This window comes from Onychomys torridus, unplaced genomic scaffold (genome assembly GCF_903995425.1).
Source record: "Onychomys torridus unplaced genomic scaffold, mOncTor1.1, whole genome shotgun sequence".
NCBI classification, from domain to species: Eukaryota; Metazoa; Chordata; class Mammalia; order Rodentia; family Cricetidae; genus Onychomys; species Onychomys torridus.
The window spans coordinates 3,059,179-3,166,715 of NW_023414046.1; the positions used below are offsets into that span (position 1 = coordinate 3,059,179).

General features: G+C 39.4%; 3 protein-coding genes across 3 annotated transcripts; 1 reads left to right on the forward strand and 2 right to left on the reverse strand.

Moving 5' to 3' along the window:
• Positions 1–16,377: 16,377 nt before the first annotated feature.
• Positions 16,378–18,237, forward strand: LOC118576621 (zinc finger protein 260-like). Its single transcript, XM_036176815.1, has one exon. It carries the CDS (start codon positions 16,378–16,380, stop codon positions 18,235–18,237), a length of 1,860 nt encoding a protein of 619 aa, XP_036032708.1.
• A 27,489-nt stretch (positions 18,238–45,726) lies between these two features.
• LOC118576635 (oocyte zinc finger protein XlCOF6-like) lies at positions 45,727–55,628 on the reverse strand. Its single transcript, XM_036176827.1, has 4 exons — positions 55,094–55,628; positions 52,202–52,300; positions 49,226–49,352; positions 45,727–47,804 (listed from the first exon to the last, which is right to left on the reverse strand). The coding sequence occupies exons 2-4, from the start codon at positions 52,229–52,231 to the stop codon at positions 45,961–45,963; spliced, it is 2,001 nt and encodes a 666-aa protein (XP_036032720.1). The 5' UTR covers positions 52,232–52,300; positions 55,094–55,628; the 3' UTR covers positions 45,727–45,960.
• Positions 55,629–65,405: 9,777 nt separating this feature from the next.
• Positions 65,406–104,920, reverse strand: LOC118576631 (zinc finger protein 420-like). Its single transcript, XM_036176823.1, has 7 exons — positions 104,596–104,920; positions 102,438–102,549; positions 92,913–92,996; positions 73,343–73,428; positions 70,553–70,609; positions 69,599–69,725; positions 65,406–68,620 (listed from the first exon to the last, which is right to left on the reverse strand). Exons 2-7 carry the CDS (start codon positions 102,520–102,522, stop codon positions 66,507–66,509), a joined length of 2,553 nt encoding a protein of 850 aa, XP_036032716.1. The 5' UTR covers positions 102,523–102,549; positions 104,596–104,920; the 3' UTR covers positions 65,406–66,506.
• Between the last annotated feature and the right edge of the window lie 2,617 nt (positions 104,921–107,537).

Here is a 107,537-nt window from a genome sequence, read left to right on the forward strand (position 1 = left end):
CCCCCTGCTGTTTAAGCCTTGCAGGCACATCAGGTTCTTCTGTATGCCTGCTTAAAATAATCAAAGCAGACTTGTTACAAGTTAATATTCCTTCTAAAGAAGTAGATAAGCAAAATCATTGGACCTTCATCTAAGCATCCAGTCACTCTTCCCAGCTGATATTATGTAATTAGAGATTGATTGCATAAGACCTCAAGGTTTTCTGGAGAAATTTGGGTGTGCAAGATAAAAACTAAAAAAGTCGGGGTTCTCTTATGCAACAATGGAAAAGTTGCTATATGTACTGAGTTAAGACTCCAAATTTATCTAACACCCCCTTAGGAAAAAAATTCTTACAACAAATAGTAAATTTATTTGTTGCTGTTATGTCTCGGGTAATTTCACTTTATTTAAACAACAAAGGATATGTATATCTATATCTATATCTCTATATAAATATAAATATATAGAGATAGAGATACCTCCATATTAAGATGCTTAGCTCTTTGACTTCTCCCAATTTCTTGGTTCTTGTTTACAAAAGTAAATTCCCTCCTTTAAGGTCATGGATATTCAAAACTCTTGCTAAAACATAAACTTTCTTTGTCTCAGAATCTGTAAGACCATTCCTAGGAACCCATAAAATCCCAAACAAAAAAAGTAGCCTAATATTTATAACAAAGGTTAATCACTTATACATATGTAATCTTAATTTGAGATAACATATTTAACAGAAAATCAGCACCTGTTATCTCCTTTAAAACTAAGGAGAAAAAAGGTCTCCAAGACATTTTGGATTATGGTAGATTTTTATATAATTTTTGTCCAAAAAATTTTAGATAAGAACCACAATATCTGTTTAATAGATAAAATATTTTTAATAAATAAGATGTATAAATTCCTAAGGCCTACTCAGACTAACAATAACTGACTTAAAGATACATGTCTAGCTTCATTGTCTCTGCTAACTTGGTTAAGTTTTTTGGATAAAATGAGACAAGAAATTGTAAAGAATGAAAACAGTAAGATTTCCAACTGCTCTGTGGAGTATATTCTTTTATTAAATTTCTGGTCACTCTTTGGGCTGTTTTTATAATTTAAACTTTTATTTTGATAAAAGTGGTTCAATCCAAATGTTGTAATTTTTATTTTATAATTTAATTTAATTTTACATATCAGACATGGATTATCCTGTCCTCCCTCCTCCCACCTTCCCTATCCCCAATCCACCCCCCATTCCCATCTCCTCCAGGGCAAAGACTCCCCTGGGGATTCAGCTCAACCTGGTAGATTCAGTATAGGCAGGTTCAGTCCCCTCCGTCCAGGAAGAGCAAAGTGTCCCTGCATAGGCCCCAGGTTCCAAACAGCCAGTTCATGCACTAAGGACAGGTCCAGGTCCCACTGCCTGGGTGCCTCCCAAACAGTTCAAGCTAATCAACTGTCTCACTTACCCAGAGGGCCTGATCCAGTTGGGGGCTCCTCAGCTATTGGTTCATAGTTCATGTTTTTCCACTAGTTTGGCTATTTGTCCCTGTGCTTTTTCCAAACTTGGTCTCAACAATTCCCACTCATACAGTCCCTCCTCTTCTCGCCGATTGGACTCCTGAAGCTCCACCTGGGGCCTGGCTGTGGATCTCTGCATCCGCTTTCATCAGTCATTTGATGAGAGTTCCAGCATGACAGTTAGGGTGTTTGGCCATCTGATCACCAGAATGGGTCAGTTTGGGCTTTCTCTCGTAGTCTGTTGTGGAGGTATCTTTGTGGATTTCTGGGGACCTCTTTAGCACTTTGCTTCTTCCTATTCCCATGGGGTCTTCATTTATCATGGTCTCTTTTTCCTTGTTCTCCCTCCTCTTTGTTCTAGATCCAGCTGGGATCTTCCGCTTCCCTAAGCTCTCTTTCCTTCCACCCTTGCCCTTCATTACCCTACTCACGTCCAGGTTGTTCATGTCATTGAGCAATCCCTGTGTCTTTCCTATGGTCCTGTTTTCTAGGTAGCCTCTCTGGAGTTGTGAGTAGCAATCTAGTCTTCTATGTTTTACATCTGGTATCCTCTGATAAGTGAGTACATACCATGTTTGTCCTTCTGAGTCTGGGTTACCTCACTCAGGATGATTTTTTCTAGATCCATCCATTTGCCTGCAAACCTCATGATGTCATTGTTTTTCTCTGCTCAGTAGTACTCCATTGTGTATATGTACCACATTTTATTTATCCATTCTTCAAGTGAAGGGCATCTAGGTTGTTTCCAGGTTCTGGGAATTACAAATAATGCTGCTATGAACATAGCTGAGCATGTGTCCTTGTGGTATGATGAGCATTCCTTGGGTATATGCCCAAGAGTGGTATAGCTGGATCTTGGGGGAGTTTGATTCCCAATTTTCTAAGAAAGCACCATATTGATTTCCAAAGTGGCTGTATAAGCTTGCATTCCCACCAACAGTGGAGGAGAGTTTCCCTTGCTCCACATGCTCTCCAGCATAAGCTGTCTTCAGTGTTTTTGATCTTAGCCATTCTGACAAGTGTAAGGTGGTATCTCAGAGTCATTTTGATTTTGCATTTCCCTGACGATTAGGGATGTTGAGCAATTCCTTAAATGTCTTTCAGCCATTTGAGCTTCCTCTGTTGAAAATTCTCTGTTTAGCTCTATAGCCCATTTCTTAATTGAACTGTTGGAAATTTTGATGTCTAATTTCTTGAGTTCTTTATATATTCTGGATATCAGCCCTCTGTCAGATGTGGGGTTGGTGAAGATCTTTTCCCATTCTGTGGGCGGTTGCTTTGTCTTGTTGACCGTGTCCTTTGCTCTACAAAAGCTTCTCAGTTTTAAGAGGTCCCATTGATTGATTGTTTCTCTCAGTGTCTGTGCTACTGGTGTTGTATTTAGGAAGTGATCTCCTATGCCAACCATTCAAGACTACTTCCTACTTTCTCTCCTATCAGGTTCAGAGTAACTGGATTTATGTTGAGGTCTTTGATCCACTTGGACTTAAGTTTTGTGCACGGTGACAGATATGGATCTATTTGTAGCCTTCTATACATTGACATCCAGTTATGCCAGCACCATTTGTTGAAGATGCTTTCTTTTTTCCATTGTATAATTTTGGCTTCTTTATCAAAAATTATATGTTCATAGGTGTGCGGATTAATGTCAAGGTCTTCAATTCGATTCCATTGGTCCACATGTCAGTTTTTATGCCAGTACCAAGCTGTTTTTATTACTGTAGCTCTATAGTAGAGCTTGAAGTCAGGGATGGTGATGGCTCCAGAAGTTGTTTTATTGTACAGGATTCTTTTGGCTATCTTGGGTTTTTTATTTTTCCATATGAAGTTGAGTATTGTTCTTTCCAGGTCTGTGAAGAATTGTGTTTGTGTTTTGATGGGGACTGCATTGAATCTGTAGATTGCTTTTGCTAAGATTGCCATTTTTACTATGTTAATCCTGCCTATCCATGAGCATGGGAGATCTTTCCATTTTCTAACATTCAATTACTTTTTTCAGGGACTTAAAGTTCTTGTCATAGAGGTCCTTCACTAGCTTAGTTTGAGTTACCCCCAGGTATTTTATATCATTTGTGGCTATTGTAAAGGGTGATGTATCTCTGATTTCCTTCTCAGCCTGTTTGTCAATTGTATGTAGGAAGGCTACTGATTTTTTTTAGTTGATCTTCTATCCTGCTATGTTGCTGAAGGTGTTTATAAGCTATATAAGCTCCTTGGTAAAATTTTTGGGGTCACTCACGTATACTAACATGTCATCTGCAAATAGGGAAAGCTTGACTTCTTCCTTTCCAATTTGTATCCCCTTAATCTCCTTATGTTGTCTTACAGCTCTGGCTAGAACTTCAAGTACTATATTGAATAAGTATGAGGAGAGCGGACAGCCTTGCCTTGTTCCTGATTTTAGTGGAATCTCTTTGAGTTTCTCTCCATTTAATTTGATGTTGGCTGTTGGCTCGCTGTAAATTGCCTTTATTATGTTTAGGCATGTTCCCTTTATTCCTGATCACTCCAAGACCTTTATCATGAAGGGGTATTAGATTTTGTCAAATGCCTTTTCAGCATCTAGTGAGATGATCATGTGGTTTTTTTTCTTTCAGTTTGTTTACATGGTGTATTATATTGACAGCCTTTTGTATGTTAAACCACCCTTGCATCCCTGGGATGAAGCCTACTTGATCATGGTGGATAATTGTTTTGATGTGTTCTTGGAATCTGTTTGCCAATATTTTATTGAGTATTTTTGCATCTGTTCATGAAGGAGATTGGTCTGTAGTTCTCTTTCTTTGCATCTTTGTTTGGTTTACAAGTCAGGGTAATTGTAGCCTCATAGAAGAGGAGTTTGGTAATGTTTCTTCTGTTCCTATTGTGTGGAACAATTTAAAGAGTATTGGTAGTAATCTTCTTTGAAGATCTGGTAGAATTCTGTGCTGAAACCATCTGGTCCTGGGCTTTTTTTTTTTTGAAAGTGGGGTATTGAAACCTCCCACTATTAATATGTGGAATTTTATATGTGATAAATGTCTTGGAGCAATTCTTTATTTCTCTGTTAAGTTTCAATATGGCCGATCTGTCCAGTGGTGAAAGTGGGGTGTTGAAGTCTCCCACTATTAATGTGTGGAATTTTATATGTGATTTAAGCTTTAGTAATGTTTCTTTTACATATGTGGTTGCCCTTGTGTTTGGGACATAAATGTTCAAAATTGAAACTTCATCTTGGTGGATCTTTCCTGTGATGAGTATGTAATGCCCTTCTTGATCCCTTTTGATTGATTTTAGCTCGAAGTCTGTTTTGCTGGATGTTAGGATGGCTACACCAGCTTGATTCTTAAGCCCACTTAATTGGAAAGTCTTTTTTTCCCAGTCTTTTATTCTTAGGTAGTGTCTATCTTTGAATTTGAGGTGTGTTTCTTGTATGCAGCAGAAAGATGGGTCCTGCTTTCATATCCATTCTGTTAGCCTGTATCTTTTATAGGTGAATTAAGTCCATTGATATTAAGGGATATTAATGACCAGCGATTGTTCATGCCTGTTATTTTTTGGTGGTAGTGTGTGTGTACTTCTCTTCTTTGGGGTTTACTGCTGTGGTGTTTTCATGGGTGTATCTGACTTCCTTAGGTTGGATTTTTTTTTTTTTTCTAGTGCTTTCTGTAGGGTTGGGTTTGTGAATAAGTATTGTTTAAATCTGGCTTTGTCTTGAAATGTCTTGTTCACTCCATCTATGATGATTTAAAGTTTTGCTGGGTATATTAGTCTAGGCATTCATGGTCTCTTAGTGTCTGCATTACATCTGTCCAGGTCCTTCTGGCTTTCAAAGTCTCCATCGAGAAATCGGGTGTTATTCTGATGGGTTTGCCTTTATAAGTCACTTGGCCTTTTTCCTTTGCTGCTCTTAATATTCTTTCTTTATTGTGTACGTTTAGTTGCTTAATTATTATGTGGCGAGGGGACTTTTTTGAGGGGGTCTAGTCTGTTTGGTGTTCTATAGGCTTCTTGTATCTTCATAGGCATTTCCTTTAAGTTGGGAAAGTTTTCTTCTATGATTTTGTTGAATATATTTTCTGTGCCTTTGAGTTGGTATTCTTCCCCTTCCTCTATCCCTATTATTCGTAAGTTTGGTCTTTTCCTGATGTCCCAGATTTCTTGGACATTTTGTGTTATAATTTTTTTGGTATTAGTATATTCTTTGACTGATGAATCTATTTCTTCTACTGTATCTTCAACACCAGAGATCCTCTCTTCCATCTCTTGCATTCTGTTAGTTATACTTGGATCTCAAGTTCTTGTTCGTTTACTCAGATTTTCTATTTCCAGCATTCCTTCTGCTAGTGTCTTCTTCATTTTTTCTATTTCCCTTTTCAGATCTTGGACTGTTTCCCTCATCTGTTTCATTGCTTTTTCATGATTTTCTTTCGAGGGTTTATTGTTTTCTTCTGCTTTATTTGCATTTTCCTCTATTTTGTTTTGTATAGCATTCTTCCCTTTTTGTATGACTTTTCATGTTATTGATTTCCTCCACTTTTTTGTTTGTCTTTTCCTCAATTTCATTTTTGATTTCTTCTTTAAAAGCCTCTAGCATCTTCATGATGTTATTCTTACAGTTGCTTTCATCTGTTTCTTCCATTTTGTGATGTTCAGGTATTGCTGTTGGAGGAGGGCTAGGTTCTGGTGATGCTGTATTGTAGCTGGAGACCTTCTCTCCAGCCCTTGCCAAGCCCTGTTAGTCCAACAGTCCACTTATAAAGTAAACACACAGATGCTGATATTATTTAAACTGCTTGGCCATTAGCTCAGGCGTACCATTGTCTATCTCTTGTACAGCTCATTTAAATTTGTAATGGATAATTTAAAAATAGATTAATAATTTATGATAATTATGATAATTATACTTGTAGCTATGTTAGTTAAGTCTTCTGGGTATACATAGATATATTTGAGATAGATAGGTAACCTTCAAATACTTCAAAGACCTACAGAATATGGCATTTAAAATATTTTTAAAATGTAGACTTTATGGACAGTGAGACATGTCTGCTCCTGGCAGAATTGGGGGAAGAGGGAGGCAAGAGGGGACACTGCAGTGGCCACCTGGACAAGGAAGATATAAGGTACCAGTAAGCCATGAGCCATGTAGCAAAATATAGATTAATAGAAATGGGCTAAATATAAGAGTAAGAGCTAGACAATGGTAGGCCTGAGCTAATGGCCAAGCAGTTTAAATAATATAAGTGTCTGTGTGTTTATTTTATAAGTGGGCTGTTGGACTAACAGGGCTTGGCGGGGGCCTGAGAGAACGTCTCCAGCTACACTGTATTGCTCTTTATTTTGTTGTATGTACTTCTGCCTTGACTTCTGTCCATATCTTCGTGGATTCATTCTTGGTCTTATCAGCACTCTTGGTCCAGTTAGAGCTGACAGATTCTGTGTTTCAGGAAGCCTCTCTTGGTCCAATGAGAGGTAGCGGATTCTACTTCTCAGAAAGCCACTCTTGATCTAATCAGGGCTGGAAGATTCCCTGTCTCTTGTGTTTACTCTTGGTCCAATGACGACTCTTTGTCCATTGAGAGCTCTCTCTTTCTCTGGGCTGGGTGGGAGCTCTCTGGGCTAGATGGGAGCTCTCTGGGTCAGTTGGGAGCTCTCTGGGCCAGGTGAGAGCTGGGGGCTGGTCACTAAGTGTCAGGAAGTGGCAGGGGTCTCTGGTGGATGGGTGTGGGGGCAGAGCGTGTAGATGGCAGGGGCTGCCAGGGGGAGGGGGGTGTTTTGGAGAAGGGGAACCTTCCTGCAGGGCCCTGCCCCGATGGCCAGAAACTGGGGCCAAGTTGGGCGGGTCTTTCTCGGGAATGGCTGGTGCCCAGGGATGGGACCTAGGGGCAAGCCTCCCTGGGTATGACCCCAGGCACTCACCTCTGGTCCGGTTGGGAGCTCCAGGCCAGATGGGAGCTGGGGGCTAGTCTGCCAAATGTAAGTTTTACAGCCAAAACTTAACAAAGATAAAATTGTAAAATCCTAGTCTTATTAAGGCTGCTTACTTGTTATAACTATTAAAGATAATTAGGATGTGAAAGTTAATCTTCAGTAACCTTATAAGTGATCAAAGTCTTTAATATGCTCCAATATCTGCTTGTAATAATGTTAAGTACAAATGTAATTCATTTTTTGGGACAAGCTTTATTTAGCCTTCTGTGTATGTTTTCAAGGTTAAGTCTAAAGCAAGCAACTAAAAGCAAGTAAAGTTTATTTAAAATCAAGTCTACTGAAAAAATTAAATGTTGACACACTCCTCAGGAATCTGCTGAATATTCATTTACAATGTTTAATTTGAAAAGCTTCCCATGATAGACAAAATTGCTAGTTACTAATGGCAGCTCCAAGATCTCCATAGAAGTAGATAGGGCACAATTGACTGCACCAGAATTTTGGTAATGCTGATCACTAGGCACAGAACTGTCCCATGCCTCACCTGCCTGCAGTACCTTACCAGAATTGTGTGCAAGCAGAACACTGAAGAATTGCCTGCCCCTCCTTACTTCCCAAGGTAGGCCAGTCTCTCAATTTCTCATCTACTCACCCCTCAAAAAAACTGTCTCAGATCTTCCAGGTCTACCGACTGAAATCTAATGCAATGAAACACTTAATGCTGTCCTATGTGGCTGTCAAAGACCTTTGACCTCTGCCCTCAAGACCACCCTGGAGAAGCCTAAAGGAACCATCTAAGTAATTCTCAGTCATTTTACTTGATAGGGAAGATATTTGGCTTATACTTCCTGCTCAGATTTATCCTTCTCAGATCTCTGAGAATGCTGATGGCTAACTGTAGATTTACTGGTTTGACAACAGCAAGCACACAACTGCCTGGTCAGTCTTTCATAGGTAAAAATCAGGACTTGTTTTTCCTTGGGCTCCTAGGTCTACTCATGAAAAAGACAGACTCATACAGTTTACCTTGCTGACAGGCTTCACACTAAAAGAGATTTGGAGTTTCGAAAGGGTATGAGAGTCTAGGAAAATGATTTAGGCTGCAAATTCTAAGGATATAAAAGCTCACATTAGTTATGTGCTTCTAAAAGTGGAATTTAAGGTATATAAAAGTCATAGGAAATGAAAGCTTAAGGAAGTTGTAAGGCTCTGAGAAAATGATTTAAGGTATACAAGTTATAAAGGTCTAAAAGATTATTTAAGGAATATACGAAACAATTAAAAAACCTTACCAGATTTCTTTTCCTCTCAGTCAGAGTTCTAATATTAATCAATGGTAAGATTTTCTTCTAGGCTCCTTAACTTTACCTTCTGGTCCTAGTCTATATTTGTTCCATAAGATTTCCAATTAACTAATGACAGTGAACTGCTCCAAACACAACAGCCTTACGTGATTCTTTGGAATTAGGAAGCCCTTGATGTGCTCAAATCCAGTGTAAACCAGATGCTTCCGACAAACTTTCCTACCAGCTTGAGCCCCAGCTTTGATCCAAAGCTTCTTGCACTTCACTAACCTCAGGTATGCTAAAAATAAAAGAACATGGTCAGCAAACCAGGTGTAACTTGTATCCTCTGGATTTTGACTGCCATTCTGGCATTCCTGGGCCCTGAGAACAGTGTCCTGTTTCAGCTGAGAAGCAGTTATAAAAGAGACTACATCACCCCTTATCACTAACAAAAGGCTGGAATGTTAGGTCCCAAGGAAACTAGTTCCCCTCTACCAAAGCAGCCATTTCCTTGTCATTGTCAAAAGGGAAAAGTGACTATCTGTTGTACTTATTAGCATACTAAAACATCCAGGGTACTTCGGTATGGCAAATATCTATAAAAATACCAGAGAGTTACAAAACGGCTTACGTAAAATGGGGGCTAGGATCTGGTTGAATGTCTTAATTAAAATATCAACCATTAACCCTACATAAATGTGAATCAATTATTTGATTCATATGATACAGAACCAGTGAAGAATGTGATGTTAAAGAAACTCCATTTTATGGTAGGTATCCATCTTGGTACCCAACATCCATTTTTGTCTTATTCGAATTCCTGGAAGATAAATTTTCAGTGACTCTGATTCAATGACACCCACCCAGTCAAAAGTGTACTGCTATGACTATTGTTGTATTTGGTGTCTGTATGTTTCTGTAAGTTACTTACACAGATACCCCACGTTTATTGGGGGGTTGCCTTTACTACTTAACTGGGCAGAACAGAACAGGTTTTGCTTACTTGTGCAGACACTGAACTTGTTGTTTTTCTCTTTAGAAACCCTTACTCTTACTCTTCATGCATGATCATTTCAAAGTGGACTGAGAAATTGTTCATCTTGCTAGTAGCTAATCAATAAATCTTTTCATTTATAATTGGATTGAGTCTATGGTCTTTTTCTAGGAATCACAAATTCCATATTGTGACTTCAGATTGTGATTGTGTGTACATATTGGATACAGTTTTTTATGTTTAGTCAAAGAAAAGAGCATCCTCTACTGCCCTTTCTTCCTGTCAGTATGGAAGCAGTCATTTTCCTGAGCTGTAGCTTATAATGCTGTCATTTAAACTTAATTCCTTTTTTTTTTTTTTTTTTTTTTTTTGGTTTTTTTTTTTTTTTTTTGGTTTTTTTCGAGACAGGGTTTCTCTGTGTAGCTTTGTGCCTTTCTGGAACTCACTTTGGGGACCAGGCTGGCCTCGAACTCAAGACTGCAGTCTTCCTCTTAGAAACCTCAGTTCCTGCCTTTCGTGACACACCACTGCCAGTCCTCCAGTACACATTATTTTCTCTATTCCTAACTCCACTGAAAGCTCTTGTTCCCACCCCAACGTTGTTTGTAGAGACAGTTTGAACTTCATTAAGCAGCTTTTATGTCTATTAGTCCATCCTATGAAGAAAGCCTGAGTGTCTATTGCACTTTCTTAGTTACCATGCATTCTTTTTGTCCTCTGACCTCAGCAGCTCTGCACTCCATGAAGTCCCTCTGTCATTCCTCCTGGTTAATCTCTGTGCTCCTGGAATCTCTCTCAGCATGTTTGCTTATTTCTAAATTATTAAACATTTATGTTTTCCTCTAGCACTTTTAGCACTTCAAGTTTTTCAGGGATATCCTTGATCTGATTTGTGTTGGTTTTCATGTAGTGGGAGAAATGTGGGTCTAATATCACTCATTTACACATGATAATCATTTTCCCTGCAGAGAATTTTTAAAAGACTCTTTTCCAAGTTTGTCTTTGACCTATTCAGCTTACTTAAACCCTCTGCTTTATGTTTCTCTTTAAAATCTCTGTTCTGCTCAATTTTCTTTTTCTTTTCTTTATTTTGGAGCTGAGGATCGAACCCAGGGCCTTGTGCTTGCTAGGCAAGTACTCTACCACGGAGGTAAATCCCCAACCCCCTGTTCAATTTTCTACATGTTTATTTGTAGGTCCATGCTGTCTTTATCCTTGTGCCTCTGTATTGTGATATAAGATCAGATCCTGTGATACCCCAAGGAATACTCTTTCTTTGTTATTTTAATATTTGTGATGTTCCTGTGTCTGTGTAACTATTTCCATACCAACTTTTGTGGAAAATACCAGTATTTCCCATATAGGATTGCATCAGTTCTGCTGGTTGCTGTGAATAATATAATCACGTGCAGGATAGTTTTAAGTCAACTTGACAGAAGCTAGAGTTATTAGAGAGGAGGAACCTCATTTGAGGAAATGTCTCTGTCTCCGAGAAAACGTCTCCGTAAGAATTGGCTATAGGATATTTTCTTAAGGAGTGATTGGTAGGGAGGGCCCATTCTATTGTGGGTGGTTCCATTCCTGGACTTGTGGTCCTGCCTTCTATGAGAAAACAGGGTCCATAAGCCATGGTGACAAGCCAGTAAGCCACACTTCTTCATGGCTTCTGCATCAGCTCCTGCCTCCTGGTTCCTGCCATGTTTCAGCTCCTGTCCTAACTACCTTTAGTAATTAACAGTGATATGGAAGTGTGAACCAAGTATACTGTTACCTCTCTAACTTGTTTTTTGGTTATCATGTTCCATGGCAGATGTAGAAACCCTCCCAAAACAAACCATATACACCATTTTGTTAATCAGGCAATGTGCACACAAGTCCATTTCTTTGTGTACTATTATTTTTCATTTTTTTCTGGATGCTTTAAAATTTTCTTCATAGAAGCAAATTCATCATTATTTAGCATTCTTAGTTCTTTTGGAAGCTGCTTGAATGTCTTTAATTTCTAAATTACTTTGCAAATTCTCATTATTAATAAATAGGGAAGGTAGTGATGTTGTGTTATTTTTTTCTCTTTAATTATATGTAAAGCACTTATCTATGACTTTCCCATGGTGAGTATAGCAAGTTTTATATGTGACCACATCATCTTTAAAAAGGAATTTGGTGACTTTGCTACCTGTTTATCCTTAATTCTTTTTTGTCCTTCAGATTTCTCTGATTCTCTCTTATGTCTCTCTGAATTCAGTAAGACTGGAGATAGTATGCACCTTCCTCTCCTTAGAGTTTTCCAGCTAATGCTATTCATTTTTTCTCTTGTACTCTTGGCATTGGTGTAGCACACTTCTCCTTTACCGTGTTCAGCTGTATTCCATTTCTTCCTGTTACCTTCAGGAGTTTATTATAAAATCTGTTGGTTTGTCTTATGGCATTTCTTATTCTACTAGGATTTTCATATCATGGGGCTCATATTTGCCCTTTCTTCTCTGTGAATTTTAAGAGCCCGTGTTTCTGGATGCAATGATGAGGTCTGTAGTCGTTTTATTTCTCCATTCCAAATATGGTTTTCAATTCTATGTGTAGGAATGTTGAAAAGTTTACTGGTATCATCTTGGTTTTAAGTCTTTTTTATGTGACTGAGCATTATCCATAACAGTTGAATTAATTTTAGCTTTGTATTTTTTACATCTTGATGTGACGTTTCCACAAGAATTCTGGTCTTTGTTTCTGAGAGAGAAACTGAGAGAAGAGAAACAAGAAGAATGAATGCTTCTATGATGAATGCTCCCCAGGTCAGTGTCATGTCCACGTTTCTTTGAAAATTGTTTTTGTTATTGAAGCCATTCAAGACTTTAATTCTCTACCTCTAGTAATGTTATCTAAAGTCTTTATTTTCTATAATTTATCTTTGTTTTTTCTCTGATAATCAAGAGTAAGTCTTTAGATCATTCATCTACGTAGCACAGCCTGGTCCCATTATATTTTCACTCTATTTTAAACTGTGAGGACACAAATTTTCATGGAATTAATACTTGCCATTCTAAAAGAGAATCTATTATAAATGGTGCTCCTAGAAATATATTGATTGACAGTTTCTACATAGAATGGACTTGTGTCCTTTTATATTCATAAGGAAGGAAGTTTCATGTGCCTCATAGGTTGCATTTCTTGGATGGTCAGGTTTCCAGAAACATGTTTATGAGTGTTTACATGCAAATACATTGAGCTTCATCTTTCACCGACATCACCGAGCAATTTATGCAAAAGTACAGTTAGAAGAGAGTTGCTGTCTGGAATTCAAATAGTAAATATTACAGCACCCTAGAGAGCACGTAATGGAAAGAATAACATGTCTTTCTCTTTCCATAAAATGGATTTGCCTATGAGAATCCTTGTCTCTCTTTTTGGCGTTTTATGTCAAACAGTGATGCTGGGTGTATTGACAACTGAAATCTGTCTCAGGAAAGGTTCTGTACAATTCTCAGTGCTATGTTCTCAATAGACAGGTGATTATTTTTCTCTTTTTATTTTTCATAAGGGTCATATGCACTACTGTCTCCACTTTTTAATTCTATCATGTGAAATATATTCCTAAGAATTTTCTAGACAGTATTGACTTACTGCTGTGCTTCAGGCATCAATTTTCAAGCATTAATGGATGTCCCTCTTAATTACTTTGCTGTCTTTATTCTTTGGAGGAAGATTCCATCCACCCTATGCTTTCTTTCTCGCTGAAGCTATTTTGCCGGGGGGGGGGGGGGGGAGAGAAATCCTTAAGAGCGTGGTGATGGTTTTCTTTCTTTCTCTCTTTTTTCTTCCTTTCTATCTGTCTGTCTGTCTTTCTTCCTTTTCCTTCCCTCTCTCCCTCCCTCCCTTCCTTCTTTCTTCTTTTCTGTTTTTCAAGGCAGGGTTTCTCCATGTAGCTTTGGCGCCTGTTCTGGATCTCACTTTGTAGACAAGGCTGGCTTCAAACTCACAGAGATTCACCTGACTTTCCCTCTAGTGCTGGGATTAAAGGAGTGTGTTACCACCACCCAGCTGTATTTCTTTCTTTACAATAATATTCTATGTTATTAGAACTCAACTGGCCTCGAACTCACAGAGATCCACCTGCCTCTGCCTCCTGAGTGCTGGGATTAAAGGCGTGCGCCACCACTGCCAGGCTCATATGCATATTTTAATGTACACTGCATGATGCTTTATGCCACTCGATACCTGTGGTTGGCACCAAACCCTTGGCACTGAATTCAGGCATTGTCAGGAGTTGCCACGTGTATAGAGATTAAATTATGTTTATCTTCAGAAACAGCAAGTGCCTTTAACCTCTGAGTCATTTCTCCAGACCACAGGTTTCCATTTTTGCTGCACATTTGTGACAAAGACAGTATATAACCTTGCATCTTCTAGTTTTCAACTTTGAAGAAAGAATTATAGGTGATAATTATCTATGCAACCTAAAATACTGCTAAATGAATGAACTCTAATACTGAAGAAGTGAATAAAGTTGAAATTAGAAGATTCAGATTTTCAACTGACCTAATATCATGAGCAATAATGTAAAATTAATGAGAAGTTAGTATAATCATCATTCAGTTTAATACATTATTTCATTCACAGAAAATGTTTCTACCTCATTTGAATGCACTGTCAGATATGCCATTTATTTACACATATATTTCTCATTCCATGGAATTTATAAAATTGTTATATTCTGTATTGCTTGTATCCACTTTTAGAAAAATTTAAATAATATTAATTCTTTCTAATGCTTCATGGTTGTGAAGATATTCTCATCAAATAACTGTACAAAGTATTTGATTCTATGTGTTGTTTGAGATATTGGATGTGTCCAGTGATGTCACAGTGCTTACTCTTTAAAGAAAAAAAAAAACTCTGATTTTAATTCATCCATGAATCTGAAATCTATGTTCTACCTATTTGTTATATAGAAAGGCTGCAGCATTGTACCTGGGTCTCAGAATGTGAACTGAGAATATTAGAATAAAGTTGGGACCCAGTTGCAGACAAGATTAATCTAGTGTCTGATATTTAAGTAAAGCATACAGTTGTAGAATTTGGAAAAATAGTTTTGCTCATCATAACTTGACCATCTGTGATGTGACACTGGGGTCCTGTTTGATAGTAACACATAAAGATACATTGCAGCTTCTAGTGCTCAAATTTGTATCTTTTATAGCGTAAAACATTTACTGATTTTGAGACTGTTGTGTCATCCTGTTTTCACAAAGATTACAAATACAGTAAAAACTTACTGGTTTAGAAAGTATCTTTAAAATTTCATTTAATTGTATGATGTAAGTGTATGAATGTATGTGTGTGTGTGTGTGTGTGTGTGTGTGTGTGTGTGTGTGCGCGCGCGCGCGCGCGCTCTCTCTCTCTCTGTATTTCTCCTGCCTGTACAGTTCAGATGAGTTGCACTGGTTCTTACAGAACTGGGGTTAATATTTGTTGTGTAGTGCCTTCAGGGTGGTGGGAACCATGCTACATTTTAAAGGACTTTAAAAGCCTTCAGAATCCAAACTGAAGACAAAATTTTCAGATGTAGTGATGGTGGCAAATCCTTTATGGGCTGGCTGCTCAGGTCTTAGAAATCATCAGAAAATTCATGAAGGAGAAACAGCTTATGATTGTAAATAATGTATTAAGTCATTCTATACATTGTCTATGTAAGAGCAACAATGCTTAACTTCTGACCTCTCTAGAGCACTTCTCAAACGCTTTTGTCCTTGATTGATTGCTAATGCCTCATCTGTATTACAAAACTATCCCCGATTCTTTAGATCTCTTTTACTTAGGATAGCATTGTGTGCAGCTATTGTAATTAGGTAATTTTCCATTACAGAGGCTGTTAACATTCAGGGATGTGGCTATAGACCTCTCACAGGAGGAATGGGAATGTCTAGACTTTGCACAGAGGGCATTGTACATGGATGTGATGCTGGAGAATTACTACAATCTAGTCTTTGTGGGTAAGAATGTTCTCATACAATTCCTGATTCATCCTTTGTTCCCCCATTTTGTGTATAAATAAATTTCATTGAACTGTCTAGAGACTCCCAGCACTAAGGGAAATTCTAGTCATTAACTTAACTTTTTTATGATACTTCCTTTACATTTTTTTGTGTTATTTATTATGTTTATAGTGTTCTGCCTACATATATGCTTGCAGGCCAGAAGAGGGAACCAGATATCATTGCAGATGGTTGTGAGCCACCATGTGGTTGCTGGGAATTGAACTCAGGACCTCTGGAAGAGCAGCCAGTGCTCTTAACTGCTGAGCTTTCTCTCCAGCCCTATTTATTTAATTTTTGAGAGGTGTTCTCAATGTGGAAAATTCCTTTCCGAGAATTCAAAGGGGACCAACTGCCACAACATGATTTTAACCCTAGCACTTTGTATTACTGAAGCAAGAGGGTTATATATTGAGCTTGCCTCACAGTGTGACTCTGTCTCAAAATCATAACAAGAAAATAGAGAGGAACATTCTTCATATGATCATTCAGAGAGGTTCTTTGTCAATGTTCTTTATTGCTTGGTCACTCCTTTGCCCTACAGTGTTTAGATAAGAATGAGAAGCCTATTGTTGGTCCTTTTGTTTGATACATATCACATTGGAGGTTCTTATGAGCTTCCATTTAATGATTGTTAATCAGAAAATGCTTTTCCTGAGAGTTTCTAGTTTACATGTTGCAGAAAACATCAGTTATTGAATCTTCTACTCATGCATTAATCTCTGTTATTCCAAATTGTATTAATTTTCCAGAGAACCATTGCATATGTGATAAATATGAGAAGGTCTTGGATCACGGCACAAAGCATATTTTCCATGATCATGTGAATATCCAAGAGAGGCCATTTCAATGTAATGAGCTTGGCAACGGTATTCATGAATCTTCTGAGAGTACATGCTATGACAGAAATGACATTGCAGAAAAGTACAAGAACGGATTTCTTAACCACAGAGAGGCCTCTGTTGAATCATTAGATACAAATAGACATGCAAGTGGGAACACTGGAGAAGAACCTTACAAATACAAAGAATGTATAAACTCTTTAGATTTTTGTTCTATCATTAGTCAAAATCAGATAATCCACACAGCAACAAAAGAACAGAAAAATACAGAATATGATCAATCTTTTGACCCTGAACATATACTCACACTGAAACGAGCCGGTAGTGTAAAGAAACCACAGCAATGCAAGAAATGTGGACAAAGTTTCAAGATGTACTCAAGTTTCAGTAGACATCAGAGAGCTCATACTAAAGAGAAATCCTATAAATGTACAAAATGTAATAAATCCTTTCTGCATTTGTCCCAACTCAAAGTGCATTACAAGATCCATTCTAGAGAAAAACCCTACAGATGTACAGAATGTGGTAAGAGCTTTTTTCATACATCAGACTTAAAAAAGCATTACAGCTTCCACACTGGAGGGAATACTTACAAATATAATGATTTTGGCAAATCTTTTATCTGCTGCTCAGGTCTTACAGAACATCAGAAAACTCATGGAGGAGAGAGACTTTCTGGATGTAAAAAAGCTACTAGCACATTCTATACAGGGTTACACCTCCAATACCATTGTAGAATCTATACAGGAGAGAAATTTTTCATATGTAATGAATGTGGCAAATCCCTTTGCACGTATCCAGGTCTTAAAAGACATCAGAGAATTCACACAGGGGAAAAACCTTACAAATGTAATGAATGTGAAAAATCCTTTACCCAGGAAGGCAGTCTTAGAACTCATCACAGAATACATACAAGAGAGAAACCTTTCAAGTGTAGTGAATGTGACAGATGCTTTGCCAGGAAATCCTATCTTAGAACTCATCAGAGAATACATACAGGAGAGAAGCCTTATAAATGTAGTGAATGTGACAAATCATTTACCCAGAAAAGCAATCTTATAACTCATCAAAGAATCCACACAGGAGAGAAACCTTACAAGTGTAGTGAATGTGACAAACTCTTTACCTACAGCTCTCATCTTAGAAGACATCAGAGAATTCATACAGGAGAGAAGCCTTACAAATGCAGTGAGTGTGAGAAATCCTTTACCAATGGCACAGAACTTAGAAGACATCAGAAAGTTCATACAGGAGTTAAACCGTATAAATGTGATGAATGTGACAAATACTTTACCCAGAAAGGCAGTCTTAGAACTCATCAGAGAATTCATACAGGAGAGAAACCTTACCAGTGTAGTGAATGTGACAAATCCTTTATCAGGAAAGTCCATCTTAGAATTCATCAGAGAATACATACCGGAGAGAAACCTTACCAGTGTAATGATTGTAACAGATCCTTTACCCAGAAATTTAATCTTAGAATTCATCAGAGAATTCATTCAGGAGAAAAACCTTACCAGTGTAATGAGTGTGACAAATCCTTTACCCTGAAATTTAATCTTAGAACTCATCAGAGAATTCATTCAGGAGAAAAACCTTACAAATGTAGTCAGTGCGAGAAGTCTTTTATCCAGAAAATCAGCCTTAGAATACATCAAAGAATTCATACGACAGAAGCCTTACAAATGTAATGTATGCAGGAAAGTCTTTACCTGCATTTCAAGTCTAAGAAAACCCCTGAAAATTCATAAGTGGGGACAAAAGTGTCTGTAGGAAATAATGTGGCACATGCTTTAACCAAGCTCTGTCCTTAGCTGCATTGGAAGCTTCACACTGGAAAATCATGAACATGAGAAACTTGTGAAAACCTTTAATAATGATTAATCTTGGAAAGCAAGACATTATGTTGAGGGAAATTCTGAAAATGTGACAATGCAAGAAAATTGTCATTAAAATTTTTTGCTTGTTCAACCTCAAATAGTTCATCATGAAGACAACATGCAGAAGAAGCCTGAAGTATATGCTATTGTGTAACAGTATCCTAGAGACTGAAATGATACAGTTTGAAGGGAAGCTGATTAAGACAGGAACTACGTCATTCAAAATAACTTAAAAGAAATCCCTGAGCCTGACAAGATTCAGTATGCTTACCTCAAATGAAGAAACCCAGACAAATCATGCCAGTTAGAAGGAAATTTTGCAAATTGAGTGACCAAGACTGGATGCTCTTAATCTGTAGATATACGTACGTGCGCTGTGGGTATGTAGTATTCATTAGGTTTATCCCATGCTCATTGGATTTTAATGATGGCAACTGTCCTTGTGCCCCTTTTGCTCTGGTAAAATACTACTTCCTCATGTTTGTTAAGTAAGGCAAATAAAGCTGATTAAGTCAACAAGTTAAAATTGGTTCTGTTTTCATTTCCCAGTTGGGGTGAACAGATGCATGTATATATGTTGCACCTCTCCAGAAAAAGTGTTTCATGAAGCATGTACTGAACCCATTAATTATTCCTGCAAACTTGTAAACAGAAAATTGATACTAGAGCATCTGTTCTCAACATGAGGTTTGCAACACCTTGGATGTCAAACTGTTCCTTCACTGGGGTTGCTAAGACCATAGGCAAACACATATTTCTGATGGTCTTAGGAACTGAGCCACTGTTCTTCTAGCCATTTCCAGGCAGGTAAGCCCACATGCAGAAATGCCCATATATGACCATCTGGAACTGTATTAAAGGGGTTGCAGCATTAGGAACTTGGTAGCATTGTATTAGAGTGAAGGCATTTGAGTCAACTAAAGTAGGGAAGATTGTGCTCAAAGCTCCAGGGTTACTGCCACAGTAGTACTTGAGTAAGCTAAAGGACTCTCTCTATATAGAATGTGGATGGCTTGGGACCCTCAGAAGGCTGCTCTTTTCCTCGCATTCTAGGAGGAGTGATAGAGAGGTGTGCAAAATGACAAATGAAAATTCAGCTACAAAACTTAGCAACAAATTCATGCAAAGTGGGTTGTTTCCATGCATGGCTCTGAACTCATACTAATGCTCCACAATTCGACTTAACTCCAACCACCCTCAGAAAATGCTACCCATGGGCAAATACTACTGATGTTGTCATGGTGTGCTCTACATTATCACCAAAGAAGCCCCAAGAAGTCAATTTCAATTACTTTTGTTAAATCCTTTACACAATGCTAATATTGAAGACATCCCAGAATATTCATCGTGAAACAAAACTCAATGAATGTCTTTGCTAAGGACATAGCTTCAGCTTAATTTCATGTGTGAGTCCATCCATACAAATAACATGAAATTCTGAAGCTTTAAACAGATAATGTATAAAAAAGACAAAATGTACATATTTATAGACAGCTTATGTGTGCTGAAAAATCAATTTGAGGTACTGGGAAAGTGTGAAAAAGTATTTAGTCTAATGCTAAAGCATTTTATTAGAATATTGACACTAAAAACAGGAAGACTGAGAAATTGTGGACCTTAGGTATGTTACAGTGAGCAAATCCAAATTACATAATTCAGATTTCAATACAAGTAGAAAGTCATATTCACAGGAAAATATTTTTTGAGAATATTTTGGTGTTCTCAGCAATATAATTTTTTTGGAAACATGGTGAGTGCAATCTTACATAAATTCAGGCTCCTGTTTTTAAATGATCATAGATAATTTCTGTCAGTATTGCTACATCAGGAATGTGTTAAAGCTTAGCAGACGTGAAAGTTAGGTCTCTGGACTGGCTGGTAACAATCTGGACTTTACAACCAGTGGCCAGACTCTGGGGATTCCAATTTCAGGTGTTTGATGGATTGAAGCCCCTCTGCTTGATTACCTTCTGATCATTATCCTAATTCATCACAGATTTAGGTGTCATTTTAAATTTGTAAACATGCAAAATGAAAAGATACCTCACCTTGTACCCCTTACACTATATTATGCTCTTCATTTTGTAACCATGTACACACACCGTTCTTGTCTGTGGTGGCCACTAACACGTGCCAAGCCTGTATAAAATTGGTACACTGACAGCTGAAGGTGTGTGGAAGAGTGGATAGAATGGGGTGGATGCAAATCAGTGGGCCAGTGACAATCATCACAATTGATGGCAAATGAAACAGAGGCTCTGGAGGATTGGAACATTCAGCAGTATTTTAAGAAGGGTATGGTCAAGAGCCAGATTACAGGAGCCTGGTGGGAATTCCTAAGGGACCTCCAGGACCTACATTTTTAGGAATCAGACATCATCTAGCAGGCACAGGAAAACTCCTTTCAGCTGTAGGACAGTCTGGGCAACAACTCATGAGTCAACTGTGCCATGGGATGAACAGAAATCCAGTGCACTGCACAGCTAAGAAACTGGCATATTGAACTGGACCAGAGGTGTGATGAGTTTCTCTGATTCTTAGCAGTTGGATGCAGGCTCTCAAAATAGTGTTATGTATACCTCTACCTCTGTCAGTAAACTTTAGATCATATAAAATGGGACTTATCAGGGTCCTTTTAATTTATCATATGGTTGCTAGTATATTTACAGAAGATAATCTATGAGGATTTGCATTATCTCTTGGATGCAAATAGGTTTTTCATGTTATTGTGGCAATTTCAAAGATCTTGGTATTTAAACTTACAAATGATTTCAAACTTTCTCTGTTGTATCACTTAACTATTCAAGGAAGTTTCTTTTATCCCTGGAGATTAGACACACACAAATAACTGTTTAGACAATAATTCTAAGAGGAACCAGTACAGATTTAATTGAATAAAAAAATGTAATTTCCCCAAGTCCCACAATAGTGGTTAAAAACACTACCATTTACTAAGCAAATCTTTACTCCACATTAATTTTCCAATTGTCATGTATGCACACTGGGATATAAATGCTGCATTAAGAAATGTGTGTTCATTGGTAAGTTCTTAATATTATACATTAGAGTGTGGAAAATTGAAGTATATATGATTCTAAAGCATATCAGACCACACTATAGTTACAGTGACAAAATGCAGTATAGATTAGTACAAAATTGAAAAGCATATTTTAAATAATTCTGATCACTCAATGGTATCAGTAAAACTGACTCTAATGGTCTTTTGTCTCCTTGGCACAACAAAAGCACTCTTCCCACGGATGAATGGATAAATTGCTTGGGTGTTATTTGGTTTTAGCTTTGTTTTGTTAAATATTTCAGTCTGTTGCCCTGTCTGTGTCATAAATCACCTTGTAGACCAGGTCTGGACTTGGGATCTACTTGCGTGTCCCTACTTACTGCTAGGATTAAAGCACTGTACCAACACAGCTGACTCAAACACTCTTTGAATTACAGGTCTTGATGTTTCATTTTAAGGCTGCATACTTATTTCAGGAGGAAAGGCAATGTCTAGACACTGCTCATGGTGCTTTATACAGAGATTGGTTGTTGATGAATTTTTAGTAATATCATTTCTGTGTAGCTTTGCGCCTTTCCTGGATCTCACTCTGTAGACCAGGCTGGCCTCGAACTCACAAAGATCCGCCTGCCTCTGCCTCTGCCTCCCGAGTGCTGGGATTAAAGGTGTGCACCACCACTGCCTGGCTGTAATATCATTTCTTTGAGTGCACTTATCTCTCTTTCGGTTTCTATTGTTCATTGGGTTTTCCATGAAACTACTCTGCAAGTTTATGAGCTCAGTGTAAATGAGTCTCACTTATCACAGTGTAAATTTAGAACCTGAGAGGAGAAAGAAATATCACATGGTTCTTTGTCTGCTCTTCATGTTAGTCCTTTTGCCAGGTGTAAGACTTCTTTTACTTTCAGTCCATGATAAGTTAAAACTCAGTAGTGTATAAATGTCATCGCACTCATTCAGTTCCATGCCAACACTTGGTTTTTGATTGAGCTGCAATTAGGAGTGTTGGAAATTCAGTTATGCTAAGTGAAAATGCTCCCTAAAAGGAGTATTTTAATACTGTGACATTGCATGACAATTAAGGAATCTTTTGTACAAAACCATGTATTTAGTTTTCTCTTTATTTACAGAGCACAATGCTGTGTTAGAAATACAAATATTGTGTAACATTTCTTTCTCATAGCCTGGACTCACTTAGAAGCCAGACTTGCTCACATGTAAAGCAGAACAAAGAGGTCTGGAAGGTGGAGAGAAAGCAGACAGTACCACATGTGCCAGTTATTTTGAGACAATTTATTTAGGTGTAGTGAGAGGTTCCAGTGACATTGGAAGTGGAGTGGGGAAGGTAGTTGGCTCAGCAGTTAATAACACTTGCTGTTTTGAAGAGGACATGCACCACTGATGACAACCATTCATAACTTCACTTACAGTAGATCAGATGCCTTCCTCTGACCTCAGCAGGTATTTCAAACCACTTGAAAGCACCAATAAGTATGTACTAAATATGCTTTACATTGTGGGTCATGAAGAACATGTTCATCTATATAACAGTAAGTTTCCTCTGCCTGGACAGTAAGAATAATGATTGTGACAATTGATGGAAAAAAACACAGAGACTCAGTGTCAGTCAAAATCCAACTTGTTGCAGCCACCATGTATATCATTACAACCCTATCAAGTAACAAATGCTCCCACTAAACAAACAGACAAAAACCACAAAAGCGTCACCAATATCTTAAATATGTTTTTGTGTGAAGTTATTAGGAGTCAAAACACGTTCTTATAATAATCAGGTAGCTTCAGACACCCCTGTCATAAGGGAAAAAAGAGAAAATTCAAGAACAGAATGAAATAAAATTTATAAAGAATGAAATGAGCTGGAAAATGTCAATGAAATATGAAATAATTCAAAGACTGGAAAAGTGATACAGAATAAAAATAATATGATATAAGTTGTTTACAAAGATAAAGTTATTTCAGAAGCTCATAACTGGACAAACACTGAGAACAACTGACTGCTGCCTGCATAGCCTATAAAGTGAAACTGTAAGAGCTGGAGAATGGAGATGTGAGCTATGAAACCCTGTCTCTTGAGATATCTCATTGGTGCAATCATGAACACATGTAAGGGCACACAGGTGAAGCCATGGAACACATGGCAGCATGTAGATTAACAAAAATGGGCTGAGTTTAAGTGTAAGAGCTAGTCAGTGGTAGGCCTGAGCTAATGACCAAGCAGTTTTAATATAAGCCCCTGTGTGTTTATTTGGGTCTGAGCAGCTGCGGACCAGGAGGGACACAGGAAAACTTCCAGCTACAGAATTCCTTTAATTCTTATACTCTCTAGGGAACTAAAACATTTAGTAGTAGGATTCACAACAGGCTCTTCTAATTCTATTTCTATGTAAATCAATCAGTGATGCCAGCATAAAGTATATTATTTCCATGCCCACTTAACATAAGCCCAGTTCTGGAATCCTTATCATCCCTGAAATGAAACCTATGTGGTAAATTAAGCCTGCCTTCCTCATGAATTTGTAAGCACACAAGTCTATCTCAATAGCAACTGGGGATTAATATATTCTTTGATCATCAGGGACAACAGAAATACATTCAGAATTGCAGGTCTTAAATTCATGAATAACATTTGCCCTCACAATAATAATGGGGGAGGGTAAGATGGAGACAAGGCTGTGCTACATAGGAAACTATATTTCAAGACTTAATATTGACTGCCAAAACAAGAAAGCCATAGGAAGCAGTTTAGAAGACAATATCAGAAGCAGTGAATTGAAGGCCTGCATGATTTCCATATACAGTTTTTTAAACTTTTTAATTAAATGTATAGCCTAGGCTGGCCTCAAACTCATGATCCTCCTGCTTCCACCTCCTTCAGCAAATCCTACTGGCGTGCGCCACCACAACCGACGATATACATTTTATTAAATGTGGACATGACACTGATCTGGGGTGCACTTACAAGAGAAGCAGCCATTTTTTTTCCTTGTTGCTCTACTCGGCATTTCTGTCTTAGGAACAAATACCTGAGCTCTTCTCAATGTTTCAGACAAAACAATTTAATACAACCCTGTTTAGAAACAATGCCAATCTTCATACAAAGAACCAAACACCTAATATGAACAGATGTCTTGTCAATATTCCCACAGTCAGGAAAGCATGGAAGGGTATATTTAAAGTGGTAAAAGAAAATAACTGTCAGTCATATCACTGAACCAAGAACATTTGGCTCTAAAAGTTATGGAGAAAGAAGTACATCTGAAGAAAGTTATGAAATAACACAGGTCATCTATGACAGCATCATGGCAGATCATAATTAGAGCAAACTATACATAAGAAGAACACAAGAGAAATTATCCATGCAAAAAAAAATCACAGACCAGTTTCAAGGATGGAAATAGACAGAAATTATTTTCTAAGTTACCCCAAAACAGATTCAAGTAGATTTCCTGCAACAGATGCAAAACTATTTCAACACATAGAAACAAGTCAATATATGTCACCACATATAGGTTCAATGAGAGAAAAAAATTACCATGCCAACAGATTTATAAAAAACCTGTGGGAAAATAATACATTTTCCAGTATAAAAGCTCCAAAGGGGAAAATACATCAACACAATAAAGATAATGAGACATTAAGCCTAACATTTCACAAAATTAGAAGGCTGGAAAAATCCCATGCTAATCAGAACAGAGACAAGGGTGTCAACTCTCTCTACGCTAACTCAACAAAATGTATAAGTGAACACATGGGGGGAGGAGATGATTTTTAAAGGATGTATTCAGGAATGTCAAAAGTGATGTTATCTCAATTATAATTTTACAATCCCAAATTTATAAATATGCCAGTTATGGTGGTATATGTCTTTAGTTCCAGTACTCAAGAGGCAGATGCAGGCTCTGTGATGTGATACCAGCCTGATCTACAAAGCATGTTCCATAGCAACCAAGGCTCCTCAGTGAAAACCATTATTCTAAGAAGTAAATTAAAAGAAAGTATAATTGTCCCAGGAGAAAGTTCAGATCTGATGATGCTATTAAGAACTCATCAAATCCCCATACACCCACACTTGGTCTTTTACATCGTAATAAAAAGATGCTGATAAGTCAGCAGACCTCTCACTCCCAGTTTCTCAAAGTACCTTGGACTCCCTAGTCAAACTTGACAAATGACTCCACAGACTTCTGAGACAGAAGAATCATCATTGGCTATATATATCAGATGCTGACCCTGTGTACAATACAAATCTTCTAGCAGAAGTATGTGTACCACTTAAACAGGCTTTCGGGTTGGATCTGCAGCTAGCTTCACATAAGGAAACACAGGCATGCCATTGGAAACCTGGATAAAAGCCTGTGACTGGCAAAGACACATCCTAGGAGGGAGATCGCTCCTGACCTTAAGCAATGGGTACAAGTAATCAAATTGCCTTTACATGGTTCTCTTCACATCTCAGCCCAGGTCTGCTCCCAACCTAGGTCAGAGAAAATTGTGCACAAAGGGCAAAACTATTCCAGAGATTCTTAACTAGTCAAATATTGAAAACAAGTAACTGTTGAAGGTAGAGCCTATAATGAGAATATGACACCAACATACTCAAACCACAGGGAACCTAACAGAAGAGGAGACAAAAGACTTGTGAGAGCTGGAGGATAGGGAGGTAACATGAAAAACTATCTTTCCATATGACCTTGCAGTTGGAATTATGAACACAGCTCATCCTGGCTACCTGCATAAAACCTGCTCAAAATCATACATGAAATAAGAATGGGACTAAAGAGAATAAAAATAACAAAAGATGGTGGGACTAAGGGTGTTGAGAAGGTAATGCTGATTGGATAAATCTATGCAATGATTAAATATGAACACATATTAATTACAAAATTTAAACCAAATTGATTCAAATAGAACTTAATAAAAGTCATATGCAGTGGTGGCACATGCCTGTAATCCCAGCACTCAGGAGGTAGAGGCAGGTGGATCTTTATGAGTTGGAGGCCAGCCTGGTCTACAGATAGACCCAGGAAAGGCGCAAAGCTACACAGAGAAACCCTGTCTCAAAAAAAATAAAATAAAATAAAAATATAAAAAAGATACAAATGGCTATTTGAAGGCAAAAATTATTATCTTCAATATAAATAAGCAATTAGAATGGCTTCATATGTTATTACTGCTTGTTCTATAATCAAAATGTAACTATAAACAAAACTTATTTCTAAAAATGGAAAAAAAAAAACAAGCCAAGCAGAAGAGAGACCTCTACAATGAAAGCAGCAATTCACAGAATGAATTGAATATGAACTGAAAGCTGAAAAATCCTCTCATACTTATGGAGCATTGACATGTTGCTCGCACATTATTCAAACAGAGAAGACAATGTAAAAGGAGGTTTATGTTCTGTAAATATTTGAAGCAATTTCTTTTTTTTTTCATTTTTCTTTATCAAGAAATTTTCTACTCACTCGACATACCACCCATACATTCCCCGTCCTCCTTCATCCCCCTCCCCAGCCCTCTCTCCCAAGCCACCCCGCATCCACACACCTCCCAAATCAAGGTCTCCCATGGAGAGTCAGCAGAGTGCAGCACACTGAGCGTAGGCAGGTCCAAGCCCCTTCCCACTGCACCAAGGCTGTGCAAGGTGTCATACCACAGGCGCCAGATTCCCAGAAGCCTGCCCATGCACCAGGGATAGATCCTGAACCCCCTGCCTGGGTGCCCCCCAAACAGTTCGAGCCAAACAACTGTCTTCCGTATCCAGAGGGCCTAGGCCAGTCCCATGGGGGCTCCACAGCCACCAGTCCACAGTTCATGGGCTTCCACTAGTGTGGCCGGCATCTCTGCACATCCTCCCATCATGATCTTGATGTCCCCCTCCTGCAGAATCCCTCCTCTCTCTTATCAATTGGATTCCCGGAGCTCAGCCTGGTGCCTGGCCATGGATCTCTGCATCTGCCTCCATCAGTCACTGGACAAAGGCTCTATGATGACAGCTAGGTTGTTCACTTTGAGAATTTCTGTAAAATTCTCTATATGCTTTGTGAATAAGTAGAGAGAATAATTCTAAAATGACATTAAATGGGATAAAACACCAAACATTCAGAAATCTTGAAAGAAAGCTTAAACCATAGCATGATATGTTAATATATTGGAATTATCCCTATGAAAACTATGGGGTACTGTCATGAAAGCAACAGCATGTATCAAAGGAAAGACAATTTAGATGGAGTGTAATACTTTACAGTGTTCCTAGGCAATAATTAGAAAAATCCTGCCGGCATTATTTTAGGAAATGAAGAAATTAACCCTAAAAGAAATAGAATCTATAGGAAAACACAAAATTAGCCAAAATTCTGACAGCTGGAAAAAGAATGGAGGCATCAAATTTGCAAATTGTATACTACATTCAACATATAATAATGGAAACCAGTCAATATTAGTATGAAGACATGATCAGTGATATGGATGGAATAGGGATAGCATCATTCCTATGCAGTTAAAGGCTATCTCCTCCACTATTAATCCTTACAGAATACTACTTATACATCAATAGCATAATCCTGGGATTGTTTTCAGTAGAATTCCCCAGAATCATTTCTAATGGAACAACATGTGTCAAAACTGATTTCATGTCTGGTTTCTGCTGTCACTCAAACCCCTTGCCTCACTCAATGCCTCCAGCATATCTGGATCCTTTGCTGCTGTCTCCTCTCTTCACCATCCAAGAGTTTTTCTTTTTCTCCATGGTAAACAGGTCTGGCTGAGTAATGTGAGAAATGTATGTAGGGAAGACAATCTTCCAAATTCATCTGGATTTCTAATGGAGTGCTGTGCTCAGTAGATAAAGAGAAAACAGTAGATTCTAGAAATGATTTCCTAACAGTCATACACTTTGGGAAGGCTGCCATTTTGGGAGCATTTTTACTTTGGATAACTTAAAGCCCAATTTTATCAAAGCTCAGTCAAAACTCAAGGGCAGAAAGAAACTGTAGGATTGTGTTGACAATATTATACATTTTTGAGTTTCTGGAACAGGGAACAAAAATGAAAGAAGCCTAACACGTACCAAAAGCACACACATGAAGAGAAAGCTTCATGACAATGTGCTTTGTCCTTTGATAATTTCACTTATTATATGAGACATGAGACTCATTCACACACAGCTCACACACATGCAAAATAATTTGAAAAATAATCCTGAGGATGAAAGCAAAAATTGGACATGGTGGCTCAGTCTTTTAATCAACACACACTGGAAGCAGAGACAGGCAGATCTCTTCAAGTTCAAGGTCTGCATGTTCTACATAGTTCCAGCATGGGCAGTGAAATATAAAGAGATCCTGTCTCAAAAATTAAGAAATAAGGAAAAATAAAAATGTGCACTTCACTTACAATGTATATACATCTCAGGTAGAAAACTAAAGGTAACAGTTTATGTTGTAAATGTTAATGATTATAGTCAAACCTGTGGAGTCCATTTAGGAACTTAGTCACATCTTCAGTTGATCCTCATGTGATTAGTAACTAACAAGCTTTATAGGATAAGAATTCACAAGATACAAATGCCATATTCTTGAATATGTTAGTGGTATAACATGGAAGTATAAAAGCAAGGATTAAATTAATAAATTAATAATTTTGTTTTATCCAAAATAGAAAAGAGAATACTGTTTGAAACATCAATACAAAAATTCAATGCTGTGAGATTATGTTCATGAGAATATTCTGGCCGGGCGGTGGTGGCTCACGCCTTCAATCCCAGCACTCGGGAGGCAGAGGCAGGTGGATCTCTGTGAGTTCAAGGCCATCCTGGGCTACAGAGTGAGTTCCAGACAGGCTCCAAAGCTACACAGAGAAACCCTGTCTCGAAAAACCAAGAGAGAGAGAGGGGGGGGGGAGAGAGAATTCTAGCCAAAGGATAAAGATGAGCCCCAGCTTATAAATTTTCAAACTTCCCTACAATGGTGAGAAATACACAGCAAAACTTACAGTGGTGTCCTTACAAGCAGCAGAGAAACTGATCACATCCCTGGTCCATTTCTGGATGATTCCCAGGCCTGCAGTATCTCTGACATGGAAGTTTCCAGAAACACAGGTCTCCAATTCTCACCACTAAAGGGGAAAATCAGCAGCCATCTTGAGACGCACTTCCACCTCCCCTCCTCCAAAGGTATTTGCTGACCAGTAGTTTTAGAAGTGATCAGAAATTGAACTTATAAGTTTGGGACAATAAATCTATATATCCTGGACTTGACAAAACAAGATGTGGGGAGTAATGGGCTCAACTGACCAGAAGTTGACCTCAGAGAAGAGCAGGACTGCAGCAATAAATCTGAATGTGTCAACAAAAAAACGGGACATAGGGAATAAAATTTAATGTTTCTATAGATACCCTGAATCCTGTTAGCAATCAGTAACCTTATGCTTATCTCACCCCTAGCTCACTTGTCCAATCTCAAGCTGCATGTAAACTTTTCCTATATAAATCCCTTAAAGTGAGTGCTCGGGGCTGTGTCCGATGTTGGATGGCGGACCAAGTTTGCTTGTTTTATTAATAAAAACCTCTGTGTGCTTGCATCAGATAAAAATGCTCTGTGGTGGTCTTGCTTGGGGGTCTTGCGACCTGGGCACAAAAACCACCACATGCTCACTGGTGACTATCCCAGAACATGCCACCTGGCCCCTGAATCTGTGTGGAGGTTTCAAGTCCCTGAAAGACCCAGGACTGTTTCCTCCACCCTGATCCCACACAGGAGGCTCCTGGAATTCTTTCAGCCAAAGATCTTTATCAGTTCCTCAGGCCTCTGAGTCTTTTGTGCCTCCTCAAGCCCCACCCACAATCCTTGGCCCTCAGGTCATATTTCACCTCTAACTCTGCTCAAGCCAGACATGTCCTCCTAACCCTATTCAATTTTCCACTCCACTTCCTGACATATCCTTCCCACTGTCTCAGGCAGCTTGAGTGGGGCATAATATCCATCCACAGCATACATACTGTACTTTTACAGGCTCTATGGTGTAAAATTAAGACTATGTAAATCCAGACATAAGAAAACAATTCTTTAATCCCAGCCCTTGGCTAACAGAGGCAGGTGGATCTCTGAGTTTGAATCCAGCCTGCTCTACAAGGTCATTTCCAAGGCAGCCAGAGCTGCATATTGAGAACCTGTCTCACCAAAACAAGCAAGAAAGCAAAAACAAAAAACAGAACAAAACAAACAAAAAGCACCAAAAGAAGGCATCATATGAAGACACAGTTCTGAATGCTGCTTTTGTATCTTAGAGCACATGTAATTGTTGGGAAATTAACAAGGTGTAAAAACTGCTCAGATGCGGCGCTGCACTTACCCACACTGCACTACTGGTGGTTAACTCTTCAAAGGCCACTCGACAGTCTTTCCTGTAGCCATGGGAAATTTTTCTCATCTCTGCAACATACCACCTTCGCCTTATAGGTTTTATTCTGAACATGGCTACTGGAGGGATTTCCTGGCCCATCATGCCCTGGTCCAGGTATCCTGACTCCTTAATTGGGCTTTTTCCACCTCTTCTGCTATAATGCTGCTGAAATTTCCGAGGTAACCTGGCCTCTGCTTCCTTTCCCCATCACTTCTCTGAAAACATGATTGCCCACATCCCACTGATTCCAATCCCTCCCTTTCTCTCCCATGTTGCCTTGCAGCTTCAGTAGTCAAGCTGCCCTGGATCTGCACTACATAGCCTCCCCATATAGTTGCTGCTGTTACAGACAAGAACTGTGCTTATAAATGGTTATAGAGAGAAAAATTATATTGTGTGCAGGGTGTAAGGTGAGATGTCTTTACATTATGCATAAGTTTATAAATTTACCATGACGCTGGAAAATTGTGATAAATAAGGCTAATGATCTCAAGATTATCAAGCAGAGAGACCTTGATTCATGGAACACCTACTCTGTTCACCTATTTGCAATCTCTTGATTGTTAAGGGATAATCTAGAAACCTGGGTTTCCATTGTCTCCTGTCTTAGTTTCATCAGCCATTATACCACAGCAATTGATACAAGTTACCTATGTGATCATTTTCAATAAGACACTGAATTTATTCAATTGTTTTAACCAACTGAGCTCATGTTTTTACAAACTCCAATACTGAGAACACTAAAATGTTCTCAAACATTATTTTTCCCATTAGTTTAATATGACTATCTACCTGCACTGAAATCTGTGAAACATTGATGTAATTGTATGGTTTTTTTTTTTTTTTTGTAATAAACTGCCTTGTCTAGACTCTAAAATTTCAGTATCTTGCTGTTATTAGTACCAATATTCTAAGGCAGTGTTTTTGAGTTGGAGTAAATATTAACCTGATCATTTTGGGGGAATAACTAAGTTTATTCATTTATTTTACATCCCAACCACAGATTCCTGTCCCTCTTCTCTCCTTTTTCCTCCTGCTACTTCCCATCCACCCACGCATCAACTCCTCCTGTTTCTGTTCAGAAAGGGGAAGGCCTCCCATGGGTATAAGGCATGGTATAGCAAGTTAAGGGAGAACTTAAGTCCTTCCCCTTGTATTAGGCTGGGCAAGGCAACCAACTCTTTGTTTCATTGATTCTTTGTATTGTTCTCTTTGTTTCTACTTTATTGATTTCAGATCTCAATTTGATTATTTCCTGGCATCTGTTCCTCCTGGGAGACTTTGCTTCTTGTTCTAGAGCTTTCAGGTGTGCTGTTAAGACTAGATTTCTCCAACTTCTTTATGTGGGCATTTAGTGCTATGAATTTTCTTCTTAGCACTGCTTTCACAGTGTCCCATAAGTTTGGGTATGTAGTATATTCATTTTCATTGATCTCTAGGAAGTCTTTCATTTCTTTATTTCTTCCTTGACCCATTGATGATTTAGTTGAGCATTATTCATAATAACTGCTTTTATATGGATTATAGCTCACTTATGAATGACTTAATAGCTAACATCAACATATAAAGAAGTACATACCATATTTACCTTTCTGGATCTGACTTACTTTGCTCAGCATAATTTTTTTCTAGTTACATCCATTTAGCTATGGATTTCATGATTTCATTTGTTGTCTTATTGTATGATATTTTCTTTATCCATTCATCTATTGACAAACATCTAGGTTTCTGACTATTCTCAATAAAGCAGCATTAAACATAGTTGAGCAAAAGTCTCTGTGGTAGGACAAAGCACCCTTTGGGTATAGGCCCAAGAATGGCATAGCTAGATCCTGAGGTAGATCAATTCCTGTCTTTTGGATGAACTGCTATACTGATTTCCATGGTGGCTGTACAAGTTTGTACTTCTACCAGCAATAGATGAGTGTTCTCCTTATTTCACATTCTCACCAGCAACAACTATCATTTGTTTACAGATCCTTGCCATTATAAACGGTGTAAGACTGTGGCAATTTTAATGTAATTGGCCCCTATAATGTTATAGGGAGTGGCATTATTGGTAGGAGTGCCTTTGTTGGAGAGAAGTATGTTGCTGTGGGAGTGGGCTTTGAGTATTCCTATACCCAGCATACTGCCCAGTATCTCAATCAAATTCCTGATCCCTATAAGATGTAGGACTTTCAGCTACACCTCCAGCACCATGTCTGCCTGCATGCTACCATGCTCCCTGCCATGATAATAATGCACTGAACCTCTGAAACTGTAAGATGCCACCTCACCTAAATGTTTTTCATTTATAAGAGTTGCTGTGGTCATGGTGTCCTCACAGCAATAAAAACCCCAATTCAGATAGAAGTTGGTACCAGGAACAGGAGTATTGCTATGGCAGCCCTGACCATGTTTTTGTTTGGAGAAATTTGAACTTTGGTATTTCGGGTTAGAAAAGCAGTGGGATGCTTTAAGCACTGCTTAATGGGCCATACCATTAGAAACATGGAAGACAGTGGTGCTAAATGTGATTTGATGAACTGTGGGGGCACAAGAAGTTTCAGAGGAGAAGGATGTTAGTATATGGTTTAGAGATCCTTCCTGTGATATCTTGGTGAACAAACTGGCTGCTTTTTGCCCTTGTCCAAACAGTCTGCCTGAGGCTAAATTGAAGGATTCTAATAAATTCTGTTGGCAGAAGAAATTTCAAAACAGCCTAGTATAGAATCTCTCATGTGGATATGAGTGGTAACTCTAATTATGATTTATGATGAACAGGAGCAAGCTGAGCAGAGCAAATTACAGAATGTAAATTTTGCAGAGAAAAAGTGCAGCAGAAAGTGGAATAGAGCTATTTTCTGTGTTCAAGAAGATAAACAGATTAAGAAATGGAATAAAGAGAGTAGTGACCTCAGGGCAAGATCTCACCCAGCTAAGTTTCCCACTTGTGAAAAGGAACTGAAGAAAAGCTTAGAGACAAGTATGGTGGGGAACACCTTTAATTCTAGCACTGGGAAGGCAGAGGATGATAGATTTCTGAGTTTGAGGCCAGCCTGGTCTACAGAGCAAGTTTCAGGACAGCCAACCTTAGGAAGTGAAAGGCAGAAAGCTGGTGAAGATGTAATTGAATGTAGGGGTCATATTTCAGCCCCAGTAAACAGCAGAACTTGGCAGCTTTGGCCACATGGCTCTGGCTTTAGAGTTAAGGATAGAAGAAATTGGATATGGAATATGCCCCTGTGCCTAAAAATAATGGAGTATTTCCACTGCATTTGTCAAATGCTAATGGACTAACATTGTTAATAGAATTATTGACTGCATATATTTGAATATAGTTATTACATTTATTGTATATAGCTTTTCTATGTTAGTTAAACCTTGGCTTTTATATTTAGAGAAAAGGGGGGAAATGTGACATTTTATTTGTGTTCTGACAAGTAAAGCTTGCTTGGTGTGAGAGTGAAGATAGCCACTAGTTAACCATAGAGGTCTGGATGTCTGTTCACAGAGGAGACAGGAAGTAATAAGGCAGGGCAGAGACAGGATATTGGCCATTTTGGTTGGAGGAATGGGAGAGGAAAGAAGTGACTGTGGCTACTCCCCTGATTCTCTAATCTTTCAGTTTTTTACCCCGATATCTGACTCCTGAATTTTGTTGATAAAATTAATAAGATTTACATATCAAACAGGGGTGTTGGTGCCCATGCTTACTTACTGGGCAAAAGTTACCTGATATGACAGGTGAGGAATCAAACTAGCCTTGGGTTTGAGAGGCAACAGCAAGACTGGGGTGAGATAATTTTATTGAGAGGAATCAGGCTTTTTATTTTCTTATGAGAAACAAAACATAGTGACAATTGCCAGGATCAAAACAATTGTAGTTGCATGATGCAATGATATTTGTAAACATCAGAAGTTACACTAGAGGGGTTGGGGATTTAGCTCCGTGGTAGAGTGCTTGCCTAGCAAGAGCAAGGCCCTGGGTTCGGTCCTCAGCTCTGGCAAAAAAAAAAAAAAAAAAAAAAAAAAGTTACACTAGATTTACATCTAAGACCAGATGTTCTGTAAATCTTCCATGCCTCCTTGACTTCTAAGGGATCACTGAGAAACACAAAATGGCATGAACACTTCCTTACCTGAGGAGAGCCTCAGTTTCTCAGGAACTGAAAGGCACACAGGGCCACAGGAGCCATGAATTCTAACCTGAAAAATCCTGCATCATAAATTGAAAGCATGGATGCATAATTTCAAGGCAGCTAGGCTAGGTAAACACTATGGTTCCCTGCACAGGAGAGTTAGAAAGCATATATGAATTTAAATTCCAGGTCTTTATAATTGCCATAATAGCATGAGAAGCATGTTTGCAAACAGGAGATAATGCAACCCCCCCCCCCCAGAGTATTATTCTTGGTACCCATAAGATGAAAGAAAAAATTCCTGATAAGCCCCATTTAATATGATGTAAAGTATACATAATAGATGAATAAAACAGAGTTTTGAAAGGAAATGTCCTCCAGCACTGGAGTAGAGAAATTGATCACACTCCTGTTCCAGTCCAATCTGCCTATTTCCCAGCCCTGCACCTCAGATGGGCTGTTTTCCCTCACTGCACTGCTGACTTGTGACTTTTCAAAGGCCAACCCATGGGTACGCTGCACTTACAGTGTTTTTCCATCCCTGCTACATCCCATCTCTGCTTGGTTTGGGGTTTGAACATGGCTACTGGAGAGTGTTCCTGGCCCATCATGCCCTGGTCCAGGTAACCTGATTGCTGTAATTAGGCTTTCACCATGCTTTTCCACTAGTGCTGCTGAAATTTCCAGACTGACATAGCTTTTGCTTCCTATTGCCCTCACTCCTCTGGTGAGATTGTCCAGGACCCATTCATCTCACTCTCTCACATTGGCTTCTACACAGATCCAGCTGTCTGGCTTCCCTGGAACTATTCCATACAGCCTGACAACATACTTGCTGCCATAAATAACAAAAACTGTGTTTATAAATGATTGTAGAATGGACATACTGTTGTGTGAGGGGTACAAGGTGAAATGCCTTTCATTGTGCACCAGTATACAAATTCCCATGTCACTGGAAGTCTGTGAAGAATTATGGTAATGATCTGAAGGTCATCAAGCCAAGAAGCTTGAACATCTAAAACTGGCAACCCCTGTCAAACCAGCTGTTTGCAGTCTCCATATTTTTAAAGGCCAGTCTAGAAATGTAAACTTCTACTGTCTCCTGGCTCAGGTTCATCAGCACTGACACAGCAGCAATTGATACAATCTTAATTTGGCAACAAGAGCCAAAATTTACTCTAGATAGTACTAACCATTTGAGCTGAGCAATGGAATCCAGGAAACATCTATGAAAATGTAAGAAGTTTGCTCACAGTTACACACTGCCCTAAGGTCTAAAATTTCTGTTTTGTTTTTAATATTTGTATTCTATGATAGTGCTTCAGAGTTGGTGTAACTACTTCCATGTCTTTTCTTCAAAATGGTCTTTCAGGAGGCTCTTTGGGATTTCTGAGCTATAAATGAGCATATAAACATTGTCTTGTTCATAGGTTATGCCTTTAAAATTTCAGTTTCTTGTCATTTGTGAAGACTGACTCACACATGAAGTTAACATAAATAAAAGTGTTTATTAAAGCTTTTATTGTGTTTATTTCATCATGAATTTCCTTAGATGTCTACAATATTCGCATTGTGAAATGGATTTAATCAAAAGAATTTAAATTCAATGCATTTCTTGGCACTTTTAGAGAGGAATTTGTAAGGTACAACAGGACATAAGGACACAAAAATTGTGTGTAGTATTCACCCATACATAGCATTTGTTCTGAAGCTGGAGTTTGGTTGAATCATGGCACCGTAACATTAGTCAGAATCATAAAGGGACACAGCCCAGTTTAGACGATGTCTCTCACTAACACAGTTTTGTAGTGATATTTTCATTTGTCCCCACTTAGAAATTTCACTCTCTTCCTTGGATGCAAAGAAGAAATCAGCCTTGGTAGTATGAATATTAGAAGTCTTGTTTGATGTTTGAATGGCAATACTCTATAGGCTCCTGTATTTGAAACTAAGTCTCCAGATGGTCAAAATGTTTTAGAAAGATTGCTTGTTGGAGATCACTGGAGAAAGTATATCACTGGGGCAGATTCTGAGATAAAATGCCTCAATCCACCTCAGTTCTCACTTTCTACCTAGGAATTCTGGCTGAGAATGTGACTTCTCCTCTTTCCATTATACTAACATGGCTAGAAAATGGGTAAGAATGAACGAAAACTACTTTTGGACTTGACTATGCCACTCTAGTAATCTACCCAATCTCTCATGAGACTGGACCATCAACATTTCTTCACACCTGAGAGAGTCCCCTGTGAAGCCCTTCCTTGAATGTTTATTGGCAGTTTCCAGTAGACAGTGGAGGGGTGTCATATTATGAGAGGTAGAGTCATTTAAGGATTACTCAAGATCTAGTAAGTAATCTCCACCCCAGTGAAGGTAGGTAACTCTAGTCCAATTCAGAGTCTAACTCAAGGAAACGTCATAAAAGGATGCTTTCATTTCTGCAACGTCCTTCTCCATCATATCTATAGAAACACTTAACTGAGGATCATGGACACCATCACAGTGTCACATCTCTCTCCATCCTATAACAGGTTCCCTGAAGATGCTCCATAGAGTTAACACCTCACACATTTACCCTTTCTTTAACAGATGGGGAATTCTCCTAACTGTATAATACATATATTTTGCTCTATAACTACCTGATATCCTTTTTTACAAGAAACAGAATGAAACCAGAGATCCTGAGCCACTATGCCTGCCATTCAGGGCTCCTGTTACATCTGGTCAGTGATCAGCAGTCACCACAGCTAGCATGTATCTTTTGTTTGCTACTGATTAATCTCAAAACCAATCTCCTTTTTGGAAAATCCATGCTATACACCATTATTCAAGAACAAAATTTTCAACAAATGTTCGCCAAGATTTCGTCTCTTCCTAGGTACTGATCACACTAACTGTACTCAAATATAACAAATCATACAGACAAGTAAACAAGACATATAGTACTAGTGGAAACTGAACTTACTATGTCACCATCCAAGTCAGTGTCCAGTTTTTTCCAAAGCTAAACAATAAAAAGTTCACATAAAATTCAACTATACCACACAGTTGCTTCTGTATGAAAGGACTAATAATGGTACATCCTTGCAATAATGAATAATTACTAACTAACATGCATATAAATAAGTACAGAAAACAGAAAAATACATGTATGACATGTGAACATTGAGAAAAGGCTAGCAAGTTCTCATTAAAACAAGGGAACACAAACAGCAAGAGTTTTATCTCTCTATTTTTCCCCCCAAGACAGGGTTTCTCTGTGTAGTTTGCGCCTTTCCTGAAACTCATTCTGTAGACCAGGCTCACAGAGATCTGCCTGACGCTGCCTTCCAAGTGCTGGGATTAATGTCATGTGCCACCACCGCCTGGCAAGTTTTCTCTTCTTTAATGATTGTAAACAATTTGCTTCAAGAGGAAAGGAACCATTTATGCAAAATGAAAAAATAAATGCAAAAATGATATGAAAATTTGTGAAAGCTACAGCTGAGGTCTGGGTTGATGATCATTGCCTGTGTTACCACAGGAGCCCAAGTGAACCACACATGTTGAAATCTGAGGGCTATGCTGAGCCTCCAATTTTCTGTTCTGGCCCTAGGAGAGTTTATCCCACCCCTTGCTATGGACATAGGAGAAATGGCCCAGCACCTCACCTGAGGGAGGTCATCCCAGCAGCATAGACTGACCAACTAACTCAAGATACCATCTAAGCACACATGCAGGGACCTGAATCAGCCAACCTCAAATTCTACCCCATCTTTTACCTGGTGGATCATGTGAAATGACTGATCCAGCAGAACCATACCACAGGATATCCATGACTTGGAGTAACAAAAGGATATTTGAGAGGAGTTTCAATGAGGGTCCAGTATCGATGGTGTAGCAGATGTCAGAGGCCTTGAACTAGACTGACATAAAATGCTGTGGAGAGTGAAGTTTCAGCAATGCTTTTTTTGAACTAGAATTGTTAACTCCAAAAAGGTTTTGGTTGTGAGAAACATTTCTTCATATTTGGAAGACTGGTACCAGAATTTATTTTTTTGAACTTTTTTGACTTGAGAAATGGGAAGGACGGGAGTGATTTCATTACTACAGGAAAATTTGAATTTACTTATGCATGTAGAGTCTATCAACAGTGATGACTTATAAACTATTTTGTGGATTAAGTAAAACTAATTGTTTATGTTAAAAATGGAACTGTTTAAATAGAGATTTTTTTCTAACTATGCAGTTTTGTGTATGCATATATACTTTATTAATTGTGGTGATTCATAAACCTTTTTGTGTTAAAAATGGAACTGTTTCATGGAACTGTGTATGTAAAAAATGGAACTGCTTATAGAACTGGTTTTGTGTTAAAAATAAAACTGTTTAAATGAAGAAGTTTGGCCTTTTCTAACTAAAAGTTATAAAGAAAAGAAAGGGGGTAATGTTCTTCACTCTATTTAATTTAGAAACTATTTTCTTGTTGCTTGAGTGGATTGTTATGTTTTGTATAGTTCCATTAAGAAATTGCTTTTGGGTTTTTGGTAAAGTTTTTAGAACGCAGTTTTCATAAAGTTTTTAAAGTGAATTTTTGCTAAAGTCTTTAAAGTGTTAATATTTATATAGAGAGTATTGCTTTTGAATATAGGTTTGCAGGAATTATAATTGTGTTAGAGTCATGTTAACCTATTGATATTGATGCAGCATGGTTTGGAGAAGTTAAAGAATTTTTTAACTTAGATATGAATACATCAGCAGTTATCCTATGTTTTGTTAGTAAGAAATTCAAATGGTTCTATTAAGAGATTGTTTTATTTTTGTTTAATTTTACCACTTTATGTGCATTGGTAATTTGGCCAAGGGAGTCAATTCCCCTGGAACTATAGCTACAGAGAGTAGTGAGCTGCCATGTGGGTGCTGGTAATTGAACTTGGGTCCTCTAGGAAGAGCAGTCAATGCTCTTAACCACTGAGTCATCTCTCCAGCCCCAAGAGATTACTTTACACTGTATTTTTGCTAAAGTTTTAAAAATGTTAATGGTTCTAATAAGGTTTTATTTATTTATTTATTTATTTACTTACTTACTTATTTATTTATTTAGGATTTTTGAGACAGGGTTTCTCTGTAGCTTTGGAGGCTGTCCTGGAACTTGCTTTGTAGACCAGGCTGGCTTCAAAGATCAACCTGCCTCTGCCTCCCGAGTGCTGGGATTACAGGCATGAGCCACAACCGTCCTGTGAAGTTTGTATTTCTAATCCATAATGGATGTAAGTTTGAGAGAATTGTAATTGTGTATAGCAATATTTATGTTAGAATTATGTTAACCTGCTAATGTTAATGATGAAGCTAAGGGACTCTAACTTTAGTGCAGTTGCATCTAGAGTTTGAGTTTTTTGTTTGTTTGTTTTGTAGTTGCATCAAGCGTTTATTGATTTTTAAAAAGGGCTTGGTACAGCTAAGACTTCTATAGACATCTGAGACCCACTCAAAAAGGACATTCCATCTTTATCATCATCTACTCCATTACTGAGAGGCATGACAGCTAGAAATTACTGTGAGCTCTTACCGGGGAGCCCACTGAGGTTTCCAAGTGGCTTTACTCAGCAGGACTGTATGACAGGATGATTGGAACACAGGCTTTGGTACCAAGTATTTGGAAGGGTCTACACTTAATTGCTTCTAGCGGGGTACGTGTTTTTGCCTCACCCCTTGGCATTGTTATAAAAAGCACTTTTGAGTAAAGTTCTGGGCTGGCAGGTTTTGATCCAGGCCCTCCTTAGGTTTTCTTGTGTTTCTGTCTTCCCTCTCATCATCTAGGTATCTCTTTATCTAAATATGTTTCACTTCTCCCAGCTGAAAGTAACATGGTCATAAAAGGAGGACTGGTCGCCCCCAAAAGCAGTAAATGCTAATGTTTTTAAACACTAGTGTTGGGCTCTATAAATTATACTTTCTGTTTCAATCAAATATGTACTGGTTCCTCATTGGACTAATTTCTAAACAGCTCCAAGTGTATGGCTAATCTCCAGCAGGAAGTCTACTTGCTTGAATAGACAAGTGGCAAAATAACACGGTTAGGAAGCATCAATTACTTTAAATTCCAAGATCTTTATAAATGTCCCAATAGTATGGCAACCAAGTTTGCATACAAAAGATTATGCAAATTCTGATTATTCTTCTGTAAACATCTTGGCAAATATAGGACAAAAAGTACCCTGATAAGCCCTAGGTTTTATTATCTAAAATTCACTTATAGGGGGCATGGTATCCCCAAAACAATTTTGAGAGACTGTGTCATCCTGTTTAGCAGCATAAAAGCTGACCACACCCCTGGTACACACCAATATGCCTGTTTCACAATCCTGCATTCCCTTCTATTGGGTTTCCAGTCCCCTATAGCACAAATGTATTCATGACTTCCGCACATTGTCCTATAGGGTGTCCTGCAGCTGAAGGGAGTATTTGTGGCCCAGTAAAATTCTGTATGAGGCCAGTTTAATTCCTAAAAATATAGCCCCTGTAAGTTCCTCTAGGAATGCCCACCAGGCTCTTGAAATCTGGTTCTTATGATGCTCTTTCACAAATGTTTTGAATTCATAAATCCCACAGAGCCTCTGCTTCATTTGCCATTACCCCTCTGATACTGTGATTGTCCCTGCCCCACTGATTTGCATGACCCTCTCAATGCTTTTTCCCACACAGTTCCAGGTTCTAGGCTACCTGGACCCATTTTATACAGGCTCACCACATGCTTGCTATCACCATAGACAAGAACTAAATGTACAGTTACACAATGAAGAAAACAATGGTGTGAAAGGTACAACGTGAGATTGTCTTTTCATTGTGGACAAGTTTAAAAATGAACCACGATGCTGAAAATCTGTACTGATTTAGGATACTGATTTCAATGTCCGCAAGAAGAGAGATCCTATCCCTTGAACACCTGAAATTGGAATCCCCAGTTTAACTGGTTGCAAGCTCCAGATTGTTAAGGGCCAGACCAGAAACCTAACATTCCATGGTCTCCTGTCTCAGGTTCAGCATCCCTGATATAGCAGGTAGAAATTATCTATGATCCTTTGAATTTAACAGCCTGAATTCAAGACTATGTCATCAATGAGTTCCTGTTTTAATAAACACCAATACTGAGAACACCAAAATGTCCTCAAACAATATTTTCTAATGGGTTGAATATGACATGTTTGTGTTGAAATCTGTGAAAAAATATATAATGATATGGATTTGTTAAGTGTAATACACTGAGTTTTCTAAGGTACAAAATTGGAGTCTTCCTGGTTTTATTATCAATAATCTATTATAATGTTCTAGCATCAACTAGATACCTTTACATTCATTCTCAGTATGTCAAACTGATTTTCCAGCACACTTTTGGGGATTTCTAAACTATAAATGAGCATATGTACATGTCTTATTCAGATTATCTCATTAAATCTTAAATAGTTACATGATATTCCTAGGGATGGACCAACAGATGAAATGAAGATGAAGATAAATCCTTAGCAAATCCCTTTATTAAGCTTTGTTTCATATGAATATTCTGGGATTACTACAATAGTAGTATTGTGTAAATACCTTTAAGAAAGGAACTGACAGTCAACTAATTTCTTTGAGCTTATAGTGCAGAGTGGTAAGGTACAGTATTGTGGGGCATACATGAGCTACAAAGACAGTGCTGAGAGAAATTAGCCTAAGTTGTTTACACAGAGATTAGACACAAATGGTACTGAGAGGAAGTTAGCTCAAGTTGTTTAAGCTGAGATAAGATACAAAGATCAAGAGATGATGTCAGTGCATAAACAAGGAAATGAGCATAGGGTGACCGTTAAAATGATTGGTTGCCTCCTTCTACCCCCTCCTAGGATTCTGAGGTTTTTGCTATAAAAGAGGCTTATTGGCTAACAATAAACGAGTTCTTGCTTGACCTGACTCCCTGCTGCATCTGATTGTCTCTGGGTAAGAGGAAGGCTGGGAAACGGGCCAGTGGCACACTGACCTTTCCTCAGTTCCAGGCCAACTCTTCAGAGGTGACCTAAGTTCCTGGTGGGGCAAGACCCCACATAGTACGGCACAAGGACACCACAATAGTGTGTTGTATATGCCCACGGATAGCATAGTTCTCGAGGTCATTGGAACTTGGCTGACTCACACAGTATATAGCACGAGTTCAAACCTTTTCAGGAGCACAGTCCAGTTTGGATGATGTCTGTCACCAACAGTGTTGTAGCTGTATTTTCATTTGTCATTTTGTAGACCTTGCTCTCCTCCTTTAATGAAAGGAAGAAAGCAGCCTTCTATCTGAGCCTCCCAAAGCCCATACAGTCTATGAGTGGAGCCTTCTAACTTAAGCAAGTACCACTATAAACCTGGAACCCTTGAGTGGAAACATTCTTCTCCCTTTTTGTAGCCTCAACTGCCTTTTCTCTAATACAGTGGCTCCAAATTTCCTAATGCTGCAAGCTTTTAATGTAGTCTCCCAAGCACTCCTGTGGGTGCCCAAATTACTCAAGGTCAGAGAATCTGAACTTACTTTACCCAGCAGGGCTGCATAATGGAATGATTTGACCACAGGTAGGGCTGCCAGGTGTTTTGAAGGGTCTACTTTTGCCTGTATGTCATGCTTTGATCTTGAAAGGGGGAGGTCTTTTGCCTCACCCCTTGGCATTGTATAAAAAGCCCTTTGGAATAAACCTTGAGGTGACTGAGTATTTACTAAGGGCCCAACTGAAGCTATTCTGTGTCTTTCTTATTGTCTTTTTCTATCTTTCTGTCTAATACATCCTCATTCCTCTCCCCTCACCACAGGAACCCTTTGAAAGGTGGGAGCTAGACTTCCACACACTCCTATGTGGGGGTATCTGCATGTGGGCTGACCCAGCTAGAGACAATAGAGGCATGGAATCTCAGTTCATAAAACCATTGAAAATATATTTGCCTGTACCTTAGGCAACCACTGTGAAAGGAGTCATGGACCACAGGTTGACAAATACTACTCTATTATCAAATTCCTGTTTACAAGATTGGAGGAACAATTCATGGGTACAGCACATGTTTTATGAGACAACTTTACTGGTGAGACACAACACACATAAGCATTGACTTACCCCAACTGGAAACAGAAAATAGAATCAAGTCCAACTTTTTTCATCAATGAGCATTATTGGAATTGCTTACAGGATTATGCGTAAGCAGATGCTTACTGGAGCATAAGGAACTCAAACAGTTATCACAAAACTCAAAAACCATCATGTGATAAAGCACACGAATAATGTACATGGTACATCTGTAGGCATCTTTATGGCCAAAATCCTCTTCTAAGAGGCATGACTTCTGAGTTTCTTCATTTGAGTTATGAACATTGATCGCTGTCAGTTTCAGGGGTTTCTTGAAGCTGAACCTTGAAACTCTTGCATGGCATATTTCCTGCCTTAATCAGTTTCCCTTCAAAATGGATCATTCCAGTCTCCACAAAACTGTTACACAATGGCATATGCTTCCGTTTTCTCCATTTTGTATTCATTATCAAGTATTTGAGGGTGAACATGTAAAAAATTTTAATGAAAATTGTGCTATATTTTCATGTTCCCTCTACATAAACTCTTGATGTTTTCTAAGATTTGAACATAACTTAAAGGCTTTCACAAGTTTCTCATGTTCATAATAATTCTCTAGTGTGGAGTTTCAAGTACAGCCAAGAACAGAACTTGGTTAAAGCACATGCCAAATTATATCCCATGAAAACTTGTCTTACGAGTAGGAATTTTCAGATGTTTTCTTAAACCTGAGAGGCAGGTAAAGACTTTTCCTCATGCATTACATTTGTAAGTTTTTTTCTCCTGTATGAATACTTTCATAGGATCTCAGGTTGAGGTGAAAACCTGCTAGTTAAGAGAGGTAAACAAGCAACAGCAGACCTTCCTTTTGGCCAGAGATGCAGCAAGAAATAGTCTCTCCAACCATTTCAAACCAGAAACACCACACAACTCCAAGTTGTTCCTTACTCCTTTGTATGTGTTCCATGATCCTTCATATTCTCTGTGGCTATTTCCTGACAACTAGTTCCAGGCCAAACTCCTTGTCCATGGTAGATTTTAACTTGTGGGTTTCAGAGTGAGATCAAATATCCCACAACATATTCTGACATGAGCAATTAGAAAAGGATTTTTTTTCAAATCCACAAAGATACGTCCACAATAGACCACTGGCAATGGTCGAGAGAAAGCCCATTGTGGTAGAACTCTCATCCAGTGACTGATGGAAGTGAATACAGAGATCCACGGCCAGGCCCCAGGTGGAGCTTCAGGAGTCCAATCAGTGAGAGAGAGGAGGGATTGTATGAGTGAGAGATGTTGAGACCATGGTTGGAAAAAGCACAGGGACAAATAGCCAAACTAGTGGAAAAACATGAACTATGAACCAATAGCTAAGGAGCCCCCATGGAACTGGATCAGGCCCTCTGGATAAGTGAGATAGTTGTTTAGATTGAACTGTTTGGGAGGCCCCCAGGAAGTGGGACCTGGACCTGTCCTTAATGCATGAGCTGGCTTTTTGGAGCCTGGGGCCTATGCTGGGGCACTATGCTCAGCCTGAGTAAAGGGAGGAGGGGACTTGACCTGCCTCGACTGAATCTACCAGGCTGAGTGGAATCTCCAGGGGAGTACTTGCCCTGGAGGATATGGGAATGGGGGGTGTATTGGGGGGAGGGGGAACGGAGGACAAGGAAATCCATGGCTAATATGTAAAATTAAATTAATTATAAAATTTAAAAAAGGAAAAAAATTCTCATGTTTGTCACATTTCTAAAGTTTCTCAAATATATGTATTCTGAGTTCCAAATTCTCTTTCTTTGTAAAGAATTTCTAGCATTAACTACATTATGTAATGTTTCTCACCTGTATGAGTTTTCAGATGTTTTCTCAGAATTGAGCAAAAGGTAAAAGATTTGTCACATTCACTACATTTGTAAGGTTTCTATCCTGTATGAATTCTCTGATGATGTATTTTAAGACTGACTTTCTGGGTAAAAGATTTGTCACATTCAATGCATTTGTAAGGTTTCTCTCCTGTATGAATTCTCTGATGTGTTTTAAGACTGTCTTTCTGGGTAAAGGATTTGTCACAGTTACTACATTTGTAGGGCTTTTCACCTGTATGAGATTTCAGATGATTTCTAAGATGTGAGCCCTGTATAAAGGATTTCTCACATTCACTACATTTGTAAGGTTTTTCTCCTGTATGAATTCTCTGATGTGTTTTAAGACTGCCTTTCTCGGTAAAGGATTTCTCACATTCACTACATTTGTAAGGTTTCTCTCCTGTATGAATTCTCTGATGTTTTTTAAGACTGCCTTTCTGGGTAAAAGATTTGTCACATTCACTGCATTTGTAAGGTTTCTCTCCTGTATGAATTCTGTGATGAGTTTTAAGATACCACTTCTGGGTAAAGGATTTCTTGCATTCATTACATTTGTAAGTTTTCTCTCCGGTACGAATTCTCTGAAGCATTTTAAAACTGCCTTTCTGGGTAAAAGATTTGTCACATTCACATTTGTAAGGCATCTCACCTGTATGAGTTTTGAGATGTTTTCTAAGACCAGAACCACTCAAAAAGGATTTGTCACATTCACATTTGTAAAGTTTCTCTCCTGTATGATGTCTCTGATGAGTTCTAACATTGCCTTCTCTGTTAAAAGATTTATCACATTCGCTACATTTGTAAGGTTTCTCTCCTGTGTAGATCATCTGATGTGTTGTAAGACGGCTTTCTGTGGTGAAGAATTTGTCACATTCAATACATTTGTAAGTCTCTCCTCTGTAGATTCTCTGATGTATTCTAAGAGAGGAGCCACATGTAAAGGATTTGTCACATTCACTACAATTGCAAGGATCCTCTTCTGTGTGGTTTCTCTGATGAGTTCTAAGATAGCCTTTTGTGGTAAAGCATTTGTCACATTTACTACGTTTGTAAGGTTTCCCTCCTGTGTGGGTTCTCTGAAGTAATCCAAGATGGTCTTTTGTAGCAAAGGATTTCTCACTTTCACTATATTTGGAAGGTTTCTCTCCTGTATCAAATCTCTGGTGTATTCTAACATTGTCTTTCTGGGAGAAGGATTTTTCATATTCACTACATTTGTTAGGTTTCTCTCCAATGTGGATCCTGTAATGTCTTCTAAAGTGTGATATGTGACAAAAGCACTTACCACATTCTGTACATTTATAGGGTTTATCTCTAACATGGATTATGTAATGTACTTTGAGTTGTGAAAAATACTGAAAGCGTTTACTACATTTTATACATATATAGGGTTTCTCTCTAGGATGGGCTCTCTGATGTCTAATGAGGCTTGAGTGAGTCTTGAGGCATTTTCCACATTTTCTGCATTGGTATGATTTCTTCCCACTCTCAGTTTGTTTCAGGATGATTTCTGTATTAGAGTCAAAAGATGTATCATACTCCATATTTTTGTGTTCTCCCTTTCCTGTGTGATTTCTTTGATTTTGGCTAGTGATGGAACACAAATGTAAACAGTTTACACAGTCTGTATATTTGCAAGGTTCTTCTCCAGCATTCCCACTTTTGTGTCTGTTGAGGGTTAAGGCTTCAACAGAGGCATCTCTGTGGTTACCAACTCTGTACTTGTTATTTTCTGCAGGATCACTTGTGTCACAAGGTCTACACTGGCTGGATTCACGAATCACTTTGCCAAGCTCATTACATTTATAAGACTTCTCTTTGATGTTTTCATGATCGTGGATCAAATGCTTTCTGACTTGATGCCAGACCTTCTCGTATTTACTACATATGCGATGGTTCTCTGAAAAATTAGTGCAATTATGGATAATAGTAATTAATATAATAGTAATTAATATATGAGTATTAGATTGAATAACTGATGTTTGCTCAGTTTTCGATGACAGATAAACTAGTAACTTTCAGGTACATGGCTTTTTTTTTTTTTTTCCTGTTTTTGATTTTTGAGACAGGGTATCTCTGTGTAGATTTCCACCTTTCCCGGAACCCCTCTATAGTCGAGGCTGACCTAAAACTCAGAGATCCGCCTGCCTCTGCCTCCCGAGTACTGGGATTGGAGTCATGCGCCACCACTGCCCGGGGGTTCATGGCTCTTAACAACGGACTTTTCTGTTTCAGTCATTGAATGGATGCTCATAATAATGCCAATCTGATCTATAAGCACAGGAACATTAATAGCCTTCTCATTTTTTCCTTTTTATTAAATGTTTTCATTTATTTGACATCTTACCTGCAGTTTCCCCTCCCTCCTCTTCTCATGTTCCCTCTCCCCACCTCCCCTTTCTCCCTGTCTTTTTCTGGTCTGAAATGTACACGCCTCCCATGGGTGTCAACAGAGCATGGCAATCAAGTTTAGGTAGGACTAAGCTCCTCCCTTTGTATTACGTCTGGGTGAAGCAGCCCACTCTGAGGAACAGTTTCCAATATGAAGCCAAGGAATTAGGGAAAGGCCCTGATCGTATTCTAGGAGTCTCACAAACAGCCAAACTAAACAACTGTCATACATATGTAGAGGACCTCGGTCAGAGCCATGCAGCCTTCTCATTCTTATCTAAACACTGCAACTTGCAGCTGGTAAGACAAATAGGTTTGAGCAGTAAAGAACTTCCAGAAAGAAGCTCTGTGAAGGATCATATAAAGAACATTTCTTATGTTTTTGAGACACAGCACACAGTACAGATTTGGTCACCTAGGAACTCACAATATAACCCAGGTTGGCAGGGCACTCACCATGTCCTACTGCTTCAGCCTCCATATTAAAATCATGCTGTGCCAGTAGTAGACATGGAAACTACATCGCAAAAATAAATACAACATTCTCAAAACCAACACATCTTTCTCTAAAACCTCTTCCACTGTTTATAACCAGATATAGGTAAACAGTTTAATACAGTAGCAAAATTAATATATTCTAATTATTGTGAGTACTGCTATATATTTCCTTGCTCTTAATACTCAATACTCTTTGAACTTTCAAATTTTCATTACACATTAGATAAGAGGGCTGAAAGATCATGGAGAATATAGCATTGGTTACTCTTCCAGAGAACACAGAAAAATGTAAATGAAGCACCATTAAAAAGTTATGTGGTAACAAAAATTCTCCTCATTTCTGGGATTTTCTAGGTACAGGGAGTTTACATATACACAAAGTAGGTAACTAAAATGGATGAATCAGAAACTCGACAAGAAGAGATTTCTTACCCACAAAGAGTAGATTGTTGTAATTCTCCAGCATCACATCCATGTACAAAGCTCTCTGAGCACAGTCTAGACATTCCCATTCTTCCTGGGAGATATCAACAGCCACATCCCTGAATGATAACAGATCCTGCCATGGAAAATTACCTATTTACCATGTATTGCTTGACAAATGATTTCATTATTATTATTATTATTATTATTAATTATTATTATTTTTGCTTATTTGAGACAGGGTTTCTCCGTAGCTTTGGAGTCTGTCCTGGACTAGCTCTGGAGACCAGGCTGGCCTCAAACTCCCAGAGATCCACCTGCCTCTGCCTCCCAAGTGCTGGGATTACAGGCGTGTGCCACTACCGCCTGGTGACAAATGATTTCTTAGGTAAAAGAGACCTAAAGAATTAGAAACACTTTTGTGATATACATGAAGCATGACAATGTTTAAAGGGCATGAGTTTTCTACAAGTGCTGCATTGCTACTCTTTTAGAAACAATGTATAGAAGGAATTACTACATTGGCTCCATTCACTAGGTCCTTCTCTTCCATGAATTTTCTGATGTGTTTCTAAGACCTGAGTAGCAGATCAAAGATTTGCCACAATCAGTGTGTTTGAAAAATTTGTCTCCAATCTACAGTCCATCATGTCTTAAAGTCCATGAAAATGTATTTAGGTTCCCCGCATACTCGTGGCACTACAAAACAGAATTTAATCTCATATCCATGAGATCCAATGCTCACTGATGAACCTTATGGACAGGAGTCATGCATAGTACACACACATACTTTCAGGCAAATATATGGAAATTCATAAAATGAAATTGCACCTTAATTTTAACAAAGATACTTTCTGAAATATTGGCTTTATTGTACTGTCTATCTCTGTGAAATCAGCATGACAAATCAGCAAACTTTTAGGGAATATAACATCCACATTTGAGGTCAAGATGCAGAAATGTACCTATATGAAATATTTATTGATATCAAACAGAATCCCAATGTCACATCTCAGAGATAAAGTTATAATACTTCAAAATTATACAACTGTTGACATTGCTTCAAAAGGGACACTAGATTAACCCTGTCTGAAGCTGGATTCACCTGACTCTACCCTGAAATGCCCACTTGAGATCCAGAAGCCTGAGTAAAATGCCGCAACCTTTCTAGAAAAAAGAGGTAGAATATGGAATGCATAATTCATAGGTGAATTAAAAGTCAGTTTTTCCTTGAGAGTAAGGAGTGTAAAATCATTGCTTACATCCAATATTCCCACATAACACATAGAATCAAATTCTTTAGGAAGATATTTTTTGAGAAATATTTACAACCATGAAGTAAAGAGAAAAATCATAATTAGACAACATTAATGTCATTTAAATTTTTGTAAATGTTGAAACAAACAATACTGATAATAACAATTTCATGAATTCCATAGTGTTTCACTATAGTATAATTAGAGATATATGTGTAAACAAATGTCATCTGTGACAGTGCATTCAGATGAAGTAGAAACACTTTCTTTTATCAAAACAAATATATTAAATAGAAATAGTCTACCTTCACTAATTTTGAATATATTATTACTCATGTGATTGACTCAATGGAATATTATCTCTTAATTTCAACCTTATTTTTTCCTTAGTATTTGAGCTCATTCATCTAACTGGGTTCTAGCATAGATAAGTATCATCTGTGATTTTTCCTTCATTTCTCAAAACTAGAATATACATGGTTATATGCTGTTACATGTATGTACCAGAAATGTAAACCCAGAGCTTAAAGACATGGCTTAGAGGTAAAAGGCCTTTGCGGTATCTGCAGAGAAACCTAATCTAATCTCTACACCCATGACAACTAACTACAGTTCCTGACTTCAGTACCAAGGGTTTGGTGCTGACATCACAGATCTAAGAGCATACTGCATTATGCAGTATATGTAAAACTATGTATATAAATCCTCAAATACTCAAATAAAAAATTATTGTAAAGAAATAGAAACATTTACACAATTCTTCAGAACTTGGCCCTGTGTAATACAAACCTTCAGGGAGAGAAAAACTTAGGCAGGAGAGAGGAGAGAGCCTTCTTTCTCCAAAAGAAAAGGAGAAAGTAAAGTAATTAAGAGGGACATTTATTTGTGCTTGAAAATTGATGGCTTATGTGTAGCACCAAGTAAATACTCTAGAACATTCTTACTAATATATTCCACATGATGCCATACAAAGGTGGAGAGAGTAGTGCTTATGCCTCTTCTGAAAAAATGTACCAACATGTGAAGAGAAAATAAGAATTTTCTGAAGAGAGCTAACCAGTGAACATTGAACAGAATCTCCCCTGAAACAAATACATTTCAGGTGTCAGTACAACAATCATCAATGTGTGACTTAATATGGCAAAAGAGAGACCAGAATACTGCAACATTTATCTTCTCAGAGACACATCAATTTTCTGATAAAAGCAAGTCACACATAACTTTACTATTAGGGTTCAAGACAATACATCTAATTCTACTTTTCTGTAAGTTGCTTAGTGATGTCATTGAAAAGGTCCATGTATTGGCCTGCTCATGTTCATAAGCCTGTTTCTGGAAAACTGACCATTCCAGAAATGCAAACAATGTAACACATGAGATCATCCTTCCTCACTAACATAACAGGACACAAGTCCATCCTATGTAAAAAATGGCCATCAATATATTTCTTTGAACATCATTTACATTAGATTATCTTTTAGAACTTCAAGTGTTAAGTCCATGGAAATCCATGGCCTCAGAGTATAAAATCAAGTGAAAATATAAGGGGACAAGTCTCTGCTATATAGGTGAAAGATTTAAAGACTTAATCTTCAACATAAGAGAAGAAAACCCAATAAATATGGCAAAATAAACTCTTTGAATATTATTGCCAGTGGTAGAGAATTAAATATTTGAAGGGTTTCAATAATAAAAACAATTTTCAGATGAATGTGGACATGACACTTACCTGGGGATCATTAGTCACAGAAGCATTCATTTTTCTTGTTACTCTTCTCTGAGTTTATCTGTCAGAAACAATGACTGGAATTCTTATTGAAATTTCACACTGAGGTATCAAAAACACAAAGCTAAAATTAATACAAGTCTGTTAAGTCAATGCCAAACCACATAAAAAGACTCCAAAACAGAAATGATACCAGAAATCTTGTCAAAGACAGGAGAGCAGGGAAGGATATATTTACAATGGTGACAGAAAATGACTATGAATCTTATCATTGCACCCAGAAACATGGGCTCTTAAAATTCATAAAGAGCATATGAAGAACATTAAAAAATGACAAAGGACATCCACTTAAGCTGCACTGCAAATCATAATTAGAGACAAAGTATACATAGAAAATCAGAGAGAAATTAGCCATGACAACCAAGAAAATTAAGTATTTTACAAAAAGAATAAATGAATAGGAGAGCTGGGGTATACCAGAGTATTTTCCACACACAATCCAGCAAACTACCACTTACAACTAGAAGGAAGTAAATTACTACCCCTAATTTTACCTATAAAAATATTAAAAAACAATCCATGAATAAAAAAAAAGCCCCACTATGTGAAAATACTAGTAGAAACAGATATGTCATAAGACAAACTTTGAGAGATTTTATAAGAAACTCCTAAAGGAAACAGGAAGAAATGGAACACAGTTGAGCACAGTAAATAACAGCTGTATTACACTGAGGACAACAGTCCAGTGCAGAGAAAAAAATGAACAAGATTAGCAGGAAAATTTAAAAGGAGAGGAAGAAAACATGTGCTCTCCAGGCTTGTTGAATCTAGAGACATATAAGCCAGAAAAAAACTGAATAAGAAAGAAGAATAGTGAGAAACAGGAAAGGCACCAAATTCCTTTTTAATGATGATGTGATCACACGCAAAAACTTTCCAGGGTCACCACAGGAAAATCTTATATTTGCCAAGTGCTTCACATATTATTGAAAAGTACATAACTTACACACAAAATCACTTTCTCTACTTATTAATAATGACAATTTGAAAAGTAATATAGAAATTTAATCCCATTCAGGTTGCTTCCAAAAGATCTAGGAAAAACACTAAGTGGAATTTCTTCTATGAAGAAACTTTAAAAGCACTCAGGAAAAAAATAAGTAATGGTACACATAGAAATGGACTTCTGTGCACACTGATGAATGAAATGGAGTATATGGTTTGTCCTAGCTAGGGTTTCTATTGCTGCAATGAAACTTCATGACCAAAGGGCAATTTAGGCAGGGTAGAGTTTGGTCCACATTTCAATGTTACTGTTCAGCATTGAAGGAATTCAGGACAGGAACATAAACAAGCCACACCTGGAGTCAAGTGCCGATGCAGAAGCCATGTAGAAGTACTGCTTACTGGCTTGTGTCCCAATCCTTGCTCAGCCTGCTTTCTTATGCAATCAAGGGCCACCAGCCCACCAACCCCAATCAGCTGGGTCCTCTCCCATCAATCCCTAATTGAGAATGATGCCAGACCTTATGAAGGCATTTTCTCAACTGGGGCTCATTCCTCTCTGATAACTTTTGTCAAGAGACATAAAACTGTCCTGCACAGGGTTACATTATACAGAGCAACCAGCAAAATTGATGCAATCTGATCACCAAAGTTTGATATTTTCCACAAAAGTAGATATAGAAACGGTCATATGGACACAGGAAAATCACAAATATCAAAATCAAAATTTTCCTTAAATATAATATTACTGAGGGCATCACAAAAAAACCTTATCATACATCATGATACAGAGGCACAAGGACAAAGACAGTATGGTCCTACATATTAAAAGAAAAAACATAGAATATTTGTCCATAATAATGTAGCTGAGAGCTTAAAAGTGTAAGAAAGAATTCCATCTGAAATAGTACATAGAAAGATATTAAAAAGTTGTGTAGAAATTAATGAAATAGAGCCCAGACAACAACTCAATGAGTCAAGGAAACAGACTTGTTTCTGTGACTTGACAGAAGGATGGATGAACAAAGCATTTTTCACCTAATCCAAATTAAAATAATGAGTCTCCCAAGTAATAGAACTAGGGCTGAAAACAAGGATATTGTGGGTTGGGGATTTAGTTCAGTGGTAGAGTGCTTGCCTAGCAAGCACAAGGCCCTGGGTTCGATCCTCAGCTTCAAAAAGAAAAGAAAAGAAAAGAAAAAGAAGAAAAGGATATTACAGTGTATCCCAATGGCATCAGAGTTACCTTATGGAGTAGTGTGGAAAGTCATACACAAAAAAATCAGAATTGAAGAAGAAAAGGACAAACTCCTGGAAACAAGTAAAAAACTCAACCTGCTAAGGGATAAAACTAGAAAAGGCATCAAGCAGTGCTGAAATTGATGTAAGACGTTTCCTCTATCAGTATCTGAGAACTTGACAGAGTCAGAAAAGAAATCTCCTTTCCTTCAGAAAACCCTTGTAATAATACCACAAAAAGAATGTTGCATAAGACACAAAGGAAGGAAATGATAGAAAGTCATCCTACAAAGCCAGCTTTCCCTCTACACCCAGGACTCTGCAGAGTCACTGCAGGTTTCTCTTCACCATCCAGGGCTCTTTGTTCTGCTTCACAGGTGAGCAGGACTCACTGAGCCATGAGACCGGCACAGGAGAAAGAGTTCTTCAGAAATCACCTACAACTTTTCATGGAACAAAAACAAAAGATGCTAACACCTGCCAAAAGAATAAACATAAAGAGAGAGAAAATGCCAAGAAAAACTTCTCTCTCTGAGGATGTCACTTTACTCTGTGAGATGTGAGACTCATTCACACACAGCTCACACATGCAGAATAGTTTTCTCAGGAACCTGAGGAGGAGCAAGGGAGACGCAAGAAAACCATACTCACCATCAGAATCCAGACTGCTGCACTTCTCCAACAGATCTGTGCAGAACCCCTGTGAGCAGGGTCTAGACATTCCCACTCCTCCCACAAGAAGTCCACAGTCACAGCGCTGAATGTCAACAAATTCAGGAATAAAAAAGGACAGTTTGGACACGTGTGCATGGGTAGAGTGCTTTTCTTCAACCAATGAGACATTTTCCTGATACAGGTGAGTGATCAAAATTATTCAAAAGATGCATTCTATAATTTTGATTCCATCTATAAGGAGTGTGATAACTATACAAAGTACTGTGTGTGGCCTGATATAGTCTCACACTATTTATTTGGGGATTGCCTGGACCAAAGATGTGACATAAGAACACAGCATATAAAGACACATTTCTGAATGCTGTAATTATATCCTAGACTGCATATATCTCAGATAGAAAACTAATGGGGAGCAAAAGGTTTGCTTAATGTGTGGGACTTCATAAAATATTGTTTAATCTTATCTCGACTGGCTCCTCAACTATTTATTTGTTTGTTTATTTTTTGCCCTTCCTGGAACTCATTCTGTAGCCCAGGCTGGCCTCGAACTCACAGAGATCCGCCTGCTTCTGCCTCCCGAGTGCTGGGATTACACGTGTGTGCCACCACTGCCCAGCTCCTCACAAAGTTATTATATACAAAGCTCTCTTAGGATACCTAGGCTCAGGGTCAAAGTCCACTCTCTTGAAGAGGCAAGTGGTAAAACGGGAGTTAGAAAAGACGGATAAATTTAAATTCCAGGAGCTTTGGAACTGTCACAATAGCAAACAATACACAAAGCAAATACTCTACTAAGTTGTTTTAAGAATTATTTTATGACAGATTGTCTGGCAACCATAAGATAAGTGTAAAATAACCACGGTAAGACCCATTCATTTCCTGGGATCTCAAACTTACCGATCACGGAAAGATACCAATAGAATTTGAAAAGTTGTGTATGTAAGGATAAAGAGGTGGAAAACGGGGTACCTCTGGAGGCCCTGCCCTGGTGGTCCACTAAGAGCGCACGCCATGTGCAACAGGTCTAGGGTTTGGGTTATTGCGGGAAGAGGATGAGCAAAAGAAAAAAAGCAGTCTTGGAGTAGGGACAGGACCTAGGCTGACCACAGAAAGCAGGTAAGAGGGGAAGCTAGAGAGAGCTGTGATGGACGAACACTTTTGAAGGGTGCGCCTGGCGCACAAAGACGCACTCAGCTTATAGTGGTGGAATGACTTAGGCTGCCACCTGCCTCCTTCACGACCGCCAGGGTAAGGGAGGCAGGAGCCGACAGTGTCCTTCTGAGCACCTCCGCGGGCACCCCGGTCCTTCCCTCCCGCGTCCCAGCCCCGCAGCTCCTCTGACCTGGGAGGTTCCAGGGCCGCCGGGCTGCGGTTCCCGCCACTGCGCTGTGACTGTGACTTTCCCAGGCCGCCCGCGCGGAGACTGCGGCTCCGGGAGGTTTCAGGTCCCGAGGACCCGGCCGGGTCTTCCTCGTGCAGTTCCGGACCACAGGGCTCCTCAAGTACTCAGAAAAGGGTGGAATTTCCTGTTCCTTTACCCTGGTTCTTTGGAGCAGCTCATCCTGTCCCTGCCCAATACACCGTGCTTCCGGTTACGTGTTTCCTCTAAACCTGCCAACAGGTGGCTCTTTTTCTTAGTTTCCCAATTCTTCCCCGCCCCCAACGATTCTTTTCCCCTAAATCCCTCTGGTCAGGCTGTTCTGCCTGCCAAATCAGGGCCCCGTCCCTCCCACTGGGTCTCAGGCCGCCTTCCACACAGCTCCAGCTGTCAGGCTGCCCTGGACCCGCTCTGCACAGCCTCCCCACATGCTTGCTGCCAGCCTGGACCAGAACTGCACCTAGGAGGACCCTGCACCCAGTATCTGACACCCCACGCCCCAACACACGCTGGGTTCTGACCCCATCAGATACAAGTTATCCTGCTTAACTTCTCTTCTTGGGATACCAGCCTCCTGTGTTAAAAACTCTCAACAAAAGACAACAAACACTCTAAGTTATAATTCTCAAGTCCCATTCCCAAAACAAATTAAAACTAGGATAAAAACATTTGTCTCAAATCATAAAGCGTACATGTAGCCCCTAAGGAGAGCAACTTAACTGATATCCAATATATAGAACTAAAAAAGATGAATCATGTTCAAGGAGGTAAAAACATGTAAAGCATGGGAATGAACTAAAAAATTGATAGGAACAAAATGGGCAAGAAAACACCAGCAAATGCCTGTAGGAAATGAGGACACTGTGGGATATGAATGAATTGATTAAATAGTTAAACATACATAAACAAAAAACCCAAACTGAAGTGAAATAAGAAATGAAAAATAGAATAAGCCTAATAATAACTCAGAGATAAGGTAGGAAACAGAATATCAGGCTTGAAGACAAGGTAGAGGAGCTTGATAGCTCAGTCAAAAAAATAAAATAAAATAAGTGCTCCATGCAAGTAGCACTAATTAAAAGTAAAAGTGAAATTCCAGCATGTTCTTCTCTTATATTAAACATTCTAAATTTTGAACACAGTAACTCACTCTGGAGAGCGTTCCTGGGAACCTGGATAATCATTTCCATCACTATGTAAATAAAATGAGAGCAAAAAGCTATGATAATCCTTCCCTCACAGACCTCCACTATTAGCAACTCAGATATCTGGAATTACATTGTTTGCAATACTGACTTGGGGGTACACATTTCAGGAACTCAGGATTTTGAAAAATGGGAGTCTCAGGAAGTCAGTGGTCATTCAGCCCATTAACAGCCTAGTGATGAATTCACTCTGCACTATACTGACTTGACCACTAGATAGTGAAATTGTGGTTTTACTAACAGAAATAAGCTTTTCTCCTGGAAAGCATACTAAATAAATGTGGATTTATATAAAGCACAGAAAATCCCTTTTGAAAACTCAGTGATGAATGTAGAAACTTGTGGCTGTCCAAGATGCAGAAAATAAGCAATGTGTATGGCCACAGCCCTAAACAAGTCAGTTACACCATGTCATCTATGGCTCTGGGAATACTGAGGAAGAGCAGGAGGGGAGGAAATCAGAAGGGGAAGATGGGGAATAGACATGACATGACATTCTCCAGACTCCACAAAGCTGTTGTAATCAGTAACCCAGAGCAGAAGTAATTACCTGCACTGGCCTCACTCAACACCAGCCCTTGCCACATTCAGTCTAGGAAGAGGAGAGGCTCACAGAGGCCCCACCCTTTACCTCTCAACTGTAACTATGGATAGAATTTAGGAGAAGAGGAGCCACCACCTTTAGTTGTGTCCTCTGTGGAATCTTCCAACACATGGCTCCAAACTCACATTCATAGATGGCTCTGGTTAGTCTTGGTCAGTCAAAAACCAATGAAGAGAAATGAACATGAGAGAGAGACCCTTGAGCTGTCATGCAAAGGCATATTTATTGGTTGTTACACAAGTTGTTTTTAGGTAAAACAAGCTCTTCATACCAAAGCCATGGATCTAGCCTATATGTTTTCTGAAGAAAGCATTACAGCTCTGCAACTTTAGTATTTATTGTGTAGTGTTTGCACTGCCCAATAATGCAAGACGCTCCAGGTTTGCCAGGATGGTCTTGTGACTGAAGTCATGCAAAGGGTTATAAAACTCCCCAGAAAAGACAACTCTATGAATCACAGAAAAGAATCGCTCTTTTCCACAATGGTTCTTTAACGTCTAACTACTTCTAGAAAACAACAATTCCTTCTAATGTTTACACTAGAAACAGGAAAAGAATTATTCCTTCTAATGTTTACACTAGATACAATGATGTGACTTGATTCCTACTAAATTGTAGTACATTTTATTGTCTCCTTCCATATGCAAAAAAGTTATGTCACCAGCTAATAGATTCTGCACATGTGCATGGATTAAACACATTAGATGTTAATAATGTACCTGGGTTGAACTAATGAAATGAAAGCATTTTTTCCCTTGGAGTCATTTAACTACGAGTCCACATTTGAATTCTCTACTTGATACTCGCTGTGCCTTCTATCTTCTGTCTGTTGCATGTGTTTGAGTCTGCGCCATCTCTTTCTGTCTGTTGCATGTGTTTGAGTCTGTGCCTTCTATCTTCTGTCTGTTGCATGTGTTTGAGTCTGCGCCTTCTCTTCTGTCTGTTGCATGTGTTTGAGTCTGCGCCTTCTATCTTCTGTCTGTTGCATGTGTTTGAGTCTGTGCCTTCTCTTCTGTCTGTTGCATGTGTTTGAGTCTGTGCCTGCCTTAAGCCTCTCTTTTGAATTATTTAGATATGAGGATAATGGGGAGGGACATTCCCAAACTTCCTGTGGCAGCCATCAACCCTCCTTTCACCAAGTCCCTGCTCCTGGCACCAACTGTGGGAGACCACCTCTTACTACCCCCCACCCCCCACCCCCGCAGGGTATTATTCATGAGGAGGGTGAAGTGAGAAATATTTAGATTGAGGGCTAGAGGGGAGAGAAACAGATAGAAACACAGGATAGCCTTGGAAGGGCTTGGGTCATTACCCATCAGCCCCTCTGCCTCTTCTAAAGGAGTAATTATAGGAATGCCAAGGGGTGGAGCAAAGACCTCCCCCTAGATCAGTCAAGTATAGATCCTTCCAATCACCTATCACATGATCAAGCAATCCTCTAATGCAGATGATTCCCTGACCTCCCTCCATACAGACAGCCTGAGCACCAGGTGCCCCACCCATGCTACACTTAGTAAAGATGGTAGTGAGGCCATATGACCTGTCTGTTTTGACCTTAGCAAAGATGGCATCCGTCTGGCCACATGACAGCCCTTATTAAATATGGCGAATGCCCCATAGTCATGTGGGTTTTTTCTTTATTTTTTACACAAAAAAACTGAAAAGATAAGAAACATATAAAGTGAAGTATTTCAAAGTCAGTTAGAAAGAAATATACATGGCCACATCAATCATACATTTCCATTAGCACATAGGAAATAGACTTTCTGAAAGAAAGATACAGAAGTTTTTCTGGGAACCTTTTATGGTTAATGCATTGAAGCTCAGAGGCGGTGCTGTAGGAGACTGGGGAACAGAGTAGCAGTGCAGGTGGGTGGGAGAGAGGTTCCCCTCTGGGCTGCAGCATGGTTTGAGCAGGAACAGATGAAGGAACCCAAGCCAAGGGTCTCTCAAGTGGTGGTGGGGGTGGGGCATGGGTAAAGCTCCACTTGGCTTGACCCAATAGCAGGAGTGCTGGCCAGTTAGCAGCAGCAACAGCAGAAACACATTTCTGTGGCTTGTCCACAGGCTACCAGAAGTGGAGAGGGGCTTGGTTCCGAACTGTGGCAGAGCAGCCAGTAGGGAAGGGGGATGGGCTTCATGCCAAAATTCAGTCGTTGGAACAGTAGGTCCTGGCAACAGTGTTAAGGGGCAGAGGGGAAAAGATTTGAGATAGAATTACAGGCAAGGGGCAGAAAAAGAGAATGAGCTTTTCCTGGCAGGCAATTTTCCATGTTGCAGAAAGGAACCTGGCAACATGTGATGACATAATTGCTTAGCAGAGGCTGGAGGAGCATGGGGAAGTTGGTGATGTGGAAGGAGCTGGGATAGGAAAGGGCAGGAGCATTTTTCCACAGTGAGGTACAAGTGTGCCCAGGCTGCGAACCCCAGAGAGACCACCAAAGACGAGCATGCCGGAATGCAAAAGCAAGGTTTAATTCGAGATATCCAAAAGCAATACAGGCCTAGGCAGGACTTCATCCAAACAGATCCAACACAGTGGAGGCTGGAGGAAGTACCCGCCTCTCTGCAAGCTCAGTTTTTAACGGCAAAAACCACAAGGTTACATCATTTAGGGGTGCTAGTATGGGTACAATTCTGATTGGCTTGCTTCTAGGGACTTTCTAGAAATCATGGCTTAATCTTACTTCTCAGGGGGTGGTTGCCCACCACCATTTCTCATTGTGTGCCCTCAGGTGGGGACATTTCTATGGTCAGTTACCCTGGAAACCAGGGTTGGAACATTCTTTGGTCAAACACTTACCTATCGAACCAGGGAGAGAACATTCTATAGTCTGGCAGTCATTACCTTGTGACTACCTTGTGACTCTCTACTTTTACACTTCCTGGTCCTGGAATCTGGACGGACTGGTTTCAGTAACTCATGGCCTATTCCAGTAACTCATGGCCTGTACCTAAAAGGAGAAAATTTAGGCCTTAGTTTTAGGGTGAAAACATTTTGGTCTTATTTTGGTTCCACACAAGGGCTAGGAGCCTGACCTCCAGTATCCCAGAGGGTCAGCAAAGGCCAACGAATGGTGCATGATAGCCAATGGACAGTTGTATGAAAGGGTATGGGCCAGGGAATTGAGTGTGCACAAGCCATCTCAATACGCCATCACAGAGGAATGGGGGCTGGCCGAAGGGCTTATAAAAACACGTGGTACCAGCGAGCAAAACAAGACATTTTGTGGGAAAATGGCCAGGAGGGAAGGGAGTAATCTTACTGATCTGATGGGGTGAACAGTCCCCAATAGTGCTCCAGCTAGAAAAATGGTGGGTGGTACATGATCCCACAGCCTGTCACACACGAGAAACACCCTACTGGCTCCCAAAGTATCCCACACATGCAGTGAAACATGGCAGGCAGATGCAGTGGCGAGCAGGAGTACGTGGAACAGTTACTCAAACCCAGGCACTGCATCCACCTGGAGAGAGTTTATTGTTAATAGAGATGAAGAGAAATATAGGGAAATGGGAGACAGGAAGAAAGAGAAGGGAGGGAAAGCAGAAGTGTACACATCTTGTGGGAATGGAGAGAGAGCCAAAGAGAAGACAGGAAGTGGAGGGATTGTTTCTTAAAATAAGGACTTCACATCAGTATTCAAGGTGGCCCCAAGGGGCGGGTTTCCAAAGGGCCAGTCAGAATACTAACATTTGGGGCTGAGGTGTTGTTATCTGAAATCTTTTTCAAAACATGTGCTGTGTGCTTAAGTATGACTAACGAAAAATGATGTAGGCCAAACTCTAGAAGTCCTGGTGCAGCATCAGTTACAATATAACATCCATGTCTCTTCATGGATCGTTTTTTCCCTGCCTGCTGTAAAGCCTGCAGGGGAATCAACACAAACTGATATGCAAATTACTGGTGGTACTTTACATAGTATATTTTTTGCTAGTTTGTTTTTGTTTTTTCGAGACAGGGTTTCTCTGTAGCTTTGGAGCTTGTCCTGGACTCACTCTGTAGACCAGGCTGGCCTCTAACTCAGAGATCCACCTGCCTCTGCCTCCCGAATGCTGGGATTACAGGCGTGCGCCACCACTGCCTGGCTACATAGTAAATTTTAATGATTATAGCCATACCTGTGGAGCTTGAAAAAATACACATAGCAAACGATCACAGATCACATCTTCAGGTGATTAATAACCACCAAGCATTTTAGGATAAGTACTTACAGAATCTAAATGCCATTCTCTAGGAAAAGTTAGTGGTAGAATATGGAAGTCGGCAAAGAAGAATTAACTGACATTTCAAAAATTTTTGGTATTCAAAATAAAAAAGTACTATTCTGAAACAGGAATATATAAATTTAATGTGAGGTTATGTTAAGAGAATATTCTGGGAACCAGAAGATGAATGAAAAAATTAAAAAAAAAAAAAAAAAACAAAAAAAAACAAAAACAAGAAAAGCCCCAGTTCCTAAGAGCAGCAAATTAACAACAATGGTGACATGTCCACAGCAAAACCGTGAGAGTAAGAGCACTGCAGGCAAGCTGCTGCACCACCACCGACTGGACCCTGTAAACTACAAGACTCACTGCAATGCCCAAACCTACAGAAGCCATCCTCCTCCCCCTGTCTAAACATCCCCCACATCTGCAATCCCTAGAGGCACAGCACGATCTGCACAAATTAGAAGAGGATGTGAGTGACTGGTCTCCCAGCTGAACTGCCAAAATCCCTAAACCCTAAGACCAGGGCACATCTCCTGCCCTCCCCTTCCCATCTCAGTGGCAGCAGCCAGCCAGGAGGTAAGAGTTCTGTGAGCAGGCTGCTGCACATCCACCACCATCCATCCACTGGACCTCTAACCAGAAGACCCACTCTGCTACACAGATGACCAGAGCCCATTCTTGCCCTGGCCACCCATCCCCCACAAAATCAGTAAGCCCTAGAGTAACAATCACCACCTCCACCATTTGGAAGAAGAGCCCCTGGAGACACAAGTACCACCTGTACCAATCAGAAGAGCTGCCTTCCCATGAAATGCCCTCACCTATGATACCAGAAGACCCTATAGGCACAAGCCAACACCCACACCAGTTGGAAGAACAGGGACAGGTAAAACCTACACCAGTTGGAAGAACATACACCATAGGCACAGGCATAACACAAACCAGTTGTGAGAGCAGCCCCATAGGCAAAGTAAAGCCCACAACAACCAGAAGTAAATAATTCATTGTATCTAGGTACCCCAAGCCCCACAAACCTCAGCTGAGACAACCCTACATGACTGGACAACCAGGCCAAGAGACAATAAAGACATTAAAGGAACAAAAGACCCATACAATAAGTGGCACCAAGTAGCATCTGAAAAAGTAACACTTTTCACCAGAACCAGAGGAGATTGCTACATTTCTGCAGGGTTCTCCCCTTTTGCAGAGTGAACCAAAAGAAGTAACATCTTAGGCCAGAGAACAGGTGGAGCTCTGCTAGGAAGCCCCCTTAAGTCGGGGCTGAGCAAAGCTTAGCTGTAGTGGCTCTCCGAGAGGACCAGGATTGCTGTATCCTGTGGGGGACCATCCGCCACCACACCAGGTATAGCCTGACTCCCAGTCAGGATACTGGTTCCTGCTAAGCTGTCCTAGCCGCTCCAGGCCTGCCTGATTATCCTGAGCAGTCAGGATACCTTCCCTTCCAGGGCTGAGCTGTCCTAGCAGCTGGAGGTATCCTGATACCTCCCCCTCCAGGGCTGAGCTGTCTCATTGCAGCTCCAGCTGTCAGATCTGTCCTAGTAGTTCAAGGTGTTTCCTGACTCCTCGAATAGTCAGGACACCTTCCCCCAGAGTTGCAACAGTTACATTTTGATGCTGACACCTGGGGCCAAACTCAGAGTTGGAAATTTTACTTACAAGGTATGGTTTTTGTAGACTGAAACATCATGCCTTGTCTAAGGTCTACAAGCTGAGTCTTCCTATTTTTAGTATGAATAAAATGCTTGGGAGTTGGGCTAAATGTTTTTCAGCATTTCAACATTCTAATAATAATCTTCTAGAAAATTTTTGTGTGGATTTCTAAGCTAACATAAGCATGGACATTGTGTCTAGTCCATAGGTTTTCTCTTAAAAGCTTCAGTTTCATGATTTCTACAGATTGACTGGCTCATGACATTAAACAGAAAATGAATCCCTTGGAAAACTGTCTCAATGAGTTATGCTTCATGAGACTTTTCAGGGATGTCTAAAATATTAGCATTTTTAAATGATTTAACAAAAAGAACTAAAATTCAATGTATTTCTTAGGGCATGTAGAATGGAATTTTAAGGAACAACAAGACAGGAGATCACCATAATGTTGTATAATATTATACCATGGGGAGCCTTATTTTGAGGGTGATTGGAGTTTGGTTGAATCATGTACAAGTTCAGAGCTACTTAAGGAAAAAGCCCAGTTTGGGTGATTTTTCTCACTAACCTGGTTAGTGGCTGTATTTCATTTGTTCTTATGCATTGCTTATCAAGGAAGACAATGGTCTTTTCTCTTAGGCTCCACAGTATAGCCTAATAAACTAATAAAGTCTTAAGAATAAAAGCCCAGAGACATATATTAGGACAAAAGCTGAAAAATCAGACAAGCAAAGCTGCCACAGTCACTTCTTAACCCTCCAAATCCTCTGACTGAATTGGGGGAGGGGAGTATCCTATCTCCATCTGTCTTATTCCTGATTCCTGTCTCTACCTCCATAAGAGGGATTAAAAAAAAGATCCTCTCAAGTGCTAAGATTAAAGGCATGAGGGTACAATGAATGACAGGCTCTTAGGGATAACTAGTGGCTAGCTCCACCATTTGATCTCCGGGCAAGTGTTATTAGTCAGAACACAAATAGTATTTCATACTTAACCAAGTATTATTAAGGCAGCCAACCAGGAGCAGTAGGCAAAAACAATCTTACCTACTTTAGACACTCAAATGCTTTCTGGTATCTATTTTCTGTAGTACAGCAAGTTTGGAGGAACAATTGCCTAAGCACATATGTAAGGGGATACATTTTCTGGGAAGATGCAACACATATATGCAACTGCATAACCCAACAGGGAACTGAAAAGAGAACCACATCAACTCTGTTGAACCAAAAAGCTTTATTCGGGTTGGTACAAGGAGCAGCAGGAAGTAGTTGCTTACTGGAGCACGCAGGACTCAAAGACAGTTGTTATCATGAAATTCTAAACAAGCATGGGAAACAACATATAAATACAGAATATTGGGAGGACCCTGCACATTTGTAGGCATATCTACTAGTTAAAGAGTATCCTATCTTGGAATCCCATCAGTTTCAAGGATTTCTTCAAGATTTTTTTGAGGTGTACATTTTCTGACTTAGATCCTGTACAAGACACATACCTTAAGTCTTCAGGAAAATGCTATTGAGGTGTACATTTTCTGACTTAGTTCCTGTATAAGACACATACCTTAAGTCTTCAGGAAAATGCTATACAACAGTACATTCTCCAGGTTTCGATTTTTTATCTTCATTATGAAGAACTTAAGGTTGCATGAATATAAAAAGTTCTAATGAAAATTTCCTACATTGCAACATGTTTAGAATTTCCCTCAGTATAAATTCCAGATGTATTCTAAGATTTGAACATTATTGAAAAGCTTTTATAACTTTCTTATATTGATAGTCAACAAAGGCTTTTCCTCACATACATAGTACATGGTAAATTTTCTCCTGTATAAATACTTTGATGTGTTCTCAGTCTTATTTTGTGACTAAGATTTCTAGCATTTAATATATTGGTAAGGTTTCTCTGGTGTATGAATACTCTATTGTCCTCAAGGAGATATAGGCACTGATAAAGGGTTTTTCACATCCAATACATATGTGGAGTTTTCTCTCCTGTATGGATTCTCTGGTGTTTTCTATGATCTGAGCAACTGATAAAAGATCTGTCACATTCACTAAATTGGTAAGGTTTCTCTCCTGTATGGATTCTCTACTGACGTCTAAGATGGCCTTTCTTGCTAAAGGATTTGTCACATTCATTAGATTTGTAAGGGTTCTTTGCTGTATGAATTCTCTGATAAATTCTATAATGGCCCTTTAGGATAAATGATTTGTAACCTTCACAGCATTTGTAAGGTTTCTCTCCTGCATGAATTCTATAATGAATAATGAGATGTGTAGCAGTGGTAAAGAACTTGCCACATTCCCTACATTTTTAAGGTTTCTCTCCTGTGTGATATTTCTGATGAGTTCTAAGGTTGCCTCCATCAATAAAGGATTCGTCACATTCACTGTATTTGTAAGGTTTCTCTCCTGCATGAATTCTCTGATGAATTCTAAGATGTGAAGCAGTGGTAAAAAATTTGTCACAGTCAATACATTTCAAAAGTTTTTCTTCCGTATGAATTCTCTGATTGGCTATTGTGGTAAAGGACTTCTCATATTCACTGCATTTGTAAAGTTTCTCTCTTGTATGAATCCTCTGATGTTTTCTAAGAGCAGAGCTAGTAATAAAGGATTTGTCACATTCACCACACTTGTAAGGTTTCTCTCCTGTATGAATTCTCCAATGTGTTCTAAGCTCGGAGCAACTGACAAAGGATTTGACACATTCACCACATTTGTAAGGTTTCTCTCCAGTATGAATTCTCTGATGAGTTCTAAGATGTGAGGCGGTGGTAAATGATTTATCACACATAATACATTTGTAAGGTTTCTCTCCAGTATGTATTCTCTGATGAGTAATAAGACTGCCACTATGAGAAAAGGATTTATCACACTCAGTGCATTTGTAAGGTGTTTCTCCTGTATGAATTCTCTGATGAGTTCTAAGATGGTCTTTCCGAGTAAAGGATTTGTCACATTCAGTACATTTGTGAGGTTTGTCTCCTGTATGAATTCTCTGATGAATTTTAAGCTCTGAGCAACTGATAAAGAATTTGACACATTCACTACATTTGTAAGGTTTCTCTCCTGAATGTATTCTCTGATGAATAATAAGTCTGCCAGTTTGAGAAAAGGATTTATTACACTCAGTGCATTTGTAAGGTTTCTCTCCTGTATGAATTCTCTGATGAGTTCTAAGACTGTTTTTTAGAGTAAAGGATTTGTCACATTCAGTACATTTGTAAGGTTTGTCTCCTTTATGGAATCTCTGATGTCTTCTAAGCTCAGAGCAACTGACAAAGGATTTCATACATTCACCACATTTGTAAGGTTTCTCTCCTGTATGAATTCTCTGATGAGTTCTAAGAGTGCTTTTTTGGGTAAAGGATTTATCACATTCACTGCATTTATAAGGTGTCTCTCCTGTATGAATTATCTGATGCAATCTAAGGTATGAGCCACAGGTAAAGGATTTCTCACATTCACTACATTTGTAAGGTTTCTCTCCTGTATGACTTCTCTTATGACTTCTGAATTGTGAGGCAGTGGTAAAAGATTTGTCACATCCAATACATTTGTAAGGTTTCTCTCCTGTGTGCATTCTCTGATGAGAAGTGAGAGTGCCTCTGTGATTAAAGGATTTATCACATTCACTGCATTTGTAAGGTGTCTCTCCTGTATGAATTATCTGATGTTTTCTAAGATCTGAGGAACTGATAAAGGATTTCTCACATTCACTGCATTTGTAAGGTTTCTCCCCTGTATGAATTCTCTGATGAGTTCTAAGATGTGAGGAAGTGGTAAAGGATTTGTCACATTCAATACATTTGTAAGGCTTCTCTCCTGTATGCATTCTCAGATGAGTATTAAGACCACCTCTATCAGTAAAGGATTTATTACATTCACTGCATTTGTAAGGTGTCTTTCTTGTATGGTTTCTCTGATGAGATCCAAGATTCAATTTCTGGATACAGGATGTATCACATTCACCACATCCATAAGGTTTCTCTCCAGGACAAATTTTCTGATGCATTCTAAGAGATGATGTGCTGATAAAGGATTTGTCACATTCACTATAATTGTAAGTATTCTCTCCAGAATGTATTCTGCAATGTCTTTTAAATTCTGATGTCTGGTAAAAGCACTTAGCACAGTCTGTACATTCGAAGGATTTTTCTCCACAATTGAACTCGCAATGTACTTTGAATTGTGACAAATGTGTAAAGGATTTACTACATTTTGTACATTTGAAAGGTTTCTGTCTACTATGAGCTCTCCAATATCTACTAAGGTTTGAGTCTGTCTTGAAGCAGTTTCCACATTTCCAGCTTTGGTGTGGTCTCTTTCTACTTTTGATTCGTTTCAGTGTGAGTTTATGTTGAGAGTCAAAAGATTTATCAAGCTCTGTATTTTTGCGTTCTTTCTGGACTCTTTGATTTTCACCTGAAAAAATTGCCACAATGATGGAAAACAGGGATTAAAGCATGAGTAAAAAATTTAATAACTGATTTGCCTTAAGTTTTGTATGACATATAAACTAGCAATTCTCAATGATAGAGCTCTCACCAGAGGTCTATTCTGTCTCACATCATTAAATGGATGCTGCAAAGTACCTCCAGTGTGACATGTCAAACCAAAAGGACTTTCTCCTTTTTATCTAAACTGTGTACCTTGCAGAACATAGAACAAATAAGTGATCAAGCAATGATTAGAGGAGCTCCTGAAAGATCACATGAACAATGTTTATCTATTTTCCTGTATGTTTTTGAGACATAGCCATAATGGATAGCTTTAGTCAGCTAAGAACACATTATGTAGCCCAGGTAGGGATGGAACACAACATATCCTTTTGATTCTGCATCCCTACTGCCAGCGTTAAAATCATGCTTTCTCGGGGCTTAAACATAGTGAACACATCACAAAAACTGAATAAACAAATAAAACAAACAAAAATCCATGCTCAAGTTTCACTTAAAACCTCTTGAACTGTAAAAATCAAAAATAGTTGAATAGTTGAATCCAATAGTACAATCAAAATATTCCAATTATTCTGTATACTGCAACATATTTCCATGCTCTGAATATTCAATTTTCATTGAACTGAATAAGTTTTCTTGGGTTGGGGATTTAGCTCAGTGGTAGAGCGCTTGCCTAGCAAGCGCAAGGCCCTGGGTTCAATCAAAAAAAAAAAAGTTTTCTTTAAAAACTAGGCAGGAAGGATGGAGAGACTGCATAGAATATGTCATTGTTTATGCTTGTATAGAACACAGAAAAATATAAAGGAGGTATCATGAAAAAGCTATGCTGACAACCAGAATTTTCCCTTATTTCTGTATCTAGATAGTTCAGAGAAATTACATATAAACAATGGATGTAAATAAAAAAGATTGTATCAGGAATTCTAGAGAAGAGCATTCTTACCTACAAAGACTAGATTGTTGTAATTCTCCAACATTACATCCATGTACAATGCCCTCTGAGCACAATCTAGACATTCCCATTCTTCCTGAGAGAGATCCACAGCCACATCTCTGAATGTTAACAGACTCTGCAATAGAAAGATACCTATATACCATTGCTGCTGTAAAAATGTGTTCCTAGGTTAAAGAGCCTAAAGAATTAGATGCTTCTGCTGGATGGTGGTGGTACATGCCTTTAATCCCAACACTTGGGAAGCAGAGCCAGGTGAATCTGTGTGAGTTCAAGGCCAGCCTGGTCTACAGAGCAAGAATCAGGACAGGAACCAAAACTACACAGAGAAACCCTGTCTCAGAAAAAAAAAAAAAAAATTAGACACCCTGTGACATAGATGAGGCATGGCAGTTGTTCAAAGGCAAAGTTTTCGGCAGGGCTACAGAACTGTGACAGATGTTATCACTGCTGCACTTCCATAGACAATCCAATGAAAGATTTATTACACTGCTTCCATTCTTAAGGTCTCTATCCTTCATGAATTTGCTGATGATTACTAAGAGCTGAGTAGCATATAAAGGACTTGCCGCAATCACTACATTTGAAAATGGTCTCTATTGTTTGGATTCTGTAATGACTTTTATAGTCCTTTAAAATGTAGTTTGGTTCCCAGCACCCTTGTGGCACTATGCAACAGATTATAGCACTAATTCCATGGAATTCCATGTTCACTTCTGAACTAAACAGACAGGAAGCACACATAGCACACACTAACACATTCAGGCAATTTTACCCACATACTTAAAATAAAACTGAAATTTAATTATATTTAAATGTATGTAAAATGGTCATAGTCTGTGTGGTATTTTCTATCTCTAAGAAAAGAGGATGACACTAATAGTATCACAATCAGCAAACTGTTAGGGAATATAACACACGTAAGGTCTAAATGCAGAGATTTACCTTTATGAAGTATGTCAGAATCAAATAGGACCCCTGGGTCAATCTCAGATAGGTAACCTATGATGAGCAAAACTGAACTGTGATTCAAATTCCACAACTCCACTCAACTACAGAGACTGAATCAATCCTATCTGTAGCTGGGCCACACCATACTATATTCTAATATGTTCAATTGGGATCCTGAAACCTAGGTGCAATGCTGGAACCTTTCTAAAACCAAGATATAGAATATGGAATGCAGAATCCATGTATGAATTAAAACCAGAGTGTTTTCTTTAAACAGAAAGGAGTATAACATCAGCATATACATCCAATGTTCCAAACAATACTTTGCGAAGTTATTTTATGGCAATATTTTCACAACCACTAAGTAAACAGAAAAATCAGAATTAGAATTAATATTATATAATTTTTTCTAAAAATTGACAACAGTATGGATAATAACAATATCATGAATTCTATATAATGTTTCACTACAAAATAGTTAGAAATATGTTTAGAAAAATGGAATGTGGGACAATGCATCCAGATCAAGTAGAAATATGTTCTCTGAGTGAAACAAATGTATTAAGCTTTGTAAGAATCACACTACTTCGTCATTAATTTTGAACACATTACTACGCATTAGATTGGTTCAATTGAAAACTAAAATCTTTTCAATTCAACTCTTTTCTTCAACATTTGAGCTCAGGCATCTAACAGGATTTTAGGTTACATAGTTAAGTGTCATTGATACTTCTGCCTTCATTTCTCAAAAACTAGAAGATGCAAGGTTCTATATCATCTGTCTTACAAATATACAAGGAATGGAAACCTTGGGCTAAGAGAAATGGCTCAGAGGTAAAGTCATTTGCAGTTCCTGCAGAGAAATATAATTTAATTTTCTTACACACATGTCAGCTTATTACAGTGTCTGATTCCAGTGCCAAGGCTTTAGTCCCAAAATCAGGGACACAGGTGCATAATGCATCATGCTGTGTATATAAAAATATGAAGAACACATATATTTAAATATTATTGTTAAAAGAGAAATAGCAACCGTTCCATTACCTCAATAATTCAGAATCTCACCCTATGTAATACCCTCAGGGTGAGGAAAATCAGGGTGTAGGAAGGCTTATACTTCCAAAAACAAGGAAGAGGAAGAGAAAACTGAAACATTTGTTTATGCTTCAAAATTGATGCACAGCACCAATTCAATTCTCTCCAGAAAATTCTTAGTAATATATTCCACATGATAAAATACAAAGATGGACACTCTGGTGCTTATTCCTTTCTGAAATTAAAAAAAGGAAAAGAGAAAATCATCATTGGTCCATTGACAACTTACAAGTGAGCATTAAGAATATTATCAGGGGTTGGGGATTTAGCTCAGTGGTAGAGCGCTTGCCTAGCAAGTGCAAGAACCTGGGTTCGATCCTCAGTTAAAAAAAAAAAAAAGAATATTACCAGGCCAGGCGTGGTGGAGCACACCAGTAATCCCAGCACTCGGGAGGCAGAGGCAGGTGGATCTCTGTGAGTTCAAGGCCAGACTGGTCTACAGACCTAGTCCAGGACAGGCTCCAAAGCTACAGAGAAACCCTGTCTCGAAAAACCAAAATGAATATTATCAGGACTTCACAGATGAATAGATTTCAGGTGGCAACACACTCATCAGCACTGTGTGATACATGTCAAAGGGAGAAACTAGTACACTGCATTTTGCATGTGATCACAGACTCATCAATTTTATGAAAGAAGTAAGCTACTTCCATCATCAATACTCTCCAGGGTGCTAACATACTTGCTATTGGGATAAGACAGTGAGACTCTTCTAATCCTACTTTTCCATAAATTGCTCAGTGATGTCATCAAATCCATGCATTTGCATGTCCACATTCATGAGTATGGTTCTGGAAACCTGACCTAGCACATGAGAATCTCCTTCCTCATTAATATAAAAGGACACAGTCCATCCTATATAGATAGGGGCATCAATATATTCTTTGAGTACCATTTGCAATATATTCTCTTTCACAATGGCAAGTCTTCAGTCAATTAAAATGTATGTCCTCCAGGTGTCTCCATGATGGGTAAGGTGACCTGCTGATGTCCCACACAACCTAAGTCAGAAGTTCATTTTTTAGTAAAAGGGGGGGACCCGTAGGGCCCTGGCCCCCATTTTGGGTTACTGTTGCCTTGCTTGCTGACCCTGACCTTGATATCCTCCCTATGCTAATTCCCTGCTGGGTTCCACCCTCCTGAATGCTTAAGGGAAGCTCCTTGTCTGTGTATCCTGCATATTGGGCGTTAACAGCTTAGATGCAAGATTGTAAAACATCAGAAGCAAACTTCTGCCCTCCAGGGTTCTCCCATTGTGCTGTAAGCCTGTATTTAAGACCTCCCCACTCCTTCAACAAGCAGCATTTGGCATTCAAAAAAAGGGAGGGGGGGAGAAATTGAAGACAGTGATATTCTAAAAAAGGAAGTGGTGATGATGTCATGGGTCTATGAGGATGCTGGATTATAAAGTCTATCAAATTGTGCAAACAGGAAGATTGTATACTATGTGAATTACCTGTCAATAAAGATCTTACATTAAAAAAGTATGAAATGAAAATATAAGGAGAAAGGGCTATGCTATGTATGTTAAAGGTCTACAGACTTACTATTGATAACCAGAGAAGAAAGGGAAGATTAAATCATAAAAAACAAACACTTTAGATAACATTACTAGAGATAAAGAATTAAAGTCTTAATTGGTTTAAATAACAAGAACAACTTTCAAAAAATGCAAAACGTGACACTGACCTGAGAAGCATTTCCCGAAGAAGCATTCATTCTTCTTGTTGCTCTTCTCTGAGTTTCTATCTCTGGACCAAAAACTAGAATTCTTGCTGAAATTTCATATCAAGGTATCAAAAATACAAAGCTAAAATTAATACAACTCTCTTCTGAAAAATGCAAAACCAAAAAAGATCACAAAATTAAAATGATACCAGAAATCTTTTCAATGTTCCTATAGACAGGAGAGGACAGGATATATTTAGAGTGGAGAAAGAAAATTACTATGAACCTAATCACTGTACCTAAAAACATCATCTCCTAAAATTTTGTGGGTCATTTATGTAGACTATTATATTGTATGCAAATAGCAAAAATTTTACTTCTTCCTTTCCAATCTGTATCCTCCTCATCTCCTTTTGTTGTCTTATTGCTCCAGCTAGAACTTCAAGTAGTATATTGAATAAATATGGGGAGAAGTGGACAGCCTTGTCTTGTTCCTGATTTTGGTGGAATTGCTTTGAGTTTCTCACCATTTAGTTTGACATTGACTGTTGGGTTGCTGTATATTATCTTCATTATGTTAAGGTATGTTCCTTGAATCTGTTCTGTCCAAGACCTTTATCATGAAGGGGTGTTGGATTTTGCCAAAGGCTTTTTCAGCATCTAATGAGATGATCATGTGGTTGGGTTTTTTTGGGGTTTTTTTGTTTGGTTTTTTTACTTTCAGTTTGTTTATATGGTGTATTACATTGACAGATTTTCATATGTTGAACCATCCTTACATGGGATGAAGCCTACTTGGTCATGGTGGATAATTTCTTCGATGTGTTTTTAGACTTGGTTTGCCAGTATATTATTGAGTATTGTTGCATCAATGTTCATGGTTGGTCTATAACTCTAGCCTCATAATACGAGTTTAGTAATAATATTCCTTCTGTTTTTATTGTGTGTAAGAATTTGAAGAGTATTGTTATTAGCTCTTCTTTGAAATTCTGATAGAATTTTGCACTGAAACCATATGTTTGTGGGCTTTTTTTGTTTCTCACCAACCCCAAGGATTACAAGTTAAATCTGAACCAGGCCAGGGCACATGCAGGCAAAAGACTCCAAACTAATACCACCCCCCAACCAGACAGAGCTAAGACATTCCTTGACCAGGACCCTGAATGGAATTACAATACCTCAGGATACATCCTTGCTAAGGAGCAGTTTATAAGTTGACTCCTGGCCAGTCTCCACAAAGCTGCTCTTAAAGCAGTAAATTATGAGAAAAAAGAAAAAAACCTAGGAGTTCAACAGGACAAACATGAAAACCAATCTCAATTCCTAGAAGCCCTTACAAAGGCCCTATTACAATATACCAATCTGGACTGTGAGACACCTGATGGAACTACCTACTTCACCCAAAGTTTCCCAGATATTAGAACCAAACATAAGGTCAAAGGACCTTGGCAAAGGACCCCTGACTCTACAGGTAGAAGTCTTAGCAACGGGCATCATGGTGTATCATGGGAGACAAGAAAAAGCATGAAAACAAAAATACCTGATGGTGGCTAAGGGCTTTCAGTCACCCATAGCAGCTACCAAAGCACCCAAAGCCCAAGAATCTCAAAGTCCCTATTTCAGATGTGGTCAGGAGGGTCACTGGATCTGACACTGTTCAAACCCTCATAAAACATTATGGCCATTCCCATAATGCCATCAAGAGGGACACTGTACCAATGACTGTCTTCATGGTGTGAGGACACCAATCCCAGATTACCCTCCAGCTGGTCTCTTAAGTCTGGCCATAAATGACTGAGGAGTTCTGGGGCCACTAGCCCAACAGGTGCTATCACCAAGGGGGGAACCTTGGGTAGTCATCACAGTATCAGGGCAATCTATCTCCTTCCTTCAGCACTCATGGAGTTTTGGGGACCTACCTTTCCTTTTCTATTTTTGGAATAGAGGAACAGCCTTACCAGCTGTATTTCTAGAGGTATTCCCCTTACCCACTCCTTGCTAGTGGAAACAACCTGCCCTATGCTCTTGTTGGGAAGGAACCTGCTAGCTAAGTTAGGAACCTGTATTTCTTTTGTTTCCTTTCATCTACTTGACCCCAGGCTCACTGGACATCCTCCTCCTTCTCCAAACCACACAGCCTGACATACCTCTTCCCTTACTGGTTTCTAAGTTGGATTCCAGCATACAGGACACCTAAAACCCCTCTATGAACCAAACATTATTTCCCTCTCGTCTAATTACAAAACCCTTTCACACCCATCCAGGGGAAAAGAAGAGATATAACCAGCCTTCCTGATTCTGCTTGTTTGGAAAGTTTTGATTCTGTTTTCTGTATTTGGGTCGATCTGTACATTTCCTTATATACATGGGAGCTGAGATGGAAATTGGTCAGGAAAGTTGAATGTATAATGGTGGCCACTGCGTGTTTTATTTCTGACTGGTCTTTCAGTGTGTGAGGGTCCTGTGTTCTGTGTTTACTGGTTTTGTTTTTCCATTCTCTGCCACTATTAGCAGCAAGACACCAGCACTAATGCTGCTTGCTATGACTGCTCTGGTGGCCAGAATGTAGAATTTATCTCTGGGTTTTCAAACTGGATTAAGCTTACCAGCCCAGGTGACAGAGTCTGCAAAGATATGCAGTAATGACAGCTTATATTTATAAGGCTACACACCAGAGAAATTCATATCTAATGGAGATTAAGTCCACAGGCAGGGCTCATGGGAAATACTGCCTGTAAATAACTGGCTGAGTCTATCTATGATCTCTTATGTCATCCCATGGTTTCTCTTTAAAACAGTTTGGGACTTGCTCCACAATCCTTGGCACCATATTCCTCATTTTCTGGGCACTGTTATTCCTGTGCACTCATAGGATGACTCTCCCAATACGGTTGTTCTGGCAAATAAAACAAGCTCTCACAGTACAGTCTTTAGTTCCACATTACATTGACAAACTTTGAAGTCTGTTCTCTATCAATAGCCTTACTGACAGGGAAGTTTGGCCAGACAGAATGTCCTTGTGGAGAGAGCATAGGAGGAACTTTCACAGATTGTAATCATGAGTGGAATTGCAGATGTCTAGCCTTGTTACATTAAGTCCTTCAAAAGACTCGTGGTGAATTAGGGTGGTATTGCAGGTGTCTGGCTGTGTTATACATTAATTCTTCAAGAGATCAATAGAGACTTAACCTGCTCTAAGCTTCCTCAGCCAGCTCTGCCATTATCTGCTGTGGATATCGCTCTGTGTAAATAAAGTTCTGATTGGGCAGTGGCCAGGCAGGAAGTATAGGCGGGACAAGAGAGAAGAGAATTCTGGGAGGTGGACGGCTGGGTGGAGGGAGACACCGCCAGCTGCCGCCATGAGAAGAAACATGTAAAGACACTGGTAAGCCATGAGCCATGTGGCAAAGTATAGATTAACAGAAATGGGTTAATTTAAGATAGAAGAAGTAGATAACAAGAAGCCTGCCACAGCCATACAGTTTGTAAACAATGTAAGTTTCTGTGTGCTTTCTTGGTTGGGTCTGAGTGACTGTGGGACTGGCGGGTAACAGAGATTTGTCCTGACTGGGCCAGGCAGGAAAACTACAAATGGCGCCCAATGTATTGGCAAGAATTTCCACCTAAAACCTGAGAAAAAAAGATTCTAAGACGGAGCTAAAAACAGCTTCCTACTTGTCTCTCTCAAGTTAGCAGCAGCCTGACGGTTTGAACTACTGTGGCAGGTTCCTGGCGTGTGCGTCTGACCTGCAGTGTGGCGGGAATGAGGAATCTACAAGCGACACTTTACTCTGCTGCATGGTGGATTTAGCCTTTGCTAGTTTTGTTTTGTTTTTTTGTTTTTTGTTTTTTGTTTTTTTAAAAAAGGTTTCTGGGCTATGCACTGCTTTGATAGAACTGCTTCTGATAGTTGAAGGTACACATGGCTCCAGACCCAGAGCTGTCGGTAAACTGTACCACCGCCATGTTGGGAAGCTGAGGTTGGCGGAGCCAGCAGCCACAGAGGCGTTTCAGTCTTACGAAGATGGATATTACACAGACAATCTGGTTTGTGTTGTCTTTAGGATTTTTAACTACAGAAAAAGATTTTATTATAAAAGCTGTTGAGTTAAACAAAAATGTAAATTTTAAAGGTACCTTGACTTTGAAATTTGGATAGAAGGATATGTTGCTTTGGAAAAGAGTCTCTGCTTTTGTTTCCACAGAAAGCCAGAGGCTGTGGATTTGTTCCAGATTAAGATATATCAGGTTTGATCAGCCAAGACCACCTGAAAGGTCTCCGATGACAATGGCCCAGATGATCCAACATCCAGAATGGTTTCAAGGCAACTGGCTCAGAGGTTCACACTCACGGACTACTCCATAATCCTAAAATTTTCTTTGTGTCCCCATGAGATACAGCGCCCCCCTCCAGCAGGAAGTAGTAAGAAAAACTATGCCCAAAATCCCAAATTTATCAAGCTGGCTTTGGAGATGGAATTGGCTCACTCCTTCTCTAAACCCAGACATACTGCTAAAAGAAAAGGTTAAGAGATTTTTGTGTCCCAAAGAGCCCTCTGGTGTGGGAAAAAAAAAAAAAAAAAAAAAAAAATTTATTTAAAACAGGTTGATTATAAATACAATCTCTTTCTAAAGATAAAAAGGGGATATGATATAGATATAATAGTCTGAAAGGGTAGATTAAGGAACTTACTTCTAAAGAGCAACAACTTGTTTAAAACGTTTTACATTGGTTTAGATTTTAGTCTATTGATACAAACTTAAAGTTAATTTTGTTATACTGTGTGTATATTTCTACTCTTGTTTAAGATATGTTTGTACAGCTCATTTAAAATTGTAATGGATAATTAAAAATAGATTAATAACTGGTCTTCTATGATAATCATACTCATAGACATGTTAGTTAAGTCTTCTAGGTATACACAGAGATATTTCAGATAGACAGGTAATCTTCAAACACTTCAAAGGTCTACAGAATATTTTTAAAATTTAGACTTTCTGGACAGTGAGACATGTCTGCTCCTGGCAGTACCGATTTACTCCAGAGAGGAGGATGGGCATTGAAGACACTTCATATGGAGTTTATCTTCACCTTGGCAAAAATAGCCATTTGGGCAAGAAACTGTTCTTGCCTGTTGATCGACTGGACATGCAGGACCCATAAAAAGGTGACCACTAAACTTTGCTTGACAAAATGGTCCTTCAGGTTCCTGCTTCTCAGAGGAAACTGCCAGACATTCTACAGGACACTGAGAGAAGTGACCGAGAGACTCTAGCCCTGTGGGCTGAAGACAAATGCCCCAACTTTACAAAGGAACATTAGGTGACTGTCCAGGCTGCCAGCTGTCTCTGTTTACCCTGCAAGACTCCCGAAAGTTGCTTGCATCCTTCTCCCGGTTCTCAGGTAATATTATATCCTTCTGAGGTCTTTGATGTGGTTGAAGACTAGATAGTTATAATTTCCTCAGTTATGATAAAAGACAAGTTAGATATAAAAACCTTAGACTCACAAATATAAGATAGATAGGATATCTTCTTTAATATTGTAACTGTAATTCTTGTTTGATGATTGTTTTGTTATATGTAATTGTACTATGTAAAAGTTAAAACCTTCCTTTAAAAAAAAAAAGAAAAGGGGAAGTGCTGTGGATATCGCTCTGTGTAAATAAAGTTCTGATTGGGCAGTGGCCAGGCAGGAAGTATAGGCGGGACAAGAGAGAAGAGAATTCTGGGAGGTGGAAGGCTGGGTGGAGGGAGACACTGCCAGCCGCCGCCATGAGAAGAAACATGTAAAGACACTGGTAAGCCATGAGCCATGTGGCAAAGTACAGATTAACAGAAATGGGTTAATTTAAGATAGAAAAAGTAGATAACAAACAGCCTGCCATGGCCATACAGTTTATAAGCAATATAAGTTTCTGTGTGTTTTCTTGGTTGGGTCTGAGCGACTATGGGACTGGCGGGTAAGAGATTTGTCCTGACTGGGCCAGGCAGGAAACCTCTAACTACAATTATCAGCATGCCAACGCCTTCCTGGCTCCGACTGAAATAGCAATTAATGCTTTATTTATAACTTAAACACCTGCTTTTGATGCAAGATCTATGCTCAGATTACTGTTTATCTTCAGTCTTAGATTTTATGTGAATAACAGATAATTAACCAGCTAATTATCTAACACAGTCTTGAAGGGATTTAGCATGGGAAAAGGCTGAACAGCATGCCAGAGTTATGAAATAAGTGTCAGGTCTCTCGGCCTTGAACAAAAAGTTACTAGGTCCACTCCCTAGGTTCTGTGACTACTGTAGGGCAGAAAATGTATTCTCAAATCTGAAATATTCCCTTTTTTTATGCAGCCAGCTTTTAGTGAAACTGCTGAAACAGATAAGCACTGCTTGCTTCTGCTTTACTTATGAAGGTTGCCTTGTTTACTCACTGTACCTGCTTTTGCAGGAAGCTGCTTCTCTGGAGCCACCATAATAAAGTGGTGCTCCCTAAGTTTTTGCCATTTTGTGTTTTTACTGACCACAGAAAATTAGCATACACTATTAGTAACACTTAAGAATGTAATATAATGTATATATTCCTTGCCTTTTCCTTAGATCTCTTAATGGTTTTTCTCTGAGGAACTCTGGATAGGGACTGGACTTGTCTGAGAGCTGAACTATTGGACCCTACACACAGGGTTTAAGACAACGTTTGTTTAATATGGTATTAAAGCTACACCTCCATACATTCATACACAAGAATGTACCTCTGGCTGCAGCTCAACTGCTTTTACACAAATCAAAGAAGTTAATCTTTGGATCACCTGTCTTTTCTCTACACTTCCTGAACCAGCTTCTAACATACAAAAGTCTCCAAATGGGCTGGAGAGATGGCTCACAGGTTAAGGGCACAGGTTAAGGGCTCTTCCAGAGGTCCTGAGTTCAATTCCCAGCAACCACATGGTGGCTCACAGCCATCTGTAATGAGATCTGGCACCATCTACTGTATACATAATAAATAAATAAATCTTTTTTTTTTTTTAAAGTCTCCAAATACTACTCCCTCCCAGAGTTCTCTTGTCTTCAAGTAGCATTGGTAGAAGTTGCCATACTTACTTTCAGCCATGCAATGTCTCAACCTTTCAAAGTGACTCAAGCCACTGATTTGACTCTCTTTAAGGTGTATACAAATCATCTGTTTCTGCTGGCTTCAACCACCCATCTTATTTGGTTCCAAATTCTAGAGTCTGCCTCATCGGATGCCTATTCCCTCCTCCTGATCTATTCATCTCTCTTCGCCTCCTCAGTAATTATCCTCTCTTTGTCTCCTGGAGCCTGCTACATATTCTGAAACCCTACGACATGGAAAAAAATCTCTAGTTATTAAGATACCTGCTCCTCTCCCTCTATTGGAACCAACCTCCTTGCTTCCTTGCCTCCTCCACCAAGGAAAGGTCTGCTAGGCTGCACAGCTTCCTTAAGCCTCTGCAACCTGTCCCACTGTCTCTCAGCTCCAACCTGAAGTTTCATGGCTTATCTATGCCATAAATGAGGCTTTTCTCTTGCTTGTCAGCTTGAACTTGGAGCATGTAAAAGCTCCTTTGGATGGAGTTTGTTTTGCAACCCTGCCTCCCTTCCCCTACAGATATAGATTTTATTAAAGCCTTGCTCTGTTACTACAGTGTGGCCTTGGTATAGTTCAATGGCCAAAATGGACATGTTGGATTTTCAATGGTGATAACTATTGTAGAGACTTCAATAAATGAAGAGTGAGACAGAATTCATGGAGGCCTGAGGACACTGTAATAGAGCGTCAGAGTGAATGACAGCTCATGAAAAGCAGTGACATGGAAGAGGAGTGGCAAAGATACACTGAGAAGGTTAGGGAGCACTGGACTGTTTGTAAAAGATATTTGTCCATAATAATGTGGCTGAGGGCTTACAAGCATAGGAATAAGTCAATCTGAAATGGTATACAGAAAGATATTTGAAGGATTGTCTAGAATTTAATGACTAGACACAAATACAATGAGTCAAGGAAACAAACTTGTTTCTGTGAATTGACAAAAGGATGGATAAAGCATTTTTCACCTAATCCAAACTAAAAGAATGAATCCCCAAGTAACAGAACTGGAGTTGAAAAAAAAGATATTGCAGTGTATCCCAATAACAGTTACCTTATGGAGTATTGTGGAAAGTCATACACACACACAAAAAAAAAAAAACCAATTGAAGAAAAACAAGCTCCTAGAAACAAACGAAAACTTTAAACTGCTAAGGTATAAAGCTAGATAGGCATTAAACAGTGCTGAGACTGAAGCAAGATTTCCCCTAACAGTATCTGAGGACTGGACAGATTCAGAACAGAATTCTCCTTTCCTTTAGAAAAACCTTATAATAATATCACAAGGACGCTGTGGGATGTTCTGTATGCTGTATGCTCTGACTGGCTGATAAATAAAATGCTGATTGGCCAGTAGCCAGGCAGGAAGTATAGGTGGGAAAAGCAAACAAGGAGAAGTGTAGGAAGGCTGAAAGGCTGAGTCAGGAGATGCCAGCCCTCCGTCCAGGGAGCAGCATGTAATGGCACACAGGTAAAGCCACATAACAGGTGGCAACACACAGATGAACAGAAATGGGCTGAGTTTAAATGTAAGAGTTAGTCAGTGGTAGGCCTGAACTAATGGCTAAATGGTTTTAATTGATATAAACCTCTGTGTGTTTACTTGGGTCTGAGCGTCTGCAAACTGGGTGGGACACAGGAAAACTTCAACTGCACAAGGAGAATATCACATAAAACACAAAGAAAAGGAATGGTAGGAAGCCATCACACAAAGCCAGCTTTCCCTCCACACCTGAAGCAGGTGAGGCCAAATAAACACATTCAAAGAAAATCCACAGACCAGATTCCAGGATCAACACAGACATAGGGATTGTCTCTAAATTACATGGAAATGGAATGAGAGGTGATTTAATGCCAAGAATGCAACACTGTTTCAACACATAAATCAATCTATGTAAGACACCAACTATGTAGACTCAGTGAGAGAAGAAATACCATGTCAAGAGATCTATGACAGGCCTGTGGCAAAGTATAATATCTGCTCTTATTAAAGCTCTGAAGAATGTGATATGCTCATGTCCATACATCCTCATACAACATCACCTTTTTTTTTTCTTTTTTACATATCAACAAGAGGAAGCTGAGAAGTCAGCAGACCTCTCACAGGGTCTAAAAACTACCTCAGACTCCCCCAGTGGTAGCATTTATAGTGTCAAAAACTGCTGTGCAGGCTGGGACAGGGGACAGACATCAATGGCCATACCCAGATTTGGATCCAGTGTGCTACAATACCAACCTGCCAGGCAAGGAATCATAGTGGTATCATAGTGGCAAGACTATTTTGGGGGTAACGGAAGGCCTTCTGTTTTCATCTGAAGCTGGCTCCAGAGAAAGAAATACACGGATGATACTAGCAACCTGGCCAAAAGCCAGTGATGGTGAAGGTCCAGGCCCTAGGAGGGAACCCACTACTGACATTCCGCTACATATACAAATATTCAATCTGCCTTTAACTGGTTCTGAAAATACCATACCTTGGTGTTGTGTTTTTTTTTTTTTTCCTTGCCTCCTCCTTGTCTAAGAAACTTTGTTTTCAATGGACAACAGTTATTTCAGAGACTCATAACTCAGCAAATACTTACAGAGAACAATTAAATGCTTACTGCACAGGCTATAATGGGATTTATGGACATATTCCAGCCTGGATACTTGGCCCACACCATACATGGAATATGAGGACAACTGGTAAGAAAACATATGTACCCAGGGATAGGGCAGATGGTAACAAGGGGTAATGAATAAGAGTGAATAAACCAATAAAATCATTAAATATCAATTAATTTAATAATTACAAAATTTATACAAATAGAATTTAAGAGGAGATATCAATGTGTATTGGGGAGTAGAATTTTTGTTTTATACTATTTGTTATTGCTTCTATTTGATTAAAACTGAACAGTAATAATAATAAAAAATTAGTTTATAGCTGCCCAGCAGGAAAGAATATTATGGACGGGCCATTCCACCAACTGACCACCACCCATTGGACTCTTTGACCTACAAGACCCACGCCGCCACCCAAACCCACTGACCCAAACATCCTCCCATGGCCATACCCCAAAACATCAGCAGTTCCTAGAGGCATAAACTCCACCTATACCAGTTGGAAGAATAGACCCACTCTGCTGCCCAATCCCACCTAACCCAGCAACCTCCCTGTGAACAGCCTTCTCCAGCAACATCAACAGATCCTGTAGGAACAAGCACCACCCACACCAGTTGGAATAACAGGCACCATAGGCACAGGCACAATACAAACCAATTAGAAGAACAGAACCAATAGGCACAGGCACAACACAAACCAATTAGAAAAACAGAACTAATAGGCACAAGTAAAGCCCACAACAGCCAGAAAAACTGGAAATACACCAGATCTAGGCATCCAAAGCCCCATGAACCTCATTACTCAACCCAACAACCAGCCAATCATTAGAACCCTTGGCCATTCAGGCCAAAAGACAACAAAGGAAACAGATAATAAAGGAACAAAAGACCTATCCAACAAGACATCATCACAAGAATCAACACCTGCACCTATAATTATCCCAATCCAGATGAGTAAACAGCAGTGTAAGAATACATTCAACATCATAAAGAGCAATATAGCACCACCAGAACCTAATGGTCCTACAATAGCAAGACCTGAACATCCCAATGCAGATGAAGCAGAAGAAAACGGCCTTAAGAATAACTTCAAGAATATGATACAGTCCTTTAGAGAGGAAATAAAAAATTCCCTTAAAGAAATGAAGGAAAAGACAAAAAATTGGAAGGAATCAACAAATCCTTTACAGAAATACAAGAAAACAAAACAAACAGGTGAAAGAAACAGTTCAAGACTTGAAAACTGAAATAGAGGCAATAAAGGAATCACAAACTGAGGGAATACTGGAACTGGAACATCAGGGTAAAAGAACAGTGTAGTTGGAGTTTTTCTCTCCAGCTCCCGCCAAGCCCCCGCAGTCCCACAGCCAACTTATAAAATAATCACTCAGACGCTCATAATTACTTATAAACTGTATGGCCATGGCAGGCTTCTTGTTATCTACTTCTTTTAATCTTAAATTAACCCATTTCTATTAATCTATACTTTGCCACGTGGCTCGTGGCTTACCGGGACCTTACATCTCCCTTGTCATGGCGCGGCTGGCAGTGTCTCTCTGCCTCAGCCTTTCTCTTCCCAGAATTCTCCTCTCTCCTTGTCCCACCTATACTTTTTGTCTGGCTACTGGCCAATCAGTGTTTATTTATTAACCAATCAGAGCAACACATTTAACATACAGATCATCCCACAGCAGAACAGGAACTACAGATGCAAGCATAACCAATAAAATAAAAGAAGTGGAAGAGAGACTCTCAGGTGTCAAAGATATGAAAGAGGAAATAGATTTGTCGGTTAAAGAAAATGTTAAATTCAACAAATTCTTAACAAAAAACACCCAGGAAATCTGGGACACCATGAAAAGACCAAACCTAAGAATCACAGCAATGCAAGAAAAAGGAGAATTCAAGCTCAAAGGCTCAGAAAATATATTCTATAAAATCATATCAGAAAACTTTCAAAACCTAAAGCAGGACATACCTAAGAAGGTACATGAAGCTTATGTAACACCAAATAGTCTGGACCAAAAAAAGTACCCTTGCCACATAATAATCAAAACACTAAACATACAGAATAATGAAAGAATATTAAAAACTTCAAAGGAAAAGGGCCAACTAATATATAAAGGCAGAATTACACCCGATTTCTCAATGGAGACTCTGAAAGCCAGAAGGTTCTGGACAGACGTTATGCAGACATTAAGACACCACAGATGCAAGCCCAGAGTACTATACCCAACAAAATTTTCAGTCACCATAGACAGAGAAAACAAGATATTCCATGACAAAACCATATTTAGAAAATACCTAAGCACAAATCCACTAGAAGAAAAACTCCTACTCCAAACAACCCAAGGAAGTTTTATGCATCCATGAAAACACAAGCAATAGCCATTCTCACATCAGGAAAACCCAAAGAAGGGAAACAAATACATACAATCAACAACAACAAAACCAAAAAATAATAGGAATTAACAACCACTGGTCATTAATATCTCTTAGTATCAATGGACTCAATTTGTGTATAAAAAGACACAGGCTAACAGAACGGGTATGAAAATAGGATCCGGGGTTAGGGATTTAGCTCAGAGGTACAGCACTTGCCTAGCAAGCACAAGGCCCTGGGTTCGGTCCTCAGCTCTGGCAAAAAAAAAAAACAGGATCCACCCTTCTGCTGCATACAATAAACACACCTTAACTTTAAAGACAGGCATTACCTCAGAGTAAAGGGTTGGGAAAAGATTTTTCCATCATATGAACCTAAGAAACACTGGTGTAGCTATCCTAATATCTAACAAAATAGACTTCAAACTAAAATTAATCAAAAGAGATGGAGAAGGGCATTTTATATTCATCACAGGAAAAATTCATCAAGACGAAGTCTCAATTCTGAACATTTATGCCCCAAATACAAGGGCACCCACATTTCTAAAAGAAACATTCTAAAGCTTAAATCACACATCAAACCCAACACACCAATAGTGGGAGACATCAACACCCCACTCTCACCAATGGACAGGTCTGCTAGACAGAAACTTAATGGAGAAATAAGAGAACTAACAAATGTTATGACTCAAATGGACTAGCAGACATCTATAGAACATTCCACCCAAACACAAAAGGATATACCTTCTTCTCAGCATCTCATGGAACGTTCTCTAAAATTGACCGCATACTCAGTCACAAAGCAAATTTCAATACATACAAAAAAAACTGGAATAACCCCCTGTATGTTATTGGATTCCCATGGTTTCAAGTTAGAATTCAACAACAACACAAAAAGCCTAAAAATGCAGACACTGAACAACCCTGAACTTCATCACCACTGGGTCAAGGAAAAATAAAGAAATGAAAGACTTTCTACAATTCAGTGAAAATAAAGGCACGACATACTCAAGCCTCATGGGACTCTGTGAAAGCAGTGCAAAGAGGAATAGCACTGATGCCCACATAAAGAATGTGGAGACATCTCACACTAGTGACTTGACAGCACACCTGGAAGCTCTAGAACAGAAAGTAACAATATCACCCAGAAGTAGATGACAGGAAATAAACTGAGAAGTGAAATCAATAACATAAAGACAAAGAGAACAACGCAAAGAATCCATGAGCTGGGCAGTGGTGGTGCACGCCTTTAATCCCAGCACTCTGGAGGCAGAGGCAGGCAGATCTCTGTGACACTTTGAGGCCAGCTTAGGTTACAGAGTGAGTTCCAGGAAAGGCACAAAGCTACACAGAGAAACCCTGTCTCAAAAAAAAAAAAAAACCAAACCAAAACAAACAAACAAACAAAGAATCAATGAAACACAGAGTTGGTTCCTTGAGAAAATCAACAACATAGACAAACTGGTATCCAAAGTAACCAAAAGGGAGAGGAGAATATCCAAATTAACAAAATCAGAAGCGAGAAGGGGGACATAACAACAGACAATGAGGAAATCCTAGAATCATGAGGTCATACCTCCATCCACAAAATTGGAAAATCTAAAAGAAATAGAAAACTTGCTGGATAGGTACCACATACCAAAGTTAAATGAAGACCAGATAAACAATTTAAACAGACCCATAAACCCCTAAGGAAATAGAAACAGTCATTTAAAGTCTCCTGAACAGGGCCAGATGGTTTTAGTGCAAAATTCTACCAGAATTTCAAAGAGGAGATAATAACAATACTCCTCAAATTGTCGCACACAGTAGAAACAGAAGGAACATTGTCAAACTCTTTTTACGAGACTACAGTTACCCTGACACCCAACCACACAAAGATGCAACGAAGAAAGAGAATTAGAAAACAATCTCCCTTATGAATATTCATGCAAAAATACTCAATAAAATACTGGCAAACCAAATCCGAGAACGCATCAAAACAATTATCCACCATGATCAAATAGGCTTCTTACCAAGAGCAATCTACAGATTCAGTGTAATCCTGATCAAAATCCCAACACAATTCTTCACACACCTCAGAAAAAAAACACTCAATTTCATAAGGAAAAACAAAAAACCAGGATAGCTACAACAATCCTGGAATATAAAAAAAGGACTTCTGTAGGTATCACCATCCCTGATGTCAAGCTCTATTACACAACCATAGTAACAGAAACCACATGGTACTGGCATGGACGACCAATGGGGTCGAATCAAAGACCCTGAAATAAATCCACACACCTATGAACACCTGATTTTTTGACAAAGAAGCCAAAAAAAAAAAAAATACAAAGAATAAAAAAAGCATCTTCAACAAATGGTGCTGGCATAACTGAATGGCAGAATGTAGATTAATACAAATAGATCCAAAGCTATAGCCCTGCACAAACAAAACTCAAGTCTAAGTGGATCCAGTACCTCAACATAAATCCAGTTACACTGAACATGGTAGAAGAGAGTGGGAAGTAGCCTTGAATGCACTTGCATAGGACACTACTTCTTGAATATAACACCAGCAGCACAGACACTGATATTGACTATAAATGGGACCTCCTGAAACTGAGAAGCTTCAGTGAAGCAAAGGACACTTTCAATAAGACAAAACTGCAGCCTACAGAATGGGAAAAGATCTTCACCATCCCCACATCTGACAGAGGGCTAGTCTCTAAAACAGATAAAGAACTCTAGAAGCTAGACATTGAAATGCCAAATAATGCAATTTGAAAAATGGGGTACAGATTTAAACAGAGATTTCACAACAGAACAATCTCAAGTGGCCAAGATACACTTAAAGAATTGTTCAACATCCTTAGCTATCAAGGAAATACAAATCAAAACAATTCTGAGATACCATTTTACACATGTCAGGATGGCTAAGATCAAACACACTAATGACAGCCTACGTTGGCAAGGATGTGGAATAAGGGGAACACTCCTCCACTACTGGTGGGAGTGCAAATTTGTACAGCCACTCTGGAAATCAGTCATTCTTGTGGATTCCTGAGAGATTCAGTCATATGTGGATATTAGATGCAAAGCAAACGATGACCAGCCTACAATCCACTACCCCCAGAGAAGCTAGGTAACAAGGAGGACCCTAAGAAGGATGCATGGATCACCCTGGGAAGGGGTTATAGATGAGATCTACTGGGTCAACTGGGGGTGGGGTAGGGATAGAAAGAAGAGGATAAGGGGATGGGAACATGAGAGATTGAGATGACTAAGTTGGCATAGGAATGGAGAGGGAGAGCAATGAAAGAGATATCTTGATAGATGCCATGGAAACTTCCAGGAATCCACAAGGATAAACCAGGTAAGACTCCTAGCAATAATTGAGAGGGTACCTGATCTGGCCTTCTGTAATCAGATTAGTGACTACCCTAATTGTCATCATAGAACCTTCATTCAGTAACTGGTGGAAGCAGATGCAGAGATCCATAGCCAAGCACTGGGCTGAGCTACAGAAGTGCAGCTGAAGAGAGGAAGAGAGGTGGGGAGGGATTCTATGAGCAAGTGGGATCAAGATCATGATGGGGAAACCCACAGTGACAGCTGACCCAAGCTCATGACAGTTCATGGACTCTAGACCAATAGCTAGGGGCATACATGGGACCAATCTAGTACCTCTACATGTGGGTGAGAGTTGCGCAGTTTGGTCCATTTGTGAGGCCTCTAGCAGTGAGATCAGGATCTGTCCCTGGCACAAAATAAGCTTTTTGGAACCTCTTCCCTATGGTGGGATGCTGCGCTCAGCCCTAATGCAACAGGGAGGAACTTGATTCTGCCTCAACTTGATATGCCATGCTTTTTTGACTCCCATGGGAGATCTTACCCTTTCTGAGGAGTGAATGTGGGGGTAAAAAGGAGGTGGGGTAGGAAATGGGAGGAGAAGAAGGAGGGGAAACTGTGGTTGGTATGTAAAATAAATTAAAAAAATAAAAATAAAAGTTAAAAACACTAAAAAAAAAAGGGTTGGGGATTTAGCTCAGTGGCCTAGCAAGCTCAAGGCCCTGGGTTTGATCCTCAGCTCAAAAAAAAAAAAAACAAAAAAAAAAAACTAAAAAAAAAAGTTTTTAAAAAGGGAAAAATAAAAACAAACTAACCAAGCACAAGAAAGACTAATAAAATAGAAACTTGAGCCGGGCGGTAGTGGTGCACGCCTTTAGTCCCAGCACTTGGGAGGCAGAGCCAGGCGGATCTTTGTGAGTTTGAGGCCAGCTAGCCTGGTCTCCAAAGCGAGTTCCAGGAAAGGCGCAAACCTACACAGAGAAACCCTACCTCAAAAAATTAAAAAAAAAAAAAAAAAAAAAAATAGAAACTTGAGTTCACTGAAGGAATGGAGGATGTCACTGGAAGATGGGAAAAACAGACATGCACATGGAACAGAACGCATTATTGTGAAAATGACAGTGTTAAAATATATGATTAACTCAAAGTCCATGACAATCAAGCTACCCATGATTTACGTCACAGGTACAGTCAGGAGACTACTACAAATTTACATTATTCACAAATGACAACATTACAAAGACCCTAAGAGCGCAGAGCACAGCTTGAGTCATGGCAGCTGCGATTTCAGATGGCACTGCTGACCACAGGAACAGCAGCACCATGGCGGCGGCAGAGGAGCAGACACCCAAAGAGTAAGAGCAGCAGATCCAGAACCAGCCCAGCCGCTGTGACCAAAGGAATTTCTCCAAAACGCCATTAATGTATGTTACTCAAAAGAAAGCCTCATCAATCAGTGTTGTAGGGAAAGGTAAATATCCACATATAAAGGAATGAAAAAAGGTGAAAAGCAATGAACTGGTGAAATTTGACTGTGTGCAATTGAAAAAAAAATTGCATAGAAATGGTAATAATTGAATGTATGAAGATATAGCCTACAGAACTGAGATATTTATTAGCAAATATTACATAGTACAATACAAAAATAGCCAGATTTTAACAAGAAGCCAAAAAAATTTAAGGCAAATGTTATAATCAAGAAATAAACCCCAAAGAAGTAACAATGTACAAAAGCAGTTGAAATAGCCAAAAGGGACATAGTCCATGCTCCACATGTGAGTCATGAAGAAAATGCTCTTCTACACTGAGATCTCCTCTCAGCCCAGTCAGTGTCCACACTCAAGGTCCTAAACATAACAAACACTGAAGACAATAAAGGAGGAAGAACATAGAGACAGCCCCAGAGTGAATCCAACTCACTGCAGACACCAGGCAAGACGGTGTGCAGTCTAGGGAACAACCAAACGAGAAAACATAGAGCAGAAACTACTCAAGTGTATGAAGGAATGAAATGTATTGCAAACTATCAGTGAGACAGACAGAAACTAAGAAAAAAAACATAATGGAGAAAAAATTTTAAAAAATAGTATGTGTTTATATTTTCTTTCAGTGGTTTTTTGAAATGTATACATTTAATAAGCCCCAAACTAAATATGAAAATAGGATACGGTTTCAAAAGAAAAGGAGAAAACACCCTAAAATCAAAATATACACTTTCTATAAAAGTATTTACTTCAAAGTAAGCATACAAAGTGCTAGGTGTGAAGGAATTTTTTAAAAAGATTTCCTGTGAACAAGGATGGTCATAATTATGGTAGGTAACAGGAAAAGCAGAATCTATAAATAAACAAAACAAAGAATATTAACAAATGATCAAATTGTATATTTCCAAAAAGCTGATAAACAGGAATGCATTTTATAAAAGTTTCCAAATACATAAAGCAATCAATGACAGAACCCTAAAGAGCAAACAGACAGTGATGCAGGGAAGCCTCTATGTCCACCATTGAGAAAGATGACCATAAGCACCACAGAAAAACAATAACGACTAGCAGGCCTCCAAAGAATCATCCACATAAGAGCAAAAGATGCCCCGTCTTCTCAAACTTCAACCAGCAAGCTACACTGTGGTCCTGTTAAAAATAGAACAAGTCAGTTCAAGACCAGCCTGGTCTACAGAGCGAGTTCCAGGACTCTAGATATAGAAAAACTTTGTCTTGGAAAACCAAAACAAGAAATTAGAACAAGTCTTCAAACCTTCAATGTTTAAAAGTGTCTTCTCCAAAAAGAGAATACAAAAAGACATGTGAATACGGACTCACTGATAGCATGTTCTCATTAAAACACTTTTAGAAATGTAAGATGTTTATGATCTAGAAAGATTCTAAGTAATTTGTACCAAGATCTTACAGGAGAAAATCTTCCTAAGATTTATAAAATTGTGAGAAACCACAATCACTTCATAAATTATGAGAGAAAGGCCAAGCGGTGGTGACGCACGCCTGTAATCCCAGCACTCGGGAGGCAGAGACAGGTGGATCTCTGAGTTCGAGGCCAGCCTGGTCTATCTACAGAGCTAGTCCAGGACAGGCTCTAAAGCTACAGAGAAACCCTGTCTTGAAAAACAAAAAACAAACAAACAAATTATGAGAGAAAGATCAAACCTAGAGGCCCATTCAAAATATATAAAAATTGTAGCCAGGCGTTGGTGGTGCACGCCTTTAGTCCCAGCACGCGGGAGGCAGAGGCAGGTGGATCTCTGTGAGTTCGAGGCCAGCCTGGTCTCCAAAGTGAGTTCCAGGAAATGTGCAAAACTACACAAAGAAACCCTGTCTCGAAAAACCAAAAAAAATTGTAGTGATGCAAGCTTTGGAATGTTGAAGACACACAACAGGATATCAAAGGGAAGACTATGTAGATGGAGTTTGATACTTGGCAGAGATATTAAGCAAATCTTATCAAAATCCTGCGGGCATTATTTTAGGAAATTGAGAAAATAACCCTAAAAGATACAGAACTTGCCAGGGGGTGGTGGCGCACGCCTTTAATCCAGCACTTGGGAGGCAAAGCCAGGTGGATCTCTGTGAGTTTGAGGCCAGCCTGGTCTACCAAGTGAGTTCCAGGAAATGTCCAAAACTACACAGAGAAACCCTGTCTAGGAAAAAAAAAAAAGACACAGAACCCGAAAAAACTAAAAGATGCTCCAAAAACTCTGCATGCAGGAGAAACCAAGTGGTTTAAATGGTTCTAACTAAACACCATAGTAAAATTATAGAAATGAAATCACGGGGTTGGGGATTTAGCAAGCACAAGGCCCTGGGTTTGGTCCTCAGCTCCGGAAAATAAAAATTTAAAAAAAAAAAAAAGAAGAAGAAAGAAAGAAAATCACTTAATATTGGTTAAAAGAACACAGCCAGTGATGGGAATGAAAGACAGCAAGCATCACTCCCATGGACAGTCAAATAAAACTATTTCTCTGTGACTATTAACAATCACATACAGTCTTCCAATGACTACAATAGGATAATCTTGAGATTATTCTCAGGGAATTTTCTATAATCATTTCTCAAAAGATAGAATGTGGCAAAACGAATTTGATGTCCTGTTTATACTGTTACTTGTGCAGTTCCCCATCCCTTCACCCCTTCCTCAGACCCTCTAACATACCTGGATCCTTTGCTAATGTCTCTCCCATCTGTGGCTCTTTGTTCTGCTTCATGCGGGGACAGGACAGACTGAGCAACGTGAGACCTGCACAGAGAAAGAGATTCCTTAGAAAACACCTAGAACTTTTCATGAAACAAAAAAACAAAAGACACTACAACTGTCAAAAGAATGAACATGAAGGAGAGAAAATATCAAGAAAGTTGTCTCTCTTTCTCTGAGGATTTCACTTTACTCTCTAAGATTGAGACAAGCAATGATATGGGATGGAACAAAGATGTGACACAAGAACACAGCATATAAAGACACATTTCTGAATGTTGTATTTACATCCCAGACTGCATATATCTCAGACGAAAAACTAATGGGTAGTAAAAGGTTGCATAATGTTTACAACCATATGTGTGAGACTCTATAAAATATATTTTCTGCCTAATTATATCTGCACTGGTTCCCCAAGTGATTACTATCTACAAAGCTTTCTGAGGATACCTAGTCTCAGGGACAAAGGCCACGCTCTTAAAGAAGCAAATTATAAAACAGCGGAGTTAGAAAGCATGGATGACTTTACATTTCAGGAGCTTTGGAACTGCCATAATAGCAAAGAGAACCCTGTTTGCAAATAATAGAAAATGCAAATACTCTACTAGGTTATTTTACAAATTATTTTATGACAGTCTGGCAACTATCATGTAAGTGAAAATAATCATAACATCCATTTCCTGGGATCTCAAACTTAACTGACAACATAACAGACCTCCCCAATGTCCAGCCAAATATCTGGAATTATAACATTAGCAATATTGACTTTGGGAAAGACATTTCAGAACTCAGGATTTTGAAAGAAAATGGATGTCTCAGGAAGTCAGTGGTCATTCAGCCCATTAACAGCCTAGTGATGAATTCACCCTGCACTATACTGATTTGACCACTAGATAGTGAAATTGTGGTTTTACTAACAGAAATAAGCTTTTCTCCTGGAAAGCATGCTAAATAAAGGTGGATTTATATAAAGCACAGAAAATCCCTTTTGAAAACTCAGTGATGAATGTAGAAACTTGTGGCTGTCCAAGATGCAGAAAATAAGCAATGTGTATGGCCACAGCCCTAAACAAGTCAGTTACACCATGTCATCTATGGCTCTGGGAATGGTGAGGAAGAGGAGGGAAGGAAATAAGGGGAAGGGGGGGATGGGCATTCCTGCCATTCTCCAGATTCAACACAACTGTTGTAATCAGTAACCCAGAGCAACTGTACTCATCTGCACTGGCCTCACTCAAGACCAGTTCTAGCCACAAGGGGTCTAGGAAGGGGAGGGGCTTACAAGGCCCCAGCCTTTACCTCTCAACTGTGGCCATGGATAGATTTTAGGAGAAGGGCAATCACTGTCTTTAGTTGTACCTCCTCTGTGGAATCTTCCAACACATAACTCAAAACCCACATTCTCAGAGATTGGTGGGTCAAAAACAAAATGAATTGAGAGAGTGAGACAGTGATTAGCTGGAAATATAGAACAAGATTGTAGGGAGTTGGGGATGAGAATGTATACTATAGGAAGTGTTTCATGTAAAATGGCAAATAATATTCTTAGTAATATTTAAAATGATCACAACAGTATGAAATTTCATTTTCATATCTTTATCGGGTTTGGAAACAGGGAATATTAGATTCATAAAGAGTCTGGAAGCCTTGCTTCATTTTACATCAGGAATACTTTAAGTAGCTTCAGTATCAGTTATTCTATGAACTTCTGACACAATTCTGTGATGAATCAATCTGGCTCTCTCCATTTTCTTTGAATGAGGTGTATTAATTGCTGCTTCACTGTTGATGCTGCTTAATTATCCATTTCTTTTATGTTGCTGTAATTTTGGTATGTGTACGAATCAGGATATTTGCCCATTTCTTTTAGAGTTTGCAATAAAGTTGTCTAGAGGGGTTGAAAGTCAGAAGGCATCAGATATGCTTGTACACTTGGGTCTATTGATTAGTCTGTGCATCTGGCTTGGGGACTTCTCAAGTCATCTTGTCAAAAAGTCCTGTATACACAGCTATCATAAAGATGCAAACTAAATCTCCTTGGTCATGGTGCTTTAGAAAAGCAACAGACAAGAAACATTTATAGGAAACCATTTTCCGACTGGACTTAGGGTTCTCTTTCAGAGAGAGAATGTATGTCACGTTCTGAAACCTAATCAAGAACAGGCAGTATGATAGGTCATGAGCACAAGGGGGATCCATTACTGGCTTTTTTTCTAAAAGGTCCCCATGGCAAAATTCCTTTTTTTTTTTTTTTTTTTTTTTTTGGTTTTTCAAGACAGAGTTTCTCTGTGTAGCTTTGTGCCTGTCCTGGAACTAGCTCTGTAGCCCAGGCTGGCCTCCAGCTCACAGAGATCCGCCTGGCTCTGCCTCCCGGGAATGCTGGGATTAATGGCGTGTGCCACCACCTGGCGCAAAATTCCTTTTTAATTGTTGCTTATATTGAAAGTAAAGAGCTGCACTCAGCCTTCATCAATCAATCTTCTTACTGAAGTGCCCAGAAGTTAGTAAAGAAAACAATACTCAGTCATACTTAGATATTAAATGATGCCAGCCTCCAGTAAGTTAAGTGGAAAACCGGCATTGTGATGTGTAGATCCACGTGAGGCTTTCCCTGAGGCCCTGATGTATGGAGAAGGAATACCAATCTTCCTCTGAACCCAGGAATATACCTGGTGGAGCCAATAACAGCATGCGTCCAGGTACTTGGAAGTTGTGGCTTCTGACCCAGAGAGCCCAACTCTTCACAACATAAAGGGCTGGAGTTACCTGTCCCAAGGCTGATGTGTGCTTGATCTCTGATGTTGTGATAGCCTGTGCTTCCCTTCTGCAATGCTGACTGGACTCCCTATACTTGGTCTCACTGTATTATATATTTTTGTTGACACTGTCCCATTCTAATTTTAGAACTGTGTATAACATGCTGTACTTCTTAATAACCCTGCAGGGCATAAGACAGAGCTTATGCAAGAACTCGTGAACCCATCTTTTCTGTCTTATTTGTTCTGATTCTCTGGACCTTCCTCCTCAAGAGCCTGTCAGTGAAGAGCAACCCTCCGGGTCCAGGTCAAAGGAACATCCTGGAAGGCATAATGGAAGAAGGGAAGAAACAGAGACAGAGAATGGAGAACACGCAGTGAAAAAACTTCTGGAATCAAGTATGCCTCTGTGCTTATCTGAAAAATGCCTCATGAGACTGAGTCCATCAACATTTCATCACGGCTAAGAGAGGGGCCCCTGATGTCGGGAACTTAACTGCATGTCTATAGGCAGTTCATAGCAGACAGTAGAGGGGTGTCTCTTTCAGAGGTGGAGGCATTTAGGGGTTGCCCAGGATCCAGTAAGTAACCATTCACCCATGCTCAGACAGGTAAATTTAAACTCAGAGGATCCCATTCAAAGTAAAAAAATAATAATAAAAATAAAAAACACATAAGATGAGCAAGACTGATGATTTCATTTCTGCAACTGCCTTCTGCATTATCTACATAAAAATTATTAATAAAAACTATAAGGTGACCTGCTGATGTCCCACGCAACCTAAGTCAGAAGCTCATTTTTTAGTAAATGGGGGGAACTGTAGGGCCCCTGCCCCGCCCCTTTTGGGAAACTTTTGTCTTGCTTGCTGACATTGACCTTGATATCCTCCCTATGCTAATTCCCTGCTGGGTTCTACCCTCCTGAATGCTTAAGAGAAGTTCCTTGTTTGTGTATCCTGCATATCGGGCATTAACGGCTTAGATATAAGATTGTAAAACATCTGTAGGGAACTTCTGCCCTCTAGGGTTCTCCCATTATGCTGTAAGCCTGCCTGTATTTAAGACCTCCTCCCTCCTTCAATAAACGGCATCTGGCATTTAAAAAAAAGAAAAAGAAAAAACATTCATGAAGCCCAGCGGTGGTGGCGCTCATCTTTAATCCCAGCACTCAGGAGGCAGAGGCAGGTAGATCTTTGTGAGTTCAAGACCAGCCTGGTCTACAGAGCGAGAACCAGGAAAGGCGCAAAGCTACACAGAGAAACACTGTCTGGAGGGGGGGGGGATCAAACAAGCAAATAATTCACATAAATCTCAACTATTCGCACATATTTCTGTATGAAATTACTTATTACCATAATTCTTTGCATTGATGAGTAAATACTCACTGATCAACATACATATAACAGCAACAGCAAATCAAAACAAATTACATACATGACATATGAACAGTAACAGTACAGTAGCATGTTCTCATTCAAATACAGGAACAAAATCAGTAAGTTTCTATTTTCTAAAGATTCTAAGCAATCTGTTTATGAACAAAGTAATCCAATATACATATGAAATTAAGAAAACACAGCATTCAAACCCTTCAAAAGATTAAACCAAGATTTTAAAATCAATCAAAATTATATGAGTGGAAGCATTGAGAAACAAGAAAAATCAACGAGAAGACACTACAGACAGTTTAATATTCTGCAGAGATACTAAGAAATTCTTAGCAGAGTCCTGCTAGCATTCTATCAGGAAATGAGCAGACAGACCACAAAGTGAACAGAATATGAAGGACCTACTCAAACCATCAGTTAGGAAATCAGGAAACAAACTTTGAGGCAATCATTTTCCTAATTTCACAGTATGCTTAAATGAAAGCAATGACGTTTCTATAATATTGATATGAACACAAAAACGTGATAAAATGAAATAAGGACATCATCATACATCTGCAGTCAAATGCATTGTATTTTCTCCTACTGTTATAACATAGAAAGTCAGTAATGTGTACAATAGGGTAATCATGAGATGATTTATAGCAGAATATTCCAGAACCATTCCTATAGAAACAATGTGGCAAAACGTAGCCTGGTTCCTAGCACCCTCATGGCAGGCACTACACAACAGATTTTAACTCCAGTCCCATGGGATCCAGTGCTCGATTGTAAATTCAACAGGCAGGAGGGATGCATACACAGCACATATGCAAACATTCACGCAAACACTTCCACACAAAAAATAAATGTGAAATGTAATTTTAATAGTAGATACTTTCTGCTGGATGGTGGAGGTGCACGCCTTTAATCCCAGCACTTGGGAGGTAGAGGCAGGCAGATGTCCATGAGTTTGAGGCCAGTCTGACCTACAGAAAGAGCTCTAGGACAGCCAAAGCTATACAGAGAAACTTAGTCTCAAAAACAACAAAACAATAAAAGATACTTTCTAAAATAGTCACAGTCTGTATTGAAATTTCTATCTCTGTAAATCAGAATGACATAATAGTCTCAGAGTCGGGTTGGGGATTTAGCTCAGTGGTAGAGCGCTTGCCTAGCAAGCACTAGGCCCTGATTTCGATCCTCAGCTCAAAAAAAAAAAAAAGTCTCAGAGTCAACAAACGTTTAGGGAATATTCAGATGTATATTTGAGGTCTAGATGTAGTTTAAGAACTCTGTGTTGATATCTAATAGCAACACAGTATCATATCTCAGATGATGATGTTATGATGAGCAAAACTTGGCTTCCAAATTCTACAACTGTCAGACTTGCTGCAACACTGACACTGGATCAATCCTGTCTGCAGCCACATCTCAACTGACTCTATTCTAACATTCTCAAAAAGTAGAATCTGCAGTGTTACATACCAGCTCCATCATGAAATTAGACCAGAAATGTAAACCTGGGACCTGGAGAGATAGCTCAGGGGTAAAGGTCACTTGTTCATGAAGAGAAACAGTCTAATTCTCTCTAGACACAAGTCAACTTACGATTTTGCCTAATTCCTGTGCTATGCGTTTGGTGACTACCTCAGGCCTCCATGGGCATCGTGCACACATGCTGTTCACATAAAAGCATGTAGATGAACATTCCTATACTTCATTTTTTTTTTTTTAAATTAAACAGGGGTTGGAGATTTAGCTCAGTGGTAGAGCACTCACCTAGCAAGCACAAGGCCCTGGGTTCAATCCTCAACTCTGGCAAAAAATAAGTAAATAAAAAATTAAAAATTAAACAGAAGTCTATCTATCAAAACTTCTCTTCAGAATCTCTACCAACAACAACAAAAAAAACCATGGCTACAAGATCAGGAAAAACATGGGGTAGGGAGCCCTGGGTTCAATTGCCAATACTCACATAGTGGCTCACAAGTATCTATAACTACAATTCCAGGGGACCCAGTACCCTTACACAGGCATAGACACAGGCAAATACCAATATACATAAAAATAAAAATAAGTAAATACTTTAAAAGAAAAAAGAAAACTTAGGATACATTCTAGTTCATTCTACCTGGCAGATACAGTACATGTATTTATCATGTGTATCTGCTGTCATGGAGAAAAGACACATCATGTTTTTCTCTCAGTAAAGTAAACTTGTTATCAGACCCAGTTCTAGCCATTCTCATCTTCGTCTGCTGTCCAATGGTCACTGAGGATAAGATTATATTTCCAAATTAGTTCTTCTTAGAGATGGACCTGTTTCTACTTTAGTAGCATGCACAACTTTGTGTGAGAATATTGATCCCTTGAAACCCACCTGAATCTATTTAAAAGGTGGAATATTACAATTCAGGTAATAAAATCTGTTTAAAATCTAATGTGAGTGCTAAATTGCTGTAGGAAACATTATACAGAATCATCAAATTAGAGGTATGGCAGAACCCAGCTGGTGGCTGCCAGGGAGAAGAGAATGTTCAGGAAGGTGTAGAGATAAGGTGTATCCTTCCAAGCTTGCCCCTGTGAATTATATTCTCTCTATGGCTTGTCTTCTTCCTGCTTTTTCTACTAGCTTCCAATGACCTGATCTCATTATGAGCTAATGTGAGGATCATTCATTGATTATTCACTGATCAGGCCAAAACCTTCAAAGCCCTACCCTCTGTGGAAAGACCTTCCCAGACATACGAAGACGTGTGCCTTAATATTCTTCTAGGCCGCTTTTCCACAATTATTAAATTAGATTTATTTATTTTATTTTATTTGGGCACGATTTGCCTGCATGTATGTATATGCACCACTTGCGTGCATGGTGTCCATGGAGGTGAGAAGAAGGGATCAGATCCCCAAGAACTGGAGTTTTGGGAGGCTATGGCCCATGAAGTGGATACTAAGATAGAACCCTGATCTTCTGTAAGAGCAATAAGAGCTTTTAACCTCTGAGCCATCTCTCCAGCCTCAAGGCAGTTCTTTTTTTTAATAATATTTACTTATTATGTATACAGTGTTCTACATGCATGTGTCCCAGCAGGCCAGAAGAGGGCACCAGATCTGAGAAACCCTGTCTCAAAAAAAATAATAATAATAACTATATACACATATGTCACAGTTACATCTTGTATCTTGACAGGTACTGGGAATATCAGTGGTCCCGTGTCGTTGTCCCCCCCACACACCCAGCTGAGGACCAAACCCAGGGCCTTGTGCTTGCTAGGCAAGCGTTCTACCACTGAGCTAAATCCCCAACCCCAAAGGAAATTTTGTTGTTGTTGTTGTTGTTGTTGTTGTTGTTGTTATTGTTGTTTTGTGAGACAGGGTTTCTCTGTGTAGCTTTGGAGCCTGTCTTGAAGCTTGATCTGTAGCCCAGGCTGGCCTCGAACTCACAGAGACCTCTGCCTCCCGAGTGCTGGGATTAAACCTGCTCCGCCGCCACCATCATTCAACTTCAATGATTTCTTATTGAAGAACTTTAGGGTAAATATGGGAGAGCAGATGGCCCTTATCACTACCTTCATTCTCAGTAGATCTGACCCAGTCACAAGCCAGAGGCAGTCTATGTTTCTTCCCCATGATTCCATCAGAATTGCTCTACTTTTCCCCATAATTTAGGAATAAGAGGCTCAAATTTTGTAAATAAGAGGCTCAAATATGAACAAAAATCAAGAGAATTTTCAAAGACCAAGATAAATAAAAAGAATTTAAAAATTCTCTAGAAACCAAATACAGGTATTTATAAATTCCTTGAAGAATTTAGAAGATACTCAATAAGCTAAGGAAGAAGAATTAACAAGTAAATGAGGTGAGGAAATTCACAGTATAAAAGGAGCATTAAAGCAATACACGGGGTTGTGGATTTAGCTCAGTGGTAGAGTGCTTGCCTAGCAAGCACAAGGCCTTGGGTTTGGTTCTCAGCTCTGAATAAACAAATAAAACAAAACAAAACCAGACAAAAAAAGACATCACATCTTTATTTCACCGGGCGGTGGTGGTGCACGCCTGTAATCCCAGCACTTGGGAGCAGAGGCAGGTGGATCTCTGTGAGTTCAAGGCCAGCCTGGTCTACAAAGCGAGTTCCAGGACAGCCTCCAAAGCTACAGAGAAACCCTGTCTTGCAAAAAAAACAACAAAAAAGCAATATAAAGACAGTCTGTCTCTAGTGGTGCACACCTTTAATCCCAGCACTCGGGAGGCAGAGGTAGGCAGATCCCTGAGTTCAAAGCCAGCCCAGTCTACAGGGTGAGTCCGAGGACAGTCAAGACTACACAAAAAATTCTATCTTGAAAAAAACAAAATAAAATAGCCTTTAAAAAAAAAAAAAGGCAATACAGGGCTGGAGAGATGGCTCAGTGGTTAAGAGCACCAACTGCTCTTTCAGAGGTCCTGAGTTCAATTCCCAGCAACCACATGGTGGCTCACAACCATTTGTAATGAGATCTGGTGCCCTCTTCTGGTCTGCAGGGACACGTGCAGGCAGAATACTGTATACATAATAAATAAATCTTTAAAAAAAAAAAAAAAAAAAACCACAAAGACAATAAAATGTATCTCTGAAAGCTACAATATAAGGAAATAGGAGAGAAATCCTCAACTTTGAGGAAGGAAAGAGACATCACTCAGCATCTACACTGGCAGAACACATGGAGAATTCATTCCCCCCCCAACAAAAACGGAGGACCTGATGAGCAGCAAATTTGGAGTGCAAACATGACGTTTCTCATAATAACAGAACCTGGTCAAAAGCAATGATAACGAAGGTCCCAGGCCCTAGGCAGGCATCCACTACTGATATTTGCTACATGTACAAATACTCAACCTGGCTTTAAATGGCTCAGTTCACACCCATATCCAGGATGCTGCTTTCACCCTGGGTCAAAGAAACATGGTTTTCAGCCAGGTGGTAGTGGTGCACGCCTGTAATCTGAGCACTCGAGAGGCAGGTGGATCTGTGTGAGTTCGAGGCCAGCCTGGTCTACAGAGCTAGTCCAGTACAGGCTCCAAAGCTACAGAGAAACCCTGTCTCAAAAAATAAAAACAAAAACAAACAAACAAACAAAAAGAAACATTGTTTTCAATGGGCAACAGTTATGTCAGAGACTCATAACTTTTCAAATACTGAGAACAATTGACTGCTTACTACACAGTCAACAATGGGAAATCCATTTTATAACATCAAGAATTTTTTTTCAGTGAAATTTCCTATAATCATTAATGAAACAGAATCTGCCAAAACCCAATTTCATGTCCTGTTCCTACTGTCACTTGAGACCTACCCCAGCCCTTCCTCACTCCTTCTGGCATACCTGGATCCTTTGCTACTGTCTCCTCTCTCTTCACCATCCAGGGCTCTTTGTTCTGATTCACAGCTGAGCAATGTGAGACTTGCATATGGGAAAGCGATTCTTCAGAAAGCACCTGGCAATATACCCAAGGAATGATCAATCATACCACAAAGATGCATGCTCAACTATGTTCATAGCAGCATTATTTGTAATTGCCAGAACCTGAAAACAACCTAGATGCCTGACAACTGAAGAATGGATTAAGAAAATGTGGTACATATACACAATATTCAGCAGAGAAACACAATGACATCATGAAATTTGCAGGCAAATGGATGGAACTAGAGAAAATCATCCTGAGTGAGGTAACCCTAACCCAGAAGGACAAACATGGTATCCACTCACTCATAAGTGGATACTAGATATAAAGCAAAGAACAATCAGACTGCAACCCACAGAACCAGGGAGGCTACATAGCAGCAGGGAGCCTAGGATGACTGTGGCTTATAATAAGATTTGGTTTTACTCAATTACTGGGCAAGCCTCAATGAAACATTTCACTATTAGGATAAGAATTTGTACTGTATCAAGCTGATAATAGAAAAATAAATATATAAATAAATAAAATGTAAAAAAAAAATACTGTTTCTACTTGAAGACTGATTTCAGTAACTAAAATTAAGCTTATTTTCTTTAAAAAAAAAAAAAAAAAAAAAAAAAAAGCCAGGCGGTGGTGGCGTACACCTGTAGTCCCAGCATTCAAGAGGCAGAGGCAGGTGGATCTCTGTGAGTTCGAGGCCAGCCTGGGCTACCAAGTAAGTTCCAGGAAAGGCGTAAAGCTACACAGGGAAACCCTGTCTCGAAAAAGAAAAACAAAAACAAAAACCAAAAAAAAAAAAAAAAAAAAAAAGGAAACACCTGGAACTTTCCATGGAACAAAAAACGAAAGAATGTAACACCTGCCAAAGGATAAACATAAAGAGAGAAAATAATATGAAAAATGTCTTCTTTTCTGTGAGGATCTCACTTTATGGGATGTGAAACTTCATTCACACACAGCTCACACACAGGCAGAGTGCTCTGTCCAAGAACCCTGAGGGGGAGCAAGGGAGACTGCAAGAAAACTATTCTGACCCTCAGAACCAGACTGCTGCACTTCTCCAAGATGAGATCTCTGAAGAAAATTCCTGAGAGCAGGGCCGAGGATTCCCACTCTCCTGCAAGTCCACACACACAGCACTGAATGTTAATAAATCATGAAATAAAAAACAATAGTTTTGACACATGAGCATGGCAGTCTAGTTCTTGAAGGAGACATTTTTCTGATGTAGGTGTCCAATTATAGTTATTCAAAAGGTGCTTTCTAATTTTGTGACCATCTTAATGAGTTTTCTATCTATAAAAATAGTGTGGTCATGTATACTGGGCTTGCCTGGATCATCAGGTAGCAAAAAACTCATGACAAAGGGCTAACTGCGGTGCCAATTAACATATCAAAACAGACATTTTTTTTTCCTTCCTATGTGCTTTTTTCGGCCTTTAGGCTCCAGTTGGCCTCCACCTCTCTCCCATCTTCTCTTCATTTCTCTCTCTCTCCTCTCCCTTTTCATGGACCAGTTCATTCTGGACCCTTCCAGATGCCTCTGGCTATTTTCTCCCTCATACCTATAATAAACCTTCTCCTCAATCACATCGTGGAGCAGTCTGTCCTCATTCATCATTCAGACCTAAGGAGTAATATCAACAACTGAGCATATGAAGACACATTTCTTATAGATTGCATACATCTCAGCTGGAAAATTAATAGGGAGTAAAATTTGGCTCAGTAAATGTTAATATTTACAACTATAACTGTGGTGCTTTATAAAGTATATTTTCTGATTCACTCAAATCTACAAAGTTTCAGCATATGACTAAAATCTACAAAGCTCTCGGGGGGGGGGGGGGCAATTCCTCGGGTCAAAGGCCACTCACTCTATTAGCAAGTAGTGGACCGGGGAGATAAGGAACCGTGGATTTATTTCAAATCTAGCGTTGTAACTGGCACAGTATCAAAGAAAACCCGTCTGCAAACTACAGACACTGCAGATGCTCCACGAGATTATTTTGTGAAAATAATCTGGCATCTATAAAAGAAAAAAATCACGATAAACCCCTTTACATAGGATCTCAAACTTACCGACAACGGAACGATATCCACAACAGAATTTTGGAAGCTGTGTCTTCTGGGCACCTCCGCGGGCACCCCGTCCTTCCCTCCCGCGTCCCAGCCCCGCAGCTCCTCTGACCTGGGAGGTTCCAGGGCCGCCGGGCTGCGGTTCCCGCCACTGCGCTGTGACTGTGACTTTCCCAGGCCGCCCGCGCGGAGACTGCGGCTCCGGGAGGTTTCAGGTCCCCAGTACCCGGCCCGGTCCTCCTCTACCAGTCCCGGAACACGCCATTCCCCGAGTCCAACACGGAATGGTGAAATTTCCTGTCCCTTCAGCCTGGATCCCAGAAACGGCTCCGCATGGCCCCTCCCAATACATCTCTGCTTCCGGTTACGTGCTTCTTTCAAAACACCAACCTCCGGCTCTTTTTCTTACTTTTTATCTAAGTCCACCCGCTGTTTCTTTCCTCCTAAAGGCCACTGATCAGGCAGGTGCCCAATCGGGGACCGTCCCTCCCACTGGGTCTCAGGCTGCCTTCCACACAGCTCCAGCTGTCAGGCTGCCCTGGACCCGCTCTGCACAGCCTCCCCACATGCTTGCTGCCAGCCTGGACCAGAACTGCACCTAGGAGGACGCTGCACCCCGGTATCTGACCCTGTGCTCTGACCCCATCAGATACAAGTTATCCCGCCTAAGTTCTCATCTTGGAATACAAGCTGCCTGGGTAAAACACACAGCATAAAGAAAACAAACACCCTAAATTCTGATGCTCAAGTCCGATTCCCAAAGCAAGTTAAAACTAAAATAAAACGCCCTTGGCTCAAAATACAAACCATATCTGTATCCCCTAAGGAAAGAAGTTAAGGGCTGGAGAGATGGCTCAAGAGGTTAGGAGCACTGGCAGCTCTTCCATAGGTTCTGAGTTCAATTCCCAGCAACCACATGATGGCTCACAACCATCTACAAGATCTGGTTCCCTCTTCTGGCCGGCAGGCAAGGCATACATGCAGGCAGTACACATAATAAATAAATAAATCTTTAAAAAGAGAGAAAGAGAGAAAGAGAGAGAGAGAAAGGAAAAAGAATCATGGTCAAAATATATAAAGCATGATAACCAACTCAAAGAAGATTGGGGGAAAAATGATCTGTGAGCAAGAAAACACTAGCAAATGCCTGAAGGATGTGAAGACATTGTAGGACATGAAAAAATTAAATTCAGTAAGTACTTAGAAATACCGGAAAAAAAATTTCAAACTGAAATGAAACTGTAGCGCCGGCACTACTGCCCGTTAACCATGTCCAATAGAGGAGCTGAGGATTAAAACAGACAAGACAGCGGTCATTGTCTCAGGAGAACGCCCTTTATTGAAGAGGCCTTAAATACAGGTTCCCAGCACAGTGGGAGAACCCTGGAGGGCAGAAGTTCAGTACAGATGTCTTACAGTCTTGCATCCTAGCTGTTTACACAAACAGCTTATATGTAGGATACACAAACAAGAAACCTCCGGTAAGCTGTTTAGGAGGAAGGAAACTGGCAGGGAATTGGCATAGGGACAATATCTGATCAAGGTCAACAAGCAAGGCAACAGCCACCCAAGGAAGGGGGAGGGGTGTCAGGGCCCTATATGAAACAAGAAATGAAAAGTGAAAAAATGAAAAAATCTAAATAATCTCAAAGAGATCAATCAGGTGTGACACAGAATATCAAGCCTGAAGACAAGGTAGAGGAGCTGGATGGCTCAAAGAAAATAAAGAATTAAAATAAAAATGTTCCATGCAAGCAGCACTAGTTAAAGGTAAAAGGGAAGTTCCATCTGTATATTCTACACTTATTTGAAACTTTTGAGACAGTAGCTCACTCTGGAGAGCTTTCCTGGAAAGGTGGAAAATCATTACCATCACTATGCAAATAAAGTAACACTAAAAACTACCTTCCCCGGGCTGGAGAGATGGCTCAGTGGTTAAAAGCACTGACTGTTCTTCCAAAGGTCCCGAGTTCAAATCCCAGCAACCACATGGTGGCTCACAATCACCTGTAATGAGATCTGGTGCCCTCTTCTGGCCTGTATGCATAATAATAAAATAAATAAATAAATTAAAAAAAAAAACTACCTTCCGTCACAGAACTCCACTATTGCTACTCAAACATTCAGATTTACACTGTTAGCAACATTGACTTGGGGAAAGACAACTCAGAAACTCAGGGTTTAGAAAGGAAAAAAGGGGCTGGAGAGATGGTTCAGAGGTTAAGAGCACTGGCTGCTCTTCCAGAGGTTCTGAGTTCAATTCCCAGCAACCACATGGTGGCTCACAGTCATCTGTGAGATCTGATGCCCTCTTCTGGCCTGCAGTCATACATGCTGTATACATAATAAATAAATCTTAGGGGGAAAAAAAACTAAAGAAAGGAAAAAAGGAGCCAAGTGGTGGTGCATGCCTGTAATCCCAGCACTCTGGAGGCAGAGCCAGGCAGATCTCTGTGAGTTCGAGGCCAGCCTGGTCTACCAAGTCCAAGTGAGTTCCAGGAAAGGCGCAAAGCTACACAGAGAAACCCTGTCTTGAAAAACAAACAAAAAACAAAAAAAAAAAGGGAAGGAAAAACCACTTTATGATTGCTTTAGCAGCATTAGATACTAACCTCAAGGTCAGAATCCTGTCCTAAAGGTTTCCTGTGTTCAGTACATCCTGCTTCTGTAGTCAAGGGGCTTTCTGCTGTGGGATGGTTGCTTAGATACCCGTTTTTGCAAGAGTTAGAGCTTCCTCACCCCCCTTGCCCTATATCTACCCTGAGATGCTCTTGAATAAAGGAACAGGCGTCTCAGGAAGTCAGTGGTCTGTCAGACCATTAACAGCCCAGTGCTGAAGTCATGCTGTGCTGTGAGATGGGGATGTTGTGCTTGTGCTAACACAGAAACAAGTTGGTCTTCTGGGAAGGATACTGAAGATATCCTTTTATGAAAAACAGAAAATT

Excerpts from the sequence above, each read along its gene's own strand:
- LOC118576621 (XM_036176815.1), top strand. The coding sequence starts at position 16,378 with ATGTTGCAGAAAACATCAGTTATTGAATCTTCTACTCATGCATTAATC.
- LOC118576635 (XM_036176827.1), bottom strand. The coding sequence starts at position 52,231 with ATGAATGCTTCTGTGACTAATGATCCCCAG. Across the intron at positions 49,353-52,201 it reads CTGTGACTAATGATCCCCAG|GATCTGTTATCATTCAGGGA; the intron begins GTAAGTGTCATG and ends TTTCCATGGCAG. Across the intron at positions 47,805-49,225 it reads CAACAATCTACTCTTTGTGG|AGAACCATCGCATATGTAGT; the intron begins GTAAGAAATCTC and ends CTAATTTTTCAG.
- LOC118576631 (XM_036176823.1), bottom strand. The coding sequence starts at position 102,522 with ATGCAAGTCTCACATTGCTCAGCTGTGAATCAGAACAAAGAGCCCTGG. Across the intron at positions 92,997-102,437 it reads GACAGTAGCAAAGGATCCAG|GTCTCACGTTGCTCAGTCTG; the intron begins GTATGCCAGAAG and ends TTCTCTGTGCAG. Across the intron at positions 69,726-70,552 it reads TTCTGACATACTTCATAAAG|AGTCTGTTAACATTCAGAGA; the intron begins GTAAATCTCTGC and ends TTTCTATTGCAG.